We start from the raw sequence: 140806 nt of genomic DNA, 5'->3' as shown, positions 1-140806 counted from the left end.
AAGTAGCTGTAGCTATTACTGCTTTTGATAGATTTTTCTTTTGGGTTTTGTATTAGAGGAATCAGTGAATTGCACCCCATGCAGTATTACAGTAATCTGGGTTTGTCTATTTACTTCATTTTATTGGTAGTTTTTATATCTTCAATTTTTTGTTGTTGTTTTCCTTTCAGATTAAAGAACTCCCTGTAACATTTCTTTAAAAATGGGTCTGGTGGTGATCAATTCTCTCAGCTCTTGTTTGGGGAAGACTTTATCTCTCCTTCATATTTGAAAGATAACTTTGCTAATTAAAGTGTTCTTGAATGGCAGTTTTTTTCTTTCAACATTCTGAAAATGTTGATACACTCTTTCCTTTCCTGTGTAATTTCCATTGAAAAAAAATTTGTGGCCAAAGGAATTGGGGATTCTTTATGTGTTATTTACTTCTTTTCTCTTGCTGCTTTTAGAATTCTCACTTTGTCCTTGACCTTTGAGAATCTGATTATTATATTCCTTGGGGTAGTGTTATTTGGGTCAGATCTGTTTGGTGTTCTCTGACATTCCTATAACCAAATGTTTCTTTTTGAAGTTTTGGAAAGTTAACTGTTATTTCTTTAAATAAGCTTTCTATTTCTTGCTCCTGCTCCATTCACTCTTGAACACCAATAATTCTTAGATTTTGTTTTTTAAGGTAATATTCTATAGCTTGTAAGTGTTCTTCATTGCTTTTCTTTTTTTTTTCTTTTTATTCTTCTGACTGTGCATTATCCAGCAGACTGTCTTCAAGATTACAGATTCTTTCCCCTCCTTGATCCGTTCTGCTGTGGACAGCCTCTAATGAATTTTGATATTCAGCAAATATATTTCACAGTTTCAATATTTGTTTTATTTTTTTTTAATTATTCTAATCTCTGTGTTTATATGATAAATTTCTGAGCTCCTTTTCTGTGTTAACTGGGAGAGCATTGAACTTCCTTAAAGCTGCTATTTTAAACTGCTGGTCAGAGAGCTCACATATCACTATGTTGTTAGGGTCCTTGCTTTGGGGAAATCAGGTTCGCTCTTTGCTGTTGTTTTTTGTGGATGTACATCTACTTCTTTGCATTGAGTGATTTATTATTTATTTCAGTCTTCTTTGTCTGGCCTAATTTGGTTTTTATTGGATATATTTACTTAAAGGTTCCTTACCACTAGGCTGCTGCCTCCTTTTCACCTGCCTTTGGCACATTAAGCCCAGGTTTGCCTTGACTCAACTAAACAATCTCAGTGCTTCCCTTTCCAAATAGAGGAGGCACCAAAGAGGATATCCTGGCAGTATGGGTAGGCTGGATAGGGCTTTGTGCCCAGGAGATCTGTGGAACAAACCTCCTATACTGTGGTCCTGCTGAGCGGCTACTTTGATTTGGTGTTTCCTTTGCATTACAGAGCAGCGTTTCCGGGGCTGAGATGGTAGTCCTGCCTCCCCTTTGTCTCTACCCATCCCCGGGGATATTTCTCCCTTCAGGCACTTGCCATGCTTCCCTCTGGTTAAGGCAGGGACAAGTCTCTTGCCTGGGAACCCAATATGGTGGAGAACTGGTTGTGTATCTCAATCTCACTTTTTCTAGTGTAGAAACTGCGTTGGGGAAAATATTTCTGTTTGGTACTGGGCAGAATGGAGGGAGGAGCATCACAGATGTGGAAGTCTGATTTTGTTACCTTCTATATTTTTTTCACTTCTTGGTGGCTCCAGGAACTGTCTCATCTTCATATTTGAGTTCTGGGCACTGTATGTTTGTTTTTTATTTTCTGTGGTAGAGGGGTGACTAAAGCCAGCTTGCTTCTGCCACCATTTTATTACTGGAAGTCGAGTCATTAACTTTTCTCTGCTTTAGTTTATATATGTGTAATGGATAATTGGACATAGGAATTTTAATATGTGCTTTGTCAGTGTTTAGACTAAATGATATTATATGAAAGTATTTCAAACATTGAAAAGCCCTGTGTAAAAGTTTACAGCACATTTATAGGAAAGCTTCATAGCACAGACATAGGAAAGCTTCTTAACCAGCTGTTTAAGTATGGGACAAGCCATCTGACCGCTCTGAGGTTGGGATCCTAGTATATACCGTTTATGGCTCTTTTCTTTTCCAAATAAAATAGTACAGATGCATTACACTTTTGAATAGTGTTAGGAAGTATAGTAGCTGCTAATGCAAAAAATAAGATACTTGTCATAATCTATCACTTTAAAATTCTTTACATTTGTTCATTTAGATTATGGAGAAGAAGATAATGGTCAGTCATTTGCTGTTTGCAGTTCCTTTGATAAATGGCACTCACTATGATGAAAGTTGAGGATGTAGTCTGAGTTCTAACAACGTATTGTTAAATCATTTGTTCATTTATTCAGTAAACAATTAATGAGTTCCTATGGCAGAGAACAAACTTTTTGTACCTACCCTCCTGGAGCTTAAAGTCTAATAAAGGTAAATAAGCATTAAACAGATCTTCACAAAAGGGAATGAGTAAATTACAATAAATTACAAGTTATGACAGCCTTAATAACTGTTTTCAGAGCTACAATCAAGAGCCTAAAGTGTGTGGTCTCTGCCAAGCTTTAGGGTTTAAGTGACATTCATATCACTTGTTATAGTCCAGGAAATTCTTTGACTGAATTTCTTCAATTGACTTCTTTTAGACTATTGTATGATACTTTGTCTTTAAAAATACTCCAGCAGCTCACATACCTGATGACTAAGAACTTCTGATAGCCATACATTTATTTCCTGCTTACCTGAATTATCAGATGTTGGGAATGTTTCTACTCAAATATCATGACAGTAGCTTACCAGGAGAGTTATTTTTTTTCTTGATTTTCTTAGCTAGATCTTGACATTTTATCTATGCAAAAGTAGGAGAGAGAAGACACAGAAAGATACATTTAAGAGTCTGTTCTTTTGAAATAGAAATAATGAATTATTTAAGTGTTTACAACTGTGATATACAAGATGTCCTCAGACAAGATGCCATCTATTTTTCCTTCTACTTCTTTAAATAATCATTTTTTCTAATTGATAGAATAAGAATAAGAAATAGTGATAACTCCTCCCTCTGCCTGGTGTGACATTCAGATAAACAGTACAATATTTTAGATTTTACTGTCTTAAGTCCAAGTTCACATATGAAAAATCTTACCCAATGTCAAATTCACAACATATTCCTTTTGACTGTGAGAAAACCAATGTTCCATTCTCATTTTTGTCTTAAGTTTGAGAAAAAATGCGGTATTGATATCTGATTCTTGGTAACTTTGTTTATAGCCGTGTTTCCAAGTAGTCATCAAACTCTTTAGAGGAAACATATGCTGATGCCAAATGTTTCCTCTGAAAAAATAAAGGAGTAGATAGAGACTTCAGTAGAACTGAGGTTGTGAATTCTATTATGCTCTAATGTGATCTTCTTTGGGTACATTGTATCTAATTTTTCTCACTGATCTTCCTTTCCCTGACTTTCTCTTTGGTTTCTCTCTTCCCTGCATCCATTTCAGCATGTGTATTAGTAGCCAATATAAAATGCTGCTGCTTCACTGAATTAACTGTAGGAGAGTAAAAACTTTACCTCTACCCTCTTAGGTTCTTTGGCTGATCCTGAGAATGAATTTAGTGTAAAACATTAACAAGAGAGAAGCATGCAAACTGTTTAATATAAGTTTTATGTGACATGGGAGCCTTCATAAGCAAATGAAGACCCCAAGAAGTAGCAAAAGCTAAATGCTTTTATACGAGGTTTAACAAAGAGAGACAATTATAGAAGAGTAATTAACTTATGTAGAGAGGCTAAATGGAAGATGAGAACTATTTTTCAAAGGTCTGTTTATACTGAATTCTCTTGGCTATCACTCCCTGTTGAAGAATGCTTCTTTTCTCTAGGTACAAGGAGGACATCGTTCACATGAAAGTTTTTAATCTCCTGTTTTCAGGAAGAAAAGGGGAGACTACCATGCCCTTTTGCATCTACTGCTTTTCAAATGTCTTTAGCTCAGTAATAATACTATGCCAAAGTGGCATATTTTGGGGTGGCACAGTGTGCCACCCCTCCTGCCTCTGATCAGCTTGTTGTTTCAACTCGCTTGCCCTAGATACTTCTTCTGCCAGTTAGACATCTATCTGCATAAGAGGCCAGAAGCTCATCCACGTATCACTTCACACTGACGCAGCATTCCTCTGTCCTCATGACAGCATCCAGATTCCATCTCCCTCAGGAAGAGAATCCCTTCCATTCAGAGTAATGCATGGAAGCAGAGGTTATGCTTCCCCCTACCAGCTGAGAAGGTTTTTTGTTGCCCTCTGCCCACCTCCATGGTGTCCAGGCTCTTGCTTTTTTGTTTTTGTTTTTGTTTTTTTTTGGTAAGACAGAGTCTCGCTTTGTCACCCAGGCTGGAGTGCAGTGGTACGATCTGGGCTCACTGCAAGCTCCGCCTCCCGGTTTCACACCATTCTCCTGCCTCAGCCTCCCAAGTAGCTGGGACTACAGGCGCCCGCCACCACGCCCGGGTAATTTTTTGTATTTTTAGTAGAGACAGAGTTTCACCGTGTTAGCCATGGTGGTCTCGATCTCCTGACCTCGTGATATGCCCGCCTCGGCCTCCCAGAGTGCTGGGATTACAGGCGTGAGCCACCGTGCCTGGCCCAGGCTCTTGCTTTTTATCCAGCTCTTGCTTTCTCATGCACTGGGTCTTCCTAATCAGTCCATCCACTTGTCGGAATTAGCAAAATGAAAACAGCTGGAGCTCACGCCTCAGGATCCCTCTTCAGAAATTTATTTATAACTGTGCTTTAATTTGTGGCAGGATGTTTCTTTCCCCAAATGTTTATTTTGAGAGTATTCAAACATACAGAAAAATTGAAGCAGAGTATAATGAATGCCTGAAGCTCATCACTGGAGAACATTTTAGAAGCGCTATTTTGTATTGCTTTCTATATTTTTCATTCTCTGTTTCAAGTAGATAGCAAGGCTATTTGTGTTTTTACAGCAGGATAAAAGAAAAAGCCTGCTGTGCTTTAAAACTGTGCTGCCTCATAAGGTAGCCACTGGCCACATGAGGCTGTTTAAATTTTCATTAAAATTAGATGTAATTAAAAACTGATTTGTTGCACTACCCACATTTTAAATGTGTACATGTGGTACACATTTAAATGGGTACATGTGGCTAGTGGCTCCTGAATTGGACAATATAGGTATGGAGCATTTTTATCCTCTTAGGAAGTTCTACTGGATACCACTTTAAAAGACATTTAGGTCTTTTGTAAAAGACTCAATTCGTTAAATAAATAAATCTGTGTTTCTTGAAGGGCAGGAAGAGATAGAGAAGTACCTCTGAAGCAACAGAGGGAAGAGCAGTTTCCAGGAACTGAGAAAGGGAGAAAAGCCAATAGGTCCTGTAATTTTTAGGGATCCAGCTGTTGATCTGTAGCAGTGCACCCAGAGGAGACAAAATCTCAGATAAATGGTTGCATGGTATGCCCAGGAGAGCTGAATCTAGGACACAAACCTCAAGGGTCCGCTTTAATTTGGCAGTGGGGAGTCCACCAGAGGCTCTAATAGATGGAAAGGTCAAGAAATGTATCCCATTTTCTAAGCACCGAGTGATAGGGTTTAGCTGTGTCCCCACTCAAATCTGAACTTAAATTGTATCTCCCAGAATTCCCCTATATTGTGAGAGGGACCCAGGGTGAGATAATTGAATCACGGAGGCCAGTCTTTCCCGTGCTGTTCTCGTGATAGTGAATAAGTCTCAGAAGATCTGATGGATGCATCAGGGATTTCTGCTTCTGCTTCTTCCTCATTTTTCTCTTGCTGCCACCATGGAAGAAGTACCTTTCACCCCCTGCCATGATTCTGAGGCCTCCCCAGCCATGTGGAACTGTAAGTCCAATTAAACCTCTTTTTATTTCCAGTTTTGGGTATGTCTTTATCAGCAGTGTGAAAATGGACTAAGACAGTAAACTGGTACCAGTAGAGTGAGGTGCTGCTGAAAAGATACGGAAAAATGTGGAAGTGACTTTGGAACTGGGTAACAGGCAGAGGTTGGAACAGTTTGGAGGGCTCAGAAAAAGACAGGAAAATGTGGGAAAGTTTGGAACTCCCTAGACACTTGTTGAATGGCATTGACCAAAAGCCTGATGGCAACATGGACAGTAAGGTCCAGGGGTAGTCTCAGATGGAGCTGAGAAACTTCTTGGGAACTGAAGCAAAGGTCACTCTTGTTATGTTTCAGCAAAGACATTGGTGGCATTTTGCCCCTATCCTAGAGATTTGTGGAACTTTGAACTTGAGAGAGATGATTTCAGGTATCTGGCAGAAGAAACTTCTAAGCAGCAAAGCATTCAAAAGGTGACGTGAGTGCTGTTAAAAGCATTTCATTTTAAAAGGGAAACAGAGCATAAAAGTTGCAGCCTGATGAATGCAATAGAAAAGAAAAACCCATTTTCTGAGGAGAAATTCAAGCCAGCTGCAAAAATTTGCATAAGTAGCCAGGAGCCTAATGTTAATCCCAAAACCATGGGGAACATATCTCCAGGCCATAGCAGAGACTTGCACAGCAGCCCCTCCCATCAGAGGCCTGGAGGCCCAGGAGGTTTTGTGGGCCGGGCCCAGGGTCCCCATAAGTGTGCAGCCTAGGGACTTGGAGCCCTGTGTCCCAACCATTCCAGCCATGTCTGAAAGGGGCCAATGCAGAGCTCAGGCTGTGGCTACAGCTTCCCTGTGGTGTTGAGTCTGTGGGTACACAGAACTCAAAAATTGAGATTTGGGAACCTCTGCTGGATTTCAGAAGATGTATGGAAATGCCTGGATGCCCAGGCAAAAGTTTGCTGCAGGGGCGGGGCTCTCATGGAGAACCTCTGCCAGAGCAATGCAGAAGGGAAATGTGGGGTCATAGGCCCCACACAGAGTCCCTACTGGGGCACTGCCTAGTGAAGGTGTGAGAAGAGGGCCACTGTCCTCCAGACCCTGAAGTGTTAGATCTACCGACAGCTTGCACCGAGCACCTGGAAAAGCCACAAACACTCAACACCAGCCCGTGAAAGCAGCCAGGAGGGAGGCTGTACCCTGCAAAGCCACAGGGACAGAGCTACCCAAGGCCATGGGAACCCACCTCTTGCATCAGCGTGACCTGGCTGTGAGACCTGGAGTCAAAGGACATCATTTTGGAGTTTTAAAATTTGATGCCCTGTTGGATTTCAGAATTGATTGGGCCCTGTAACCCCCTTCTTTTGACCAATCTCTCCCATTTGGAATGGCTGTATTTACCCAATACCTGTACTCCCATCATATCTAGGAGGTAACTAACTTGCTTTTGATTTTATAGGCTCATAGGCGGAAGGGATTTGCCTTGTCTCAGATGAGACTTTTCGATTGTAGACTTTTGAGTTAATGCTGAAATGAGTTAAGACTTTGGGGGATTGTTGGGAAGGCGTAATTGGTTTTGAAATGTGAGGACATGAGCTTTAGAGGGGGGAGGGGTGGAAAGATATGGTTTGGCTGTGTCCCCACCCAAATCTCAACTTGAATTGTATCTTGCAGAATTCTCTCGTGTTTTGGGAGGACCCATGGGGAGGTAATTGAATCATGGGGGCCAGTATTTCCTGTGCTATTCTCATGACAGTGAATAAGTCTCACTAGATCTGATGAGCTTTTCGGGGGCTTTGCTTTTGCTTCTTCATCATTTTTCTCTTTCTGCCACCATGCAAGATGTGCCTTTCACCTCCCACTGTGATCTGAGGCCTCAACCATGTGAAACTATAAGACCAATCAAACCTCTTTTTGTTCCCAGTTTCAGTTATAGGTATTTCTTTATCAGCTGTGTGAAAATGAACTAATACACCGAGTAAGCCTGTGGATATGGTTGATTTCTAGAGAGAAAGATATCATGATACTGAGTAAGAATTAGTTTCTAGCCAGTCTAGTGTCAGTTTGGGATTTAATTATGAATAAAGAGATGAAATTTGACAACTGAATTTCAATCCCACTTAAAAACATAATAAAAAATTATCTTTGGAAATTATTTTAAACACAGTGTACAAACATATTTACATAAAAAGATAATGTACATATTTGTCGCCACTGAGGGACATTGTTCCCTCATACAAAAGACAAAGAAGATTTTGAAGCAGTGGTTCTCAAACTTGAGCATACATCTGAGGACATTTCATCTGCTTTCTTAGCATTTTTCGAGACTATGATATATTGTTAACTGCAGTCACCTTGTTGTACAATAAATTGTTCTCACCACAAAATGAAAAGTATGTGAGGTAATGCATATGTTAATAACTAGATTTATGAATTCCACAATGTATATATACTTGAAAACAATATGTCATACATGGCAAATACACATAATTTTATATGTCAAGTTAAAAATTAAATAAAATAAGAAAGATAATGGACATTTTAAAAAATCACTTGAAAGGCTTGTTAAAACACTGACTGCTGGACCTCTACCTCTAGAGGTTCTAATTCAGTGGAGATGCTGGGAAGGAGACAAAAATATAAATTTTTAACATGTTCCCATGTGATGCTGTTGCTGTTGGTCTGGGGACCACACATGAAAGCCACTACTTTACTAAAAATTTTAAAATATAGTATTAAGACTATGTATTGATCAAACTTACTTCACCATGAGAATATTATAATGAACACAAAGAACAATCTGGATGTACTGATAGGTGGCCTTTATCTGGCATAAGAAAAATGTGTGCAATTATACTATTTTTAGATGGCAATAGTACTATAGAGCCCTATAGAAGGTTATAGTTTCTATATAGTTAAAGAGAAGGTGTATAGTGGATGGGGCACAGCAATGATGTGCAAGATGAAAAAACAGAACCGCTTCTGAGACTAAATTAGCTTAGGTTTAGACAGAGCCTGGTCCCCAATATACTGGTATAGGAAAACATCTCAAGGTGTGTACCTGGGAGACTTCCTGTTCCAAAATGTTTGTGTAGACACAGGTTTCCTTCACTCTTCATTCCCCCTCTGCGACAAACCAAAACAAATATACAGCCCTGAAATTTCACCAGCAAATTCCAAAAATTCAAATATGAGGATAAATCAGTTCCTGGGAACACAAAGAAGTTAAAAAAATTCTGAGAAGATGGTAAGAGAATCAAATTCTCATATGTGAAATGCCCCTTACTAATATCTGCTCAGTGCCAATTTGGAGAAAATGTCCCCTGATTCACAGTTTCTGCACTGGATAAGGTGAGATCAAGATGAACAACAGCTTTCCTACCATCTTGGGTTCCCTGGCAGGAGACCTATTCATGCCTCAATCCACAGTAAGTATTGTGAGTGTCTGGAAGGAGAGAACAGCCAGAGACAAGGGGAGAAGGTGGAACTACCATTCTTAGTACTTGAAACCCTACTCTGTACTTAGGCCAAAGGAGATGCCAAATTACAGTGGCTGTTCACCAGCACCATGCTGTAGGAGGTACATGTCACAGGTCCCCTGAGCACACATCCCCAGCCAGCCTTTTTATATGACCAGGATATCCCCTTTCAAATTTCCCAGTGTAGATGGGCAGTGCTCTGATTGTTTGCTCGTGCTCTGATTGTTTGCAAAGGCAAACCTGAGTTTAAGGTGCCATCTAGTCCTGAAAGGAGGAAGTGACTGAGAAAAAGTATAAGATACTGAACAGGTAATTTAAGAAGAATTTCTAAGTTAACATCCCATCCCCAATTAAAACCAAAACAAGCCAGACAGAGAAGACTGAAATAATTCCTTAATGCAAAGACATAAATATACATCCACAAGAAACAACAGGAAATGGGAAACCATGAAAAACACAAATGGACAATGTAAAGAACCAATGATTGACCCTAATGAGATGGCAATACATCAACATTTTTGGTCAAAATACATCTGACCAAGGCTTCAAAATAATAGTTTTAAGGAAACTCACTGATATCTAAGATAACACAGAAAAGGAACTCAGAAATTTATCAGAGAAATTAAACACGGAGGTTGAAATAAAAAAAAAAATAAGCTAACAGAAATCTTAGAACTGAGAAATATATCTGTGAGTTGAAAAATTCATTGGAGGCTCTCAACAACTGAATGGATTAAGCAGAGAAAAGAATCAGTGAACTAAAAGACAGGCTATATGAAATCACAGAGGAAAAAAAGAATGTAAAGCAAGATAGAGAATACTACACAGGGGAGCTGGCATGATGGCTGAATAGGAACAGCTCCAGTCTGCAGCTCCCGATGAGACCAACACAGAAGGAGGGTGATTTCTGCATTTACAACCGAGGTACCCAGTTCATCTCACTGGGACTGGTTAGACAGTGGGTGCAGCCCACGGAGGGTGAGCAGAAGCAGGGTGGGGCATCGCCTCACCTGGGAAATGCAAGGGGCTGGGGAATTCCTTCTAGTAGCCAAGGGGAAGCCCTGAGGGACTGTGCCATCCAGCCCAGATACTATGCTTTTCCCATAGTTTTTGCAACCCACAGACCAGGACATTCCTTTGTGTGCCTATACCACCAGGGCCTGGGGTTTCAAGCACAAAACTGGGCAGCTGTTTGGGCAGACACCAAGCTAGCTGTAGGAGTTTTTTTTTTCATACCCCAGTGGCACCTGGAACCCCAGTGAGACAGGACTGTTCACTCCCCTGGAAAGGGAACTGAAGCTAGGGAGCCACATGGTCTCACTCAGCAGGTCCCACTCCCATGGAGCCCAGGTTTCACTGCCAGCACAGCAGTCTGTAGTTGACCTGGGATGATAGACCTCGGTGGGGGCAGGGGTGTCTGTCATTCCTGAGGCTTGAGTAGGCAGTTTTCCCCTCACAGTGTTAAGGAAGCCACTGGGAAGTTCAGACTGTGGGAAGTTCAGATTGTATGAAAAAGCACGGCATGGCAAAGTGCCTGGGGCCAGATTGCCTCACTAGATTCCTCCTCACTGGGCAGGGCATCTCTGAAAGAAAGGCAGCAGCCTCAGGCAGGAGCTTATAGGTAAAACTCCTTTCTCCCTGGGGTAGGGCACCCAGGGGAAGGAGTGGCTATGGGCACAGCTTCAGCAGACTTAAACGTTCCTGCCTGCTGGCTCTGAAGAGAACAGCGGATCTCTCAGCACAGTGCTCGAGCTCTGCTAAGGGACAGACTGCCTCCTCAAGTGGGTCCCTGACCCCTGTGGCTCCTGACTGGGAGAGACCTCCCAGGAGGGGTTGACAGACACTTTATACAGGAGAGCTCCTATTGGCATTAGGCAGGCACCCCTCTGGGATGAAGCTTCCAGAGGAAGGAGCAGGCAGCAATCTTTGCTGTTCTGCAGCCTCTGCCGGTGATACCCAGGCAAACAGGGTCTGGAGTGGACCTCCAGCAAACTCTAGCAGATTTGTAGAAGACGGGCCTGACTGTTTTTTTTTTTTTTTTTTTTTTTGAGACGGAGTCTCGCTCTGTCACCCAGGCTGGAGTGCAGTGGCCGGAGCTCAGCTCACTGCAAGCTCTGCCTCCCGGGTTTACGCCATTCTCCTGCCTCAGCCTCCCAAGTAGCTGGGACTACAGGCGCCCGCCACCTCGCCCGGCTAGTTTTTTGTATTTTTTAGTAGAGACGGGGTTTCGCCATGTTAGCAAGGATGGTCTCGATCTCCTGACCTCGTGATCCGCCCGTCTCGGCCTCCCAAAGTGCTGGGATTACAGGCTTGAGCCACCGCGCCCGGCCGGGCCTGACTGTTAAAAGGAAAACTAACAATCCAAAAGCAATAACATCAACATCAAAAAAAAAAAAAAAAAAGGACGCTCACACAAAAACTCCATCCAAAGGCCATCATCATGAAAGATCAAAGGTAAATAAATCCACAAAGTTGAGGAAAAACCAGTCCCCAAATGCTGAAAATTCCAAAAACCAGAACACCTCTTCTCCTCCAAATGATCGTACGTCTTCTCCAGCAAGGACACAAAACTGGATGAAGAATGAATTTGACAAATTGACAGAAGTAAGCTTCAGAAGATGGGTAATAAGAAACTACTCAGAGCTAAAGGAGCATGTTCTAACCCAATGCAAGGAAGCTAAGAACCTTGATAAAAGGTTAAAGGAACTGCTAACTAGAATAACCAGTTTAGAGAAGAACATAACTCTCAACCTGATGGAGTTGAAAAACAGCACAAGAACTTCATGAAGCATTCACAAGTATCAATAGCCAAATTGATCAAGTGGGAGAAAGGATATCAGAGATGGAAGATCAACTTTATGAAATAAAGCGTGAAGACAAGATTAGAGAAAAAGCAATGAAAAGAAATGAACGAAGCCTCCAAGGAATACGGGACTATGTGAAAAGACCAAATCTATGATTGATTAGCGTACCTGAAAGTGACTGGGAGAATGGAACCAAGTTGGAAAACACACTTCAAGATATTATCCAGGAGAATGTCCCCAACCCAACAAGACAGGCCAACATTCAAATTCAGGAAATACAGAGAACACCACTAAGATACTCCTCAAGAAGAGAAACCTCAAGATGCATAATTGTCAGATTCTCTAAGATTGAAATAAAGGAAATAATGTTAAGGGCAGCCAGAGAAAAAGGTCCGGTTACCTCCAAAGGGAAGCCCATCAGACTAACAGCGAATCTCTGCAGAAACCCTATAAGCCAGAAGAGAGTGGGGGCCAATATTCAACATTCTTAAAGAAAAGAATTTTAAACCCATAATTTTATATCCAGCCAAACTAAGCTTCATAAGTGAAGGAAAAATAAAATCACTGACAGACAAGAAAATGCTGAGAGATTTTGTCACTGCCAGGCCTGCCTTACAAGAACTCCTGAAGGAAGCACTAAATATGGAAAGGGAAAACCGGTACCAGACACTGCAAAAACATACCAAAATATAAAGACCAATGACACTATGAAGAAACCGCATGAAAAAAATATGCAAAATAAACAGATAGCATCATGATGACAGGATTAAATTACACGTAACAGTATTAACCTTAAATATAAATGGGCTAAATGGCACAATTAAATGACACAGATGGACAATTTGGATAAAGAGTCAAGACCCATCTGTCTTGACCCATCTCACATGCATCAGGAGACCCATCTCACGTACAAAGATGCACATAGGCTCAAAATAAACGGATGGAGGAATATTTACCAAACAAATGGAAAGAAGAAACAAAGCAGGGGTTGCAATCCTAGGCTCTGACAAAACAGACTTTACATCAGCAAAGGTCAAAAAGACAAAGAAGGGCATTACATAATGGTAAAGGGATCAATGCAACAAAAAGAGCTAACTATCCTAAATGTATATTCACCCAATACAGAAGCACCCAGGTTCATAAAACAAGTTCTTAGAGACCTACAAAGAGACTTAGACCCCAAACAATAATAGTGAGAGACTTTAACAGCCCACTATCAATATTAGACAGATCGAGACAGGAAATGAACAACTGTATTCAGGACTTGAACTCAGCTTTGGACCAAGTGGACCTAATAGACACCTACAGAACTTTCCACCCCAAATCAATGGATTATACATTCTTTCCAGCACCACATGACACTTATTCTAAAATAGACTACATAATTGGAAGCAAAACACTCCTCAGCAAACGCAAAAATCAGAAATCATAACAAACTGTCTCTCAGACCACAGTGCAATCAAATTAGACGTCAGGATTAAGAAACTCACTCAAAACTGCACAACTACGTGGAAACTGAACAACTTGCTACTGAATGACTACTGGGTAAATCACAAAATTAAAGCAGAAATAAATAAATTCTTTGTAACCAATGAAAACAAAGACACAACGTACCAGAATCTCTGGGACACAACTAAAACAGTGTTAAGAGTGAAATTTATGGCACATTAAATATATGTGTATATATATATATAATATTATATATAGAGAGAGCACTAAATTTACAGCATATCAGAAAGTGGGAAAGATCTAAAATCAACACCCTAACATCACAATTAAAATAACTAGAGAAGCAAGACCAAACAAATCAAAAAGCTAGCAGAAGACAAGGAATAACTAAGATCAGAGCGTAACTGAAGGAGATAGAGACACAAAAAAACCTTCAAAAAATCAATGAATCCAGGAGGTGGGTTTTTGAAAAGATTACCAAAATAGGCCACTAGTCAGACTAATAAAGAATAAAAGAGAGAAGAATCAAATAGACACAATAAAAAATGATAAAGGGGATATCACCACTGATTCCACAGAAACACAAACTACCATCAGAGTATACTATAAACATCTCTACGCAAATAAAGTAGAAAATCTAGAAGAAATGGATAAGTTCCTGGACACATACACCCTCACAAGACTAAACCAGGAAGATGTCGAATCCCTGAACGGACCAATAACAAGTTCTGAAATTGAGGCAGCAATTAACAGCCTACCAACCAAAAAGTAAAAAATAAAAAAACCCAAAGCCGAGGACCAGATGGATTCCCAGCCAAATTCTACTAGAGGTACAAAGAGAAGCTGGTTACCATTCCTTCTGAAAGTATTCCAAACAATAGAAAAAGCCCTAACTTATTTTATGAGGCCAGCATCATCCTGATACCAACCTGGCAAAGACACAACAAAAAAAGAAAATTTCAGGCCAATATCCCTGAGGAACATCAATGTGAAAATCCTTGATAAAATACTGGCAAACTGAATCCAACAGCACATCAAAAAACTTATCTGCCACAATCAAGTTGGCTTCATCTCTGGAGTACAAAGCTGGTTCAACATAGGCAAATCAATAAACGTAATCCATCACATAAACAGAACCAATGACAGAAACCACATGATTATCTCAATAGATGCAGAAAAGGTATTTGATAAAATTCAACACCACTTCATGCTAAAAACACTGAATAAACTAGGTATTGATGGAACATATCTCAAAATAATAAGAGCTATTTATGAAAAACCTTCATAGCCAATATCATACTGAATGGGCAAAAGCTGAAAGCATTCCCTTTGAAAGCCAGAACAAGACAAGGATGCCCTCTCTTACCACTCCTATTCACCATAGTATTGAATTTCTGGCCAGGGCAATCAAGCAAGAGAAAGAAATAAAAGATATTCAAATAGGAAGAGAGGAAGTCAAATTGTCTCTGTTTGCAGATGACATGATTGTATATTTAGAAAACCCCATCTTCTCAGCTGAAGGACTCCTTAAGCTGATAAACAACTTCAGCAAAATCTTGGGATACAAAATCAATGTGCAAAAATCACAAGCATTCCTATACGTCAATAACAGACAGACAGCCAAATCATGAGTGAACTCCCATTCACAATTGCTACAAAGAAAATAAAATACCTAGGAATACAACTTACAAGGGACATGAAGAACCTCTTCAAGGAGAACTACAAACCACTGCTCAAGGGAATAAGAGAGGACACCAAAAAGTTGGAAACACATTCTATACTCATGGATGGGAAGAATCAATATGAAGTGACCATACTGCCCCAAGTAATTTATAGATTCAATGCTATTCCCATCAAGCTACCACTGACTTTCTTCACAGAACTAGAAAAAACTACTTTAAATTTCAGATGGAACCAAAAAAGAGCCTGTATAGCCAAGACAATCCTAGGCAAAAAGAACAAAGCTGGAGGCATCATGCTACCTGACTTCAAACTATACTACAAGTTTACAGTAACCAAAACAGCATGGTACTGGTACCAAAACAGATATATAGACCAATGGAACAGAACAGAAGCCTCAGAAATAACACCACACATCTACAACCATATGATCTTTGACACACCTGACAAATACCAGCAATGGGGAAAGGATTCCCTATATAATAAATGATGCTGGGAAAACTGGCTAGCCATATGCAGAAAACTGAAACTGGACCCCTTCCTTACACCTTGTACAAAAATTAACTAGAGATGGATTAGAGACTTCAACATAAAACCTAAAACCATAAAAACCCTAGAAGAAAACCTAGGCAATACCATTCAGGACATGAGCATGGGCAAAGACTTCATGACTAAAACACCAAAAGCAATGGCAACAAAAGCCAAAATTGACAAATGGGATCTAATTAAACTAAAGAGCTTCTGCACAGCAAAAGAAACTGTCATCAGAGTGAACAAGCAACCTACAGAATGGGAGAAAATTTTTGCAATCTATACATCTGACAAAGGTGTGATATCCAGAATCTACTAAGAACTTAAGCAAATTTACAAGAAAAAAATAACCCCATCAAAAAGTGGGCGAAGTATATGAATAGACACATCTCAAAAGAAGACATTTATGCAGCCAACAAACATAAAAAAAAGCTCATCCTCACTGGTCATTAGAGAAATGCGAATCAAAACCACAATGAGATACCATCTCACACCAATTAGAATGGCGATCATTAAAAAGTCAGGAAACAACAGTTGCTGGAGAGGATATGGAGAAATAGGAATGTTTTTACACTGTCGGTGGGAGTGTAAATTGGTTCAACCATCGTGGAAGACAGTGTGGTGTTTTCTCAAGGATCTAGAACCAGGAATAGCATTTGACCCAGAAATCCCATTACTGGGTGTATACCCAAAGGATTATAAGTCATTCTACGATAAAGACACATGCACACACATGTTTATTGCAGCACTATTCACAATAGCAAATACTTGGAACCAACCCAAATGTCCATCGATGATAGACTGGATAAAGAAAATATGGCACATATACTCCATGAAATACTATGCAGCCATAAAAAAGAATGAGTTCATGTCCTTTGCAGGGACATGGATGAAGCTGGAAACCATCATTCTCAGCAAACCAACACAGGAACAGAAGACCAAACACTACATGTTCTCACTGATAAGTGGGAGTTGAACAATGAGAACATGTGGATACAGGGAGGGAAACGTCACACCCTGGGCCTGTTGGGAAGTTGGGGACAAGGGGAGGGAGAGCATTAGGACAAATACCTAAGGCATGCGGGGCTTAAAACCTAGATGACGGGTTGATGGGTGCAGCAAACCACCACGACACATGCCTGTTAGAATGGCTTTTATAAAAAAGGGAATAATAGATGCTGACGAGATGTGGAGAAAGAACCTTTTATACCATTGGTGGGAATGTAAATCAGTATACCCATTGTGGAAAACAGGATGGAAGTTCTTGAAGAAACTACAAATGGAACTACCATATGATTCAGTGATACCACCATTGAGTATGTATCCAAAAGAAACGAAATAAATATATCAAAAAATATCTCCCACCCTGTTTATTTCAACACTATTTACACTAGCCAAAATATGGAATCAACCTAATTGTCTATCAACAGATGAATGGATAAAGAAAATGGATCTGGAGATCATCATATTAAGTGAAATAAGTAAAGAACAGAAAGAAATATTGCATGTTCTTACTCATATGTGGGAGCTGAAAAAGTGGGTCTCATGGGGGTTAAGAGTAGATTGGTGGTTCCCAGATGCTACAAGGGTAGGGGGAAGTAGGGCATGAAGAGAGTTTGATTCACGGGTACATATGTACAATTAGATAGAAGAAATAAGACCTGGTGTTCGATAGATCAGTAGGTTGACTATAGTTAACATTAATAGAATGCATATTTCAAAATAGCTAAAAAAAAATTTGAATGCCCTAGAATAAAGAAAGGTCAACATTTAAGATGATAGATATCTCAGTTATCCTGATTTGGTTATATAAGTGTGGCAAATTGTTACATATATGACTAAAATAGTTACAGCTATTATGTATAAAGAAAAAAGATGTGTATCTGAATATGGCAGGCCTTAAAATTCAGTAATTTATTTCCAAATTGTTATTCAGACAGTATCAAAGAGTCTATATTTTTCAGGATAATCTAGAGTTAGGTCCTATTTTAGAATTTAATTAGAGGCTGAAACGTGAGCGTCCTGATGACAAACGCACAGCCTTGAAGGGCAGAGTAGAGGAAAATCACCTTTCGCAGATTCCTATCATCTTCCACAAATTCCTAAGAATTGGATCTCTTCTACAATATTGGTATCCTTTTTCCTCTCATAGTTATTATACCAAAATCACTGTATAGACGGAAGTTATACCTTGTCAGGAGAAACCCTTTGTATATTGTCTTAAAAATCTATAAAATTAATGTGAAGTTTACTTGATTCACTAGGTTAATTATGATAATTGTTTTATGCTACTAGAAATCGTTTTTACTCTCTGAAAAATAATGTGTTGAAACGAAAATGAACCTTGAAAGATTTTATCTTTCCAATGCTTCATTTTGTAAATGAGAATTCAATGTGCAGCAAAGTTAAATAATTAGCTCAAGGTGTTAGCGATTTTACTAGACGAACAGTATTTCTGGTTTTCTGAAAGAGTGATTGAGAAACAGTAGCTTAGGAAGTTTGAAAAATTAAGTAAATTTTTTTTCTTTTTTTTTTTTTTTCCCTGAGACAGAGTCTTGCTCAGTTGCCCAGGCTGGAGTGCAGTGACATGATTTCGGCTCACTGCAAGCTCTGCCTCCCAGGTTCACGCCATTCTCCTGCCTCAACCTCCCGAGTAGCTGGTACTGCAGGAGCCCGCCACCACGCCCGGCTAATTTTTTTTTTTTTTTGTATTTTCAGTAGAGATGGAATTTCACCATGTTAGCTAGTATGGTCTCAATCTCCTGACCTCGTGATCCACCCACCTCGGCCTCCCAAAGTACTGGGATTATAGGCATGAGCCACTGCGCCTGGCCAGTAAATGTTTTTGATCTAGTTTTACATATACTTACAACTCATGAAAAAATATGAACTAAGTTTTACTAGTGTTTATGTTTTGGCTTCTCATTTTCTACTATGTAAATGTCATAGTCTTGTTTTGTTACAACAATCAAGACTAATTTCTATTTCAGAAATATCTTTTGCAATCTCTTTGAATGTTTTAAAATAAAACCTCTACTGCTAAGATTAACTTATTGTAACTATAATTGTTCACAGATAATTAATGTTTTTTATTAATTCAAATGATAAGAAAGAATTGAGTAACATCAAATGTGCTAATAGTATTTGCCATATGCTATAGGCTGAGTGTTTATTGCTAATAGCATTTGCCATATTCTATAGACTGAATGTTTATATCTCCCCCGAACTCATATATTGAAATCCTAACCTCCCATGTGATGGTATCTGAGGGTGGATCTTAGGGAGGTGTTTAGGTATGATAGCAGAGCCCTCATGAGTAAGATTAGTGTCCTTATAAAAGTGCCCAAACATCTCCTTTTCTCCTTGTGTCATGTGCGGACTCAGTAAGAAGACCATTGTCTACGAACAAGGAAATAGCGCTTCACGAGACATCAGATCTTCTGTGGCCTTGATCACGTACTTCCAGCCTCCAGAACTTTGAGAAATAAATTTCTGTTGTTTTTAAGCCACCCAGTCTATGGTATTTATTATAGCAATCTGCATGAACTAAGGCAGAAATTGATACCAAAAAGTGGGAGTGCTGGTATACTAAATACCTAAAAATGTGGAAGCTGTGTTGGAACTGGGTAATGGGTAGAGGAGACTGGAAGAGTTTTAAGGTGCATGCTACAAAAAAGTCTACATTACTGTGAAAGGGGAATGCCATAAAATTCTAAGATGTAGCTGACTAGTTTCATACTAAATTTAATACTATTAATGTCTAATGAATTTTATTTTAGAAAATCATAACATATAATAAATAGAAGAAGCTCTGCTGTAATAATGTCATTCCTCATTCTCTTCTTTGAGAGAAATATTCATAGATACTCTAACCATTCCCCATAAATCCTGTTATCAACCTTCTTACATATTTATACATTCACAATCTTATGGTTCCTACATTTTGTTCTAGCATTTCACCTGCCTCAGGTTATCAATCAGTATAACTCAATAGACGTTTCCCTTAGGTAGGGCAAATGGCTGCACTTATGACTAAGGCTGATCAAAGGCACAATTTGTTTGCCTTTAGAAATTTTTGTTTTCCATGACTGCAAGAAATACTGCTGAACAAGACATTTCTTCACCATCCTTGATGAAAGATGAACATTAATAATGCAGATAGAAATCAGGCCAAGTAATGTTGAAGAGAAAACAAGGTCCAGTAGCACTACTTCCTTTTAGAAGATAAGAATAAACAAATTTAAAATGGCAAGCTCAATAATTTTACCCTAACAAAAAATGAGGTGAGTACTATATAACCCTTAAATTCTAAAGAGTTTAAAATCAATTTATGTACTCATGTCTTGAAAATATTTATGTATAAACATATCTATGCTTATCTATATCTATGTCTCTTTCTTTATAGATAATAGATATGGTATGCACTCTTATGCATGTAACACATGCTCTTTTAAATATGAGTCATATATATCCAATATTACTGTAATATACCAAGGTCAATTTTCATTTGTAAGTTTTGTGATATCTTATTATTTTATGCATCTTATATATAACGGAAGCTCTCTGATATTCTGCATAAGAAAAAAGATTTCAGAGGGGTAAAAAATTTTTTAAATAACCACTTAAAGCAATACTAAAATTTAATTCAATTGCTCATTTACTAAATACTTACTAATCATTTTATGTATGCCAAGCACTATAGAAGTTCATTTCTGCCTGTCAGGCAGATGGTATGTATTTTCTTGTGACAGAGTAGAAGTAAGGGTGATAAAAGGGAGAGATTTACATTCCAAAATACACATAATGGTGGATTAGTAACCCCCTGTCCTGATGTGCCTGTAAGAGTCCTGGATTGTGCCTGTTTTAGCACAGTTATTAATATTGTCCTCTTTCACTCTCAAAAGTTTTTGGGTTTGAGTATTTGGGTACATGTCCAAACCCTGACACTTTTGAATGAATCCCACAGAGATTCATAGGAGAAAAAATTATTTTCCGGTAATAAGAAACAAAGAAGCTGTCTCCGAATCCTGAAGAATGGACTTGCTTTCACTGGGTAGAAAGAAAGAAGATATTCAAGGCTTATGTCTCATCATTGCTTGTGTTTTCCCAGTAGCTTCCTAAACTTTGTCCCTGATTTCTGTTTCTTTTGTCTTCTTGTTTTCAGCAATTGCTTCTTATTTATTTATTTAATTTATTTATTATTTCCATTGCTTTAGTGGTACAAGTTTTGTTTTGTTGATGCGTGGGTGAATTGTATAGTGATGAAGTCTGAGCTTTCAGTGTAGTGATATAGTGATGAATAGTGTACATGGTACCCAATAGGTGATGTTTTATTCCTCATCTCCCTCTCCCCCTCCCTACTTCTGAATCTCCAGTGTCCATTATAGCACTCTTTATGCCTTTGCATACCCATGGCTTAGCTCCCACTTGTAAGGGAGAACATGTGGTATTTGGTTTTCTATTCCTGGGTTACTTCACTTAGGATAGTGACCTCCGGTTCCATCCTACTGGCTGCAAAAGATGTTTCATTCATTTTTATGGCTGAGTAGTATCCTGCCATAAATACTACTATTTAGTCTTCAAGCTTGTCCTGCCTAATTTTATTGTTCTTGTTCTGTTTTGTTTTGTTTTAGACTTTAGAAGCCTGGAGTCATGACTTTTAGTTTCTGTCCCTAGTGATAAGCAGAAAAGGGAGAGGAGGAAGGGGCTTTACTGGCCCAAGCAGAAATAGAAACTAAGAACCTATGACTGTATTGTCTACCTTCGACACCCCTGATTTTCTTTATCTACTCTCCAGTTGATGGACACTTATGTAGATTCCATATCTTTGCAATTGTGAACTGGGCTGTGATAAACCTGCAAATGCAGGTGTCTTTCGGATATAATAACTTATTTTCCTTTAAGTAGATACCCAGTAGGGGGATTGCTAGATAGAATGTTAGATCTCTTTTAGTTCTTTGAGAAATCTCCCATACTGTTTTCCATAGAGGAAACATAAACTGTATATAAATAGTACATAAATTGTACTAATTTATGTTCCCACAACGTATAAGCCTTTCCTTTTCACTGTACCTCACCAACATTTATTGTTTTTTTACCAATGTCATTTTTCACAGAATTAGAAAAAACAATTATAAAATTCACATTGAATATTTCCTTTGTCTTGAAGTCAAAATCTGCTCTCACTGACTTTCACTTCTTTTACAAATTTCTGAATGGGTCTTCATCACCAAGACCCCCACCCTGCATTTAAAGCCCTTTTTGAACTGAATCTTACTTGTCTCTCAGTCACTGTCATTGCTCACTTTTCACATTAGCAATAGCGAACTCTTGAAAATGCTCAGAACTGTCCATTTTAGTGTCCAAGGTAGACAATAGAGTCATGGGTTCTTAGTTTCTATTTCTGCTTGGGCCAGTAAAGTCCCTTCCTCTTCTCCCTTTTCTGCTTATCACTAGGGACAGAAACTGTAAGTCATTTTCTCATTTTCATATGTGTCTTTGATTGTCATCATTAGAACAAAGACTTACTTAGTAATTATATGCCTGGAACTGTTGATCTGAAAGCTTTACTTCCGTTAACTCATTTAGTCTTCATAAGAATTATTATTACCATTTTTACAGATGATGACATTGATGAAACTTTTTAAATATCAGTATAGCTGATATTTGAATCCAGGCAATCTGACTCTAGAGCCTGTGGTTTTGGCCATTGGTCTGGTATTTTTGCTCTCCTGGCTGTCCTACCCCTCTTATTCTTCAAAACCCAGATCAGAAGTTATCCCATTATAGGCTCGGCGTGGTGGCTCACACCTGTAATCCCAGCATTTTGGGGGGCCAAGGCAGGCGGATTACTTGAGTTCGAGACCAGCCTGGCCAACATGGTGAAACCCCATCTCCACCAAAAATACAAAAATTAGCCAGGTGCAGTCGTGGGTGCCTATAATCTCAACTACTTGGGAGGCAGGAGAATCGCTTGAACGCAGGGAGTGGAAGCTGCAGCGAGTCGAGATCACGCCACTGCACTCCAGCCTGGGTGACAGAGAGAAACTCTGTTTAAAAAGAAAAAAAAATAAAGAAAGAAGTTTTCCTATTATATAACCTTCCCTCGTATCCTCACATAGCATTACTCATTTGTTCTTCAATATATCCTGTAATTGTACTTATTTATTTTGCTAAATTAGAAAGATAACTTGAACAATAACAGATATGGGGAAAGCAGGTTGACTTCTGGCTAGTTTTGTTGATGGCTGATAGGGATAGACTATAAAGGGACTAGTTTTGGACATATTAAGTTTAAGGTGATAGCTGAATATGCAAGTACAAAAGACCAACAAACAGGTGAAGATGCAGCACCAACTCAGCAAAAAAGCTGTTGCTGCACTACAAATCTAAAAGGAGAAAAAAAAATAAATGCAAAGAATCAAAGATATAGGCCGGGCACAGTGACTTAACACCTGTAATCCCAGTACTTTGGGAGAAGGGGTGGGTGGATCACGAGGTCAGGAGATCGAGACCATCCTGGCCAAAACGGTGAAACCACGTTTCTGTTAAAAAATACAAAAAAATTAGCTGGGTGTGATGGTGTGCTCCTGTAGTCCCAGCTACTCAGGAGACTGAGGCAGGGGTATTGCTTGGACCAGGGAGGTGGAGGTTGCAGTGAGAGGAGGTTGTGCCACTGGACTCCAGCCTGGCGACAGAGTGAGACTCCATCTCAACAACAACAACAACAACAACAACAACAACAACAAAAAGAATCAAAGATGCAGTAAGAGGCCTAGGGTGCTCTAGTTTTATGGAAGACACAGTAAGATGCAATTTAAAGAGGCAGTTGATGATCATCATCACCATCGAATTCTAAAAAATCTGCCAGATACGATGAAGACTGAATAAAGATCAAATGTAGCTAATTTAGAGTGGTAAAAGTAGGAGCCACATTTGAGACCATGAAGAAGAGAGAGAAGGTGCTCTGGAAGAGTAAGATTCAGCATTGGGCTGGTATTTGAATTTGAGTCACAATTTATTTCAAACAGTTTGAAGAAGGAAGATAAGACTTGTATCTCAATGCTTTCCAACAAAATATACACATGCATAATGGCAAATTTAATTAACACAGGGGTAGTCAGTTCATAACAACTTAGAGGAAAAATTAAATTTTCTATAACAATATATTTTTTCATAATGAATTTATCCTTAAAATTTTTTTTACAAATTTATTTTAGGGACTTTCTGGTCTCCATATCCCCATAAATAAAGTTGCATTCTGTGGAGAGAAAACAAACAAAAAACCCATCACAGTGAACAATTGAATTGCTCTGTGAACATCATGCCTTTCTAAGCAAGCATTGAACATAGGGGGTGTATTTATGACAACCAGAGACAGAGTATGTATAGCTTGGCTCCATAAGGATAATGTTCTTGGTTCCTATATCTACCTTTTGTACTTTCCAGCCCTTCCCTCATAATGTTATTGGGAAAGTTAACAGCTAGCATGACATTTTGAAAATCCAAAGTGTTTATACCAACAAGATTATTCACAGTCAAATTTTCTCATGAATATCGCTGAGACCTATATTTATTTTAATTTTAACCAAGAGTAAAGGTAATGAATATAGAGCTCTGGTTTTAGAAACCAACCTTTAAAAATAATGAGATAATGACACAGTGAATAAAGATGCATCAGCTTTGAGCAAAGTTATTTTTTAAGGTTAGAAAAACTGATTTTGAAAATGCAAAGGCAGACACAAGATCAGTCAAGAGGGAAAGAATAAAGATACAAGAGAAGTAGAACAAGTCATGGAGCAAGGTATCTGAAAATGTAGAAATGAATGGGAAACCCTAATCTGAAAAGATGTAAAAGGACAGATGGAAGGAAGGAAGGAAGGAGAGAGAAGGGGGAAGGAAGGGAGAGAGGGAGAAAAGGAAAAAGGTAGGAGGGGGAGGTAAAGTAAGAAAAACTAAGGAAGGAAAAAGGAAGAGAATGGAAGGAAAGAAAAGGGAAGGGAAGGGAAGGGAAGGAAAAGGGAAGGGAAAAAGGACTTAGATAGTTTTCACTGGATAGGAAAGAAACTGAGGAAGTTTATAATGATGTACTCTTGTTTCTTGCTGAGGTGAGGGGCTGAGTTATTCGCAAATATGAGTGTTCTAAGGGAATGATAAAGGACTCGAGCAATTGAGTAAAATCAATTGATATTGCAAATTATCCGCTTGTGATTTTAAGAATGTCTTGGTGATGCAACTTTCCCATCTATTCTTGATTGTCTAGAGTATTTTCCTCCTCTAGTGCCTTTGCTGCCACACTGATTAAATCAATATTGATTGACAACCTCAGTGGGATATTTCCATGTGCCAGGAAGAATAGTACTATCAGCTGTACCCAATTCATGGTGATTTAGAAACACATTTATTTTCTTATATAATAAGAAATTCCAGTGCACACATGAAGAATATGCAATTACCAGACATATTTGCTGTCTTTAGTGTGACAAGTTTATATAGTTCGAGTGTCTGGGTTTTGTGATACAGATATACAAACATACAAACTTATGCAGTAGAGTTGTCTATCCCAATGGTTACTAGACTTCTGGATTTCATGCACCAGTAAAATACAAATGGGAGGACTGACACCAGGTTGCCAATTTTACACTTGGCCAAATAAAATATTAAAACAAATAACTCATTATCACGTATTCTCATCATCATTTCAAAAGAACATTTAAACATGGTATTAGTCTTTAGAAAATAATCTAAAAGACACAATTTTAGAATAAAGGTCTTTAACTTGGATATGTTCAGTTTTATAAATATGTATGGCATTATTCTTAATTTTCTGGCTTAACTATAGACGTGAAAATTTTGTCATAGGGGTGCTGCTCTGTGGAGCTGTGTTTGGAATTACTATTTACACCCACAGTGTCTGGTCCCCAGCTTAGACAGCAAAGCGCCACCTTCTGTTATTGTATAGACAGAATCACCAGAGTGTCTATCACAATTCTCCAAATAAGATCTATTTAGCATCAAATACTGGGGCCTTAACCACTATGCCACAGATCTTTTCTAAAATATTCTTATTTTAATTAAACAGTGACTATTATGAAGAACAAGGAAGGTAATCATTTCGTGACTTCTCAGGAAGATTACTGCTAGGCAATGAGAATAGTAGTTAAAAAAACCAGTATACATTGAATTAATTACAAACAGTAGATCTAATTTTGAAGGTAGAAATTATAAAGTCCAGGGCATACAAAATATGATAGTGTGAACGCACAGGCATAGGCACTTCAATAATACACAGCCAAAAAAAATCCTCCCCTTTCTAAAGACACACAGACATCTATACTTTTATCTATTTCTGTTTACATACATACATACATATATATACATGTAACTCATTTTTCTTTGAACTGATTCAAGAATGAGTTGCAGACATTGTTGCATTCACCCCTAAATATTTTAGCATGCATTTTCAGAGAACAAGAACATTTTCTATTTTCATGGAATAGGCACACTAGTCTTAACAAAATAGGGGAAAATTAGCACTGTTATAATACTAATAACTAGTAAATAGTCCATATTCAAATGTATTCAGCTTTCCCAATAGTATTATTTATCTGTTATTTTTTTATTTGATATTCCATCCAGAATTATGTTTAGTTGTCATAGTTCTTTGACCTCATGGAATTCTTTAGCCTTTCTTTGTCTTTCATGACATTGACATTTTTAAAGAGTTCGGTCCAGTTATTTTATAGTGTGTCCTCAATTTGGTTTTCCTTCTGGTTAGATTATGGTTAGAAGTAATGTGGCCCTTTCAGTGTATTTTATCAGGAGGCACATAGTATCAGTTGGTCTCATAATTGATGATATCTTTGAAGGTATTGTCTGCTGTGTTTCTCCAAAGTATATTTTCTTCTTTGTAAATTTTTTATTTAATAGAGAAGAGATACTTTAAGATGATGTAAATATCCTATTCCTCATCAAACTTTTACCCATGTTTTAATACTCATTGATGATTCTTGTATGAATCAATTGTCATTAGGATGATTGCCAAATAGTGATTTTCTAACTCCATTATTTCTTCTACAATTGTTAGTTAGCATTCAACTGCAAGAAACAGATTTGTATTTTTCCTTATTTATTTACATCAGTATGTTTTTGTTGATTCTTATTTTATTCAATGAATTATAATCTTTTACTATCATTTATTTTGATGCTCAACTTGCCCCAGATTTGGTCAGTGGGAAGCCTCTTCTACTTGGTTCCTGCGACTTACTGACATGACCTCATCATTCTTTGAAGAATAATTACTTTGTAGCACAGAAAATATCATGCCAAATATGTCAAAATGAATGTGGAGATTTATATGATTATGTTTTACCGTTCTTCTCTTTGTATTTGGAAAGGTAACAGTGAGTAATGGTGTGGATGGGTAGTATAAAAATTCTGCAGTTTATCCTATAATTCTTATCTACCTTTGTTGGAAATGGGAATTTTTTCCAGCTACTAATATATCAGAATTAATTGAGGTGTTGTTTTAGGATTGTGATGTTATGAAGAGGCAAAGTCATTCCATTGTACAAGGATGGGAAAAGCACTTTTAATTACTGTCCCTTTTCCAGTTGAGGCTATATTCCCTCTTCTGGCTTCACCTGATGACAAAGGAAGGCTTCTCATTCCTCAGAAATTTGGATAGATTTACTTAGACTGTTAATTTTACTATCTGGACCACCCGAGTAACCTTTCCATGATAGCTATGAATTCTGCACTGGACTTCATTGTGGTTCCCCTAGTTACTATTTTTCTTTATCTGCAAAAGTTAACAAGATCAAGACCCCAAGCTGAAGCAAGGCACAGCTTTGCTTCCTGCTGACTTTCATGAGCTATTGAATCACCTTGTATCAGTCAGGCAGGAGACAAATGGCATGCTGAAATGAGGCATATAGAAGAATTTCATGAAGGGGACATTTACAAAGTTGTCAGCAATGTTAGGAGAAAGCTACAAGGAATAAAAAAGCACTCTCAATGCAGCAGCAGACCTGAAGGAGCAAGGGGAGGGGTGATTACTAGACCTCAGAGAAAGCAGCTTCAGTTGTATGAGGGTCAGTCTGATTGGAGTATGACTTTTGGGGGAGGAATGAGTCCAGTGCCAACCCAGGGCAACCCAGCAAAGAAGGAATTGGAGAAGAAATATTCCTATGTCAATCTTCTCTCTCTGATGCTTTCCCACTGGTGCTTCTCATTTGCCAAACCAATTGGGAGCTCAAAGGTAGGAGAGCCCATTGATACAGTGTGTAGAAGTCACCCTTCTGGGACACACGGAATGATACAGAAGCATAGAGAGTGGCTCTGGAGGATCAAACACAGTATCCTACACACATGGCAACTCTAAATTTTTAAATGATGATTTAAGAATTTATTTTCATAGCTCAAGTGGTCATCCACCATCACTCTGGCTCCTATACTTCTCTTCCTCCTGGAATCACTAGCTATCCTCTGACACCAGTTCTTCCTCCTAACAGAGAACACCTGCTGCTTGTAATTCTGGGAGTAATTACCCCCTACACCCAGTGACATATCTACCCTAGGTTTTCTTGTCAACCTGGGTATGCCTCTGTGTGTGTGTGTGTGTGTGTGTGTGCGCGTGTGTGTGTGCGCGCGCTCCCCTTCTCCCCCAATTTGTAATGTAAAAAATCTCCATATCATTATAATATTCTGTTAACAAAAAGTGACTGGGCAAACAATAAAATAAAAAATGTAATCTTTATTAGTTTTGCACATTTTAAATGTTGGTTAGCATTATTTAGCATAATAGTAGCATTTTCCAGCATGCAGTTCACGAATACAATTTATCTAAGTAGTTTTAAGAAAAAGAGGAGCCTATGGTTTGCTTCTGTAAGAAACACAAAATGTCCTGATGTAATTGACTATATAAGTTGACTACTCTGTTTTTGTGAAAAAAAAATTATGAAGCCCACATTATATTTAGAACAATCTAGAGTAGCATTGCTCCAAAGAAATGAAAACATAAACCAAAGTCAGAAAAAAAGAACAAAAATAAAATAAGCACTACCTTCAATTCAGTTAGTACAGGTACTACCAGAAGTACAAATAAAATTTTAAACCCTTTTGCAATTGCAAAGCATAATTTGGATATGAGTCGTGAACCTATTTTGCTCCTTAAAATTGTGAAATAATCTAAAATTAGCAAATGTAATTAAAAAAGCAGAAATCTACAACTCCCCAGTCTTGTTTTCATGTCTTATTTAGCAAATTTCTTTCATGAAAAAGTACTATGGACAGAAAGTAAGAAAAGTGATTGTGATATCAACCTGAAGATAATTTCCTCTTCATATTTATGTACATAATGCTGAAAAATAAAATGACTTTTTACAGTATTTATATTTGCTTGTAAAATTCTAAACACATTTTTAACAGGTTAAGCAGTGTGTTTTTTTAAACGTGTCTGTACAGTCTGGCTATATACCATATGTTATCCACTTAAAATGTAAAAATAACCAAAAAGCTGTTAAAGTGCTGCAAACTATTGCTTAATGACTTAAATAAATGAGATCTGTTGAACAATTTCCTTGACTTTACCACTGACATATGGTTTCTCATAAATAAGATTCTGAGCAGGGAGAGAAACCAGATACAGCAGCACGGTAATATAAACATGCATTGATAGCATCCAAACTATCTATAAATGGTACAGAATACATTTTATTACCTGTGTAAAGCTTGCACTCTACATTTCTTGTGGTACATATTTGATGCAATAAATACTGTGCTTAGGTCATTATTTTTTTGCTCAAACGTGCACCACAGGGCAAAATGACTATTTACATAATAAATAGCATTTCATTAACATATACAGTGTCAACCTTGCTGAGAGCCAAAGATGGCTAAACAAAGTGCAGGATAAAGCAGAAATTTATAAAGAGTTATTTTGGTCAATTCAGTCTTCTGGCGGTGGAGGGTGAGGGGCAATATTCACTATTCAGGTTTTTGTTTTTTTTTTTAATACAACAAAAAGAAACATAACATTTATGACTCCAGACATTTGAATGAAGTTTGCACCTGCTAAGATTTACTGGCCTACCCGCAAACTATCTACTTGGTCTAGGGGCTGGATTTCGCAAAACAAGATCAACAAAGCACCTCCACTTATCACCCAATTACCCTCCCAGAAATATGGTGAAATTTAAGAACTTGTGTTTCTTGTGACATTTTCTCATGCATGATCTCTAAGTGCAGCATGCCCTCATGCAAACCACGACTTTGTGTAGCTGGGAGGGCCATGTGGTTGCCATACCCCCAGGTGGCATACCTGTTATAGAGGTCCTTAGCCTATTTCTCAACAGAAACTTCGTTTACAAAAATAGTCACATATAATAAACACATGGATTAACAAAAAGATGAATCCACTAACAGATTCCGTAAAAATGTGACAAATGTGGCAGTTGAAATGCAAACAGTGGATACAATTACTATACTAAAGTGTTTCATGTTAAACAACCCCAACATTATAGGTTTGCACCCCTTGAAACTGGTCCCTACAGTCTGACTAGCCATTGTATATCTTATCTTCAGCAGTGTCAGCTGGTAGTGAGAACAGTAACCTCCTGTCAAGGTCGTCTCCCCTTTACACAGAGTCACAGTTTACTGACAAGGGGTCACTGTCTTATTGTAGGCACTGACCTTAAGGAGATTTGTGTAAAAACAGTCAGTTTGGCATTGACCTCCTAAAGGAGTCCTGTTGATAAAAATACATCACCTTCACAGGCTGTAAACAATTTGTCACCCAATTATTTTTATTGGTTTTCATTTATTTCCCTTTGGCTTTTTCATCTTTGCCTTCTTGCTCATGTTTTTCCACAATTGGCTTTGTCACCCGGTCATAGGAAGGTGGACAAGCTGCAGTGGACATGGTCAGATCAGTTTTTTCTGTAATAGAGTTTTCATTTATTCTGTCAATTATCATGTCTTCTTTTATAAGATTAGCCCCACCTTTGATTTTGTTTTTATTGTATGTAAAGGAAGCTTGTTTTACAGTTCGCTTTAAAAGGTGGCGTCTGTAAGCACGCTGAATAATAACAGCAGATACTTCCTCTTGTTTTCGTTTTAAAGTAGTAGTGATTGGCTGATAGGAGACCTTGGAAGGATTGGAAGCCATGAATCGCTCTTCCATCTGTATTCGTAGAGCATCCATCTCTCCACTCTCTCCTAGAACCCGCTTTGTAAAAGCAAATAAGATATCAAGACAGTGGATCCGGTCACCACTCACCATGGGCAAATCCATGGCAATGAGCTGGAGTTTGTTTGGTTGTGGCAGATTGAGAGGCGGTTCAAGCGCAGCTGCAAACTGAGATAATTTTTCAAATTCCATGAACTGAGTTGCATCGGGATCAAACTTCTCCCAAACCTCATAGAACATCTCAAAGTCATCCTCACTCAGAGGCTCTGCACTTTCTTCAGTAGCAACACTGAAGTTCTCCAGGATGACCGCGATGTACATGTTCACCACAACCAGGAAGGATATGATGATGTAACTGACAAAAAAGAAAATTCCAACAGATGGGTTCCCACAATCTCCCTTAACTGAGCTTCCAGGGTTAACTTTATTAGGGTCACAGTCGGGTGGCTTACTGTTGAGAATGGGTGCTAGCAATCCATCCCAGCCAGCAGAGGTTGTAATTTGGAACAGGCAGATCATGCTGTTGCCAAAGGTCTCAAAGTTGAACATGTCATCGATCCCAACTTCCCTCTTAACATAGGCAAAGTTGGACATCCCAAAGATGGCGTAGATGAACATGACCAGGAAGAGCAGGAGGCCGATGTTAAACAATGCAGGGAGGGACATCATCAAAGCAAAGAGCAGCGTGCGGATCCCCTTTGCTCCTTTAATCAGACGTAGGATTCGGCCAATCCTGGCAAGACGGATCACTCGGAACAGGGTAGGGGACACGAAATACTTTTCTATCAGCTCGGCGAGAAACATACCTAGAATAAACAATGAGAATACCAACCAGTGAAGAAATCATGCGTTAAAAATAAACATATGTTTCTTTCTTTTTTTTTTTTTTTTTTGAGACGGAGTCTCGCTCTGTCGCCCAGGCTGGAGTGCAGTGGCCGGATCTCAGCTCACTGCAAGCTCCGCCTCCCGGGTTTACGCCATTCTCCTGCTTCAGCCTCTGAGTAGCTGGGACTACAGGCGCCTGCCACCTCGCCCGGCTAGTTTTTTGTATTTTTTAGTAGAGACGGGGTTTCACCATGTTAACCAGGATGGTCTCGATCTTCTGACCTCGTGATCCGCCCGTCTCGGCCTCCCAAAGTGCTGGGATTATAGGCTTGAGCCACCGCGCCCGGCCACATATGTTTCTTCTAAAGCTCCAAGGTAAAGTTCAGAGTCCTGAACTCAGTTATATTATCTTAAATATGGCAGCTATATAATATATATATATATAATTGCATATAGTATATATTATAAATCTGAATTTTGAAATTCAGCAATAATTTCAACTATAAAGATTACAGTACTTCTTTTATCTTTAAGAGATATTTATAAACTACTTTTAGTTTACGTAAAGTCCCAAGTCAGAATTTAGAAAGAAAATAAGTTAAAAACGCACATTTGACTGAACAGTAGCGGCCCAACAGTATAGGTACAAGTTTATATGTATACAGTGACGTTTTCTGAAATTGCCATATTCTAAATTCTCTATTTACTCCTTTTCCATCTGAAAGTATTGGTAGCTTTTGATGCTACTTTCACCTCCCCATGATCTTGGTACTTACTTAAGTTCCACTCTAATATTTTTATATACTTATTTATGTATGTTCTGGTGCATTTCTAAAAGGATCCCAGGTTGATGCTCTTTTTAGTCTCCTGTACTTAATGTTGTATTTCAATTCTTTTTGGTCTCCTGTACCTAACACTGTAATCTCAGTCTTCTTATTTTAACCTCTCTCCATTTGCTTTTTAAATAAAAACTGTATTTGTAAAGTTAAAAAGAAGAGCTCAAGAAACTAAATGCCTTCAAGTTTAAATGCCTCATTCTGAAAAGACGAAGTGTAAGAGTGTATGTGTGTGTGTGTGTGTGTAAGAGAGAGAGAGAAGGAGATGTGTAGGAATACACCTTTATACCTTAGCCACACTAGTTATAACCAAGGATTATAATTAGTGGGAATCAAAGGCTATATACAATGAGTTGGATATCAGAGAAGGGAATAGCATGCAAATCTGTCCAACAGAGGTGCCTTGTTTTGAATAGCAAAATATTGACCCAGCCATATCATCCTATTTAGGGAAGAATGAGTAGTTTAGGCCCACAGACAGATGCTTTTCACTTTACTAGAGCTTTAGTTGTGTCTAATGAAATGAGCTATTGCTCATGAGGCTAGTTATATGTTCCAGGCTTTGAAGTATAGTACTGATGATGTCCCATGCCATCTTATTTCTCTTGTGCATCATTATTATAAACCATTTTTAAGGTAGTCTACAAAATCTCTACATGACACTTGTAAAGAACCTACTATATGCATTTCCTAATAATGTTTCGTCCTTGTCTTTATTCTCCTTTTACGCAATACTTTTCCTTATCTTGAAACCACTTTCCACTAATATCTATATGCTGGTGACTCCATGTCTATTCTCTAGAGCAATTTTCCTGAGTACCAGACTACATTTCTAGTCTTGTTAATGGAACCATGTAGATAGTGTATTGGTTCTTCAATCTCAACATGTCAAAAACATTTTTATCTTACTTAATAGCACAGGTCTAGTTCAAATGACTACATTTACATTAAGTATATTATTCTAAATGGATAGAATAAGAAACAATACTGACTACAGTAGGAGACACTGTGTTAAAAAACCAAACACATCTGGATAAAATGTATCAAAATATTTACAGTAATTATCTCTGATTGCTGGGATGATCTCGAATCTAATCTTGATTGTTTCAACTTTCACTTCTATTTAACTGAATTTAAGAACTTTAAATATTTCTTACCTACAATGGAGAGAATGACAACCACAAAATCAAAAATATTCCAGCCAATGGTAAAATAATAATGGCGTAGAGAGATGAGCTTCAGTACACACTCTCCAGTAAACAGCACAATGAACACCAGATTGATTCGTGACAAAATGGTAGTCACATATTCACTCTGGTCATCTGTTTCCACCATCATTGTGACCATGTTAAGACAGATGAGAATCATGATGCTTATGTCAAAAACTTGTCTGGTTACGAAGTCAAAGACCATTCCTTGAAATTTGTTCTGTAGAGAAATAGAAATGCTTTTAGCAATAAAGGAGTTTTCTCATGTGCATTAGCATCAATACGTTCTGCATTAATTGACTGTCTAGTTTCTTGCAAAGTAGTCATTGACCCTGATTTTTGTAAGAATGATTTATAGCATATTAATTGTTAAAATTTGGTTAAATTGCCATTTACTAATGTGCATTTCTCAGAATAACAATTCCTTGTCCAAAGAGGGTTTCTGATAAAAAAAAAAAAAAAAAAAAAAAAAAAACAGAACACTTGATACTGCATATTTCTTCCAGAGGTATGTAATGCATATCAACATTTTAAGATTATGAGAAGGTAAGAAACCTGTTTAATTTTTTTTCAAGACTTTCCAATGATCAGCTGGACCATACATCCATTTTAAAATATAGTACTATTTCACTTGTTGTATTCTCAAATAATTGTTAAGAAGAATTTGGAATTTCTAGGACACATCTATAACATTATACATTTAAATACCATATCAATATTCATATTCTTCTACCAAATAGCCTTGGCTAACATTGTCAGACACAGAATGCTGAACCTGCACAAGGATAATGGGACCAGAATGACATTTCTTATGTTTATGTCAAAAAAATTCATGTTCTTTGTCATTGATCTGTGATTCTGCTTCCCAATTCTGCCACTGCTAGTCACTGAACATCATCCGCAGGCTTATTTCTTTGGGCCACTGAGGAATTCTGAGGGCATTTTATCACATATTTTTCCTACAAATTGTTGGTTCTTTTCTACTTTCAGTGCTAATTTTAACAGAGAAAGTACATATTTCTCATCATTCTCAGGAAGGCAATATTCAGTCATCACAATATGAATATTTGCTAGTATTTTTTCCTTGATGCACCCTAGGAGTTACTGAAACCTCTCAGGTCATCATCATAAACATCTTTAGAGTGTGGCATAATAGCTCTCCATTTTAATAGCAGTTTGTTTGTTTCATCATGGAAGCATGAGTATTGTTATTTATCATCATAAACTGTAATTACTGACCCTGACTTCTGCAGACATTAGTAATATCTAACTCTGTAGCCATATATATGAATAGTAGATACTGGAATTCTTTCCTCCTTTAAAACACTTAGTATCTCTAGTGAAAAATAAAATAGAAGTAAGGTGCTATTTCCCTCAACACTTTATCCATTTCTTAAAATATTAGAAAATTGCATTTCTTATAGCCCCATCCAAAGGTTTACTTCTTTCCCTGATATTACTTGGCAACCATTCTTCAGTTGTGTGATTAACTTTCTCTTGTGCATATTACATTGTCTATGTGTCCATTGGCCAATTAATATGGATTCTAATGGTATGCTTCTAAATCTCTTGAAGTCAAGGGTGCATCTTCTATTTTTTCTTGTTCTTTTTGGTGTTTAATTTTTGTTGTTGTTACCATTACCATAAAAGTTACAAACTAATGATGCTCTAAAAGTGAAAGAAATTTTTTCTACTGGAAATGTTAGCTACTTTCTTTTTTTGTGAGACAACTATGCAAGTTTTTGTTTTTATATTTTTCCCCCATATCATTTGGTATTTCTTACTCCTGGTCGAGGTATAGGCTTTTGCGGTTTTTTCGATCCTAATTTTTTCATTGCATTATAGTATTTCTTCTGTTCTTCTGTCATAAAGATGTCTTGACCTCCAAAGTATAGAAAAGAAAAATCAAACTGGTTAAAACTGTGTCCTTTTGCACATATTTTTTCAATGTTAAAATAGAAAATGGATGGCTAAAAAAAAAATGCAAAATTCAACTGATTAGCATAATTATATCTGTGATTCAAAATGTGAAAAATTGAAAGTTCTCTTTAGGTATGATAATAATATTTAATTCCCTAAATAATTCAAAGCATAAAAATAAACACTAGAAGAAGCTTACATCCAGTTTCCTAATTTCAAAGAATTAGTTGGAAAATATATTTTCAAGGGGGAGTGGGTAGTTGTACGGATAAAATAACAAGTTGTTCTCGGGAAAGGGGCATATTAGGTTGCTTTCCAGTTTTATTCTAATTATTATTATATTTAAGACAGAAAATGTTTCTTGATAATGAATAAGGGAGAAAAACTTTATGAACCTATGCACAAGAGTGTGGAACACAGTTATTCTTAGCTTTCTATAGCTGGAAATATATGGATAGTGAATGACAGAGGGAGAGGAAGGAAAAATCAGTTATAATATATACTCCCATTTGGTTTCTAAATTCAAGTATGCATTTGGCAGAGAAAACACTTCAAGGAATAATTTTCTATCTCAGTGGGAGAGAAAATATTAGAAATACTTATCTTCTTTTTCTGCTGGTTGAAATTATCTATGATGACACCAATAAACAGGTTCAAGGTGAAGAAGGACCCAAAGATGATGAAAATAACAAAGTAAAGATACATGTACAGACTTTCTTCATACTTAGGCTGGAGTTCCACCTACCAAAGGAGATTATTTAGTAAAATATTACCATACATTTTAGTGCTGGAAATGTCATTGGTGCTTTTTCATAACAATAGAAAAAAATTATTCTTACTAATATGTCAGCATTTTTCTTTCTGAATCAACTACCTCTAAAAACATCCCTGAAATTAGCCTTTAGGGATGTTTTCATGTGAAAAATGTGGCTACTATGACATTCTAAAATCTATTTTTATAACTATAAACACAAATACTATTCTTCCATTTGAACAGCAATGTGCTAAATTTACAAACTTTTAAGGTACTGAATTTTAGTAATTTTAAAATTATTAATAAAAAATTTTAAAACTGTAAATATCCATAGGCTAGGTTTAGAAACAATCATTCATGTATGCATGAAATAATGTAGCAAATAAGAAATGAGTTGTTCATTCAGACATTTGGCACTATACCCTAATGTGACAGTCACTGAATTTTTCAGATTAAGTAGACATAAATGGAGAATTCATTTTATAAATCCTCAGTTGATTATTTAATTCCTAGATTGTGCTTATAACAAATGGGCTATTACTTATAATTTAGCAATGGACTGAAAAAGTCACTACAATTTTTTAACAGATTCCTGTCCTTCTAAAGGCAACAAATTTAAAAGCCAACTAAACACACAAAACAAAATATAAGTGACAAAGTGAAATAAAACAACTCTGGAGGTTATCAAAATGATATTCAACATAAAACTAAAGCTATGTGAAATGCACTTCAAGAAAGATAACACCAAACTATCAGGTTGAGGACTGCAGGGACAAAGGTTATTCCTTTATGATGATAAACTAAACAGGTGGGAATTCAGAATAGAAAGATGAAGGTTGATAGAAAATATTACGTCTTGCAAAGTTTTGAAGAGCAAAGTTGGAATGAGCATGAATTTCAGTTTAGGTCATGGAGCCTTAAAGAGGCTGAAATCAAATAAAATAGATTTATACTTTGGTAATATACACTCAAAGGAATCTGTTGGCCACAGAAATGATTGCAACATCAGTCAATTTATGGAGGCTAAAGATCATATAAAAGCATTCTTTTATTTGGTTTAAAATATGATTATTTGAAAGAAATCAACACAGTAATCTAGGACTGACAGAACAATATCCATAAGTTTTCATGCTGTCTAATATGGAGGGTGACTATACATTTCAACTCACGATAGAAATCATATATTTCTTCAAATTTGGCCCTGCACACTAAAATTACTACTAATTATATAATGTGTGGATAAATAGGAAACAAAATAGAAAATGTTTAAAAGAAAAAAATTTGTTAGTTACTCAATATACGAATTTCTTACTTTGGTTTTCAAAATAATGCATGTGTTGAATTATCTTAGTAAGAGCTTTCTGATAAACATTGCTGTGCTTGAATACTTACCTGTCACACTTTTTCCAAAATATTTTAAATCAAGGTAGAATCATTTCATTTGTTTATATTTTATCCGATTAATTTTACCACCTGGTCAATATTGTAAAAAGACTTAGAATACAAGGAATACTTACATTTCTGGAATCAACTGCTGCATACATTATATCCATCCATCCTTTAAATGTGGCCTATTAAGAAGGACATGCATGTTTTACTTTGGAGTAAAAAATAATTTAGACCTGATGTTTAATAAATATTCTTACTGATATAATTTTCAAAAGGGAATATTTTTGAAAGACATTTCAAAACAAATTTTACATAGATTTTGGACCAAGACAGTATCTTAGTAAGGCTTTTCATTTCTAGAACACATATTGAACAAAATGACCATTTGATATATCCTCCCGCTTGATAACCAACTCACAAGTACTTTTCAATTCTTTAGAGTTCATGGTATCATAATATTTAAAGCAGTCTTAAAATTTGCTGGAGCACTTTTAGGAGATCTTACAAATACGAACACATGTGTCAATAGCTCTATCAGGCTAATAATTACAACTTAGATCTAAGGATCATCTGCTAAAATTTATCTGCAGGGTGATCAAAGTGATTGAAAATTTAAGATTTCTCTTTATTGTAACAATGTAAGGATAGTACCAGGATACATAAAGGCAGGGTTGCAACTATCCTTTTAAGAATTTTGGAGCAAAACATTTAGAAATAATCCCATATTCTATTTTCTTTCTGAAATTCTTGAAGATAATAATATGAATAAGAAATGTGAACAATAGTACAGCAGACACTTGGCACTCACAGGATGAAGGATACTCAGGCTAATAACTTACAGTAATTTGTTACTTGTCCTAGGGCATGAATTTTGAGTCCTGTGGGCCTAAAAGGATTATTCCTTAGCTAGTGAGGGAGGCTAGCAAAGCCTTTAGCATCTGTATCTCAATATATCTTTGTTTTGATAACACTAACCCTTGTGAAGTGGTGAATATCATGAGACAAAAGCTAAGCAAGGGTGTGGGTGACAGCAGTGAAAAGAAAGTAATGATTCTTAGCTAGAAAGTACAAGGCTTTTGTACATGAAAGAGAGATGTGTTAAACATGTCAGTGGCTTAGGTCAATGATAGAACGAGTTCATTACACACTTGGTATAGAAACAGAAAAAAGTGATTAAAGGGGCCATTTCAATGACTTACTAATCAATAGAGAGGTGATTCTATAAAAGCCAAATGTGAAGCAGTATTTTAGAGGTTTTTTTTTTTTTGGTAGCAGAATTTATTTAATAGCTTTGTACAGGATCATCACTATATTTTCAAAATTGTTTACATTTTAAAGGATTGCTTAAAATTTTTAATATTTCTTTCCTCAAATTTATGGAGGAAGTGGTTGCTTTAGTGATATTTACAAGTGTGGTCATTAGTTAAGGGTTAGAATAAATGCCCAAATAAATGTCATCATGTGTTGACAATTTTTAAAGAAAACATTCTTGCCAGATTTTTTTAACTTTTATTTTTATTTGTCTTTAGAGACAGGGTCTCACTATGTTGCCCCCACTAGTCTAGATCTCCTGGCCTCAAGCAATCCTCCAGTTGTTTTGGCCTCCCAAAGAGCTGGGATTACAGGCATGAGCCAACATGCCCCACCCGTTCTTGCCGGATTTTAAAAATCTCTATTTTAATTGCATGAATATTCCGAGTAGGTCAAAAATGTTAAGAAGATAAATAAGAATTTCCAACAAAAAGATGGGAAGAATTTGTAAAGTAATCATAGTAGACACCTCTGGAAGAGCTGCAAAAGGATTTTGACTAGTGTTGGTTTGTTTGCTTAGTCTTCTGGCTGAACAGTTGAAATCATAACCTTGGTGAGCAAAAATTGATTTCTGCCCTAAAGACACTGTAGAACTGCAAGGGAAGAAAGAAATTGTACAGTCTTTTTTTTTTTTTAAGCTGAATTTTCAAATAATCTGAACTCTTATTTTATTCCCTGCTTTGTTGTGGTGCTGCTGCAGCTAGAAGCAGAATCAAATGAAAATTTTTAAAGGGCTACCTTTTAAAATATAAGTTATAAACTATTTTTCTTGGATACCCAGTCTTAGAGACCCAATAGTGAAAACACTAATATTTAGGATAAAATAGACTTAAATAATGGTGCTGAAAGGTCATTTGAGATAAGATAACAGCTGCTTGTGCTTCATTTTTGTTTCTAGTTGCTTTCAGATATTATTTCCACTTCACTATGGGGATCTAATTCTCTCTCTCTCTCTCTCTTTTTTGTTTTAGATGGAGTTTCACTCTTTGTTGCCCAGATTGGAGTGCAGTGGCACAATCTCGGCACACTGCAATCTCCGCCTCCTGGGTTCAAGTGATTCTCCTGTCTCAGCCTCCTGAGTAGCTGGGATTACAGGCGCCCACCACCACATCTGGATCTAATTCTAAAACCTGAATGTCATTCCGCAAACGTTGATTGAAATAATGGACCTTAGCAGCAGTTAATCCCTACGAATTAATTACAATCCAATTAGGTGTATTAAGTGTATGTGTTTTGGAAGATGATCTATCTGTTAAGTGTATTCTGTTTTGGTAGCTGATCAGTGAAACAAGCCTTCTAATCACAATAAAAACAGCAAAGTTACTGACTTATTTATTAACTTGTTTATATAGAAAGAAAGAGCAATATAGAAACAAAGAAAATACAAGAAAAAGACAAAGAGATCTTTGTTTGGCCTGGTCACTACTGACTATATCTGCAGTCCTTACATGTAATAATGTTTTCACCCATCTGGGCTCATAAACTTGTACTAACAAACTGAAATTTTTTAAATAGAAAGAAATATATACTTTTTCTTAGGTACTAAATAATAGATGTGTGTAATTATTTTATTATTCCAAACAATAAAAATATTCAGAGAAAATAGTGTTCACTTACAACTTGAAGCAAAGAGAGATACCCAAATCCTACATTATCAAAGTTTACTTTCACATTTTTCCATCGAGCAGTCTCATTTCTTTCTATTAGTTTTAGGCAATCAGTATGATTATTCACGTCTTCGATGTCAAACCTGTCACCAGTTGTGGTGTTAATACAGTGGTAGAATTTGCCAGCAAACAAATTTACGCCCATGATGCTGAAAATTAGCCAGAATATAAGACAAACCAGAAGCACATTCATGATGGATGGAATTGCTCCTAAAAGGGCATTCACAACCACCTAATACACAAATGGAAAAAAAGAAAAGTCAGAATTCTTATCTGTTAACAAAGAAAAAAAAATTCCCCTAGTAATCTCTGGCCTTTCCATTTTTTTTTCTATCAAGGCTATTTATTCTAGGATATTTAAAAGCAAGGTTTTAAAAAATCTTAAAATACATTTTTTTTCTTAAGCAATACACTTAGGAAAACAACTATAGGCAATATAACCAAGAAATGAAACAAAAACGTTTTTTTTAAAAAAAGGGAGGGAGAAGCATTAAAAGGTTAAAGGAAAAGCAAAATCGGAGGAACTTGCTGCCAGATGAAGTTAGAATTGTGTTGTTTATCAGAATAAAGAAAAGTTAAAAAGCCTATGCAGAAGTTTTAACTCATTTTAAAAAGGCAATATATTAAAGAACAAAACTAAAACATTTGGACCTGAGTTGATTTGATCAATATAGTTTTAAAATAACTTAAAAATTCAGATGATGAATATAAAAAATTATTAAATACCTAATATAATTGTCTTTAATTATTCATGCATTGCTATGACTAATAATTTTTGCATAAGAAGCAAGACAATTTGCATTATGTATTTCATTAGATCATCACATCGTTTATTTCAAGCTCCAGTCATGTTAGTTGTTTCATTTACTGAGTTTAATTCAAAAAACTTATTTCAAATGAAACATAATAGAAATCATTTCTTAGCAAAATAAGAAAAAGAGGGATGCTATACATAGTTCTCAAATCTGATGTGATCACATGAAGTTCTGTGTTCAATTATTATCTACTTTTTTTTTTCTATAGAAGGATGTTTTCCCCCTCTTTCTTTCTGGACTACTAGCTAAAAATCTGAGTGTTCGTATTTGGCAACAACATAGGGGTGGCTTCCTTGCTTTCTCCTCCATCTCTCCCACTGGAGCTGCACAGGAGTGGCTAAGAGGGAAGGTAAAAACAGACCCTAAAATGCTTGTAAGGGGCAGCTGCCTCAAACTTGGACATTAATAGCTATGTTTAATTCCACCTATATGCTTGTATTATTCTCGTCAATCTGATCCAAAGGAAGTAGTCATCAAAACATCTTCTATTTGCCATTTGATGCGTGTATTTTTAGAACTATTTTTTAACTGCCTGTCTGTAATACGTGAGCCAATTTCTTATACTTCTGAGCCCTGTTTAAAGTCCTTAAAGAACTCTGGGTCTTCTGGGGAATATAAAACAGTGTGATAAGTGGGCCAAAGAAAATAAGAATAACAATAATGACAAAGATGGAGGGGATGAGTATGAAAAATTAATTTGGTTGAGTTATCCAGGCAGAACCAAATGATGTGGCCTATGCAACCTACCAAGCTGACAGGTGACACTTTGCCATATCTCATCTGACTATCTGTATTAATACAATGGGCTTCATAAATTCTTGTTTTATGATTTATTTTAAATGAATGGATGGAATTCGATTTCTTTCAGATTAGAGATTTGGAAATTGAAATCAAGTTACTATTTATTTCCCTTCTTTTCTGAATATTTTGTCCACTATCCAGATTACAATGCTGTTTCTAGTGTGTATACACAGAGTACTAATTAAAATATGTATTTTGCCTTCAACACCCAATTTAGAGTATGAGCAGAACACTGGTTATCTATACCACTTCTTGATTTTCTTTTCACATTACCTGTCTCACATTTTTTCTTCGAAACATTTCTCAGCTTTGTCACTTCTTTTCCAGTCTCACAGTCACCACCTAGAACTGCCCTCTGTTATTTCATACTTGTACTATTGCCGGTCTCCTAAACTTCTCCTTCATTTAATCTATGTAAGATGAATTAACCTTTCCCAAGTCCCACTTGAAAGTTGCTTATTGGCTCTCTGGTAACTACCAAATATTTTTTCTTACCTTGCTATTCACATCACTCCACAATCTATATTTCCAGTTTTAACTTCCCTGGTCATCTATACTTCATGCCACTTCAATTAATATAATAACCATATGCTAATATAATTGCCAGATAATTGAGATGTCATTTACCTTGAAATTCCTTGTCTAATAGCTCCTTTTCTGAAATACTCTCCCCTCTCAAAGGCTTCAGTTCAAATAGCACTTCTTTCATGGAGCCTAAATTTGCCCCCCAGTTTAGCCTCCTAAATAAAGAGGAATGTTTTCCCCTTTGAATTCAAGAATCAGAATTCTAGTACCGAACAGAACTGTAGAGATAATTCAGTATTGTGTTCTCATTCGGCATATGAGAAAAAAATGAGGTTAAAACAAGTTGAGTTCAGAAAGTAGTCTATAAATAGCATCTAGTGCTCTTTCCAGTCTACATGGAAGAGTTGCTCCCACTTATCTTGGTACCCATATTACTCTGTACTAGAGTTCAGTGTAATCCTGACAGATTGTAAGGTTTTCTAAAAATTTAAGATGCAAAAATACGTTCATGAATCTTCCAGGGCCTTCAGTGTCTTGAATATAGGAATATACCAGAGAGCTTTGAATACCGGAATAAAATAATGGTTGACAAAATGAGTGGATTAATGAAGCAAAGTTTAGCTTAGTATTTATTGATTAAAGCAGAATTTTTAAATGTTATTTCTGAATATGGCTGAGAATAATTAAGGAACTGAGCACAGGGAGAAGTTTGTGCTTAGGTAATATGTATGAAAGGTTTGCTTTGAAACTGGGGATTGATTTAGAGTTACAATGAACTCTATGGAATTTATGGTGCAAGCGTGTACTCTGCAGCCGTGCAGCTCAGGGTGTGATTCGCAAAGTTGGCATACATTTGGCCCAGGGAAAAGTTTTATTTTTCTGTGAACATAAAAGAACCTTATCTTAGAAAACATTTGGCACAGTATTGGGGAACTTACTATACAAAGCTATAGTCATATTTATGATGTATTAAATTAGACAATGAAAGATCATAGAAAAGATTGTCTTTTCCCAAGAGTTCCAAGCCATTCCTTGGTTCAGCAAAGCAGGAGGTGGATTAACTTTTTTCAGTCTCAGTAAAACTGCAGTAATTGGTTCTCATGGCAGGAAGAAAGTAGGCAGAATTCGTCTGAATAAATTGGAAAGAACAAACTGAACTTTCAGGCTACATGAAAGGAGATGTCCGAGAAAGGAACTATCTTAATGAATTAATACTGTACTAGAGGTTGTTTCTTCTCAGAAGCTGTTTTTCAAAACAAACGTCATCAAATAAAGTTTCCCTGCTGTAGCACAACAAATTCGATTTCTGGTTCATTACCTGCATTTTAAAAAATAAGTCTACACTAAATGAAGGCTTGATGATTAAATATGCAAATTCACATTAGAAATTGTCATACATGCAGAAATGTCTTTTTATCTGAATTAATTACTTTTGAACTTCAGATCAACACTATTCATGAATTCTAGTGCTTCTGTAATAGAAATAAAGAAAATATATGTGAATAAAAATAAAAAGTAAGCAAAGTAGGAATTATCCATTTTTAAGTATGAAGAAGAATAATAGAATCTTTTTAAAAAAATCTAAAAATATCATACTGTGGGTTTTAATTAAGACAATTATTTCTGTAAGCTATGATATATCAGTGATCCAAACAAAAATTCTGACTTTTTCTGTCTCTCAAAAATAAGAACTCTTCTTCTTGTATAATACACTTAAACTTTAAGAATAAATAAAATGTAGAGTTATGTTTATGTATGTTTTCACTGTGATATCTTTTAAAATCCTAGAAAGTTAGTTGGGAGTTACTTATTCTAAGAAGTGAGTTTATGCCTCAAATTTTATCTTAATGCTCATGATAAGATGTTTTTGTTTTATTTCTAGGTGTGTATTCTATTCTGCATAATTCAAATAAGTGGATTCTTTTATACTTTTTGTTTACAACACAATTCACATGTGCTTAATTCAACTATTTCTTAATTTATTTTTTGCCTTGTTAACATTTTGAAAATAACCCCATATGAACTTACACAATAAAAAATGAGAATGGTCACAATCAATACCAGTCTTATGAAACCTGAAATATTGCACCTTAGTATCTGCTCATACGTATCAATAATCAACTGATGGTATCTCACTGGTAATTTGCAGGACCCAGACCAATGTACTAAACAGCAGGGGCTGTATGCCTCAAACAGTATCATGAGCTTAACAAGTTAAATTGTGTTTTCACATAATCGTTCTACACCAGGGTCCCCCGCCCTCACCAATCAAGTAATCTCCCCATAAATGGATAACTCCATATACACACAACTAAGTCATATTCAATGAAACTTCATAGAGATATCAACCATTGGGGTTAAAATCCACAGAGGGTAAATTCATAAAGGTTTTTTTGTTTTTTCAAATGAAATTTAAGACAATTGAAAAGAGGGGATTAGGATGTAAATACTGTATTTTCCCTACTGTGGTGCAATAATAGTACCCTTCCCAATCCCTCCCTCACCCCACTACACATAAGTCACAGTGCAAGGATTAAAGGTAGCAAAAGGGGTAATACAGTACCCATAATAAAGGGCTCAGGGGAGGAACCAGCGCTCCACCCCATCCAAGTTGGAGCAAGATTATCCTATACAAAATAGAAATATATAGTTTGTTATTAGTTAGAAATCTGATATGACAGAACATTTGGTGTTATTTTTTGTTCATGATGCTCTCTGTCTGTTTTCCTATCAATTAAGACTTGAGTTCTTTTGAAAAAGAAGGTATTTAAGATTTCCTAGGTTAGGAAATTAAAAATACAAATTTAAATACAAATTTTATTTTACCCTAGATATTAGCGACATCAATTCACTCAGTTTAATTTTACAAGTTGAAAAATTTGGACTGGAAATTTGAAATACAATAAATGTTTAAAAGCTGTCAGCCAGAAATGTGCATAAAACATGCAAAACACAAAGTGCAACGTGATGATAATTTATTTGTTACTTTCTAACTTCTTATGAAGCACTGTACAACATGCTTTATTCAGTAATGTTGCATAGCACATGCTTTGAAAAAGTAACAGAACAACAAAAATAAAATGAGTGCCTGTGTTACGCTTTGACGCAGCTATTGCGATTTTATGCTGCTAGGGCAAAGAATTAAATGAGAGTTTCTGAGTATGTTCAAATCTCACTTCCCAATCATAATATCATTCTTATATCCAACCTCACCATCACTCGTGATTATATTTTTACAAAATAAAAAAATCCAAACACTAGAAGTATAAAAAATAGGATTAAGTGTAAGGTTATTTTGACTCTACAATGCCAAACACGTATTGAAGAGATCAGTCATTTTAGTGCTGTGTATATGCTCGCATTATGAGGAATAGAGCCATATTCATAAATCTGATCATTTAAATTATTAGTTTTATCACGATCAACATTTATAAGGATTTTATGTCTAAAACTCCGAGTTTGAAAAGGTAACCTCTTTTAATATAAAGGGTATTATTGATTAATAATTATAGATATGGTTATTTCTGAGAAAATTAAAAGCATACCCACAAGACCAACTTTTTTATAGCAATGAAGTGTACTGTATGGAAATATCTGAGCACTTGACCAATGGATTTAATAACTTTTCAAACGGTCAGATGTAAAAGGTTTATAATATTTTCGAAAGTTTAGCATTGTTCAGATTTCATAACCCATATAAAATATATTATTTTGATTCAGGCAACATGTTTTCAAGTAGAATGTAGAGAAATGATATTTTTTCTCCAGAACTGAAACTGCTAGTCTGAAACAAAACAAAGCGACATTTAATTGGAAAACAGACTTAATTTTTACATACCCCAGAGAGAATTTCTGGTAACATTTTGGTGAAAATGTGAGGCTCTCTGTGAGAAATAAAAGAGGACTACTTGTATTTTATTGTACTGAGTTGTTGATAATGAGGAAAAAGTTTTCATATATGTTAGGGAAATCGAAGACAAGTCTTATGTTCTTTTTTTTTTTTTTTTTTTTGAGGCGGAGTCTTGCTCTGTCGCCCGGACTGGAGTGCAGTGGCCAGATCTCAGCTCACTGCAAGCTCCGCCTCCCGGGTTTACGCCATTCTCCTGCCTCAGCCTCCCGAGTAGCTGGGACTACAGGCGCCCGCCACCTCGCCCGGCTAGTTTTTGTATTTTTAGTAGAGATGGGGTTTCACCGTGTTAGCCAGGATGGTCTCGATCTTCTGACCTCGTGATCCGCCCGTCTCGGCCTCCCAAAGTGCTGGGATTACAGGCTTGAGCCACCGTGCCCGGCCAAGTCTTATGTTCTTATGAAGTGACATTTATTATAAGACTCGAGAAGAGAACATAAGACTATAAACAATCTATTAAGTGCAAATGGAAGTCTACAATACAGCTTAGTTTCCATAAACGTAACTAAACCTTAGGAGGTGAAAGAGCAATGATTTTCTATTGGAATCACACAATTTAGTGTTTTGTTTTGTTAAATTTTTTTTAAAAGCAGAACTAATTTTTTATATTATACATCTATAAACTAATGCTTCATGCTTTAACAAAAGACATGGAGAATAACAAGTCAATAATGGCAAAATTTCTAATCTGTTACTAATGATGGAAAATGATTATTGGGTCTTTAAGAAGGATAAAATAAAATTTGTGTGACTCTGACCAATAAGATGTAAGTTAAGGTTAATTTATAAATTATAGTAATGAGTCAAAATTATATTTTCTGTTCATTATAACTGTTTTACTTTATTATCATAAAAATGGTGTGGATTTGTATGTAATCTTTAAGTTAGTATTACTAGTTTTATAAATTCAGTTAACACTTAATATCTAACCACCTAACCTTGAATATATTCAAATAATGCAAACTTTGGCATTATACAGACAAAAATTTTAACAACTCCTTTCATGCTTTTCTTTACACTCAAACTTAGGCACATGTGTGATTCACATTATTTTCAGGAAAACTCATTAAGTACAGTATATTGTCACAAAGAATAAGCACCTGATACAGAATTTACTTTAGATTATTATTATATCATTACACACAGTACTTTAATAATGCATCTGCTTTTTTTTTGTATATGGATTTGTAAGGAAACTCCCAAGAAGGATTAGGAAATAAAGTCATTTAAATAAGCACAGCAGATAAATGATATTATATCATTTCAAGAGAGGCCTATTTCTCTTGCATATCACCTAGAAGTAAATATGCAACAGATAAAACAACAAAGTAGCAATTTTGCAAAAATTTGCCATTCCTTTTGCATGCATAGGTTTTCCTTTTTCTAAATTTAATTTAGTTTAATTTTGGCTATATGCAACACTTCAGGTTCTTTCATTTTTCTTACCCTCATCCCTTCAAATCTAGATAAGGCTCTTAGAGGTCTCAGAGCTCTTAGTGTCCTGAGAGATTTGATGGCTCCAAGTTCTGAGTAACCCAAGGCATTTGCTGTTAAACTGACCAGTGAAACCTGCACACACAAAAATAATAACAATTGATAAATAGAATCATCATTCAATATGTAGTTGCTATATATAACAAGTATAATTTTTGCTTATAATTATTCAGAAGGTAAATGTTCAGACATTTTCAGTAAACCTTTAAAAAATTAAAGAAATATTTTCAGTTTGATGCAAACGATGTAACTTTTAGGACATTAATTAAAAGCTAGCTGAAAAAATCCTTAAATGTCATATAATTTATCAATTGAATAATTAGGAAAAAAACAAAGTAAAAATTAGTAACATAAAAGAAGAAATCAAGGTGAAAAAAATTCATTGGCTATTCTTCCTTTATTTTATTAAGTTGCTGTTGAATTTATGGCTTTTCTTATAGCTAGTTATAAAATACAAAAACTGCTATTGTACTTAAAAAAGCAAGAAGTTTCTACCATGCATCAGTATATTCAACTAATCATAATTGGTATTCTCAGAAATTAATGAACTACATCAGTTTTGAAGGTGATATTTTGTCTTGGTAATACCTTGCATTTTCACTTGTTTAAAGTTTATTTTTACATAAGAAACTTAGAAATTCCATTACAAAACTTCCTCAAAAATTTTTACACTAATTTATGGCTTCTGCCATGATACCTGGCCCCAAAGGGCCAATCAATGAATATTTACCAAATACACACAGCAATGAATTTACTTCATTTGTATTCATTTGTAGGTAATACATGAGTAAATGACAAATCTTACGTATCCAATTCTCTAAATAAGGAATTTACCAAAACTTTGCATTCAAGCAAAATTACAATTTATTTAGCTAGGAAGAGGCTAGTATTGGACAATTCCACATATACTGGACACTATTTTTGTAAACTTTTCTTTTTAAAAATGTATTAATTGTATCATATTGAATACACTTCTTACATTATTTGAGATGTGCTGTAATTAGTCTTTTTATAAAGTGCTATACTGATCTTCATTAAATAATTAAAACAGAACTTTGAAAATAAAGGTATTATTGTTACAAACTACAAAATTTTCTATAAAATTATTTTCTTAAAATGTTTCAAAAATGACACTTAAAAACTTCCACCAAAAAGCCGATGTGTAATAAGTGTAATAGAAAAAAAACAAACCTCAGGAAGTTTTAAAGGGTTAAATTACATTTAGATTTAAATTATAGTGTAAAAAATTCTGAAATTGAAATACAATGTAACTTCTAATGCTTGAAACCTCAATATTAGAAACTTTCTCCCTTATTGATGTGATAAAGCAATTCTTCCTTTGAGATTTCTCTCAATTGGCTCATTTCACAGGAACATTGTTAAGTTTTTCAAATAGCCTTAGCTTTGCCTTTGTTCAGGATCAAGGAGATATAATGCATGCATGATTCTTAGCTCAATAAACACCTTCCACAAGAAACCCTCATAGTCTTGCTGGGTTAGTATCTTTTTGGGGTAAAACAATACGAAGTCAGGATAGTTTTGCTATAGCTTTCTAAAGCTGAAATTTTGCCAAGTTGATAATGGAAAACATGATGCTTAACTTCAACACATCTTGAAGTCAGTCACTTGTTTTCAGTAAATGCAGTATTAATCATTGGGCATGCAAATTCTATAAAGGGCTGTTTGGGCTTGCGTAAATCTAGTTTACATTCTAGGAAAACTTTCACTGCTGCATAAAGTAGACTTGTCTTTCCCTATACTCTGCACACCTTACTCCCTAAAATGAAGTCATAATCCAGATAATCTACTATTTAAATCTATTCTTTAAAAAGTTTGAGTAGATCAAAGAGAATTTTTTTTTTTTTTTGAGACGGAGTCTTGCTCTGTCGCCCAGGCTGGAGTGCAGTGGTGCGATCTCGGCTCACTGCAAGCTCCGCCTCCCGGATTCACGCCATCTCGTGCCTCAACCGCCCGACAATTTTTTTTTTAAATGACTATAGCACCTAACAGCATCACTGTTTTTATTGAGTGACTTTAATACTGTACAAGTTTGGGGCCAAAAGTTTGGGGCCAAGAAACTAACACAGTGGCACAAAACCAGCAAGCGATGGTCCTGGGGTACAAACTTGAGTCCGCTGATTCACAACATAAAGGATTTAAGTAACATACCTTTTAAGTTCCCTATTTCACTACTTTCCCTACAAACTGCTGATGTGTTGTTTTTTCTTTAGCTTTCTCAGATAACTAGAGAACTACCATAGCTTCCATCCTCCAATGCTATTTTAAATCAAAATTAAATTAGCCCATGTCCTCCAGAAATGACACTCTCATTGAGTATATGCGTTTAGTGGTTATTATAGTCTGTCAACATAACATAGTGCTCTGAGACTCACTATTTTAGAATTTGTATATAAATAAGACAAGCTACCTTGAACAGAGACAAAAATATGAATGATACCTACATCAACAATTAAGAAGTCCAGCCAACACCAGGCATTGGTGAAATATGTTTGATAGCCATATGCCACCCATTTTAGAAGCATTTCCAGAATGAAAATGTAAGTGAAAACCTTGTCAGCATATTCCAACATTGTCTTAATCGTCTTTCGCTGATCAATATATATATCTTCAAATGCCTATAAAGAAAATGTTACACATTAGCTTTCAAAAATGATTATACTCAATAAGCTATTTTAAAAACCTAATCATATATGCATATGACATTTCATTGGAATAGGAGGGCAGAGAAACAATAGTTATTGTTACTTTTTTTTTCCCCTCTCAAAGGTCTTTTACTTATTTCATCAGGGGAAAGACTATTGGTAGAAGAAAAAGAAAAGTATGATTCCAATGAATTAATTTGACTTAGTTAGGAAATAGTTCTTGATGTTGTATCCTGATGTGGCCATTCCAACTTGAAGTTATGTATTCCTTTTGTTTCATTTATTTTGCTTCCTTCTATTCTTTTTTTTTTTTTGCTATAGAAAGGAGGTTGAAGAAATAATGAAAACTTGTGTTTTCGTAAAGCAGAAATTGTGATTGATCTTCACAGTCTCCAATTTTACTAAATAGTTGAGTTCATCTGCTTCTTTTTTTTTGTTTTTTTTAAATAGTTTATGTTTCTCAACATACAGCATGACAATGATTAAATGAAATTGCTTTTCATTTAGATTCTAATATATATTCTTCTGTTATGAACATCTTGATGTTTCACTTCTAAGTATGCATTGCTTTCAACAGTGAAATACTTCTAAAGTAGCATGTAGAAAATATTTCTTTCTTCAGAAAAATTACAGGTAAATATATGTCTGTGTTAGAATTATAAACCGAAGTTAAAGAAACTTGTACTGTAGTTGCATTTTAATCAGGCAAACTCTGTTTCTCTTTCTCTTTCTCTCTCTTTTTCTGTCTATGGCTTAAGTATTTCCTTTGTGTTAGTGTTTCTCTAAAATTCTATCTGTATGTTATATTTATATTTTTATAAATAATTTTCATATAAAATAAATTGATTCTGATGAAGTGAACACCTTCTTATAAAGCTAAACCCATCCTTAAATGAATCTCTTAGGCATGCTGCCCAATATTTATTGTTACCAACTTTCATTATTTCCTGAGTAGCACAAAAATAGTGAGCACACAGTTGGAAAAAGACAGAGAGCGGTCCCTAAGGACTTACTACTGTCCATCAGAGATAATAATAATAAATACCATTTAGAAACAAAATTCATCAGAACTCAGAGAATATATATTCCCATCCCAGGGCTTCCAATAACTCTTTTCTTATTACGCAATGAGTAATCGAATATTCACATCCTTTGGTGTTAATGAATAAGCTGAAGGGCTACACTTTCTGGGCTATTTAATAATAAGCAAAAATTAATGATTAGCTTCTTAAAATTATATTTGCATACATAGGAAAAGTAAATCCAGAAATGTAGAGTTATAGAGTAAATCTATAGTCTAGAGGATACAAGGTAGGATAATTAAAAATGCATGCATTGGATACTAAGATAATGAAACAGAAAGGATTAATACGTCATCAGTATTAGAATGTTCTAAAGATTAGTGCCGTATCACCTTTTCTTAATATTCACTCACCAGAGCACCGCTACTAAGGAGAATCATGAAAACAATGAAGGTCTCAAACCAGTTATGTTCAACTATTCGGAAACACGTCCTTCTCAGGTTCCACCATTGTTTTCCTCTGCCTTCTTCCACATTGATTTGACAACACTTGAATCTTTGTACACAGCCTGCAGAAATAGTGTTCAAATAATAGTAGATAAAATATCTCTGCTTCCATAATATCCTTTAGCAATGTCCTTGTCTTGTCTTTTTATTACTATGCTCATCTCTGTCTTGCTAGGTTAGCTCTCTAAGCCTAGAGTAGTAAGAGCACATTCATTAGCTGTGTGAAGTTGTGGAAATCATTCAGCTTCTTTAAATGGTTCCCTAGCGAACAGTATTTGCTTTGTCTGCCTCACAGTGTTATTGTACAAGAAAAACTCTGTAAATTACAAATAAATGTGAAGTAGCTTTTCCTTGTACCATATCATCCTGTTGCACTCTGTTGAAGTCATTCTAGAAAAGAACTTTAAATTGGACATTAAAAATGGTAAGCAGAAAACTTCCCCCCTTTTATAAAGGATACAGAGTAAAAATGTAGATCTCTTCCAACAATCCTGCATTTCTAACCATTTAGGATTTTTTTGTTATGTGCCTAGAAGGGCTTATGTAATTTGCAAAACTAATTTAGTTCACTAAAATGTAATTTGTATGGTTTGGTTTTGACTTGTCATTGCCTTCCTCACACATTGCTATCACTTAGTCTAAATGAAATCAACAGGTACTTCTGAGTACCATTGTAAGCACAAAGGTACACTTAGGTGCACACACAAAAAGGCACAGAACATGTACCTAACTCCCAAGAACCTTACCAAAAAAAAAATCTGGTTTTCAAAAAAAAGAAAAGAAAAACAAAAGATATAAATACAGGATCCCTGCTCCGAGGCAAAAAAAGGAGGGGAAGATATGTTTGAAGAAGAAGGAGAAAGGGAATGAGTGGAGAAAAGGAGGAAGAAAAGAAGGGAAGGAGGAAAGAAGGAACTAAGGAATGAAGGAATGGAGGAAAAGAAGGGAAAGAATACAGTAAAGCAACATATAACAGTTCAAAAAGAGACAGAATTTTCATAGGATAATATATGTTATCAGGTAAATTAAATGGAAATATTTGTTACAGCCATTCAGAGGAACAAGCTGCTCTTCCACCATGGTCAGATGAGGGTAGTTTTGAAAAGGACATTAAGTGATATGCATGATTTGTATAGGGAATAGAAGAAGACTGAAGGTATACTAGGCCTATGAAAAAAAATATCAAATATAAAACATACATATTTCCAAACCTCAAATTCCCAGGGATATCAGACCACAGGAAATATTAGTTGTAGGAAAAACGTATCTCTTCTATCTATTGCCCACACTGCACCAGGCTTAACTTGTGACTGGTTAGGTATTGAGTTTCAAGGGCAGTATTTATTCCCCATTTCATCCAACAATCATTGGAAACTGATGTTTTCATTAAAGAAACACAATTTAGCACTAGCAATCCATTTAGTTTTAGCAGTCAGAAAGTTACCTTTAAGGCAAATTCTGTGTAGGATCATTTTCACTAGGGTTTTTAAGATGCTAACTTATTGTGAAATCACCATTTAATTTAAAAACATAAGCTAGAAGTTTTGATGACATTAAAATGTTTTTCCTCCATGTTCTTAATCTCTTCCATGTATTGGGCAGATATAATCAAAGCACAACACTAGACTTAAAGTTTTTTTGTCTATCAGTATATTAGAGGTAATTGAATTATATCTATTACAAAGTGCCGTTTTATTATATGTGATTTATTTTAGGTGACTAACAGCTAAACAAGCTGCACTCCAAATGAAAGATTAACATTAGGATTCTTTTCTTTACCTTCAGTGAAACAGGCTTCCGGTTCAAGGGTTTCTTCAGGTTCCACTACGGGCTGTTCTTCTGCAGGTGCGCCGATGTCCACAGTGCTACCTTCTGATGAGCTACTGCTTTCATTCAGTTTCTGTAAGTGAGATGGACGTAGAAAGTAAAGTCCTTTCATTTTGACTGCCAAGAAAGGATTATTACTATAAATTTGTTTTTTTATTCTTCTTGAGGTAGAGATATTTTTAGAGAAAAAGAGAGATTGAATAAGAGGAGGAAATCAGAAAATCATTGTCTATGTTAACTCTTTTACCATAATTCACAATGTAAGCATGAAATCAGATGTGTTATGAGGTTACAAAAGGCTGTGTTATGAGGTTACAAAAGGCCATCAGCCACATGTACTGAGCAAAACACTGCCCTGTGGATTAGAGAAGCAGGCGACAGAGGGAAGAGAAGAGGGAGGAGGAGAAAGGGAAAAGGAACAGAAGAGTAAGGGAAAAGGAGCAGGAGAGAAAGAGAAACCTTACCTTAGAAGATAATAATGTCGTTAGGTTATTCTGCAGTTTAATGTTTGACTTTACATATTTCTTTAACAATGTCTTACCTATGTGTGAAAGTATCACCTGTTGTTTTCACTCATGTTACTAAGATTCATGGTTAAGGCATTCAGAGTTATTTACTATAAATGTGCTCATTTGGAGAGAAATTGTTATAAAATATGTTAAAAATTACATCAATAAATAACCTTAGAGATATTAAATAGACATCTTCAATTTCTGGCAAATATTTTAGAGCCTGAAGTGTTGTAAAATGAGATAAACAGTGTGTGGGAAAATTCGGTTTCCTCTGACAAATTATGTTTATGTTAATATGCCATGTGAAGCTGAAAGAACAAAATCTAGTTAAACAACAACAACAATAACAATATCCTTCATATTTTGACAATAGTGATAGGATACACATTTCTCTTTCTATGGTTCTCAGAAGACAAAGATGGCAGAGATAATAGAAAACATTAACTTACACATTAAGATAGGAAAAACTCATGAACTGGCTCTTTCTGAAGGCCAGCAAACTGGCTTATAAGTTTTTGGCAAGTGTAATTAATTCATTAATTTATTCAACTAATTTTTTTTTGAACACCAACAGTATGCTACAAGCTGAGTATTCACTGATAACTGAAATATCTCTAATCCTTATTGAAGTATCAAATCTAGTACAGTGTTTTCCAAACTTTAGGCTTGTGTAGACCCTCCAGTAGGCATTCAAGCGCACACAACAACAAGCCATTCAACCCGTTATCACAATATTGTAAATAGTAAAAATTAAACACAATATTACAATTGTTAATAAGAATTTCACATACATAGAAGAGTGTTGATATTTCAGAAAGAGTTTCACCAAAATATTTGCATTTGCTTGAAGAAGGATAGCTTATATGTCTGGGTCCATATTTAGTTGCCTTCTTTCCTTTCCTTTTCATTTCTTAAAATAGAAAAACTTAACTGACAGCTACAGAAAATTAGGACCTATAATGGTATATAACTCTGTCATAGTTCTGAGAAGTCAGGTTGAAGTTGGCCTTTGAAATTACAAAAATATTTCTCACTGAAGACTAATTTCAACATTCTGACACATATTAAATATACTTGCATACTACACTAAGAAGCTGAAAAGTTGATTGTTCAACATGATAGCCAGTAGCAAATAGATTATAATCTGCTTTTGGGTTGCATTTAGCTTTGATTATATTTGTGTTCTGTTCTAGCATTTGCAGTGAATTAAAAATGTATACAGGAATAAGTCATTGGTTTCTTCCTCTGACAAAGAAAGAGAATCACCTAATGGCAGGCGTTAGTTACATTCTCAGTCAAACTACTCATAACATCACATGGTCTTCTGAAGAAATTCTCAGGTCTTATCCTCAACGTTACACAGATTCATCATTTGGCCGTAAAGTGATACACCTAGGCTGAGACTTGTCACTTCAACAGGTGCCTTCATATTTTAAAAATGACCTTGATTGGCACTCTCTGGGCCATAATAAAATTCATTAACTTATTTTATAAAAACCATGTGAGCAACATTTCATCACTCATTGTTCTTCACTGTAGAAAAGCAATCTTGTGTAAGATGCCCATTCTTCATAAAACAATTAGATAATGGGATTTGAGAATTTTAACAATTTTCACCAAAATTAATTAAGAACTAGAAAGGATATTATTTCCTGTGAATAAATTTGTGTAGAGAGGCATTCAGGTACAAAGAATTATAATAGCAAATCTACTTCTCTCTCTCTCTCTCTCTCTCTCTCTATATATATATATATATATATAAAACTGTTATCTGCTAGATCTGATCCCTACATAGTTTTCCAGTCTATATCAAGACTCACAAAATAATAGAATATTAGCATAAAAATCTACTCTTCATCAGTATAGGTTGTCAGTAATAAGCAGAACAAAAAGTTGCTGAGTAATTAATCTTCATGTAAGTGCCACACATAAATGACTGATTCTTTGCACATAAGTGTTTTATCCAATTGTAAGGTGAATTAAATCCTGGCATGAAAAGGTACATAAAAATTTTTCTTCCTTGATTACTAGTAATATCATGCAATTACTTGTTCTAAGACAAAGACTTATCTGACTTACCTAAGTTATGACTATTTTCTGTGAAAATTACAAGAACCCAAAAGAACTTATGTTACTTTTTGACACATTTTCAAAATGACATTCTCTGAAGAAGACAAATAGATCAACAGTTCAATACATTTTAATATTAAGATATTCATCTTGTATTTCTTATTTAAACATTTATTTTTAGGATGCTTACCTAAGATGGTCACTCTTACAGAATTACTTTTTAAAAATACATGTAGACTTATAGTGTTCTGATGTTTTTGCATTAGAGTCTCAATTCACTAAAAAAAATCTGAGTTTTAAGTTTATATGATTTCCATTCCTATTTTATCTCTTTACACCTGTTTTATCTTTACACCAAGATTGTGTAATGATGATATAACACAATACGAGAATAACATCAAAATGGAAAATTGAACAATGTAAGAGTTGGCATGCATTTGGACACACACAAACTCTACCCTGTCTACTAAATGTTAGGAAAGTAAACTTACTACTAATTTCAAGTACATGAGCAAGTGCTTGTAAGTACTCATAGTACATTGGTAACTCTTTAAGAATGTGGTGGATATTAAGAACATTATAAGATTGTATGAACTGTATGATTGTATGAATATTACAAGATAATATGAACTGTAAATTAACTTATGTTTAAAATATGTTAAATGTTTCTGAATACATTTGCTATTTCATGAGGACTACTTTATAAACAAACTGGGACCATAGGGGGGTTGTAGATCCAGGAATTGGTGAATAGTGTTACTTCTCCAAATTGTAAAACATTAATGGCAAAGCCAAAGATAGTCACAATGGATGGATACAATATGCTTCTAAGTACGTTTTTTTTTTTTTTAATGCATAGAGCTTGGAGCCACTCCATATTTCAGAATTTTTAAGATCATTTAAAAGATGATCAAATGCCCTTATTAGCATTCTATTGGAATATCTACACTTGGAAAGTTCACAGGTCTAGACGAGTGATCTTCTACATGTTTACAAATTAATTTTAAAACTTCTTAAAGCAATATAAGTATATTCTACAGTCAGTCTGAACTACGGTAGGAAAGTGGAGGTGTGCCCAATAATGTTCAAACTTAGCATGCTCTCAATCTAAGTAATGACTTTTTAAACAATCTTAAACGTACTTCTTTAACCAAATTCCTGATTCTGCAATATCACTCTTTCAGCACCCAGACTCAAATTTTGTTTGTTTACTTTTACTTATTTCAAACATTAGCAGTAATCAGAAGACAGTTTTCCTTATTTTATCTCTGAAATAACTATTTTCTCAGCCAGATTCCAAATTCCTATGAAATTTCTGTTCACTCTTTTACCTTTTCTTTGTTTATATATATAGTTATTTATATAACTACAAATAAAAATGGCCATCCTCATTCTAGCTTCATGTAACTTAGACCTTTGTGGTCCACAAAGCTTAGTGTATGTATGGTGAATGACTGATAAACATTTAGTGAATGAATGAATAGATGAATATCTCTGTTTCAGATATTAGTGATGGATGAAGTTTTTGTTTTCAACTTAAGAGTTCCAACCAAATCTCCCAAATTTGTCTTTCACAGATAGAAGCTGTGTGTTAATCAAGGCGAACTTCTTAATGTTCTCTGGCTTTTTCTCAAAGTGATTTTTCCTCCCATCAATGTGAAAGAGTAATAATTACTCTCTTATTTAAATCCCTTTCAACACTTTATAGGCACTACTTTGGGCGCATATTGCTTTTTTATTGTAACTTCTCTTCATTCTAATGGACTTACAAAATGACACTTGCAGTTTTCTTAGTAAAATACAATAACTGATGACCTTGATGTGCAAAAATTGCTCAGGTAGTTGGCTACTGCCTAGTATACCTGCATATTTGTATTTTCACCAGCTGAATGGTATGCTTATCAAGAATAAGTTATGTTTATTTTCTAATCAATTTACACTATTCTAAAATACTGTAAGTGTGTAATTTAATCTTGTAGAATTTGAAAAATGCATTTAAAAAGTGTTGTTGTATTTATAAAGACTAAGTCAAAGTCATTGAATAAATGTAATACAGGTAAATCCCCCACATGGATACATGTACATTAAAAAACTATAAAATTAGGTGTGAATAATTATTTTTAAATAGGTACTATTATAAATTTCTAGAAAGAAACTAAATTCAGGTTGCTTTATATGATTCATTAAGATATTTGTCCTCTGGGGGGAAAAAGAAACCAAACAGAAACAATAGATGATGAATTACAAGTGCAGCTCATGCTAAAGCGTTGATGTAGCACTCCAAACAATGAGCCCATGCTCCCACAAGGGGTCTAAAGTGATATTTTTATATATGTCATTTTTATTTTGTAAATAAATGGAGCAGTTGAATGTTTGGATCCAGAGAAGTGTATACATCTTTCAGGAACAATATATGGTTAAAAATTAGATTTTAAAAATGATATTCATATTTGGCTTAAGCTCCACTTCCCAAGTCAGCATTTTGCAAAGGGAGGCTGGTAAGCCACATCATAGCTAACCCCTATGATAGACCTTGATTCTCATAATGGTAAGAAGAATTTTCCCCTACTTTCAAAATATAATAACATCAGAAAAAGTGACATGTGAATATTAGAAAGATTAAACCATAAGCAACGGGGCTTATGTCAATGAATTACTCTAGAAAAACTATGATAACCTGAGAGAAGTGTTAGTGCTTTTTCTGGAAATTTATATATAATGTAAATAAATGAGCATTAGTGTAAGAAAGTAAAGAAAAACAAACAAAATGAAATAAGTACACAAGTGACTGAACTAAACTGTTTTAGCCAAAATATGGGAAACAGCAAAAGTTTTGACTGGCATGTTAAATAAGGAATATCAATACAGAAATTAAAATTAAATTAAACAAATAATAATCCTTTTACATAGTCAATAGATTAAAATAAATAAAAACATTAATATAAAAGCCACCAAGACCTTCACAAAGATGATAGTAAGTTTTTCAAAATAAGAAAGGCATTAAGCTTAAACACTTAATTTGTATAAATTATATCTAAAATGCTACATGCTTAGTCATTAATGTACTTTAGAACTTAGAGAAAGTCTATCATCTGCAGATGATAAACTGCACAGCTAAATTTCAATCAACAATTATACCAACATTTAGTATGTATGTTGCAGTGAAAGGCATCTGTCCTACTAATATTACAGAAGAGGTGTTTCCAGTCAATGTTCTGCAGAGATCTCACTCCAGCCTTAAGTGGCTGAAGGCTTTAATTTGAGCAGGGAAGTTCCACTTTCATCTAATTTATGCATGATACATGAAAAAATTTGATTAAAATGTTATTTAAAAGATTGGAAAACTGCCTACACTCTCAGCTACTTGGGAGGCTGAGGCAGGAGAATTGCTTGAGCTTACAAGTTTGAGAACAATGTCAGCGTTATAGCCGGCTCCCATTTCTAAAATAAATAAATACATAAATGAAAATTTAAAAAATGTATTGGAAAACCATAATTGGATCAAAATTTGGGGAAATGCATGCCCAAATTTAAAAAGAAGATGTCAAATGAAAGAAAAAATACGTGTGGTGAATATAGGGAAAATTATGTGGAATTCAGTATCATGAATTGCAGTGGAAGAAAGGTGATAAAATGAAAAAAGTCTTCAAGATTTAGCAATTTCAGATAAAACAACTTGGCACTAAACTAATGCAAGGAGACATTATTTTAAAAAGTCTCTTAAAGTTTAGAATTTGTCACCAACACCACTAGTAACGGGGGAGTGAGGGGGTTATGCCAAATGAAGAGACAGTATCTTTGTGGGCATTAAAAAAAGTTATTTCAGAGGTTTAATCTATAAACTTGAAGAAGAATTGACAGTATGTTGAATGACATGTAAGAATCTTTTATGTCTGCAAACATGCTTTCTTCATAACAGTCTGTAGTAAACAGAATTCTAAGATGGTCTCCAAAATCTCTGGCCACTGTTGTCATGCCTTGTATATGGACAGGACCTGTGATTTGCTTCTAGCCAATACAATGTGGCAAAAGTAATGGGATGTCACTCGCATGATCTTGTTACACTGAATCATTTTAGAAAAGTTGCAATATTTTCTTTTTTCTCCAAGAAATAAATAATCAGTAGTTCTGACTTTTTAATGCTAAGTACCAACAACCAGGCTTACAGAAGCAGCAAAATGTGAAAGCTTTGCTATGTGAAAACATATACTACCAATCAGGTAAAGTTGACAAATTATACTCAGGTTTTTTACTGGAAGCTCAGAGGGACTGGAATTGAACGTGACCTCAGAAAAGTACAATATTCAGATTGGTAAAGTAGATCAGGATAATATAATTGATTTGGCAAAAAACAGTAGGCTAAAAAAAAAACTGGGATATAAAACTCTTGACTTTAAAGCTCTTTAAATTCAACATGGTGCCTCTATGAATATTTTATAACTATACATCATTACAATAAGTATGTATGTTGGTCATTTCATTTGCATATATGCAGAATATGTGCATATATTATCATGTGGTAAAATGATCCATATACGGAGTAAGTAGATGATGTAAATGACTTTATACAGTCAAGCCACATCTGTCACTCACCATTTCTGAACTGACTATTCCAAGAATTTTTAAAACAAGTTATGGCCTCCAGTGGAGCCAACAATCTTATTTTTTCATGCTTCTCCTGGCCCAGGCCACAGTAGTGGAAAGAAAGCCACCAACAATAAACTGGAAAGAAACCGAAACCTGGTTTGACCTCTCGCTTTCTGTGTGGCTTTGCTCAAATAATTCTTCCTTTAGCCCATTTTTTTAAATATGTAAAATGAGGAGATGATCTTTAAAGTTCCAGTTTTAATTTTCTATGACTTTGGAGTGTTTTGGAATTTGAAATGATACATTTGGAAAGTCTTAAAGCAAAGAGAGATGTGATGTGAGGACTGATGAGAAGGTGATGAGGGAGCAGATCTGGACTCTGGAGGAGAAAAGGATCAGGAAACTCAGAGTGGGTGTGGCTGTTGGGCCTGCACAGGCTGGGTAACATGCTGGGACTGTGGCTAGAAAAGTCCTGTGATCAGCCTGGGCAACATAGTGAGATCCTGCTGTCCCTACTAAAAAAAAAAAGAAAAAAATTTGGTGTTTTTAATTTGTTATTTATTTATTTATTTTTGATAACGGAGTTTCGCTCTTGTTGCCCAGGCTGGAGTGCAATGGCGCAATCTCGGCTCACTGCAACCTCTGCTTCCCAGGCTCAAGCGATTCGCCTGCCTCAGCCTCCCAAGTAGCTGGGATTACAGGCACCTGCCACCACGCCTGGCTAATTATTTATATTTTTAGTAGAGACAGGGTTTCACCATGTTGGCAAGGCTTGTGTCAAACTCCTGACCTCAGGTGATCCACCCACCTCAGCCTCCCTAAGTGCTGGGATTACAGCGTGAGATACCGCACCCGGCCAGAATTTTTTTAAATAGCTGGATGTGGTGGTGCATGCCTGTAGTCTTAGCTACTTTGGAGGCTGAGGTGGGAGGATGGCTTGAACCCAGGAGGTTGAGGCTATGGTTGCACCGCTGCACTCCAGCTTGGATGACTGAGAGAGTGAGGCCCTGTCTCAAAAAACAAACAAACAAATAAATAAATAAAAAGAAAAATCATCTGATCATCTCTGACCAAGGAGAAGTAAACAGCTATTCCCACCTTAGAAAGAAAGAAACCATCCACATATAGCTGGGCTCTTAATTTTACTATTAGCTGTACATGAAATATTCAATTACTAAACATTTATTGAAAGGTACCATGTTCTGAGATTTGTAAGTATCTGTCTCATGGGTCTCCTTCATCAGCATAATGCATTATTTACCTGGGTTTTTGTTTTGTTTTCCTTTTCATGTGTTGCTTTTGTTTCTTCTTTTTTATTGGCCAAATTGAAAAGTAGAAAGTACACTACCGTTGTTTTGATATTAATTTATTTGATAACAATTAGGAGTAATATTTCTTGAGGTTTGTCTTCCGATTATATTTTTTTATGACTTGTCTCTTTTGACTCTTACTTGTTTATTTATTTATTTGAGACAGGTCTCGTTCCGTCACTCAGACTGGCATGCAGTGATGCAATCACAGCTCACTGCAGCCTCAACCTCCCAGGTTCAAGCAATTCTCCTGCCTCAGCCTCCCAAGTAACTGGGACTACAGGTGATATCACCACACCAGGCTAATTTTTGTATTTTTTGTAGAGACAGCATCTGATCCTCAGGCTGGTATTGAACTCTGAAGCTCAAGCAATTCACCCACCTTGGCCTCCCAAAGTGCTGTGACTACAGGAGTGAGCCACGATGCCTGGTCTTTTGCCTATTTTTCTATTGGAGTATTAGTGTTCTTATTTGATTGCAATTGCTCTTTACACATAGAAAATCATTTGAGTTTTCCTAACAAGTATTATTTGCCAAATGTATTAGTTTTCTATGTCTGTGTAACAAATGAGCATGCACCCAGCATCTTAGAACAACATACATTCACCATCCACAGTTTCTATAGGTCAGAAGTCTGGCACTGCCTAATTGGGTTCTTTGCTCAGGGTCTCATTGGGACGATGTCAAGGTGTTGGCTGGAAATCCAGTTCTTTTCTAGGGCTCAGGATCTTCTTCCAAGTTTTACTGTCGTTTGCAGAGTTCGTTTCTCATAATTATAAGACTGGGCTTCCTACTTTCCTGCCAGTTCATGGCTAAGAACCACTCTCAGCAACTAGAGGCCACCCATAGTCCCTGGCCACATGGCTGCTGTATGCAGTTCACAATATGAGTGTTTGCTTTTTTCTGGGCCAGGCAGAGCATATCTTTTCAGCTTCCTCTATGTGATAGCAGGAGAAATCACTCTGCATTTAAAGAGTTTGCCTGATTAGGTCAGGCTCACCCAGCATCATCCCCTTTTTTGCCAAAAATGTAATATAATTACAGGGTGATACCATATCCACAGGTTGCAACCACACTCGTGGAGTGTGGATTGTACAAGGGCAAGTGTCATTGAGGTCATCTTAGAATTCTGCTTGATATACCGAAGTTAGTGTGTCTTGCTGATTTTTTTTTTTTTTTCTGAAGAACCATAACCTGTTATACCAATATTGTCTGCTACATTGATAATTCACTATTTTTTCTCTTTATGTATATCTTCTTCCTTTTTTGTTCCTTTTCTAATTTCTCAAAGGTATTTGTTAGGTTCTTTCATTCCTTCTTAATCATATTGGTAATATTAAGACATTCAATGACTACTTGGTCTTCTTCCACAAATTTTGACATAAAATGTTCTTATTTTTGAAACAGTTATTTAGGTATTTTATTACTCTTTTATTCAATATTTGTTGAGGGGGAAATTTCTTAATTTTCAAATGGTTGGAATGCTTTCTATCAATTTATTATTAATTTCAGGCTTAACTGCATTGTGACTGGATAACCCTATATGCCAGCTATTTTCAATGTATTGAGCTTTACTTTGAGCTCTAGTATATGATTAGTTTATAGAAATATCCCATAAGCCCCTGAAAATAAGAATTTTCTGTAAATATGTTTTATCAGATAATATACAGTCATAATATATTTACTTTTGCTATTAATATTATTCAAATTCTAAATGTCATCCATTTTAAAAAATATTTTATCATAGGCTAAAAAAGTTGTATTAAAACCTTCATAATCAATACATTTGTATGAATATATTCTTTCAATGGTTGAGATAAAAGATGAAGTGGTCCAATTCTTTATTTGATTGGGATAGTGACACTATTATTATTAAATACTCAAAAAGGGAAGGAAAAGATCTTCACATGTGTAGGAAGAGTCCCCCTCTATGTTAGCACATAAAATATGAATTCAGATAAAATACTAAAGAAATTCGGTAACAGCAAAACTAAAATGTTCTCAAATAAGTATTTTTATAGATGTAAAAATCAATAAGGCCAATTAATTTTTCCTTTTTTGTTCTTAGATTGAAATTTATTTCATTTTGAAATTCACTATTCACTAATAAAGCAATTGGTTCTGTTTTTGAGATTAATGGAATATTTCTTAAAATCCATTTTAATATTTATTAAACCATGAATCAACCTTAAATTTTACCAATTTCAAAATAGGCTAGTTCATTTGAGAATTTGTGTATTTTCACACATGAATCTTAATAGCTAAATTATATAGCTAAATCTTAATAGCTAAATTATTAAGACAGAATGCAGAGACCACATTGCATATGAAGCATCCACTTTGCCTTGTACACAAGGGCATTCAATAATCACTTAATAACTACAACCCTGATGGTAAGAGCATTTTTCCTCCTCAGTGGATTTATGCAAATTTCTTGCTTTTTAAAAATGCTCTTTACTCTAGTAAATGATTTTGACCTTGAGGGTAAGGCAAAACAAAGAAAACACTGTTCAATATTCTCTGAGAGTAAGTGATTAAATGCTTTTTTTCTTGTTCTCTGACTTGATCCTACAATGTTTATGTTTTTATTTTTAAACTTGGTTTGTTATAGGGAGCTTATTTATAGAGTTTAGTAGGAGTTTATAATACTCCTACTAAATTTATAATAAGTAATATAATTAAATCTGGAATTTAAGGGTCAAAAGCATACTTAATATGTGGTCATATGATGTATATATATTTGTATACGTATGTGTGTGTGTGTATATGCGCGCGCACACACACACATATATATATTTAAATGTAATATATAAAGAATATTACCCAAAGTACTTATTTTTAAAACTGGACAGGTACTATTTTAATACTGGGTATTTTACTATTGTGACATATATATCTCCTAAGTCATGCTTAAATGAGGTTCTCTACAACCTCAGAAATATTAGTATTAATATTTCATTGTGTACATTGTGCACCAGTAAATATTTCTATTGTACACTATGCATATTAAAAATTAAAATGACCCCTATTAAAGACTCTCAACAAAGGAACAATATCATATCAATGGAAAAGACACTGTGATGAGACTCAACATTTCCACAGGGCAGCTAGAAAACTCAAATATTAACTCATTAATTCCCACATTATTCCCAGTTGATTTCTTCATCAAGCTGTATGTTGAAAGGACAATCTTCAGTGGATTATTCATATTTACAAAATGTTAATTGTTTCCATTCTTTAGTCAAACATTTGCCCAGTATAAAAGTAAAGGTGGAAGAATATGACTCTAATATACTACTCTGAATTTTGCTTTCGATATGTCACACATAAACTTTTGTATCAATGATTAAATATAAGGGAACAAAAGCAACATATTTCAGACATATTGAGTCAATAGAAAATCATGGTAATACAAAAAAATTGGAAAGAAAAAAAATTCTGAAAAGTTGCATTTATAATCCCCAAGCTAGAAACCAAAATGCAAATCAAATGTGTAATTTTCATTGTTAAATTCATTTTGCCAAATTGAGCACAGAGTTTCTATAATGTTATTTTGACATTGATTTTTAATGTTAAATTATAACATACTTAATAAGTGTCTACCGGGCAAATAAACTATATATCTGTATAATGAAAGAGTTGAAAGTACTACTATTCTGAGGATCAGAGAAACTTGAGTTTGAATCACAATCACTGGTTTTATGGACTTTAATCAATTATCCCAACCTCCTTAGGCTTTAGGTTTCTAATTCGTAAAATGGTTCTTACTTCACATCCTTGTTATAAGGACTGAACAAGATAACACATGAATATTGTTTGGCGTGTGCTTATTTGATAAATGGTAACAATTTCCATCACAGTATCGTATTGTTTGTAATAGGTGTAATTATTGATTTTTGACTACCAAAAATGTGCCAGGCATCAAAACTAGGACTTGAAAAATAAGATAGTGAACATAATAGACTTAGTATCTGCCCTCATCAGTTCACAATCAAATGGAGGATACAGAGAAGCAATCGCCACACACTGTAATAGTAGTAGTATAGAGTATATTGAGATCACTACCTCGCTCAGTCTAGGAAGGACAGGGTAGAATAAAGTGACATTTGGCATAAGAAGGATATGGTGGGTCAGGATGAGTCAGGTGAAGCAGGATGGAGTAAGAGAGTATTCCTGTCAGAGAAAAAAGGTACAAAGATGAAAACTGATAAAGCGTGGGGAATTCCATTGAATGAAAGATTAGCATAACTGGGTGGGGAAGTGTGAGGTGTACTATTCCATGATACTGAAAGGGTCAGCTTTGGTCAGTTTTGCAGGGACTTGTAGCCATGTTAAGTAGTATAGACTCCATACTGTGAGCAATGGGCAACTCCTGAAAGGTTAGAGAGGACAGAACTGTTACCGGATTTGCATTTTAGAAAGACCATCTATTGTTTTGTCAAGACTATGCTAGTGAGGAGAGACCCATGTGGAGGCTGTAGCAGTAAAACTGGACGATGATGGAGGTCTGACACTGGGTAAAAGCCTTGGGGATGCAGAGAGGTGGACAAAGATATGCAGCCTTGGCAGTCCCTAGTGATCGATTAGAAGTAATGGAGAAGGACCTTGGGTTCCATGGATAGTACTCTTCACAGAGAGTAGTTGCCATCTCTTAGAGACTATGTGCTTAGGTTGGGGATTGTCATATGTTCCTTAACCCATATAAGGTAAGATAAAAGTATTAAATGGAAAAATATCAGCAAAGCAGCAAGTATATTTAAAAATGTATATATCGGTGATATAATTGGGGGAAAAATGGAAATCTAGAAGTAACTGCCCATCATCTATTTATTCATTCATTTAATAAATATGTTATATGTGCTGTGGACTTAAAGGAAGACAGGGTTAGTGTTTTTCCTGTTCTCAAGACCTCATAAGCTAATGATGCATCATAGCAGTTCTTCCTAATGGTTTGGAAGACTCTTCCAGCAGCTTTAAACTCAGAAGGGGATGCTCCTTAAGCACAACCATCACACTCTGGGAGACTGAGTGCTCTGTAAGTACAGTTAGACTTTCACAGATCAGTGTGGAATACAGAAGCAGATCAGCCTAAAGTGCAGGCCAGTTCCAGAGGAACAGGACCTTTCAGGACTAAGCAGGAGGGCTCTGAAACACTCCAGACTATGCTGTTAACCTGTGCCCAATGTGCAGTGATTGGAAGTTAACACCAAATCTATAGTTGACATCTGTACCTAGTTCTTCAACAAATAGTATTATTTTATTTCAGAACTATCCCAAAGAAAGTACATTTTCAGACACTATTAAGATTTAGTGTAGTGGTTAAGAGTGTGACTATGGAGCAGACTGCCTGGATTCTAGTCTAGGACCAACCACGTACTATTTGTGTAACTTTGGCAAGTTTTCCTTTGTTGAAAATATGTTTATTTTTCTCATCTTAAGGCTGGAATAACAGTGTGTCTTATGGCATAAAGACTGAATGAGACAATATATGCCCTCCAATAGTACTTTGTCCATGGTGAACATTTAACAATAGCTGTTATTAACATAACCTGAATTACAAGGACCTCACTGACATTTTTACTCATTATTCTAGAGCTCACTCATCACAAAAACAAGTATATTTCTTTTATAATTACTTTAGTAATATGCCATTTTTGTTCCCCAAAGTATAACTTTAATAACTCAATTTATTTAAAAATTTTTATTTAAATGGAATTATAGTAGTAATTTTCTTGACATCACCTTACACTTTTGAACATTTTTAACTTCCAAATAGCTTTTAGAGCTTCATAACATTTCTATAAGCATCATAGGACAGATACCTCATTTAATAAATTAGGAAACGGGGTAATATAGATTTAGCGATTTGCTCATAGTAGAGTTAAGGCTTACAGGCTCTTAATCTAGTATCCATATAAATCAACCAAAACGCAAAAAATTATTGGGCAACTGTTATGTACCCAGCATTGTGGTAGGTACTTCAGAGGATAAAAATGTTTTTACTATCCATAACCAAAATAAATTTACTTTCTATTTGGGGAGAGAAGATTTTGTATTGTCTTTTGCATACTCTTGGCAGTTTTGCCCAGCCTTCAAAGCTCTCTCAGATCTGTCCAAGTCAACATTCTTTATTATTAATGTTCAATAAAAATTCACATTTCTAGCTTATCATTATTCCTATTATGGCATGAGTCAAGAAATTTTCTGAGGTTTAAAAAAACAATTCCTCAAATTACTTGAATGTACTTTGAAGGATGAAGTTTCTTAGGACTTAAAGAGAGGATGCAATGTGACTCATACTATTCCCTTTCTTCTTTTGGAGGCCAATAGGAGGAAGGTGTAGGAAAAACAGCCCTTAGTTTGCTCTGGAATGGAGGATACTTAGGTGTGACTTCACCACAGATGTAAGAGGCAAAATAAATATGAAGTTCCAGCTCAGCACATCTCTTCATACCAGTCTATTCTTGCTTCCTGGAAACCGAGACTCCTTACCTACATCTCATCCTCAGCTCCTGTGATTTATGCCCCAGGAATTCCAAATGACTAACTGTCTCCAAATACACCCTCTTGCTTCCTGTCTTTAGGTTTCTGCATGTTAATATTTCCTGATTGGAATGCCCCTTAGAAAAGTAATTTTCTTAAATATTTTAAGGAGCTTACCATATCAAGAATGTAATCAAAACAATTTAAAAATATACAGAAAATATAAAATGTATCACCATTCCCAGATAAACTTATAAAACAATTTATTACAGAGAGCAAAAGGCAAACAACAAAAAAAGACAAACAGTGGAATATGTTATGAGTAGTAATTCTTGTAAGAAAACTTACCTGGAACAGGGTGGCATGCAACTGGTAATACTAATAATGATGATTTATCAAATATTCTATATTAGGCACTGTGCTAAGTACTTCATATTTATTATCTCATTTAATATTCTGCCCCCAAAATGCAGTCAGTAACATTATGCACGTTTTTGAGATGAGGAAACTGATTATTAGATAGGTAAAGTCACACAGTAAGCAGCTAAAATGAAATTATATAACCCAGTATCTAGCTCCAGAGTATAAGCATTTACCAACTTTATAACTGTGGCCTCACATGTCTAAAAACAAATGTTCAGTGTATGAATAATAAACAGTGGGCACTTGTAATTTTATCACAAAGCATTAATATAATTTTGGAGGTATTATAATGATGCATTGCAGATAAGTCATTACTGGAATTCGGGAATGGAAACAATAACATGTTCAAATGAAACTAGTCTAACAGAGGCCACGGAAGGTAACATTTTTGCATTAGTAACATATGTCTCAATATGAAAATTCATACTTAAAGGTTGAAAGTCACACACACACAGATGCTCCTCAACTTACTATGGGGCGAACTCATGATAAACCCATTATAAAGTCGAATCATTAAGTCAAATCATTGTAAGTCAGGGTCCAACTGTAAATACACACACAAACACACACACACACACACACACACACACACACAGAGAGAGAGAGAGAAAGAGAGAGAAGCAGAGAGAGAGAAAATCATGCCTTATAGCTTATTAGTACACTCCATTATCTAATCTCCCTGGCATATGATAACTGCTAAATAAATGAAAATAGGCAAAAAGAATAAAGGCTAAAACAAAAAGAATCAAAATGATGAGATTAATGTACTACACGCAGCAATCCTAACGTGGAACAAAGACTCTTCATCTATTGGGGCATCTGCTGTCAGCTTAATTCCTCTAAAAGCAGAATATCGCATAATTTGTGCCTTACTTTGATGAACACAATACAGTATGAGACTGATGAAGCAATGAGGGCAAACAATATTGTGTGGGTTTATTTCTGACCAAGAAGAAAGGAATTGTGAAGTAAAAGTGCCAGGAAATTTGATACAATATGGTAATCTGTAAAAGAACATAAAAAGAAAGCCAGATTCAAAAATGAATAAAAGAAATTGAAATGCATCATTAGGGGATAAATAGAAGTTTCAGTATTTAATTACAAAATTTCATCTGGATGAGATACAACTGCATTTCAACAGCAATTCATGTGGAAAAGATGAGAGATTATTACTTTCTTAGAAGGCTGGTGTAAAGTGACAAGGTAACATGGCTAACAAAAACAAAAACAACAAAACCTAACTCAAGTGAATCTTGAATCAAGAGAAAAATTTGGTCCACAATAATTGGAATTAAAATGACAATCTCAAGTATGCCCTAATCAGAGAAAGTATTTATGAGAGCCCTTCAAAATGGTTTTATTAACAAGAGTTGAACGAGCTGGAAAAGTTTGATCTGAGTGTCTACTTTGTACCAAACATGTTTAAGTAGGTCACCACATAAAAGGAGAGACATGCATGCATATAAGTAGCTATCCTAAAATATGATAGTACTTTGTAAGATGCATGAGTCAAGAAGATGCATTATTTATTACTATGCTCTATGCCTTGTATCTCTGGGAACCAAAAAAGAAAGCAATCTGTTCTGCCTAGGGTTGGGAAGGCTTCATTACCACTGCCTTCAAAAAGCTGAAACAGTGTTTCTGAAGCTTAAGAACTCCTGAACTTCAGACACTATGCCCATGAACCAAGTGGGTGCATTCTAATTAGACAAGCAACACATTAAAGTTCAGCACAGGCGGCAAAAGCTTCATTTACCAGGACTTCTCCCTATGACATGAAATGTGCTCTAACGTTATTCTATTCAATTTCATTGGCTGGGTGCAGTAGCTCACACCTATATTCCCAGCACTTTGGGAGGCCGATGTGGGCGGATCACTATTTCATTAAAAAACAACAACAACAACAAAAAAAAAACTGGCCTATTAAGGGGATTTCTCAAGTCTAACTAAACTATGACGCACAATTTGAGAAGCACCACATTAAATTATCTCTAAAGCTTCTATTACCCTAATATTTAAAATTTCAATGTTCCAAGATATAAAATGCCATGAAGTAGAAAGAAACAGAACTACCCCTGGTGCTTCAGTAGATAGTTGCTTTACAAAAAGGTTAGTGTTGGCCGGGCGCGGTGGCTCAAGCCTGTAATCCCAGCACTTTGGGAGGCCGAGACGAGCGAATCACGAGGTCAGGAGATCGAGATCATCCTGGCTAACACGGTGAAACCCCGTCTCTACTAAAAAAAAAAAATACAAAAACCTAGCTGGGCGAGGTGGCGGGCGCCTGTAGTTCCAGCTACTCGGGAGGCTGAGGCAGGAGAATGGCGTAAACCCAGGAGGCGGAGCTTGCAGTGAGCTGAGATCCGGCCACTGCACTCCAGCCTGGGCGACAGAGCGAGACTCCGTCTCAAAAAAAAAAAAAAAAAAAAAAAAGGTTAGTGTTTCTTTTAGCCTTGATCAATATACAAAAACAGTAAGAGTATGAATCATGTCAAATTTTTATAGAAAATGTATATCTTATGGATGGTCTTTGTAATAAAATAGTGTTTTTCCTTTTTAATATAACAGATAGCATATGGTAGCCATTAGTCTTCATCAAATGCTAAATGTAGGTCTAAAGATTCAAGACAAAGGAAACCAGACTAGGCTATTACTAAATTTATTTTAACAGAAGTTCAGAATCAATTTTATAAATACAAAGACAACAATTTTTCCAAAACTTGGCCTTCATCTGATTCCTTAGGAAAACTCAAATAAACAAAGTCTGAACTGACATAACATTCAAATTAAAAATTTTGTAAAAAAGTCCACAATATTTGATAAAAACAGTCTATTTTTTTTGTACTGAATCTATTTGCATAGACATAGAAATGTGACAGGATCTATCTACTATTACGTCTCTGCACTATATTTCTTTCCCTTCTCTTATCTCACAAATGTGAACTAAGCAACTCTAATGCTAGGGTCAAGGCAGCTGCTTCCAGCTCCAATATTAGCCCCATACTCCTACAAGTGGAGGATGACCGAGATTATTCAGAGACTCATTATAAATACTTGAAGCGTCTTTCAAGGGATATAGTCAATAAATCAAAAGAATGTCACATACCTGTGGTATCTTCCATGGACAACCATCAAAATGCAATGGACATGGTGATATCTAATAGAATTATATCTCTAATAAAATGTCTTTAATGTACTCAATCCTTTAAAATATTTAGACTATACAGCCTGAAAGGTGTATTTAGACTATACACCCTGCTGTTTTTGAGATTTCCAAATACTAAATGGGAAGTAAAGGTGCTTTATCCTAGACTTCTTGTTAATTATCTTATATATCCGTAGACTTTTAACTTAATATTTTAAAGTAGGTTGCTATGGATTAAGTTTTGTCTCCACAAAATTCATATGCTGAAGCTCTAACCCTCAATATGACTGTATTTGGGGATAGGGCCTGCAAGGTGGTGATAAAGGTTAAATGAGGTCATACAGGCTGGACTTTATTCTGATAGGGCTGGTGCTCTTGTAAGAAGAAGAATAAACACCAGAGTTCTCTCTCTTTCCATGTACGTGCATTGAGGACAGGCCATGTGAGGACACAGCAAGGAGGTGTCTGTCTGCAACCCAAGGAGTGAGCCCTCACTAGACATTGGCCCTGCTCGTATTTTGATCTTGGACTTTCCAGTTTCTGGACTGTGAGAAAAGAAATTTTGGTTGTTTAAGCCACCCAGTTATAGTATAGTGCTATGGCAGTCCAAACAGGCTAATGCATAGGGCAGTGTAATTTTAGTTGAAGAAGCTACAAGAATATTTCTTGTTGCTAAGTTATCTTCAATGTACATGAGCCAATGTGATGCAACAAACAATAAACAGAACTTGTAAATAAGGGCTCTAAGTTCAACTCTCGGCACTCCCCTCACTAGTTATGGGACCTAATGCTCCCTGAGCTAATTTTCTTATCTGAAAAGTTAACATAGTAACATATTTCTTTCCAGGTTATTGTAAGGATTAAATCTGATGATGTTTGTCTATTTGTTGAATCGTTCATTCATTCATCTAACAAATATCCATTACTAAGGATGAGAAAACTCACACATATACTGTATTACCCTTTAATTTATCAATCATTTGCTTGAGTTAAATCTTTTGTTCTTTAGTGAAATAAAATTTTACATGATGTCAAAAAATCTATATGAATGGGAAAAAATTTTTGCAACCTACTCATCTGACAAAGGGCTAATATCCAGAATCTACAAAGAACTCAAACAAATATACAAGAAAAAAACAAACAACCCCATCAAAAAGTGGGGAAAGGATATGAACAGACATTTCTCAAAAGAAGACATCCATACAGCCAACAGACACATGAAAAAATGCTCATCATCACTCGCCATCAGAGAAATGCAAATCAAAACCACAATGAGATACCATCTCACACCAGTTAGAATGGCAATCATTAAGAAGTCAGGAAACAACAGGTGTTGGAGAGGATGTGGAGAAATAGGAACACTTTTACACTGTTGGTGGGATTGTAAACTAGTTCAACCATTATGGAAAACAGTATGGCGATTCCTCAAGGATCTAGAACTAGATGTACCATATGACCCAGCCATCCCACTACTGGGTATATACCCAAAGGATTATAAATTACTCTACTACAAAGACACATGCACACGTATGTTTATTGCGGCACTATTCACAATAGCAAAGACTTGGAATCAACCCAAATGTCCATCTGTGACAGACTGGATTAAGAAAATGTGGCACATATACACCATGGAATACTATGCAGCCATCAAAAAGGATGAGTTTGCGTCCTTTGTAGGGACATGGATGCAGCTGGAAACCATCATTCTTAGCAAACTATCACAAGAAGAGAAAACCAAACACCGCATGTTCTCACTCATAGGTGGGAACTGAACAATGAGATCACTTGGACTCGGGAAGGGGAACATCACACACTGGGGCCTATCATGGGGAGGGGGGAGGAGGGAGGGATTGTATTGGGGAGTTATACATGATATAAACGTCATGCACATGTACCCTAGAACTTAAAGTATAATAAAAAAAAAAATCTATATGGAAAATATATAATAAGAAATACAGGCAATATAATACATGTATTGTAAATGTTCCTCAACTTACAATGAGGTTAGCTCCTGATAAACTCGTGAGTTGAAAATATTGTACATCAAAACTCATTTAATACACCTAATTACCAAACTTTATAGCTTACCCTAGTCTACTTTAAACATGCTCAGAATGTTTAGATTAGCCTACAGTTGGGCAAGATCATCTAAAGAAAAGCATAATTTATAATAAACTGTTGCATACTTCATGTAATTTACTGAATACAGTATACTGTATGGTGAATATTGGTTGCTTATCTTTGTAATCATGTGGTTGACTGGGAGCTGCAGCTTGCTGCCACTGCCCAGCATAATGAGGGTATATTGTACCACAAATTGCTAGCCTGGGAAAAGATCAAAATTCAAAATTTGAAGCATGGTTTCTAGTGAATGGATATTGTTTTTGTATTATCATAAAGTAAAATATCTTAAGTCAAAACATCATTAAACTGAGGATCATCTGTATGTGTGTATATGTATATATATATATATGTATTCATACCTTCACACATCTATAGAATCTTACCTCTTTGCTTTCTTCCAGATCCGATTCACTACTAAAGTCTTCCGTGTTTAAATTTTCAAAGTCAGATTCTCCTACAGCAATTGGTACAGTCACAGTAAGACTGGGATTGTTTATGAATGACATGTAATCACTTTCATCAATAATGTACTTTTCAACACTGCTGCCAGTTCCTATACCACTTGTAGTTCCATTTACATCTTTAAGATAGTCAAGATCTTTCCCAATTTCTGTTGTATGATTGGACATACAACTGTCTTTCTTGTTGTTTAGATCATCAAGTGGTTTAATTTCATCTAAAATCTTTTGTTTCCTAATGAAGGACTGTTGAATAAATTCATATATTTTTCTTTTCACATAAGCTACTCCTTTGTGCATCCTATCCACAGCAATTTGGAGATTGTTCATTTCATTATCATCATCAGTGGCTGCAAGGTTGTCTGCACTAAATGAGCTCAGAAGCAAGGCCAGAAAGAGATTCAGGACCTTTAAAACAACAAAAACATGATTATAATTTTACACCAATGTAGGGAAGAGCAGATTACAATCACTTATTCTTTTAAGTGCAGAAGAAACTCTAAGTTCTAAAACTTGATGAGAAGGAAACACCACAGTATAGTGATTAGAAGATGGGTGATCTGAATTTGTGACTGGCTCAATAGCACATCCTTGGACAAAGACATGATTTCTATTGCTCTCAAGTTCTACCATTTGTAAAGTGAAATTGAATGAGCTAATCTAAGGTTTTGCTAACTCTAAAATTTATGAGTAAAAGAAGACAGGTTTATATAGGTACTATACAAGAATTCTTAAAAATCACTAATGTTTCCAATTATGCATGTAAATGCATTCTATAATTTTTTGATAAACAAAGATATTAAATTGGATGTTAATTGAAAAATAACTATTATGACTCAGAATGAAGATCAGGAGCTTAACATAGGCATTGACACTTGTTTTCTTAATCTATTATATTTCTCATACTTCATTGTTGACTAAGTAGAGATGTTTATGAATAATCTCTCATATTTCCATGAGACTGGCACATGAATGTACATACCTTTAGAATATTTTATATATTTCTATACTATAAACAGTAACACTCCAAATTTAAGAGAGATAAAGATTGATCAGTTACTCTATTAGGGTAATTTCAGGCATCATTAGCTATTCGAGAACTGACAAACTCAGGTTAGCTAGTACATCTGCCATATGACATAGAGTGATTGAATATCATATGCTACAATGAGGCAAAGAAATGGCACAATCATTATGAACACTTAAAGACACCACTTTTTAGTCCTGATCTGGATGGTAATTTTGCTCTTTCTCTCTCCACTATTTTTAGACTTCTCTCTTCCTTGGCTCTGAATTTATAAAATGGTCCCAGCACATCCTTTTAGGCTTGTCTTCAATATTATACTCTACTGTAATTCACATAAAAATGTGGTGGAGTGACTGACGAAATAGAATTTGGTATAAAAAATGTAGGGGCACTGCTATATTGCTGTGTTGTTAAAGTGATAATATATCCAAGGTAATGGACTTTTAAACTAATAATCATAGTTTGTTTTTCTTTTTGACAGAACAGTCACCATTCCATTATACTCTTAACATATTTCTGAAATGCGTATCTTAAGTGGGTACATACCACTAGGTTTCCAATCACCATGACCATCATGAAGACAGTAAGGCACATGGCTTGACCAGCAACCTCCATACAGTCCCACATGGTCTCTATCCACTCCCCACACAGCACGCGGAACACAATCAGGAAGGAGTGGAAGAAGTCATTCATGTGCCAGCGTGGGAGTTGACAATCACTGGCGATCTTGCAGACACAATCTTTGTAGCTTTTACCAAAGAGCTGCATGCCAACCACGGCAAAAATGAAGACGATGATGGCCAACACAAGGGTTAAATTTCCCAGAGCCCCCACGGAATTGCCAATAATCTTTATTAGCATATTTAACGTTGGCCAAGATTTTGCCAACTTGAAAACTCGCAGCTGGAAAATAAAATATTAATATATATTTGTATGATTCCTAAAAGCATTATATGTATTGAGCTTTACCTAGAAATGGTAATTAGAATTCAATATCTTACAATATCTGATCTGCCCTAACTCTCTCAGGCTCATGGCTAATTTTTGGACTCCCTAGGAAAAGCTGGATTTTCCATATTTTGACCATGTAGATCATTTTCTCTGACAGTGAATTATTTTTCTTTCCTTTTCTTTTTTTTTCTTTTGTCACCCAGGTGGGAGTGCAGAGGGAGTGATCTCAGCTCACTGCAACCTACGCCTCCCAGGTTAAAGTGATCCTCCTGCTCCAACCTCCCAAGTAGCTGGGACTACAGGCACGTGCCACCACAGCTGGTTAAATATATACATATATACACGTATATGTGTGTGTATAGATATAAATATATACATATGTATAGATATAAATATATACATATGTATAGATACAAATATATACATATATAGATATATACATATATATGCATATATAAGTGTATATATGTATGTATTTACATATATATACTAGAGACGGAGTTTCACCATGTTGGCCAGGCTGGTCTCGAACTCCTGACCTCAAGTGATCCACCTGCCTCAGTCTCCCAAAGTGCTAGGATTACAGGCGTGAGCCACCAAGCCAGGCCTCTTATAGTGAATTTTTAATGAGTACTTGGAATCCAACTCTTCTTAATTTGTTTTATAAAGGTGGTTCTAAGACCGGACATTATAATATTAACATCTGAATCTGAAATATCTCTGCTGAAAGATATTAATTTGCCAATAGTGTACAAAGTAACATCATACTGAGCCCTGATATAAGTAGAGAAAAATGTTCATTATTCATTAATGTTCCTTAGGGGTATTCACGTAGCTACATGCACCTGCACTGAAAAACTTGGAATATTTCCCATGATTCTACAATTATTTTCCTGACTTGTAAGGATATATGTGTAAATTAATGGGCATGTTTAGTAATCCCACAGACTTTCTCTCCTTTGACTTTTGCAAGATGCATATTTTCCAGAGACAGAATTAGAGAAAGTTTCTGCATGAACATCTTACATCAGATTTTCATCCACTGCTACAAAGGGCTATATATATTTTCAAGTTGCTATTAAAAGATGATGCATTTTCATTAAAAATATTTTCTTAGGTCTAGAAATATTAACTGTGATAGTCTCCAGAAGCAGTACTTAATGCAAACAGCAACTGAGTAATACATTAACCTTTACATAACTATGTTCTTTGAAATAAAGGTTTTTGTAAATAATTGAGAATTTTTTTTCCACATAGGAAAAGTTTTTGACAATGGAAATGTTACAGAAAAACTTAGAATGCTAAGGGCTGTGTGGCAAAAAAACTATGACATTGTTAGGCAAGAACCCTGATGGTTAGAAAGGTTTTTGTGCTTTTTATTTTTATTTTTATTTATTTTTATTTTTTTACCAATCGAAATGAACGGAGAACAGATAATCCTTCCACATTGGCGAGTCCAAGTTCTACCAGGCTAAGCGTCACAATAAAACCATCAAAGATATTCCAGCCTTCTTGGAAATAATAGTAAGGATCCATGGCAATAATTTTCAGAAACATTTCTGCTGTAAAGATCCCAGTGAAAACCTAAGATCAAAACAAAATTACTCTAATTCCACCAGATAATGATAATGTACATGACATAAGATTTGCCCTTAGAACATAATGCTTATGCTATTTTCCCACAGTGATTCTATTACTAACTTAAATTTGTATGGAAATTTGTAGTTGATGAAAGACTCTCATATACATTATTTAATTTTATCCTTGTGGAAACGCTAAGTAGATAATGCAAACACAATTATTACTTTACAGATAAGGAAACTAAGGTCTTCAGATGGGTGAAATGACTTGCTTGATATTATGCAGCAAGAAAATGGCAAAACTAGGATATCAGTACAAGTCATCTATTTTTTTTTTTTTTTTTTCTCAGATGGAGTGTCACTCTGTCGCCCAGTCTGGAGTGCAGTGCTGCGATCTCGGCTCACTGCAAGCTCCGCCTCCTGGGTTCACGCCATTCTCCTGCCTCAGCCTCCTGAGTAGCTGGGACTACAGGCGCCCACCACCATACCCGGCTAATTTTTTGTATTTTTAGTAGAGACAGGGTTTCACTGTGTTAGCCAGGATGGTCTCGATCTCCTGACGTTGTGATCCGCCCGCCTTGGCCTCCCAAAGTGCTGGAATTACAGGCGTGAGCCACCGCGCCCGGCCCAAGTCATCTATTTTTAACAGTGCTCTTTCCATTATACCAAACTACCTTTTTCTCCAGATTTCATATAACACAAGTACTGACAACATTTTGCCCATGAGCAGTTTTATTTCTCTATAAGCTTATTTCTATTTCCCTCAAATCAGAGTTATACATTCTTATCTGTTATTATACTAGGTGCATTACTATTGTCATTCTTTGTTATGCACATGAAAAAATAAATTTACTTCTGTAGCATAAATAGTAGAACTTCAAAAATATAACTAATAAAATGTCAGTTGTTATATATGATGTTTCTGCTTTCTACCATCAAAAATCCTAAACTTCAAACCAAATATTATGGAAAATGCATATATTACTTTAGATAGCTCTTTCCTTCAGCAAATAAAAGCTAATATTCTTAAGTTGAGTTGACTGGCAAACATTTTAATAATTTATGTTTTTGAAGCACAAAAAGGAAAAATTAAGTGGCAACCTTCACCAAAAATGACCTTCGTAATCATATAATACACAAAATGTACTGGAGGTTTTAAATAGTTCATGGTTTTGATATGGAATAGATGGATAAACAATACATGTACTACTTAGATCCTGGAAAAATAAAAGCTGGAGACATTTTTGAGTTGTTAAATTATTTCTTGCAATGATGATGACTAAGAAGGATAAAAGAGATCCACAATTTTATTTTAACCTTCTACAGTAAGGGAAATTGTAATAATATCTCAAAAAGTGTGTTCTTAAACTATGAGCTACTTCTGGATCTTGAAAAGTTATAAATATTGCTGTTGACTTTTCAAGTAGTGCTGTAGGCCTATGCCTTTTTCAGTTTTTGTGAGCACATTAAGGTCATTATTTTTGGCAAAAAGTAGAGTATAGCCAGCTAGATATAATTGGCATTTTGTGGGGGCCAGGAAGCATGAAGGGTGGTTGAAAGACTGCTATACACAATTAAATGTAAACAGTTTCTCAAGCAGAAAATTTGAAGACTAAACACATTTACCTTCCAATATGCTTACCAAATTTCCTACTGTAAGCACATTATTGAAATGGTCCGTCATTGGATAGTGCTCCATGGCCATGAAAAGGGTATTTAAGACAATACAGATGGTGATGGCCAGGTCAACAAATGGGTCCATCACGACCAGGTTGACAACATGTTTCACTTTTAACCAATATGGAGAACAGTCCCAGATTAAGAATATGTTGGAAAATTTATACCAACAGGGTGGGCATTTCTGCCTGGATTCTTCAAGTTCTAGATTAAAAAAAAAAAAATAAGAACCATCAAAAGGTATATTTTATGCACACGCATTTATTTCATATCCACTAAACTTATTTTTAGTAATCAGCACATTTTTGTTACAGAGGCAACCTTTTTTGTACTTGTTAAAAAAAATTACAGAGTTTACTCTAAACCTCCCAAGGATATTTCATCAGACACACACATAGAGCCCAGGTAACAATGGGTAGTTTTTTGCCTTATGCACTGACATTGTGGCTCAGTGCTTGGCCTCAAGTTATGTGAGTGGTCTTTCACATGAAGTCTCGATGGGAACATGGTTTAGGGTGGTGTAGATACTGTGTGCAACCCTATGTGAATGACTACATTGTCAACCTCAGACTATGAGAGCTAGAATAGGGATTGATGTGACCCAAGAATCATCATTTTAACTTGTTTTTATTTTGTGAAAATGACCTGCTCTTCCTCTACAATCTTGAGAGTACTTAGGATGAGGCTGAAAAGGTCTGTACTGCTGAAGTCTTAAACTAATGGAACAAAAAGAGGGTCACTGTGACTAATGAGATTAGAAACCCCTAACAGAAATGCTTTATTCTGCATTTTCAAAGAGTTGCCACACGGTTAGGAAAACATTCTTAGTCCCAGTATCACTGAGTTTAAAATAAATTGTTAAGGCTTCTGGAATATCTGAGTAGATATAACAAATAACAGTTCTTGAATTAGACTTACTGTCTTTTCATCAGAATGCACTATTTCCAACTCACAAATATATTTATTTGAAATGAGACAATATAAGTTTAGTGAAAATAATTGAAACAAAAATAGAATTTGTTACCAACCTTCCACTGTATTTGTTAGAATGCTGGCTATACTCATTGCTCGTTGCCTTTGGGAAGGATCTTCTAGAAAGTCCATGGAAACGTGGAAAGAACTTGACCTTCTCTTTCTCATTTCAGTTTCAGTGGTTGTTCCCTGTAAAAAAAAAAAAAATGCTAACGCGTTAAATGATTAATTTGAGCAATATGACAAGCAAACAACCAAGTGGTGACACAGTGAATTTCATGAAACACATGCATCATGCACTTTCATATTCAATTGGTGATGGCAGATATTTCTGACTTATTGTATCATTAGCCTGGAATGTTCAAACTGTTAACCATTTAGTCATACAGCAAAAACCAAGATTTTAACTTCCTGATTTCATAATTTTATAAAATACAAAGCAATTTTAATATAGTTGATAAAACTCTTAAGTGATATATTTAACAGTTATTACCCTTATTTCTGAACTAATAGTAAAAGCCTAGTAACTTAAAAGTCCTACAAGTGATCAAGGCACTTGGTTTTTGAGAAGGTAGCTATTTAATTTTAAGGAAGTATCAATAATTGCAACACACTTAGCTGCCATCTTATTTTCTGGACACAAGATGTAGATGGTCATTGACAACACAAACTCTATGTTGAAAAGAACACACACATGCTGCATGGACAACAGTTTCATCCAGGGTACCAAAGCAATAAGTCATCTAATTCTGACTTAGTCATGCCTCCTCATGCTGATATATTTCCAAGTGAGTAAACAGTCTAAGAAGAGGCAGCATCTGTTTAGAAATTCCTCATCTGGGTGTACATCCACAAACACATAGCATAGCTTTGTACACAGACAATTATTTTATCTGTCTGTATTAATAATGTATTTGTGTCTCTTCATTTAGATTAATTTTGAGAAGACCTATATCAGCATTTTTTTAGTAAGAAAAATATGAGTACTAGGAGTATTAAGGTAACAATGAAGCTATCTACTTAAGCACAGTGTTTTTGAAAATCTAAACTAAAGCAGAGATATATTGAAGAATCCGTTGGAAAGATTTATTATACACCCTTGACACTTAAACATGGGATCATTCATTTACTTTTAGATCAGAGCCTTAGAGGATGTCCTGCTATCTAAATTCAGTGTGGGTATATAGCAAATCCTCCAACTGGAGGCAGTAATTATTGTGTCTAATTAATCCTTAGCACTTTCAGTAAGTAAATGCATTCAGGTTTGTGCAGGAGACTGTTAAGGTTTTAAGTTTTAGTTGGTTAGTCTATTAAAGATATTACAAGATGCAGGTGCATTCACAGCGTGACCAACCAGGAATCATTCTCAAGGTTGCCGTTCTGTAGAAACACTGGCTGGTGCAGCAATAATGGGCCAGCCATGCCTGAACTATTTAAAACTTCCTTACATTGTCATCAGTAGCTGGCTTATCTATTATCACCTCTGGCAGAAGCTGTCCAACAGGCGATGTAGGAACTGAAGGTCCACCAACCAAGGAAACCACACCATTGCAATCCACAGTGCTGTGCATCTTCCCATTCGCTGGAAACACTGCCAGCATCCGGGATGACCTACTGGTCTGACTCAGGTTGCTGTTGCGTCGCTCTCCGTGTCGTCGGGGCACAAACAAGGAATCTCTACGGCTCTCGTTATCCTCAAAGGTGCTGTGCTCATCATCTGCAAAGTCATTCTCAGATCCCACATCCTTTGCTCGCCCTCTAAAGCTGAAAAGGCTTGTTCTGCTATTTCGCCTTGGTGAAAATAGGGAGCCACGGATGCTCAACAAAGACTAGAAGTTTGAAACAGCAAACAAACAAAGCCATATTAATATGGCCTTTTGAATGTGATTTCATTTTGCAAGATTAGGTAGAAGAAGATTTCAGCATTCATAACAGAATATGGCTCATTCCTTTTGATTATCATTCTCATTTTATGTGCGTTCACATTAAATTAAATTACCTTGATAAAAGGTTTCTAGCCCTTGGGATTAAAGAATGAGGAGATAGATTGCAACCTTAATATATTGAAACACATACACACACACACATACACACACACCCTGAACCACCATTTCTCAAGTTCAAAGGGAAATATCCTCAGAATATGGCAATGGACATGGTAAACATTCAGTGAACACTGGCACCATGACCTTAACAAGGCCACCTTGGTTTTCATGGATCTTGTCTTTCAAAAAATTTCAATACTCCTCACAATTTAGTTTACTCCACCTTTCTAAAATCACTTTAATTATTAATTCTTTTTCACCTTAGGCATCATATTTTTGGAACTTGAAGTTCATACTTCTGAAATTCAGAGCCATGTGCCTTTTGATCAAGTGTACCATGACTAATATTTTCAGAAGCATGTGTGGTGACTTATAAAAAAGTTATGAGGAAAAACAACATAAAATCATAAAATAACCTAAGGACATTCCTGATCAACAATCCCCAGTTCCACATTTTTTTTTCTTAAAAGTGCTGAGGATCAAAAAGATTAAATGTCATTAGTTGTAGACAAATATCGGTGGACAGTATCAGAATGACAATCCAGTTCTCCTGACTGTCAACTTGGTGTTATCTTAACTACACTGAGCTGTAGACTTACATATCTGTGGAGTAAAATCTTCGCGTAACTATGTGCAGAAGGGATAGGTTTAAATATAGCACAACAGTGGTCGAATTCAATTGATAAAAATTCCTAAGTCCATTTTCTAATTCTCCCCCTCTCTCCCATGTTTTAATTTTCAACCATGCATCAGTAAACTCAGCAGTGCCATACCTGGTGTGGGGAAGAGTACCTCTTTTCATATGTCAACCGGTTCCCTTCAATGGAGAAGCGAAAACCTTTCCTCCTGATGCTGTCCTCAGATTCAGATTTATGGAACTCATCCTCATCTTTCTCTTCCCCACCAGACTGCTCTTTCTGTTTTCTTTTCTTCCTCCGATTTCTTCTTTCCTTAGCACTCTTGGAACTCAATTTAGAGGCTTCAGATGAGCTGTCTGAGAGCCTGCCTGCTGCACTGGGCTCTCTGGAATGTTCTGAGGCAGTTGCCGTTGCTGCCTGCTACATTGAAGAGAAATAGTTTTAACATACCACCTGAAAAGACTGTGTCTTTCTCTGAAAGGGCTGAAGTATTTGCATGGCATTTAAAAAATATATTGAGCTGACTGAGGATCATCTCACAGAGAAGATTCTCTGCAAGTATAAGAGGAGATTTTTTTTTTCCCACCTAATGAAGGCTTTCAGAGATAATCTGGTTTTCTCCATGGTAACATTTATTATGTCTGTGTTAATGCCCCACAAACCACATATTCAAAAATATCCATCAGGTATCAACAAGAACACAAATTCATTACTTTTTGGATTTGATTTACTTTAAAAATTGCTATTTAATTAGTGTTGTTTTCTTTTCTCTGAAAAAGAAACAGTATAGAAGAAAAGCTGATGAATTACTTGCAGTCCTATCTTCAGGCAGGGGAATGGGATAAGGACGTGAGGTCCTTTCTCTAGTTACTGAAATTGGTTTGTCCAATACCCTCAAAATATCATTAATCATATTTATGGACAGTTATAAAATCCCTTTCTCACCCATCCACAATATCCAGAAAAATGGAGAAGGGAGAATCAATAGTTTCTGCTGAGCAAGATAAGACATCCAGTTTTCCAAAAACTGTCCCCACCATCTTTCAATCAGTACTGGTTCTTAAGGGACATGTGGGTATGGAATAATACACTGCTTTTTGATTATAGCTTGTACTGGTATTAAGTTGACACTTTTTAATTATTATCATTGTTCCCAGGGTAACCTCAATAAATTATTTACTCTTGCATATAAATTAATATTTCTGAAACAACTTTCTTCTTTAGTAAAGACATTAAGTTTGTTGGCTAAACAGAAAGATGAGAGTTAGGAGAGGCATTTTATGATTTATCACACTGTGAGGTCTAACACTTCACTATAAAACCAAATAATCCTTTTTAGATGGTCAAGCTCTGTAAGATCGGTGACATTCATATGTCTATTGGATGCTGCTATATCAGAGATCGTTGTATTATTTGATCACTTCCTTACAAAGGAAATAAAGCACCCATGTTAAAAGCCAACATATTTTTAGTTAAAGAAAAAAGGAGACTATGTTTAAGAACTAGAGGAGCAACTCTTCATATGATAACCAATAATTTCTTGTTCTAAGAAAAGATGATTTCCTCCTAATGTCAGTCTACTCATTGAATAAAAGTCTCTCACTTGAAAATACTCCAAAATAACATTTTCCCTTTGCTTTGAGAATCTTAAGATGATTAAAATAACATGAGAGAGTTCTATTGTGGTTATTATTATATACATCTTAAAATAAATAAACAAAATAATTAAACTAAATAAAAGTAAATGGATGATCAAAATATAGAAATTGTTACTAATTCCTCATATAACCACCTGCCTTTAGGCACTCACTTTCTCTTCAATATTTTTGCAACAATCAGAACAATAAAAGGTCAGTGCCATGAGACAGGGCATCTTTACCTGAGCTGCCTCCTGTTGCTTTTTAAGCTGTTCGATCATCTGCTGAAATTCGGCCTCTTTCTGTTCTGCTTCTTCCAAGGTGGCCTGATTCTGTTCCTCATAGGCCATGGCCACCACAGCCAGGATCAAATTTATTAGGTAGAATGAGCCCAAGAAAATGACCAACACAAAAAATATCATGTATGTTTTTCCAGCAGCACGTAATGTCTGCAAACAAAAATATCAGAATTATTTCTCAATATTATTTCACTAAGTGGTGGCTTCGACTTTCAGTTTACTTGTGTGTCTAGCAAAACTCAGATGTAAATAGTAATTATGCTGGTCACAGCACACTGTACTTTTTTTTGATTCTTTGTTTCTTTAACTTCAGCTTCTTCCTTCTCTCCTAGCTGATGCATTCGCACTATGATCTCTAGGCGAGAATTTTTGTATTCACCAAGAATGAAACAGTCAGTAAAATGCCATGGAGTCCTCCATTAAAGATCTGAGCCTTTAGGAAAGTCAAGGAAGACAATAAAGTTATCTTTCTATATCTGCTTCTTCATTTTCATTACCTCCCACCTGAGAGATAATATTTGAGGGGGTAGATAAGGCTGGAGGGAGAATGTGCTTTCTGTTGAGTACAATCTGTGTCTGAGAAGGATAGAGAACAGGTTTTGAGTCAAGAAGAAATGGAAGAGAATTGTAATCCTTGGCATCACTCTGCTCAATATGTGTTATAATCAATAGGATAGAGAAACTCAAGTCTCGTTTCAAGTTCTGCTCTTTCTACTATATTATCCTCTGGTTTTAATTTCATAACTCAATTGGTTTTCTTGTATACTTTTACTTAAATGGAGAGTGTAGCTCTTTAGTGTCTCACCAGTTGATAAAGATTTTCCCAGAAGTCCTGAGTCATTAGTCGAAACAAGGACAAAAAAGCCCAGCTGAAGGTATCAAAGCTTGTGTAGCCATAATTGGGATTTCTACCAGCTTTCACACACATATATCCCTCTGGACATTGGCTGCAAGTGGGGCAAAAGAAAGTATTACAAGTGGTTCTGCTGCCTTTTTACTCTGATACTATGCTAAAATATTGTCTAGCCAGAAAGATTTGCTATTTCAAAATAAAAGTTTGATAAATAAGTAACTAATCTATTTCCCAACTTTTGACTGCATATAGCCTTATTAGCTACTTGGTGTCATCATTAAAATATGGTGCAGCATTTCTAATAATATTTTACAAAATAACTTTTGTTGATAATTTGCAATTTCAACATCTCCATTTCATTTCTACTACTATGGAGTCTCCAGAGTTTATAGCTCAATATACTTATCTAAAAGAAACAGTACTGTTATTACTATTACCCTAAAAAGGTAGGAACAGGATTACTCCTCTTTTTGCTGTTATATACAGTGGATGTTTAAGAGATATTTTTCTCTTTTTTTATACTTTTATTTGAAGTTCAGGAGCACGTACATGTGCAGATTTTTTATATAGGCAAATGTGTGTCATGGGGGTTTTTGTGTAGATTATTTCATCACCGAGGTATTAAGCCTAGTACTCACTAGTTATTGTTCCTGATCCTCTCCCTCTTCCCACTTTCCACACTCTAGTAGGCCCTAGTGTGTGCTGTTCTTTATATGTGTCCATGTGTTCTCATCATTTAGCTCCCGCTTATAAGTGAGGACATGAGGTACTTAGTTTTCTGTTCCTGCAAAAATAGTTTGCTAAGGATAATGGCCTCCAGTTCCATCCATATCCCTGCAAAGGACATGGTCGAATTACTTTTTATGGCTGCATTGCATCTCATAGTGTATATGTACCACATTTTCTTTATCCAGCCTATCACTGATGGGCATTTAGGTTGATTCCATGTTCTTGCTATTGTGAATAGAGCTGCAATGAACATACGTGTACATGTGTCTAAAAGTATTACTTCTTGTTTTAGAAAACATAAATCTTACCTAATATTTAAATAATCTCATACTTTATCAAAAACCTTACATATAGCAAAAGAATGTCAATAAAATTAGTTGGCTGTTATCTTCAGTTTCTATAAAAAGAGAGAAAAGATACACATATGTATGTGTACACAGAAAGATGCACAGATACACACAAATTATTGACTTACCCTGCATCAGAGCTATTTCCACATAGTAGTGCATCTAAAAAACCCTCCAGGAAATAATGATATCCTGTTTGAAAAAAGAAAGTCATATGATGAACATTTGCACTGTTAAAAACACCAAAATGAGAACAGGAAGGTCAGGTTCTTCTTTTAAGTTTGTTGAGTAATTTTAAACATACAATTCATTCAAAGGCACAAGTATTTGTCTCTTCTCCCTCCAAATTCTAGATATTCTATCTAGATACTTTACAGTGCAAAGTATTTCTTCATTATGAAGGAATGGCATTAGATTAGATACAGTGCAAAGATACTTTACATTAGATACTTTATAGTGCAAAGTATTTGCATTAGATACTTTACAGTGCAAAGTATTTCTTCATTATGAATGTAAATTTAGTGATAATGACAGGTACTAACACAATCTTTCAAAAAGGTATTAGCATTTGTCCACCACTCTCATGAAAAAAAATTCATTCAGTAAAAATAGACAGGAATGACAGGAATTCGTTTTCTCAAAACAGCCACACATTTCAAAATAAAAGAATAGTATATTTTCTGGTCCTCTCTCCTATATTTTTGATACATACATTTTAATAATTAAGTATAACTTATATTCTCACAGTTTCCAGAATATAGGCAACTTATAGTAAAATATGCATAAACCAGATCAACAACTGAAATGAAAGCAATTTTAAAAAGTCTTAAGTACTAAAGCTAAAATAATGACTATAGGTGAACAGAACATTATCTCAAAGATTCCCGTTTCTTGCAAACTCCTTTGCATCTTGCAACATCCAGTTCTTCTGTAACTTTTTCCTTGATATTTTCAACTTTCTTTCCACTAAATGTTGTCAGAATTAAGAACTCTCCTCATTGTGCTACCAGTAACACATATATACTTGAATTATTCTTATAGTGACACTCCTATATTGTAATTATTTATTTACAAGTATTCCTCTTAGAAAGTCATGATCATTAATTACTTCTATATTAGTGTTTGTTTGAGACTGGGTAGCCTTTCTGTAAAGTTTGCTGAATGAATAAGTAAATAAAAGACAAAAAGAGGAAAACATGAAATTAAACAATCATGGATTTTTGTAAGAAGATATATTTTCTAGATGTTAAGTTTTCTGAGGAATTTACTCCATGCATAGTTCCGTACAGTACACAGAACCACATAAGGAAAAATATCATTTTTGTTTCTAATATTCTGACTTATTTGAACCTAGACAGGAAAGTTGACATAGTATTTTCTAACTTTCAATTAAAATTAAACAAAGAGAAACAAAGAGAAAGGACTATAATAGTTTATGGATGAATTTTTGGTATCTCATATTTATACATGAAGTTTTGCTCATTAAATTCATGATCTAACCTTAATGATCAGCTTTAACCTGAGGAAAATATAATTTTTCAGTTATAATATTTATCCTTAAATTTAATAAACTTAATTCTCTATTACTTTCAAAAATGAACCACTTTATTTATATTTGCATTTGGTTTAAAATAAGAATCATAGATGTTTAGACCTCAGATATTATTTATTTTTTCACTTTGAGTATTGGAAAAATGCAGTCCAATAAATTTTCCCTAGAGAGAATAAATCCTAAATAACCCTCATGGTCAGTATTTTGAACTTAGATAAAACAAACAAACAACAGATTTCAGGGAGTTGGTGACTGACGTTGACCTACTGGCATCATATCAAGTGAATAAGGAACACTGGTGTATTGCTCAGATACTGTTCTTAATCTTAAGATTAACAACTAAAGATTTAAAACTAAATCTAAAGATTTTCAGCTGTTTGTAAATTATTTATTAGCATATCACTGAATGTCAGGGAAGAGTTCATTTGTATCAACCCAAGGTATTTTCCAGATTTATAACTATAAGGAGACACTGATTAGTATTTGCTTTTTAAACTATGCTATCATTACTTTAATAAATATCGAACAACTAGTAACTTTCTGCAATTAATTCTGTTTGTTCCACACAATCAGTCACTGAAGTTTTCTTTCTTTTTTTCCAAAATATTATTCATCACCTTAAAATAATAAAGATATACTATATTCAAGAACATCTAAAAATCTAAGTTGTATAGGTTTAATGTTTTTCCTTAAAAAGGACTTTTCCTTTTCTTATTAATCATGTTCTAACTCTCCTTGCTTTTGAAATATCACTACTAGCAGATTCTAAAATTAAAGAGAGAGGAAACTTACACACTTTTGATTGTCACTTTCAAAAGAGAAAGGATATTAGCACAATTATTACTACTTCTGAGACAGAGTCTTACTCTGTCACCCATGCTGGAGTTCAGTAGCATGATCATGGCTCACTGCAGTCTTGACCTCCCAGGTCTCAAACTCTCAAACTCCTGGCCTCAAGTGATTCTCCAGCCTCAGACTCCCAAAGTGCTAGGATTATAGGTGTGAGCCATTGCACCCAACTAACATTTTCTATTACTCTCTCCTGAAGCTTTATTAACTGTAACTTTTTTTCTTTTTGATGTAATACTACTTTTCAAATATATGAATGAGATTTCCTTTTAGGTATCACTTTATTTCCTTAAGGTAACAAAATAATCTATTAAACTATAACACTCTGATGCCATGTGTTATCTCCATTATTTTCCCCAGTGTACTACAAAGTTTCTGATACATAAGAGACATTGTATAATTAGTGTATAATGAGTTACATTTGCATAGTACTGTAAAATTCGCAAAGGGCATTCACATGTTTTATCTCCTTTGATTATATCAATTACCACAGGAAACAACCAAGGATCCTAGGAAAATTCCTTCTAGCTGAATTCTTCAGCCTTCCAAATGATGATAAAATAGAAAATGGCATTGAGGAGTCGAAACTAGAGTAGTTATGAACAAAATTGCTAAATGTATGTATAAGCCATTGATAAGGTGATTAACAAAATTCTTTAAAATTAGTTCCAGAAATATAAATAATCTATTATTTAAAATCCAGAGGATAGAAATACCAAATAAAATATAATTTTAAATATTGTTAAATAGTTTGATTAGGTAATTTTCTAAAAGATGACGTCTTGTTATGTGATCATTTAAAAACATTTTCATGCCTAGATGGAAGGCACATTAGCAATGAAAAGACTAAATATACATAACAGTAATTCGTTTTTAGAGGATGTTTTATTTATTTCGTTAGTTTTAAATTTTAAATTTTAATTTTTGTGGGTGCAAGGTAGGTGTTTGTATATATGGGGTAAATGAGATGTTTTGATACAGGCATGCAATGTGTACTAATCACGTCATGTAAAATGGGATATCCAGCCCCTCAAGGATTTATCCTTTGTGTTACAAACAATCCAATTCTACTTTTTAAGGAAATGTACATAACAATAATTCTTACTTGAATCTTGAATATATGACTTCCAGTCAAACTCAAAGACAGTTTCATTTATAAGTGTACCATTATAATTCACAGTTATATTCTTTTCTATACTATGTTCCTCCAGGGAAGCATTGGTGGGAGGCCATTGAATACATTTATTCCTCAGGTTGCCCATGAACAGCTGCAGCCCAATTAGAGCAAACACGCTCAGACAGAACACAGTCAGGATCATGACATCAGAGAGTTTCTTCACAGACTGGATCAGGGCTCCCACAATGGTTTTCAGGCCTGAAAGAAAGAAGTCTATTACTATGAAGACTTAACACATCTGAAATAATAAAAGCTTCACACAATTTTCTTAAAAACATAGATTTCATTCATAAATCCAAGAATGTTTGCAATGCTAATGGAGAAGCAACACTTCATGGAAGGGGGAAGAACTTCTGAAGATGAATTCCAGAAATGTAATGATTTAAACAATGTAATGAAGATTCATATGCCATTATGTCAAGATAGAGTAATGGAAAGTTCATGTTCTTCATGGAGCCTACATTAAGGAAAGGGCCTTGTCTTTTTCCTTTTTGCTACTGACACTTGCCTCACATTTTCATTAGAATCAGAGGTCAGTTTTATGACAAAATACCTGAATAAATATTTTAAAATTCCTATTTATAAATAAGAAAGATTTTGCTGTAGAACGGAAAGTGGTTTGCAGTATAATTGTGCCTTAAGATAATAAATCCTCCATGCAGACTCACACTATTTTTTATTATCTTATTCCCTTCTCTTTTGTTAGCAAAAAATTTAGAAGATTTGCATTGTATACACATAGTCATTAATGACTCTAATGAATAAGAAATTAGAGATTGGTACATTTAAAAGGGAGCAAATTATTGATAAAATTAACATGGCGAAAAAACAAAACAAAACATGATATTTGTAAGTGCAAGTCACCTTGACCTCAAATTACAGTATCTCACAGAAGACACTGTTAAACTCCAAGGCTGATAAAACTTATGTCTAAACAATAAGAATCATTTTCTTCGAAACACCTAGTCTTATGATTCCTGATTTTCTATAAAACTGAATGTCAAGCAAAGAGAAGGATGCTGAATCATATGATGGGTCAGTCTCATTGTCTAACCTTGCTCTCACCTGGAATGACTGAAATCGTCTTCAATGCTCGGAGAACTCTGAATGTTCTCAATGCCGAGACATTGCCCAGGTCCACAAATTCTGTGACGTACCTGTAATAGGGAGTTCACACACAAACACAATAACAGGATACAAAGAAAAAGCTGTAGGTACAAGGAGCCTATGCTTTACTCTAATCACTTCTTACCTGGAATTACAGAAATAGTTTTCAAAGCTCTCAAGACTCTGAAAGTGCGAAGAGCTGAAAAATTGCCTAGGTTTACAAATTCTGTTACAAACCTGTAGAATTAAATCAGAGTTATTCAAGATTTTAGCAGGATTTATATTACTTGCATGGGTCTTTTATAAAGACCTTCTTGGTGATTTTAAATGATAAATATTGTAAGTGGCAAATCAGGAATTAGATTTCATCACTAATCCTCTGTTCACATAATTTAAGGCCATTAGCTAAATGTAAACTTCATAAAGTAGGTGCCATTGTTGTCACTTTGGAAAGCAATGCAACCAACATCATGTGTAACTTGTAAAAAGAAAATAAATCTTGGCTATGGTTTAGGGTTTTAGTTAGAAAAAGATATATGAAATCACCCAACAGAAATTTGGGCATGAAAAGGCAGATTGCCTTACTGCTTTTATATATGAGATAAGATTTTCCCAGTGTAACTTTTAGATAAAAGTTAAGCAAATTAAGAACAATACTTTATGAGGGTCCAGTGCTGCCCCTATTATTATTGCCATTTTGATCTTAAGAAATGAAAGTACTGGTATGCCTTCTTTTGAGCTGTGGCCAGAGAACCTGGCAAAGAATTGGCTCATCCTGATCAGATAGGAAATTACAACCAGACACGCAGTATTCGGAGTCCTGAGTATATCATTGCCACCTCTCCTGCTCCTCTCCACTATATCACAACTGTAAGAAGCCAAAAAATCAGCTCCTGAAGGAAGGATGAGGGTAAGTGTTGTTGGGCTGCCTCTTTCTATGCTCTACTCTCACTTAGTCCAGAATGGTTTTCTGTTATTTGTCTGGGTCTCTTCCTGAGGAAGTCTGCGACTAGAAAAAAAAGCATGGGGGTGCATAAACTGTGCATATTACTGAGTGGATATGAATAGGAGATAAGGATAAGGAAGTTTATGTTGAGACTAAAGAGATGAAGAAAACCATAAAAGGAAAGAAGAAAAGAAGAAAGAAAAGGGGTCAGGAGAGAAACAGAAAGGCAGAGAGAATGTACTCCTCTACAGGTCTTAGAAATCAGTCATTTAATCTATTAAAAACATAATATTTCAAGTATCTTCTTTCTTCTCTTAGTTTGATTTGTCAGATCATTTTGATGCTAGTAGATAGATTATTCTACCAAACCAAGAAAAGAAACTGTGTGTAATATGAGCAAGGTCATTGCAAATTTGTGTAGCCAATAGAATTGTTTTGTGGCTATAATTTTCAAAGTGATTCTCACAGATGTATTACAAATATGCTTGTGTTTTGATATTAGATTGTGTGTGTTCATATGTGTTTGTGTATGTGTGTTGTGCATGTGTGTGTGGAAGAGTGGCAGATGTGAAATTTTCTGACGGATGCTACGTGTGAAAATTGTAGTTTTCAACTACTGCAAAGCCTTCATGCCATAGTGAAATCCCACTTAGACCTTTGTTGTGCTAGATTGAAATCCAGAGTTTGAATGTATGAATCACACCAAAATATTCTACAGGTAAAGGAAGCCTATTCTTAAAAAGCATAAGCACTGATGGAAAACCAAACTATGTTCTCTCTTAAAGTTTTAAAAAAGGCACTTACGCAAATGTAATGACAGTGAAATCGAGCCAGTTCCATGGATCCCGAAGGAAAGTAAAATCTTCTAAACAGAATCCCCTTGCAATAATTTTTATAAGTGATTCAAAAGTATATATTCCTGTGAAGGTGTATCTGAAAACAAGCATCCAACAAATTTGATAAAGTAACAATGTTTTTTCATAGCATACCAATTTCTTATCACTCTATCAGCAGAATAGATGAACACTAAAAAAGAAAACTAAGCAGATGGATTTTATTTTCATACAAATAAAACATAGCCCTAAATTTAAATTCAACTTTCTAACACACAAAGAGTTGTTTTGTAAAGTGTCTTAAGAGTAGTATGAGAAATACAAGGTATATTAAATCTATCTAGACATTGTCTGAAATGTCTTGGTATTTACATAAATAAACATGGTCTCCTGAGAAGTATTTAGTATGTTTATATGATGGAATAGCCAATCAATACTATTGCAGAAGCATGAAATGATTTCCTTTTAGGGAAAAAAATCTCAATTTTAATGGTGTTCCAAGAATGAGAGGGAATTGACAAACTAGCATGTCTTTTTTTTTTTTTTTTTCTACAAGATAATTTAACTTACTTGGAATAAGGACTTCTTTAAAATCAAAGTAAATATTTCTAGGGTTACTAAAAGTAAACATTTAATTTAGAATAAAATTCTTGTGATAATTCAGAAACTTAGGTGTTTCCAAAGTTTAAATCTTCTACTCAGAAATTGGGGTGTGAGAGTGGCATAAAATCACAAAAAAACTAGGGCAACAGAAAACCTGTGGGGCCTTCCATATTAACTTCAATACTTTGGAATTTTTTGTATATAAAATTTATTATTTTCTTCAAAATGTCACTTTTCTTATTGGTTTCAGCCTGGAAGTGTCTAGGAAAGGACATACTCTTGGAAATAGGTTGGTGCAAACATTACCTTCAACTGAAGGTAACGGCAAAAACCACAATTATGTTTATACCAACCTAATACTTCTGTAGTTGTTACAGGTCAGCAGCTGTATAGTAACAGGCACTACAAATAGGAAGTGTGGGCAGGTGAGCAGCTATGGTTGGAGTAAACCAACTTCAGTTATCACAAATCTGGCCTCTCTGCCTCGAAGGTATCCCCAGAACAGAGACACCATCAGTATAGTTAGTAATGCTTCTGGTTTCTGAAAGCTCTACAAAAGGTTCCACTTCTGTTAGTTTAGTCTTCAGTCTACCGAATTTTCAAGTTCTACAATCCTGAAACTTTGGATCATTTTTCAATTTCTTGGTGAACACGCTTGGAACTATATTGACCCGACATGAAGTGAATGTGCCTGTTGGAAATGAAAACTTTGTGAGGTTCGATATGGCATTTGTAACTAACTCTTTTTGATTTTTGACTCAATGAATTTATCTGGAATTTAACTGGAACCAAGGTCTACCATACTGGCTCTTTTCTGCAATTGCTTTGACCACATTTGGTTTGGCTACTGTAGATTTTAAAGAAAAAGGAGTAAATGTCCAAGAGTGGTGGTCTTCTGGTAAACACCAGGTACAGGCGAAAGAGAGTAATAATCAGGTATAATGCCAGCAGGGCTGAGGGCCAATGAACATTGTCCTCTTGCTGAGTAATTTTGTCTAGAAAGGACTTTAATAAAATGCTCTTCAGTTTTATTTTTAAAACTACAATAAGACACAGTTTCAAACTCCCAAATGTATATATGTTATTAAAAATATAAGTTGAACTTACTCTACATTCTTTGTCCAATCAGGAGGGTTACTCATTGTCATAAACACACAGTTTGTCAAAATAGTGCACATAATTAGCATGCTGAATAATGTAGGTTATTGTTAAGGAACACACAAAAGAAAATCGAAATCCAAGTGTTATATTACAAAAAGCTAACATTGAAAAGCCCAAACTGCAGCTTAGCCAAAATTCAGGGATAAATGTATTGTGGTCAAGTCATCTAATCTCTTTAAATTTCAATTTCTGCGTGTGTAAAATGTGGGTAATAATATCACCTTCACCGAGTATTTGTATAGATTAAATAAGATAATGTATATAAAAGCATTATATCAGTATAAGGTGTTGTTTTTACAGCTATTATTAAATCAATATATTCACCTCCCAGAGAACTTCCGTGGGAAGACTATTTTTGTGCTACCTGGAGTTGCATAGTTTTTCAACAGAAAGTATTGACTTGAGCTCATTCAGGCAAATAAACTAGTAAATTGTTGAGGAAGACCACTTATCTGCAATATTGTAATTTCTTAAACACATCTTATCCAACATAGTTCAATGCATGAAAACAATTTGTAGTCAAAGTACGGCACGATGCTAATTGTTCAGCTGCTCTATTTCGACTGAGTTTATACAAGTGCAGCAGCATTCGATAACATTAAAAGTGAGTATTCTTGAAGATTGGCACTTAACATGATGGGAATGTAATTAAAATTCAACATAGCAAAGTGATGTTGGCCAAGTGACTCAACCTCTCTGTGCCATTGCCTTGTATCTCCTCCTACTTCTCTACAATGGAGCTAATAATATACTCATTTTGTAATGCAATCATTTTTACATGCAGATTAAATGAGTTAATATATTGGAAATGCTTGGAACAGTCGCTGTGCATAAGTAAATATACTCTAAGTGGTAGCTAAAACAAATGAACAGACATAACAGAATTATAAAACTGAAAGGGACCCTAAAAAATTAGTTTTATCACTATATTTTAAAAATCAGGGAAATACGGCCTTACTAAGCTCTAGAGGAATTAGATAAAAGGCTCAGGACTAGAATATAAGTTTCCTGCATTAAGATCCAATATTCTTTCCACTATAGTTTACTGCCAAAACAAAAATTTTCCATAATTGAAAAAGAAAGTTTTCATCAAGTGACCACATGATGGCACTACAAATACAAACTGGGATAAGGAAACTTCCGTAAGTGTAAAAACCCTGATCATATGATTTTTATGTTTCAAATCTTTTAATTTTAGTAATAGCATATTTATACCACTAAGAAATTTCTTGCTATCATATTAAAATTAGAATGGCTTTTTAAATTTTAGAATCCTTTAAAAAATAGTATGAGCTTATGATAATTATAATGATCTTTTAATATCTATTATTGTCAAAGCTATCAAACAAGATACACTCAGAAATGAATTGTTTTGCTAAATTGATCAACAAATGAATGTAGTTGTGGAGTCCTTTTTAACACCAATGGGAATCATGAAACCAAATCCCTTAAGACCATTTGGAAATATATGCCAACTTCTCTCATTAACTTCCAGAGTCTTTACTAAGCAATCAGTTTTGCATGGCAGCATCATAACTCATGACTTGAATTTGAAATTCAGCCAACATTCCAGTACTTCCTTCACAAAAATCATCAGGAAATTTCAAGAATTAACTAAGTACTGGCCAAAGACTCTTGACATTCTCTGACAGAAAATATACTTAAAGATTTATTCTAAGATACACTGAAGTGTTTTATATCATAACTATGGATAAACTTGGGTGTGGAAGTAGATTTTTCTGTTATTATATCATTGCTCACTGCAAATTCTACACCATCACAAACTTTGTATAAAGATGGTAAAGGTAAATATGGTTATCTTACTTTAGATTTGTAGGATTCAACACATATAAGTGTTTTTAGACAGATAACAGAAGTACATAAATACATGTTTATACATAATATATAAAATGTTAAAGACTGAATGTTTCAGTAATGTGTATGTGATTAATGAACTTTAAGAATGAGGCTTATATGACAAAGATGCAAAATGAGAGTGATGAAAACTATAGAATATGGACATTTCCCAACTTAATTTGATATTTAGCTACAAAGTGCTTACAGATTATGTACAAATAGTTAATATTAATCACTTGAAAAAGGATATGAATGTACCAAAATCTTAATAGCTATTTTCCTAAGAGGATTGAAGGGAGTTAAAATGTACAGGGCAGAGGTGGCACTGAACCGGAAGATGGCCTTCCCTTTATTCAATACTATAAAAGTCTGTAAGACAGGAACACAACATACAAGTATGAAAGTATAAACCACTTAAACTCTGTTATCTACTTTCTGTTACTTGTCATAGTAAATTATTCTAAAGTTAAATGAGAAAGCAGCACAATCACAATTTCTAATGTGCACCATGAAAACAAACTGTCACTGGATCTCTTCTTAATTAGAGAGGAAATCCAATGATACCATTTACCTTTTACCTGATACTTACCCTCAAGGTTATTGTACATAAGACAATTAGCCAAAAGAAGTCATTTATTTTCTTGATATTTTAAGTGTCTGAGTTAAATGAAAGTCTTAAATGGGTGCACACTTCATTTCATTCCAAAAAACTTAAGGCACTACATTCTTTTTATAGTGATTTCAGCTTTTCCAATTCAAATATCTTGAAAATTAATCCTGTGGAGCGCAAAATCATTCAATAGAACTGATACTATTTTTGAAATAAAGATTGTTTTTACCATCTATCCTCATAAAATAAACATTATCACTCTCTCCATAATAGAAAATAAAAACAGTCATCATCAAACCCACTCTTGGGTTAGATGGATGTAATCCAATAATTGATTTCCGGAGGCCAGGTTCCCTGGAGAGCATCTGTTGACCAGGAGTGCTAAATTCTCTACTGGGATTTCTGAGTTAGCTGACATATTAAATTCTAATCCCAATTGACCTCCTATCTTACATGGTGCTTTCTTATCACAGAAGAAAAGTCCAAAGATCCTAAAGAATCCAGGATCCACGAATGTGAATGAAATTCCTTCCAAAAATTAGACTTATTTGAGATCAATTGGCAGTGGGCAGATAAAACATTAAAGAAGCAACATGCAAGAGTGTAAAAAGAACTCCGGCTCAGTGTTTCCCAAGGTGTTTACTTATATAGACAGAGCCAGGAAGAAAGCCTTTCTCTCTGTGAAGAAGATATTTGTGGAAGGAAATTTTAAGCATCTTCATTTTAAATTCACCCATTCTTCAAAAGCTCTCTTTTTTAAGCCTTGGGATGCATATGTGCCCAGATCATGTTATGATATAGCAAGCATTAACTTTATGTTTGTTTTCTACTAAGAATCTTTGATAATAGTTAATTGTCTGTAGTCTTAGCTCATTAACAGATTTCCCCTATACTTGCAGGATTTTCTAAATTCAAGTAAAGCAAACCCACCCTCCCACCCCTCTACCCGCTAAATATTTATGGAGTTGGTTTTTTAAAATTAAGCACTTTCCATCTGGTACGGGTAGAAGTGTTCTAAACTGGCTGTGAAAGTATGGTCCCCCAACCGGTACTGGTTAAGTAGAGATATGGAGAGTCCATGTTTAGAAATTTGTAAGGCAATTTGACCAATTAATGTTATGTCTGTTTACTCTAATAATAAAAAAGTAAGGGGATGTTGTTGTGGGCCTGTTTTTCATTTCAGTTTTCTAGAAATTAATTTTTACTTCATTTTATAGAAGAATAGGGACCTCACCTCCTCAACAGAGTTTGAGAAGCACTGCTCCAAGTCTCAACTCTGCCTGCATTCCCTCTATCATCTTTGAAGGAGTATGAGTCCAGAAAACAGATAGAACTTTACCACAAAGTCCATTTGAAGGAAGGGAGAATTTCACCTGTGCTTACTAGAAGAACAATCACCTGTGTCAACAATACTTAGCCCTCTTTTTCTCTGATTCATTCAGGGATTCTGTCCCTGAATGACATTGTGAGATCATCGTAAACCTGAACAGACTTGTGCAATGCAAATGCCTTTGCCGTGGGGAATATGAGCACGTAAGGACACAGAAAGGTCCAAAGTGAGCTAGCTCAGGACTAAATATGATTCACCTTTCAAACGTACTGCATATACTTCCTTTCCCCCAAAATATGCTGAGTAAAATCTGATAGAAATCTTAGGGGCTGAGACGGCTGGGCGCAGTGGCTCACGCCTGTAATCCCAACACTTTGGGAGGCCAAAGTGGGCAGATCACCTGAGGTCAGGAGTCTGAGACCAGCTTGGCCAACATGGTGAAATCCCGTCTCTACTAAAAGCACAAAAAAATATTAGCTGGGCCTGGTGGCGGGTGCCTGTAATCCCAGCTACTTGAGAGGCTGAGGCAGGAGAACAGGAGAATCGCTTGAACCCAGGAGGCGGAGGTTGCAGTAAGCCAAGATCGCACCACTGCACTCCAGCCTGGGTGATGAGAATGGAACTCTATCTGAAAAAAAAAAAAAAGAAAAAAAGAAAAAGAAATATTAGGGGCTCAGGTAGGAGAACCAGTCAAAATATAGCACAGAATATATATTTTTTAAAATAAGAATGTCTTCATTTTTAAAGCCAATTTTGAAACAAATACTAGTGATACAAAGAGATCATGAGAAAGAAATGACAATCCATAGATGGCCTAAATCATGGGCTGGAGTGTGAGGATAATCAAGATGGTACTGTTTGTACCACCGTGGATAAGGAAAATAACCAGGCTCATCCTAAGGAGACAAGACCATACTTAGAAGAAAACACCTGTGATGCTGGCTCCTTGGCCACTGTTCAGCCCAAACCATGACCAGAGGTAATAGATGACCAAAACAAAAAAGACAGACAAGGAGTGGTAAAGTAAAAAGAAAAGCTAGAGATCTAAAAGAAGGGAGGGGGAGTATTTCTGCCCTGAGTACTAAAAAGTAAAAGAGGCAAGATTCAGAAACCAAACACAAAAGGGTCCAAAAAGGGAGTCGGCCTAGAAGTAAAAAGAGCGGAGGATTCTAGACAAAAATAGGGGAAAGGTGGGGACAGAGATAAATCTGTGAAAGGACATAAAATTACAGCTAGATAGGAGGAATACATTCTAGCTTTCCACACCACTGTAGGATGACTATAGTTCACAATAATTTATTATATAGTTTCAAATAGCTAGAAGGAAGATATTGAATGTTCCCAACACAAAAAGTGACAAATGTTTGAGATGATGGATATGCTAATTACTCTGATCTGATCACTATACATCATATGTATTGAAACCACTATATGCCTCATAAATATGTACCATTATTATGTGTCAATTTAAAAAATAAGATAAAAGGAGGCAGAAACTTAGCAAGGGTGAGTTTAATGAAACCAAAGCACTCCCAATGCTTATATGTGATTCTAAATCTAAAAGTCCTTTGACATAGACAAAATTAATACTTTGACACAAAAGTTAAAAACAAATGTGTTCAAGCCTTAGATGAAAACATTTACTGATTTTACAGTGTATTCACTTTATTCATTTATAAAATTTAAAGAATGTGTGGAAGATTATTTTGTAACAAGATTTATAAATGCAACGGAAAACACTTGCAAGTTGAATTTATAAATGGAATTAGTAAGGTTTTACTGACAACAGTGTTTGTTTTGCTTTAATTTTTCTTTTCTTTTTTTTTTTTTTTTTGAGGTGGAGTCTCGCTCTGTCGCCCAGGCTGGAGTGCAGTGGCCGGATCTCGGCTCACTGCAAGCTCGGTCTCCCGGGTTTACACCATTCTCCTGCCTCAGCCTCCCGAGTAGCTGGGACTACAGGCGCCCGCCACCTCGCCCGGCTAGTTTTTTGTATTTTTTAGTAGAGATGGGGTTTCACCATGTTCGCCAGGATGGTCTCGATCTCCTGACCTCGTGATCCGCCCGCCTCGGCCTCCCAAAGTGCTGGGATTAGAGGCTTGAGCCACTGCGCCCGGCCTTGCTTTAATTTTTCATAAGACATACTGTTGTGCAAGACATCCTTGCTACCCAGGAAGCTAGCAATAAGGCCAACAGTAAAGGACCATTTTTCATAGGATTTCTTCTGTGAGAACTCCACTTTTCTCAGATTGAAACATACATGCTTATGTGCAAACTTCATAGATGTAGCTTTAAGGTGTTGATGGATTTTAAACAGCCTTCCAATAAAGCAAAAGTACCCAGACATGTATAGCAACCCAATATGTATAACTTTAAATATGATAGCACTTTCATGTCAGAGTAAGTTCCATCTGGAATGTCAATTTTATTATTTGTAATTGATCTTATGTCTATTTCCTCAACTGTCTGTATCTTACCTTGCTTATACAGCCAAGAAGCCAATCATTCAGTTTGTAAGTGTTAAGAATTAATAAAAGGATACTTGTTTCCAAGGACTCTCAGATACAACTTTCTCGCACTAGTGGTATTGATGATATTTGAAGGGAGGGAAGAGTCTGAAGGAAATATTGTTTACTTACAACAAATACTTAAGTAGCTCTAGAGTTTTCAAATATATAGATATTTGCCTTCCCTGCTATACATATAAGAAAGGGCTCCAAGAGGGAAGAGTTCAAAGACTAGCTACGATATTGCTGTACCTTAAACTGTATAAACAAATATTATGTAGCTTTAAGCTAATCAAGATTTATGAACTATTAAACTGGGTGACTTTTTAAAAACTTTTTAAAAGAATGTATTGGTTAGCTTATTATAGTGAAGTATCTTAGCATCCTTTAAATCTAATTAGTTCAACAAAGATTTCATTAATACAACTTATCAGGAAAATTTTTATTCCATTAAGTCATTTGAATAAAAAAGAAACAGTTCAAAGTTGATGGTGGAGGAGAAAAGGTTTATACAGTAGTATCTAGCTGGAAACAAACCTCTCTTTACCACCCAAGGTTCATAGGAACATTGACATGACTGGCTCCACTTACAAGCGGCAAGACTTTGTGGTTTAGTACCATTCAGGCACACCTATGATTATTCTTAATATTTGTCCTTCCATTCGTTTGTTATAGGGCCAAAACAAATGCTTTAATTGCAGTTCTACAAATAAATAGAATTGTTCGAAATTAATCGCATCATTTTAACACGTGGATAATTTTCTGTTTCAAAACAAATTTTGAAGTATGGCATTGTGACTGAGGTAGCAACTAGATTTTATATATGAAAAATCACTTTATGGACTTATTTGCAGGAATGCAACATTCATACAATAGGGATTGTTGTACCTTGTCACTTATGTCTTTATATACAGGTACCAAAGTTATTGAGCATATATACAATAAGTTGGTAATTATCTATGAGCATTGCAGACATCCGGAAATGAGCAGGGACCTAGTTTAGGTCCAATTGTTAATTTCAACTGATTTCAATTCAAAATACATGTATTAACTGTTTAGTACAATATTTGCAATGCCCTTTGCTACAGTCTAAAGAGAAAACAAAGATACATAGGTTATGACACCAAGACATTTATAAACTAGGAGATTCTCAACTATTTGTTTTAATAGAATATAGAAGAATTGATGAAAGTTTACCTTGACCAGCACTTTCCAACAGAAATATAATGTAAGCTACAAATCTGAGCTACAGGTATGATTTTAAATTTTCTGAGAGCCACATGAAAAGAAAAACAAAGCAGGTGAAATGAATTTTAACCCAACATATCTGAATTATTATCATTTGGGCATGAAATTGATACAAAAATTTTTTTGAGATATTATGTGTATTTTTATACTATCTCTTAGGTCTTTGAAATCTGGAGTTACACTTACATATTTCAAGTACTCAGTAGCTACACAAGGCTAATTAATCTCCGCTGTATTGGGCAGCACAGACCTAAACTTAAACCATCCATTGTTCAGCAAGCTCATACCTTCTTCAGCAATCCTTGCCATGTAAAAATAATTTCTAGTTTTAAAGAAAAAGCAAGAAGTAAGTGATATAGAAAAATTGGTAATAACTCTGGTAATTAACAGTTTAATAATCTGGGAAGCAACATTACAAAAATATAAGTGTGATTTGTTTTATCTTATATTAAGAGTGCAAACTCTGAAATTAGATTTCTGGTTCAAAAGCTAACTTTGCTGCCTTCTAGCAGTGTGATCCTCAACAGGTTTCTTAACATTCTGTGACTCAGTTACCTCACTTGAAAACAGAATAAATGTACTTAGCTCACAGACTTGAAGTGATTCCAATTTAGTCAGTCAGATTTTGATACCTAGTTTTTATACTTTAAATAAGTAATCCAGATGATTCTGTCATAGCAGGGCTGTTAATCTGTTTTTGTTACCTAATAAAAAAGCACAAGCCATTGCCCAAATATTAATGATTATGTTGCACATGTGGATTGAAATCTTGCCCCTTGATCTAACTGAATAGTTACTAAGAAAATGATTGTTATAATGATTTGGTAGAAATTGCTATTTATGAAACTATATTTGTTATTATCTAGCAATCTTGTCTTGTTTCTGGGCTTAGAGAAAGTGATTTGTTGACGATCTTTTCCCATGATGGACATTGAATTTAACAAGCCATGGTTTTCCAGTTTCTTTTTTTCATTTAAATATAGCCATTACCTTAACTTTTATTTCAATCTGGGCACCATATTCTTCAAAGTACATAGTTTAAACAAAAGCTCTAACTTTGTGTTTCATCTAAACATTATTGAAACATTGCCAATTAACAGGACTGACTCCAAATTTATTGCACTTTCCTACTCTTCAAGTAAATCCACTGGCAAAGACAAGAAATAACACAGGAAGGTGAGCTATGATGATGAACACCACACAAAATGTAGAATGTACTACTGGTTGGTTAAATTTATCCTTTAGCTTCAAAGTTTAAAAGAGGCAATTTCCAACTTGTACATGAGCTGTGCTCCAAAAATGCATTTGGAAGTCAATTGTCTGGAAATGTGAATATATATGTGTGAATATATGTGTATCTGTGAATATTCTTGCAGATACACATATATTTCTAGATCCACAAGTCTATCAAACTGTTAATGAAGTACAATTCTGAATTAATGGCACTGCAAAACTTTATCACTATGTGTAAAAAAGTGTTACTCTGAAAAAGATAATTTCTTTCCTTGAAATAGCCCTGGAAGTCAGACCAGGAAAATTATCTGGCTCTAACTCCTACCCAGAAGTGCTATTAACTTTTTTCATAGCTCTAAGCTGCTAGCTTGGGAAGAGTTTCATGCATGAAGGGGCAGAGTTAGAGCCATGTTGCAAGAGGAGAGATGCTTCAAAGTTTTGGGTGTGAAGAGCAGCATAGATGGTCAGGAGATTCCATTAGTATAATACATACCCCTGGGGACATTTCTTATGCTGGGACAATTCCATGGTATATAATTTTTTTCCCAAGGACATTAAATGGTCTCACCTACTTCCCTTAACATTTATTATAGCCTGTGAGTTCAAGCCAAGATTTTCTTCCTTTTCTGGCTCACTGGGGGATGAAAAGTTTTCTTGCAGGCTTTCTACCTGACTCTGAAAAGAGTATGCCATATTTAATATTTTTTTATCTCCTGGTCTTATTCAATTTTTTCCTTTCAACCAGGGATAATCAGACTAAACAACAATCTGTGTCACTTGCCTACCTGTGTGCCACCTAGCTTTAATATATAGCCTTCACCTAATGACAGATGTGGTCCTTAAGCCACAGATGACAAACTAAAATGCCCACAGAGGCTAAGTGACAGTAGGTACCTGCCAGTTTTAGGCATATAAGTCAGTGATGCCTGAACTGATATTTCAAAAGAAATCCTTAGATGTATAATTTTGTGTGTGTGTGAAAGATTTTCTGATCTATAAATGCTAGAAAATAATTCAAAACTATAAGTAATTTTGTTAGTTTAACAATACATGTCTGTGAACTCCATGCCTCATAGTCAGTTTTTAAACACTGTTGCCATAAGCTCACACAAAAGAGAAGAATTTGTACCTAGAGAAGAATCTGTAAAATTGCTTGTTCCTAAGCTTTAGCTGGGTGGGATGGGGGAGGGTTGGGGCCAGTGGAGGAGATAACTCTGCAGAAGGTGCCTCGCTAGAAAGTGCCTAACTAGGCTTTTGTCAGCCAAGGCTGCAGAGCCCTCAACCTCTTCTCCAGCAGAGAAGAAACTATAACCATAAGGAAAAAGAATAAAATCTGGAGCTGAAACATTTTTCAGCCCTATATCATCAGAATGTACATACCATGGATCTGCTATGCTATTATATGGTCAGTTAATTTTTCTTTGACTGGAAAGAACACATTTGAGCCCAGTTTGATTACAAGCTTGCTGTGTGAGGACTATGAGCAAACTATTCCCCTCAATTTCTCCATCTCAATGGAGAAGATTATACTAGTACTAATCTCAGGACTGTTTTGAGGATGAAGTGAAATAAAACATGTCAATGCCCTTAGTGAATTCTAAAGTGTCAATAAAAATATAAGGATTAAAATATTTAAAATGTATCTCTGTATTCTAACTCTTAAATATACACATATAAGAACATTTCTGTTTCTCCAAGCATGGCCAATTTTAGTATTGGAATTTTCAGGTTCAATATCTTTCTTCTCAAACTTCCTACCTAAGAAAACGAGGCCATCAACTTCCTTCTGTCTGACACCTAAACACCTCCACACCCAATTCCGATTCTATCCATTATTCTCCATCTCCATGGTCAAAATGCTAGATCAAGCATAAAACTCCTAAATTTCTCCATAGAGAAGTTGAGTGATTTTTAACACTGTAAAGTGGACCATGTTACTCCTGTACCCAAATACTTGTTGGGAATTCATTTTGCTTTGAAGATAACCTTCAAGCTCTTTAAGAGGTACTGAAAGATCCCCTTTATGTAGCCCCAGGTCTACCTCCCCAACCTCACCTTATTCTCTTCTTACATATTACAGGTCAGCTTGATTATATGTCTTATTTTATGCTGTTCTCTTTCCTTGGAAGATTCTCCTCTCCCTCCTCCTTTTTAACCTTCAGATCCCAATTTAAATGCCATTTCCTTATAGAGGCACGCAATTTAAATTTCCTGAACTGATGCTCTTTGAAAATAGATGCTTATCACCCTACTGGAATTTAGTGTGAAAAAAAATTCTAATTAGTTTAGAAGCTAATCTAGATTACTGAGTGTCTAAGATTTTAGTTTTTACAAAGGCAGGAAATGGCCAAGTGGTGAAATGACCAGTAAGGGTCTGGGAAATACTGCCAGCCTAGGAGACAAGAATCACATCTTGCAAAATGGCATGAGTAGGAAACAGAAAGAACAGCTATAGGCTTATTTAGATTCTATCACTGACTTCTCTTTTTTCCACTGCTGTTATTAGTGCTATGACTGCAAATCCAAACCAGCATGACAATGGGCCATGGAAACTCATTGGTCTAGTTTTAAAACTAGTCTCTGTTACTTAATAGTTTTGTGATCTTAGGCAAGTTATTTAACCTCAGTTTCATTATTTTTAAATAAAGACAAGAGCTATCTTGAAAGAATCTGTGGATTTAAAAAGAACAGTAATTGTACTGATATTATTATATATAGCATGTAGAGTACATAGCTTTTTTTTTTTTTTTTTTTCTTTGTCCGCTTAGGACACCTTTTCTAACAGTTCCTCTTCTCTTCCTTTTGGAGTAAACCTCTGCCCCACTGTCTTCCCATGTTGCTTGGTGGAGCTGATCCACCCCTTGGCAACACAGGTTAGTATGTGACAGAGACCATCCCATACCAAGGAGACCATCACATACCACTGCCCAAAGTGAGTGTTTCAGAGGAGGCCATGTGACCTAACTAGAATCAATTCTAGGACAACTGCTCGAGCTTTTGAAGAAAACGTGAGCCTTTTTTCTTTTTTCTTTCTTGTTTTAGTGAGCAGAAGATAGTAGTTACAAGGCTGTAGGATGTTAGTTTAGCACCACTGGTGGCTATTTCTGCCATTTGTGGAAGAGCCAGCCTGTAAATGAAGCCAGCAGAGTTGAAAGCAGAGGTAACCATGGAAAAGGACTACCCTCATGATATCATTTCAGGTACTGGGTATTTTGATATTAAAACCAGATTCGCTAGACACATTTCCTTTATTTTTCCCCAAAAGTTGTTTCTGTTGGGTTTTGGTCACTTTCAATTGAAGGATCTCCTATTGATATGGCAGATACTCTAAAAATGCCAACCATCATTTTATTTATCAACATCACCATCTTGGGACTGTTTCTGAGACAGAGACAGGGAGGTGACAAAGGAAAAAGAAGCACAAGGAAGAAACAGCGCACAGGGAGGAGAAAGATTGGGAAGTCAACTACAGGGTCGTGGATGTAAGGGAGAGTCTGGGTGACTTGAAGTTTTAGAGGAGCTGATGATAAGTAAAGAACAACTACACACTGGGGACTGCCCATATGATAATTCGTGGAATTATAAGTTTTTAATAATCATCCACTTTTCTGATTTCCCATTAATTACTTTTGCAAGGAAAACTCCACAATCTCAATTAAAAACAAAACAAACTCTCTCCACCCAGTTTAACAACTAAAAACTCCTGTGGCAGTGATATACCAAACATGAATTTGAAATCACAGACTCGTATATGACTTCTCATGCAGCCCAACGAAAAGACAGTGTGCATCTTTTTAGAACAGCTGACAGAAAGAGAGAATAAGTTATTTTGAAATGATCCATAAGACTTTTAAAAAATGAATACATTTCTGCACTTCATAATTAACAAACATCCATTTTTACTACAGATCTAAAATATCTCATTCTATTTCCAGTAAACTGTCACATTGTTAAAATGATATTTTCTTCCATGATAATAATGAGTCATCTGTAATTTTAACAAGAACATGAGAAGAAAGACATTTTCTGTAATAAAGAGTGGGTAAAGAATTTGAATGTAGAGCCACATGGTACAAAATCAGCCCAAGCTATGAAAGGAAACTGTGAAAAAAAGTTCCATGAGGGAAAAAAAAGGTGTGTTCACAAGTTAAAATGTGCCTTGCTACACAGCTAAAGTAAATAAACAAATAAAGGGAACCCAATCTGGAATCATGTTCTAAAGACCACTAAGTCAGAGTTAACATGATATGAAAAATACTGTCATTGTATTATGATAGCAATTTTTCCCCTGAGTTTTTAACCTGGAATTATGAAGGCTTAAAACATCTGAGGATCTAAAAACCTTCTAATGCTTCTATGCATCAGGAATGTTCATGAGATGGTTGCTACTATTGCTTTAGTTACTACTACAATATTACTGAACATGGATTAAACTACTTCAACAATTTTAGTAGAATATTTGAACATTATATAATTTGCACATCTTAAACTGGGACAAAGAGGATAAAAATATGTGGGCATATGCCATTGGAAAATACACCCTCAGCAGTGACATTTTTATAAGCTCACTGACATTGCCTTTGTAAAAGATTACAGAGAGCTTCAGTGTGGTGGTTGTGTTGTTTTTATTCACAAAAATTCTTTGCATGTACACTACTGAACTTTAATGTAAAATATAACATAAGGAATTGATTCTGTAAATATTTGTACAGTTGGCTTGTTTTGTTTATTCTATATAGTTGAGAAAAAAACCAGAGTCTTTGTATACTGATGCAAAGACACATTAACTATTGTACTAGAGTCCAACTTTAGGGAAATCACTAGTCTAACTGCATATGCCATTTTACTCAGGCAAACCTAATCTACACCCCCAATATCAGCATTAGTGGAAAATCTCATCCTAATAAACATTTTCTCTGGTGACATTTCCACTATTTGACCATTTAACTGTGTCAAGGATACTGTATATATGTACTGCATTGTTTTAATGAAGATCACCCAGCCAATCGCTGATAACCCAGTCACTAAAATAAAATTAGTCTTTGAATATTGAAAGAAATATTCATTTTTTAAAAAGGTTCAGATTTTGCTAAGCATTCCAACTTTAGTCAGAGCAAATTAATTCAGTTTAAGAATATTCTTCAATACTGAAATAATCCAATTAGAAACGAAAATTAAAGACAGAAAAAAGCGTACAGGCAACTTATAAAAGTCTTAAGACATAAAAACACAAAAGAAGGAAATTTCAAACACACAACTCCATCATGTGTTCTAAGCACACCATGTTAGTTTTTAAGGATTTCAGCCCTGCAAAAAGCTTTATGTGCATTGCTGTTGAATAACTTACATTTGAAGATGTGCTTGGTGTCAGCTCAATGTAAAAGCCATGAATATACCTTACCTTGGGGAAAACTCTTTCCTGATAACAATATTTCTCTTATCAGGTTGTTCTACTTGCACACTGTGATTTGTTCCAAAATGCCAAAATGCTTTTCTTTCCTCATACCATGTGCATTTGAAGATAAGGACAGAAGATGTTAAGAGCAAGTTTAGATGTGAGCCTAACAAAGTTTATAAGGGTTTCCTCAACACAAGAATCTGGCTGTCACTTCATCAGAGTTGGCCTTTCACCCTCAGTTTTAAGATGTTTCTTTTGAGTATTTTGAAAATGTTTGCACGATTTTGATTTACATCTGTCTTTATATCCTTTGCTATACACAATTCATTATAGACCAATTATGGATCATTTTATTTGGGGACATCCCCTCAAGACAATCACTTTTATCAGTCTGAAAGTTCTTTAATTTAAAAAAAGAAGATTGATTGGATGTTCTGGTTTCCAAATGAAGAATGTCTACCTTTGTCAACATGCATTAATTTGGTCTTTCTCAAAACATTCATTTTTTGTTTTACAAATAAAGACCCAGCCTAGGAGCAGAGATACTAAATTTCTTCCCTGTTTGATTAAGGGATAGATGCTGGGTGGCTTTAATAATTTTTAGATGGTGATTGCCACCAAAGAGGTGAAGACGGGGTGTCCACGGGTAGCGAAAGGTCTGTTGAGGTTGGAGACCACTAACACATCCCAAGAGCAGCCTTTGAATAAACTGGAAGTATCCAATGGCTATAAACACAGTAGCACACTCTATGCTGTGAATGAATTTCTGCCTGGAACACACCAGAGTCTTCACTTCAATAATGAAGTCATTTTAAATGAATTAAAATGTTTAAGCAAGTGGATTGTCTGCATTTTTACTTTTCTTATGCAAATAAAGTCCCCGTAGTTTGCTTAATTTGGACTTTGGCTTTTCAGATATATTAATTTCCAAAGAGCTGATTAAATAATAAAGTGCAACTTTTCTCATAACTTAAATGGCAGTTATGAGATTAATATCTCTTACCAACTAAGATTTGACAATATGGTGTTCAAAAGCAAAGTTAGAAGAAAATGAAATACATGGAAAATGATCCATTCCTTCCTCTACTGTGAAATGAATAGACCAGTTTTTAAAAAGGGAAAATATGTTATACTTAAACTGATTATATCCTGAAAAGTTAAAAAAAATCTGAACCTAAGGCTAGTCAACCTTTTGTGAAGCTCTTGCCTCTGAAACTGTAGCTGTCAATCAGAAGTGATTTATAAAACTGCCTCAAATTCACATATTACAAATGCCAAACTTTTGCATGCATTTGACAAGGACTAACTTCACACAGAACTGGGCCAGAAACAGGGGCCCTAAAAGTTTAGGGTGCATTTTAAAGTCCAGGTTCAACAAAAAATTTATTTAATTACAATCTTTGTGCCCTGTCTTTCCACTAAGATTCACAAATGCATTGTGTCATGTGAAAAAGAAGAAAATATTACGAATCACCTAACGTCATACATTTAATTTAAAATCAATGCAATAATCTTTTTAAAACTTTTTATGTTTTTCTTTTTGGTTTGCTGAAACGACAGTCATAATGAATGGTTGGATGCTTAACATAAGGTATTCATTTCAAGCACGGATATAAAAAAAGCACGCATTCAAATATCGTTTATAGGTTCTTCAGGTTATGACATTTTCGTTAATTCTTACCAATATTAATACATTAATACCAAAATATTAAATAACTTGTAAAATTCTAGTTTATGTAAAAATGTTAATTTACAGGTAAAAAATTTCTTCAGGAAATTAATTGATTTGTTGTTTATAACATGACATAGAAATTGCAAACCCTTGTGGCATCAAATTTGTTTGCATGAAAAATTAGTACTCATATTTTCTGTAGTCTTTATAACTCATGATTTTGAGATTTCCAAGTATTTCCAAGTACAGAAAGTACAAAAAATTGTATAGTAAATCTAATCTGTGGAGAGAATCTGTCAATTTGTTAAATTAGTTGCCCATTTCCTTCCTCCCTTCCTCCCTTCCTCCCTTCCTTCCTTCCTTCTTCTCTTTTCTTTTTCTTTTCTTTTCTTTCTTTCTTTTCTTTTTTTTTTTTTTTTTTTTTTTGACAGAGTCTTGTTCTGTCTCCAGACTGGAGTGTAGTGGCGCTACCTCAGCTCACTGCAACCTCCGCCTCCAGGGTTCAACAAACGATTCCCCTGCCTCAGCCTCCCGAGTGCCTGGGATTACAGGCGCGCGCCACCACGCCCAGCTAAGTTTTTGTATGTTAGTAGAGAAGGGGTTTCACCATGTTGACCAGGATGGTCTGAATTTCCTGACCTCATGATCCGCCTGCCTCAGCCCCTTAAAGTGCTGGGATTACAGGCTTGAGCCACTGCACCCGGCCTCTTTTTATTTGTCATGGTGCATTTGGGACAGTTTCGTGTGTTATGATATAATCAATTCATTTCTCATGTATATGCATAAACCACCCACAAATGTGTTTCATTTCTTAAACAGAAGGATACTTAAGATTTTGTGCTAATTCAGCATGTGTTGGTGCTACAACAGTCCAAGGAATGAAGTAGGCAATTAGCAGCAAAATACGCCCGATAAAATACACTCACTTTCTTATTGATATAGTAGGGGTCCAGGTCCTCCAGGGGCTCTGACACCATCTCTGGAGGAATGTCTCCATAAATAAATGGAAGGTTCTTTCCAGCTTCCAAGTCACTATTTGGCTTTGGGCCATTTTCGTCGTCATCTTTTTTGTCTGGTTTGGGATTCTTAGCCTTTTCTTCTGCAATGCGTCTTTCAATAGCCGCAAGAGATTCTCTGGTGAAGAAGTTGAAGCTGTCAGGTCCTGGTGGTACAAGCACTGTTTGCTCCATCTTGTCATCCTGCACATTTTAATTACCATTTATTCTGCATATGAAATTCCTAAAATAAAAGGAATACAGATATTTTAAAGAGAGGACTAAGAGATGTTAACATAAATAAATTCTTGTCATGAAACACGAGCTAGAGGATTTAAATTTTGCTTTCTCCTTAAATTGAAAGGTGATTTCTAGAGAAAAAATTTTAACACAAATGGTTTCTGTGTTGAGTTTAGTTAAGCAACCCATATTTATTAATTATTGTGCTTTACTGATACAGGAACTGTGCCATGAATTTTAAAAGTGGCTCAAATATGGCCTTAATCAAAGTACATTAGGCTAATTACCACCATGTCCTAATGAGTTATTCAGTCTGTGACACACCAAGAAGATGGAGACTGTGCTTATAAAGGCAAAGGATAGCTCATTTAACAAGGATGAGGGGAAAACCAATTGTCTCTGAGAGGACATAAAATCTAACCCTCTAGGTCTGACAAGTGATTCCTGGCCAAGCTAGCCAGGATAGTTTGCAGTGACCAACCTTAATGACCAATAAAATAGTTACTGCTGTCCTGACTGGGCTTTAACCTCTTCTAAGATTTGAGATAACTTGAACTATGTCCTGTTCACTTCATTAGCCATGCATGGTTGGCTTACTTGAACATATAAAGATAAAGACAGTCCACAGTTGGACAAATGTCATTTATGTGAGTAAGAAGGAGAGAAAAACTAGGCTGTAAAGAAATTACTAGATGGAGGTGGGGGTGGAAGAAGATAGCTGTAAGTGCAGGAGACAGCAGGATTCTTCTGTTTCAAGAAAAATGATCAGAAAGAAGTCAGGGTGCCATAAACTCAATGGAAACTGAAGTGCTTTTCTTCACTGGAGCAATAATGAAATTCTTGCTGATTCTATAGTCCTATAGTGCTAACCATATTATGAAGGCCTGAGGCAAAACCATCAACCTCATACAGCAGAGTCAGACCTGATCTGATGCCAGACGCCAAATCCCAAATGTATTGTTTTAAGGCATATTTAATATGAGCTCAGATTTCACAGATATTACCGAGCCAAAACATTCCAGAGCCTAAGTTGCCACTTGGCCATGAATTTTATCTGGAGACTGCATTAACTCATTAAGGTCAGCAAGCTATGGTACAGTTAATTACAGCTTTGGTGTATATAAACTGCAATAAGAAAATTGCAGTCATAATTATTTTGTGAGGGACAGAGACCTCAAATTTCAAGGAGGTTCTCATTGCTGTGAGGTTTATAACCATATTTTTCAGAGTGGATGATCAGAAGAAGGGAGGACTCAAGTTTAAATATGTACCCTTAGTCTATTAAGTGAGGTTTTCAGAGGTTCTTACAACTTTACCTGCAGTTATTTAGTACCTGCAAGAATAGGTTGCCTGTCAATCAATGAAGACTGAATGTTCTGTCTACAAACTCTGGTTCCCCTACAAGGCATCAGGAAAATACTAACATTTATTTTTTGCAAATAAAAGTTTATGGATAACAAATATAGTAACTTTTGTCAAAAGAGAAATAAAATATTCTGATGTATATATATAATTTTTGTTTTTAACTAGCTTTTTAATAGAAAATATATGTAAATGATATAAACACAAACATCTACAAGAAAATGCGGTATAATGTCTCCTTTTTACCTTGTTTCTCCAGGCCCAATTCCCCTTCCTAGAGGCAACCACTGCTACCTATCTCCTATACATTTTTCCAAGCATGTAATATGTATGTGCTAGAACATGAGTATATGTATGCATATTCTATTTTAAAATACATATACAAACAATCTTATTATACAAACTGTTTTACACCAGCATTTTTTACTTAAAATGTATATTAGAGTTCATTTATCTTAATTTTTATAGATTTGACTCATACCTATTACTGGCTACTTGGGTTTCCATTACATGTTACGTGCCATAATTTATTTAACCAATTCCCTGAATGTATTTGGGTTGCTTCCAATCTTTAGCTAATATTGAATAAAGTTGCAAGTAATACATTTTTACACACATACTTTCAAATAAATGTGGATATATTTATAAAATTAATTTTTAAAGGTAGACTTTGCTTTGCAAAGAATGAATATTTAATTATGATAGTTACTGCAAAACTACTCTCTATGGAGTTTGTATGAACTTATTCTCCTGACAGCAATGTAACAGAGTGCCTATTTATCCTCACCAATATAATGTGTTATCATATTTTTGATATTTCCAGCCTGACAGGGACAAAGATGAGAGCATATTACAATTTTAATTTGCATTTGTCTTACTATGAGAAAAGTGGAACATATTTTTCTTATACTTAAGAATTATTTTTTATTTTCTTTCTTGCAACTGCCCATTTTTTCCTTTTATTTTTTCAATCTATAGCAGCTTTTAAGACAAAATATTAGCCACTTGATTTTTTGATGTGTGGTCTTTTTAAAAATATATGTTTTTTGACTTTATGGTGTTTTGTGCTACAGATTTTAAATGATTTAATTAAAAATGTTAAAATTTTTATGTGATTATCTAATTCTTATTTGGCTTCTGGATACTGCATAATGCTTAGAAAGGCATCCAGAGGGATGGGCAGTAAGGGGTAGGAAAAAGGATATAAAATATATACAGACACACACATGCATATATATCACCTTTTCTTCTTGTATTTTTAGCATTTTGATGGTTTAATGTTATAAGTTTAAATATTTTATCTATTTGGAATTTATTTTCTATATGGAGTGAGGTAGAGATCAAAGAATAACTAAATAAAAGCAGAGATAGTCCATGTCTTTGGATAGGAGTATTCAATATATCAAAGACACCAGTGCTTCCCAACTTGAACTAAAGGTTTAATTCAATCTCTGTCAAAATCCCAGCAGTTATTTTGTGGATATTGATAAAGTGATTTTAAAGTTTATATGGAGAGACAAAAAAACCCAAAAGAGCCAACACAATGTTGAAGAAGAACAAAGTCGGAGGACTGACACTAACCCAACTTTAAGACTTACTATAAAGCTGTAGTAATCAATACAGTGTGGTACTGACAAAACAGCAGATAAATGGATCAATGGAATAGGATAGTGAGTGTGAAGAAGGCCCACATAATTATAGCCCACTGATCTTTAATAAAGAAGCAAGGTAATAAAATGAAGAAAAGATAGTCTTTTCAACAAGTATTGCTGGAATAACTAGACATCCAAATGAAAAAAAAATGAACCTAGACATACAGACCTTACACCTTTCACAAAAACTAATTCAAAATGGATCACAAATCTAAATGTAAAGTGCAGAACTAAAAATCTACTAGAAGATAATATTGGAGAAAACCTAGTTGACTCTAAATTTGTTGATAACTTTTTACTTCTCTGTTTTTCTTGGAAATGTCTCATCTTCATATTTGAGTTCTGGAATATTTCTGGCGATAATCTCAGTGCCATATATATGTTTTTGGTTTTCTAGCAGTGATGGTGAGGAGGAGTTGTGCCAGCTTGCTTCTTCACTGCCATTTTGGAACCAGAACTCAGGTGATGACTTTTTAGATATAACACCAAAGGTATGATCCATGAAAAAAAAAGAATTGACAAACTAGACATCATTAAAATGAAAAACTTTTGCTCCGTGAAGGATACTGTCAAGAGAATAAGAAGGCAAGCCACATGCCGGGAAAAAATATTTGTAAAAGACATGTCTGATAAAGGACTGTTATCCCAAACATACAATAAATTATTAAAACTCAACAATAAGAAAATGAACAATCTGAATAAAAAATGGGCCAAAGACCTGAACAGACACTTCACCAAAGAAGACACACAGATGGCAAATAAGCATATGAGAAGAAGAGGCCCCACGTCATATGTCATTACTGAAATGCAAATTAAAACAATAAGATACCACTATTTACTCATTAGAATGGTCGAAGTCCAAAACACTGACAACATTAAATGCTGATGAGGATGTGGAGCAATAGAACCTCATATTTATTGCTGGTGGGCAAGCAAAATGGTACCGTAAGTTGGAAGACAGTTTAGCAGTTTCTTAAAAACCAAACATACTCTTACCATATGATCGAGCAATTGCATACCTTAGGATTTAACCCAAAGGAGTTGAAAACTTATGTCCACACAAAATCCTGCACACGGATGTATACAGCAGATTTATTCATAATTGCCCAAACCTGGAAGCAACCAAGATGTCCTTCAGTAGGTGAATGGATAAATAACATATGGTACATCCAGACAGTGGAATATTACTCAGCATTAAAGGAAATGAGCTATCAAGCCATTAAAAGACATGGAGAAACTTTAAATACATATTAGTAATTGAAAGAAGCAATCTAAAATGGACATGATTCCAGCTATATGACATTATGGAAAAGACAAAACTATGGAGACAATACAAAGATCAGTGATTGCCAGGGCAGTGGAAATACTTTGCATGACATTATAATAATGGACACATGCCATTATACATTTGTACAAACCCATAGAATGTACAATACCAAGATTGAATTCTAATGTAAACTACGGACTTTGGGTGATTATGATACAGCAATGTGGGTTCATCAATTGTAGCTATATATAATACCTAAACACTTTCTTTAAAACAGCTCTTGAATCAAAGAGGACTTTGATTCTAACACATATAACATAGCACATATACTAAAATATATATGATATAGGTATATTTGAACTGCATTTAATTTATTAACTTAGGGAAAAATTCTTCCATTGTATTTTTCTCTTCTAAACAGATTATTTTTACAGTAATACATATGTACTACTCTGGTGCAAGATATTGATAGTGGGGGGGGCTCTGTGTGTGTAGAGAAAGGGGAAACTCTGTATTTTTGGCTTAATGTTGCTGTGAACCTAAAACTACTATAAAACTAGTCTATTTCAAAGAGAAAAAATACAATGGAAGAAATGTTCCTAAATATAATGTAAGCATTTGTAAAAGCTTTGACTAAATCCCAAAAGTAAATATAAATGGATGGAAAGGTATATCCTATTATTAGATAGGTATGCTATATCATAAAGACATAATTTTCCCTAAATTAATAAATTAAATGCAGCCTTTGAAAAATAATCACAAAATTCATATAACTAGAGAAATCTATTTGAAACTTCATATGGAAAAATAAGCAAACAAGAATAACCAGAAAATTCTTAAAATGAATTTTGGTTTCAAAGTCCTCACTGATGCAAGAACTATTTAAAAGAAAGTGTTCAAAATTTTTGAATGATAGATTTTCCTTCTAATTTTTAAATTTATGTTTAGTTTTATTACATAATGATCTGACAATGTAGTTTGTACCATTTCTGTTTCTTGGAATTTATTTTAATTTTTTTTTTATCCTACTAGAGGTTGTTTTTAACAATGACTTTTCTAAGAACATTAAAAGGAAACTGATTCTTTCTTTTAAAGCAGTAGAGCTCAGTATGTCTCAATTATATTGATCTTATTTCTTATCTTATGTTGACCTTCTATGTCTGTACATATTTTTTTCTATTTGATTGTTCCAAGTTGAGAGAGGTGAATTAATGTCTATTTAATGTGTTTTTATTTATTGTGGTTTCTGTCATTTCTGTTCTATGAATTCCAATGCGGTATTGTTTGATGTGTAAGTAACACTTATGATCAGATCTTTGGAGTGAATTGAACCCTGTTCTTCCTTAAATGGCCCTTGTTAATCTTACTGTAGTTTCTTCCCTTTAAATACAACTTTGCCTCATAGCTTATGACGACTTTAATTTCTACTTATTTGCATTTATCTAGTATGTCTTTTTCCATCAGTTTGGTTTCATCCTTTTCTTTTCACTGTTTCAGCACTTTCCTTAATACGTATATGTTTAGATATCATATATAGGTATATTTTAACATATGTAATCACTACAACAATCACCATCTTTCTTTTTTTTATTATTATTATACTTTAAGTTCTAGGGTACATGTGCACAATGTGCAGGTTTGTTACGTATGTATATTTGTGCCATGTTGGTGTGCTGTACCCATCAACTCGTCAGCACCCATCAACTCGTCATTTACATCAGGTATAACTCCCAATACCATCTCCCCCTCCCCCCTCCCCATAATAGGCCCCGGTGTGTGATGTTCCCCTTCCTGAATCCAAGTGATCTCATTGTTCAATTCCCACCTATGAGTGAGAACATGCGGTGTTTGGTTTTCTGTTCTTGTGATAGTTTGCTGAGAATGATGGTTTCCAGCTGCTTCCATGTCCCCATAAAGGACACAAACTCATCCCTTTTTATGGCTGCATAGTATTCCATGGTGTATATGTGCCACATTTTCTTAATCCAGTCTGTCACTGATGGACATTTGGGTTGATTCCAAGTCTTTGCTATTGGGAATAGTGCTGCAATAAACATACGTGTGCATGTGTCTTTATAGCAGCCTGATTTATAATCCTTTGGGTGTATACCTAGTAATGGGATGGCTGGGTCAAATGGTATTTCTAGTTCTAGATCCTTGAGGAATCGCTATACTGTTTTCCATATGGTTGAACTACTTTACAATCCCACCAACAGTGTAAAAGTGTTCCTATTCCTCCACATCTTCTCCAGCACCTGTTGTTTCCTGACTTTTTAATGATTGCCATTCTAACTGGTGTGAGATGGTATCTCATCGTGGTTTTGATTTGCATTTCTCTGATGGCCAGTGATGACGAGCATTTTTTCATGTGTCTGTTGGCTGTATGCATGTCTTCTTTTGAGAAATGTCTGTTCATATCCTTTGCCCACTTTCACCGTCTTTCAAAGAGAGTGCCACACTTGGTGTTATCGTCCATGAAGTTGTGTGAAAGGACAGAAACAGTTACTAAAAGCCTTCCTATTATCCAGAAATACTGCATTTGAGAAAAGCTCTCTAAAGAAAATCTCCCTGGTCACTGGCTACCATTTACTGGAGAAATAAACAACCAAGAAAGTAGAAGACATGAATTCTACACTGACAAATATGATCAGTTCAAATGTATTATATATAATTATAAATTACTTAAGATACAGGAATTATATTCATATGTGAGCAATATAACCCACATTATAATGAGAGCATACTGATACTAGAAAAAGTATTTTTTTAACTCTAAGTAGATCTTCTCTTCAAATGCTACCTAAAAATAAATTATGTTACAATAATTATAAGAATAAAACCCATTAAAAATCCCATAAGGTTAATTATAAAATACCTAAAAACTGTCAAATATCATTCAATATTAATATTTTTCAGTAATATTATGAAAAATGTTCTAAATTACATTTGAAATCTGTACTTATTCTATTAAAATACAGAAATAAATCATGAATATTCCATTTACACTTACAAAGGAGATTTCACCTCTTTCTTCTAAAAATTTATAACAGAAGACTTAATTGTCCCAATTTATGAAAATACATGCCACTAGATATGGGGTAGTAACCTCATAGAATCTGCAGTTTTGTCTTACAGCTTTCTCTTTACATAAAAACCAGCATTTAAATATTTGGTTACATAGAGGAGACCTTGCTCCTTTCAAAAGAGATAAGACAATGAAACTTTCCTAACAAGAGAAGACTTCAAAGAGAGAGGCCTTTTCAAGATGACTATGGTTATGCATTTGGACAAAATAAAATTAAGAAGAGAACTAAGAAACCATAGCTAGGAAGAAAAAGTAACAAAGTGCATGTTAGCAAATTTCAAATCTGAAGGAATTTTTTAAAATGTTGGGAATAAGTAGAGTAGTGGGCAATAGAAAACTGGAAGAAGGATGATTCTTTGGAAGACAAGAAAAATGCATTAAAAGTGGTATTCAATTAGATAAGAAACCCTAAAGAAGACAGGGAAAAAAGAATCCAAAAGAAAATGAAATGGAAGTGAGAGATCATGGGAAAATAAAAAAGATTGTAAGAAAATGAAGTGGAAATTTTGAGTGGAAAGAAATAGTAAAGTAATAGCAATAACATGACCAATATCAAATAATGTGGACAAAAGAATAATAAGGAAAAATTTGTTAGAACGTACAAATAGTAAATAAAGATATAATCTGATAATACCTAACTGAAAGAAAAAGAGGGAGATAAATCTGTAGCATTATAATTACAGATTAGGAACACTGTACGTTCTTGGGAGATTTTACAAGATCAGAAAGTTAATACTGATAATATTCAGTATCATTTCTAAGACTTTACTAATTTATTACTTATAATAAATGTTTTAGTACTGGATGAGATTTTTGCTTCTGGGCATTATATATCTCTCTTTCCCATAGAAGAGGACACATATATTACATTCCGGACTTGAGTAGGCGTTTATCACAGCGAAAAGATGTTTATACTGAGGTGACTGGGACTGGTAAACCATATGGCTTTGGTGACCCTCAAGGTACAGATGGAGAAGCTTTATTTAAAGCGATCCTAACCCAGGAAGTCTTAGAATTAAACTCCCTTGGGCATCTGCTTTTCTCCAGTCAAACAGAAATATCTACGATAGCTCACAATGAAGTATTTCATTTTCCCTGTGGCATTTCAACAGAAGTCTTAACTGTAAAGGCAACCTTATAAATGCTTTGTACCTGAAGAAACTGGTCTTTTAGAAGTTAATTATCATGCAGTTTCTTCGTTTGGGGAGCAGCTCTGTCTGTGACTACTTGGGTCTCTGTGGTGAGATCCGTTTCGCTAATGGACTTTTGGGCTTTCACACAAAGCTATGCTCTCCACACAAACTTCTGTGAGATAAAAAGGTGATATCTGTGTTAGTCCTCTGACTAATTTTTCTTTGTTCGGAACCTGAGAAAGATGAATGACATTTAATGTTTCCCATCACCGAGAGACACCCAACATCCACAACTTCACACTCTGATGCCATTGTGTATTTACGTGAGGAATACCGTAACTGAGATAATGTCTTGAGCCTTTTTTGGGTTCAATAATGTCCTTAAATTCCATGTTGTTTTTAAAGCCTAAAAGAAATTCCCCCTCCTCACTCCCCTGCGTCTCCCTACAACCTGCTGAGACAATTCTTTCATTTTCTCCTCCCAGTTTCCACTGCTATTGTTATAATCTATTAGAATAATTGCTATTATTTTATGCCTTATCTGACCCTAGAAGTGATTTACAGGGAAAAAAATTACTAACCAATTGATTAGTGAACTGAATATAAAGTGCAGCTTTTATGGTTTATTCACAGACAAGAATATATGTAGTCCTTAATATGATAGTACTTTGTTGTTGATGTGGAATAGTGTTAGTCTATAATACAGGCTTTCAGGCAGACAAGACCTAGTTTACCTTGACCTCTGAACTTCTGAAAGGTTGAGTAAGTTATTTTAAGAGAATTAGACAAAGATAAGTAAATCAAAACCAAGAAATGGCAAAGATTTAAAAAACAGAGATTAGTCTATTCCTCTCATTTAATAGAAAACAAACTGAATGAAAGAAAAATGGGCAATTTCTTTGTTTAGAACTTATGTGCTTCCTACTTTCAAAATAAATACGTGATTTCTCCCAGGTTACACAGCTTATTAATGGTAGGACTTAAATCAGAACTTTTATTTTCTAACTCCCAAACCAGTGTCTGCCATGCCGTAATAGTTATGAAATATGTCTTTAAATGTTTTTAAAGTTAAGTAAAATATATAAAAATATAGGTAGCTGTGTTACAATAGTATTTATCTATGATAATTGATCTAGGCCTCTCCAAGGAATTTATATTACTTTGAGAGACCCAAAACAAATACAGTAAATAAAGCATTCTGGCAAAAATGGAGACTTCAAATTTTTGAAAAATGAGAGACACCAAAATTAAAAAAGAAGATGATTGTAATATTCAAGTTTAGAATTATATGATGCAGATTTTAATCCTGCTGAACTATACCTCCACCATCAATTTATGTTTTACTTCTATTACGTTTTATGTATTGCTAAACCGGATTATTTCTAGTTACTAACTGAGCAGATGACTTTATATAATTTACCTGTAACTCCAAAGTTTGATATAGTTATGCAACATTTATATATCTTGATCACCTTATAATATATAATCTGATGTGGAGAAAAATTATATATCTTCAATTCTGTCTATAAAGCAGTTTAATATCCATACTGAAGAGAAATCAAAAAGACTTCTGCCAAAATGCTTGCCATCTCCTTGTAAAGAGCTATTACTATTCTGGGGACATAAACCATCTGGGCACGACAATTTGTGAAGTGTTTCAGTTCGTTTTGTAGTGTTCTTGCCACCTGCTTTACAAAAGAATGTTACTGCCAATAATAATAAAAATAACTAGGTAAAATGTTATTCTTGCTGTTGTGATCTCACATAACTATTTTTTTAGCAGCCAAGAAAGAAATTGGTTTTTACATAGAAATCCCAAACCTAGAAAGTATTGTTTTATAAATTTCTTTTCTAGAAATAATTTGATTTGGGATAATTATAATTACAAAAATATTTCATTTGATTTTTCAATAAGCCAATTTTTAGTAGGTTGGGGTTAACTAAAACAACATATTTCATCCAAATGTTTAAAACGTTTACATTTAAAAATAACTTTATTATCTACCCTTAGTTTTTCATGCCTTATGTAAACTGCAGTTAAAATAAGGTCAGATATTTCACATATGTCTGTATCTACATTTGTATACTTCAGGGGTGTTTTTCAAGACACCCTAATAATAAACTAAGAAGTAAAAAAAAAATCACTCAATCTATTAGTGACTTTGATGACCCGATATCAAAAAACTACTTTGTTCAAATTGAGTGCATCACTTATTACTCTGTTGTATAGGTGGCCTGTATTTACTTCAGATGCTAATGTAAAGCTAATACAAAGAGTGTGATAAAAATGTTATATGTTGAACTAAAATAAAACATTGTATTCTAGGCATGTTTGGAATCAAGTAATATAGAATATTTAAATGTCTTGATAAAACTGCACAATTTTTGGGACTCTTTTGCTTTGTTGTATTATTATTGAGTAAAATACCTAGAAAAATAAAATAGGATATAAATTTCTAATCCCATCAGTTGAAGTTAACTTTAAATATAATTCCAGTTTGGCAATATGTGTGGAGCAGTGTTGATGAATAACAAATAGAACTATGTAGCCTCGTTTAAATCAGCTGTCATCTGCTTGAACATACTCTTGTAGCCCAAAGTCTTATACTCTTGCTGGGAAGAAAACTCTCCTACTCAAAAATAGTTCTAATAGATATTATTCTATCTCTAATCTTATTTTTCTTTGACTTACGATAATTTTTTTTAAGAGATGGGTTCTTTCTGTGTTGCCCAGGCTGGAGTCAGTGATGTGATCATAGCTCACTACAGCCTCAAGCTCTTGGGCTCAAGTGATCCTAGCTAAAGCTAGGACTACAGGTGCACACCACCATGCCTGATTACTTTTCTTACTTTTGCAGAGATGGTGGTGGTGGTGGGGTCTCACTATGTTGCCCAGGCTGCTCTGGAACTCTTGACCTTCCTTCCATCTTGGCCTCCCAAAACTTTGGGATTACAGTTGTGAGCCACTGTGCCCAGCCTGTGTTAAATTTTCTTTGGCCAAACAGTTCATTGAGTCTAGTCTTTTGGGCAATTATTACTTCCCAAATATCCCTTTAACTACACTATCATTTCTTCAATTGATGGCAATTGAACTTCAGCAACAACTCCACCACTGAGCAATATAAGATATATCTGAATGTACTGCTGAATAAAAATATGTCTTGACAGTATGAGGTACTGAAACATATATGTTCTAGACTTGGGCTGAGAGTCTTAGCCACTGAAAAATTTATTCTGTGATGACATAGTTTATCAAAATATACATTTATGTGTGCTTTGCTTATATTTTTCCCTTTTTTTATTATTTCAAGCAAATTGTGAGGTCGTTATTACCTCAGGAATTTTAGTACGGCGGTAAACAGAAACTGCTTGAAGTCAATGCTTTCTTTTCTCTCAGTAAAATATTTAACACATTGCAAAAATTATGTTAGAAATCTCAGATCAAGGGAGACAATAGTATGGGTAAGCAGTGAGACTCTTTAGATGAAGAAGGGGATGGCAGTGACTTAGGCAGATGATAAACATCTCAAACAGGACAACTGCAGAGCTACATCCTAGAGAGCGAAGATCCCAGTCTTGCCAAAGACTCATAGATGCTAGGCATGACAGAGAAACAGCAGATCTTACGGACTTGAAGGGGTGAAACGGGCACCTCCGTGGCATTTAGTCATGGTAGACATCCAACCATTTGCTCCTTGTAAGGGATTACACATCTCCACTAACTGCCATGTGACCGGCTGGCCCTCTCAGCAGGTGGCATTCCTAGACAGTACTTCCTTGCCCCTTTGTCAGTTTGACCATGAGACTTGCTTTAGCCAGCAAAATGTCAGATGACACACATGATCTTCAACCACACAGATGATTCCCATGCAATACTGTCGTTTCTCCCAGCTTCTTGTTCTTTTTCCTCTGCCCTGAGAATGGCATGTCTCAAATAGGGATTGCTCCCTCAGCTTGGATCCTGGAGTAAGAAGACATATGGAACAGGGCTTCTGGAGCAACCAGCAACTACTAGGAGTTGTGAATCACTGAGATTACAGGGTTGTTTAACAGCAAAGCTAACTAGTCTGTCAGTGTGAGCCACTAGTCAATTACCAGACTGCTAAACAGATTAGACAAATAAAGAAATACAATATTTCAGCCAGGCATGGTGGCTCACGCCTGTGATCCCAGTACTTTGGGAGGCCGAAGTGGGTGGATCACTTGAAGCCAGGAGTTCGAGACCATCCTGGCCAACATGGTGAAACCCCAACTCAGCTAAAAATACAGAAATTAGCTAGGTGTGTTGGCAGGCACCTGTAATCTCAGCTATTTGGGAGGCGGAGGCAGGAGAATTGCTTGAATCCGGGAGACAGAGGTTGCAGGGTTGCAGTGATCCAAGATGGTACTGCTGCACTCCAGCCTAGGCAACAGAACCAAAAAAAAAAAAAAAAAATTCACAAAGAAAATAATACATAATTTTTGCCTGAGATTCAGATCTGCCATGGTTTATTAGGCTCTGCCTGTAGTTTTCTCATGAAACACATCTGTATCATTAGGATGATTAATTTCATTTTTTTTTCCTTACAGAGAAAATTGTCATTAAAGAGTAGGACCATGGATAGCTCACATAATAAATCATGTGAAATTTAGGATCTCTTCTAGGTGATCATAGCATAATTTAAGGGAATTGCTTCGAACAAATGTGATTAGTTTATATCAAGAATATAGTAATGACTGTCATTGTCAGAAAATTATTTCAGTTAAACTCTTTTAGTAAAGTTTTCCTGTTAGAAAATAAGTAATCTTATTGTGTGGGTGAGTAGTCACTAGATAGAGAGATTTGGGAGGATGTAGAGAGTGAAGTCTAATCCTCATGACTGTGATCGTTGTTGCAGATTTTGAGATACCAAGTGTGAGGTGATAGGCACTAAAAGCCTAGTGTGGGCCTCCCAGGGCTGTTTAGCTGGCAATGAGAGATGCACTGCCTATATCCAAGTTGTATATGGCAGGTTTTGCACAAAATGAATTACTTGGAGAAGAGAAAGTCTAATGGCCAGTCTGTTCATCTTCCCCTTTCTCGATGTTCATCTTTTCTCTCCCAGCTCTCCTCTATTCACCATTTTCTTGTTTTTACTCAGCCTCCATCTCACTTCTGTTGCCCTCCTCTCCCCACCCCTTCCCACTCCGGACTCTGCCTCTCCTTTGTAGACATGTCAAGAGTCTATTCTATTTCATTCAAAAATCGTGGTCTAGAAGTAACTTAATGTGAACCCACAAAGGTGGAGACAGAATGAATGCCATTAGTCTTGCTGCTGTCTCAGACATTGCAGATCATTTTTGCCTATGGTGCTGGTAAAGGCAGGAGTTATGTAGCTATAAGTAGCAGCCAGAGAAAATAGTGCCTGAGTCAGCAATTGTCTTTTTATTGCTGTGGGACAATAATGGGAGAAAAATTCAGGCTTGGTACAATTCCCTTTGAAGGAAAAAGACGCCAACACTAGCATTTTAACACAAAACCCTGGTTGGGGGTTGGGGAAAGGATGCTTACATTCCTTCTTTGGAAATATCTACTTTAATAACTACTTTGGTAAAATAATGCAGTATTTTCAGTGTGCAGTACGGCAGATGCACCTGACAGCAATAATTTAAGGGTACCCTGAGAATGACTCTACAGTCTAAAAAGAATGTGTGTTTAGAATTCTGAGGTAAGAAATCTGGCTGGAAGTGGCCAACCTGGAAATTCGTTCCTTATTATTAAGGATTTCCAAAGCCTGGTCCATTCCTCGGAATGTGGCCCATATAGTGGATGAAACCCTTTGTTTGGATTAAATGAATATTGCTAGATGGAGAGTGCTAAGTGAAAATGCTATATAAACTGCATGCTTTTTACAAACATTAGTGGTTCTCCTGTCCAACCCACTGCCACTGGACCACCCTGTATATGAGTCCTAGATAAATCCTATGTTTCCCTTGCTGGCTTCAAGTCTCTTCTTTGGTCTCTTGGCCATGGTGCCATCCTTATTGGACTCAATGGTGTTCCAGCATAATGGTATGATCAGACTCTGTTCCTGGGAGACATACAGTTCCCTCCTTTGGTAGGATCTCTGTGGAATGTTTAGTTATTAATGTCATTAAGAAATCATAGTTATTTAATTTATGTTTTAAGACTTTCACCTTTCATTCTCTGAGTGTTAGTTAGCTCAGGGTGTGAAATGGTTCAGGAGAAATACTCGAGCTGCTGCAGCCAGAAGGACGTTTATAGTGTTATGCAGGAAATATCCTGCGGAATTCTGTGTGGAATTCTGCTCAGAGGGGTTTCTCTTTAGCATAAACTCAATTTGAAAATACTCTTCTGCTCAAAAGCATTCTTATGAAACCACCTCATCACAAAGCAAAACTGTCCAGGCATAGTTGCTATATGGAGAGATACAGCGTAGAACTCATGGGCAGCGGGACTGAAGCAGAGAAAAACTACAAGGGAAAGAGAAACAGATCCCGGAACAGGGAGAGGAGAGTGTTAAGCACAAATTAACTACCCTGGGGAATGAGTATCAGGTGTTTGACACTTTCACTTTTCCAAATGACCTGAAGACAAATGAAACTTCCCTGAGTTATGAAAAATTGAGACTAGAAGTATCAGAGCTGCAGGATTCAGTTGGTTCAGATTCTGTATATATAAAATCTAGACATAGAACAATTCTAAGCAAAGGCATATTATCTGCAATGGTTACTACGGATTCTTGTTCAAAGAAGAATCATTTTGGTATAGAGAAAGCTGAAAGAACTTACAGAAAATAGGTCTTGAAAGATGAAAGGCAGAGATAATTTCCTGATTCAGAAGCTCACTATATTAAATTTTCTGTATGTTATTTATCATTTATGATATAAAATTATGCTTAATTTATCATGTAAACCGAAAATAAAATTCTAAGCCCCCCGACTGAATTGACCTTGTCCTGGCCAAAAGGATCCCAGAGTAACCTTGAAGACTAAATTCTCAGCCATGATGGGATAGGGGAGTCAGACATACCTCCTTATAACCCTTCCCTCACTAACCACTATGAGGCTTTCTTCCCTAAGAGCTAAATAGAAACCAGCCCTTTCAAAAGACTCCCCCACTGACATGGACCGACCACCTGACACTGTCCCTCCATTTGTGCCTCATAAGAGACTACCCACTAGGGAATGATTCTAGCCATTCCACTGAGAATGTGCAGTAAGGATTTTTGTGCCCTCTACTTCACCTTTTAATGTCAGGTTCGAAAACTCTATCCTCGGATCATGCCAAAGCTGCCATTTTTTCCACATGGATCCCACGAAGGGGCATGAAGCTCAGTTGAGGATGTGCATGCTTCTCCTCTCATAAATATTCATGATTCCTCCTACAACTTATTGAATACATATTTGGCCACTGTGCTTAGCATAAATTTCTGTCCCCTTTCTCCCTCCCTTGAAGTGTCTGTTTCTGGCTTCTGGCGGGAAGTTATGCTTCCCAACCTGTCAGAAGGTCACACTGCAGGCTGCAGCCCTTTACGAGAAATAAAGTTCTCCTTTCCAAATTTATGAACCTCATCATTCTTCAGGTGATAATCATATAAACGTCTACTTAAGTTTGCTTTCAGTCTGTCACGTGAAGTCAGTCATTCTCACTATATTCCTTCTGTAGCATACTGGTCCAGGTTAAAGAGACCCTCTAGGGATTCTTATACGGTTTTGTCTTGTCTGAGAGCTCAGCAGCTGATGATTATCACAGATTTGTATAGAGTGGACACTACCAGATGTCCAGCACATCTGTCACAGCAGATGTGCCATTAAGCCAGGTCTATTTCTGTCTAGGTGTATGACAGTTGGTGCTATAATTTGGATATGGTTTATTTGTCTCCATCACATCTCATGTTGAAATTTGATCCCTAACGTTGGAGGTGGGGCCTAATGGGAAGTGTCTGGGTCATGGGTGGATCCCTCATGAATGGTTTTCGCCTCATCCTCACTGCAACGAGTGAGTCCTTACTCTGTTAGTTCTCATGAGAACTGGTTGAAAACAACAACAACAACAACAAAAGAGCAGCCTGGCACGGTGCCTCACACCTGTAATCCCAGCACTTTGGGAGGTTGAGGTGGGTGGATCACCCAAGGTCGGGAGTTTGAGATCAGCCTGATCAACATGGAGAAACCCCGTCTCTACTAAAAATATAAAATTAGCTGGGCGTGGTGGTGCATGTCTGTAATGAGGCAGGAGAATCACGGGAACCTGGGAGGCTGGGAGGCGGGGGTTGCGGTGAGCTGGGCATGCCATTGAACTCTAGCCTGGGCAACAAGAGCAAAATTCCATTTAAAAAAACAAAACAAAAAAAAGCCTGGCACCTCACCCTGTCTCTTGTTTCCTCTCTGGCCATGTGGTCTCTACCCACACAGGCTGCCCTTGCCTTCTATCATGTGGGGAAGTCACCTGAGGCCCTCCGTAGAAGCTGCTTCTGGTGCCATGCTTCTTGTGCAGTCTGAAGAAACATAAGTCAAATAAACCTGCTTTTTATAAAAAAAAAAATGTACCCAGCCTCAGGTATTCTTTTATAGCAATACTAAATGGACTAAGAGACATGGTCTATACAGTCAATTTTGTTCATTTCTTTAATATTTATTGAATATAGACAACGTGCAAGGCACTGGTGAGAGATGTGGAGACTATGAAGTTGGCAAATGGAGAAGAGTAATATTGAGAATTCTGCAAAGTAACCAAATTCATTGTAGAAGCTCCTTTATGAAATAGACTTTAGGCTTCTTGGATCTTTACTTGGAAATTTAGGTATTCCTGATTTTAACAGATTCATTTTTTTAAGTCCCAGAGTAGAGGAAAATGGAGGTTGAACACTGAAACATTGACTTTGAAAACTGAACATCTCTCTCAATCCCATAAGTCAGTGTGTGTGTGTGTGTGTGTGTGTGTGTGTAAGGGCATGAGCTGCAACACAATCTTGAATTATTGTCACCAAATCATTTTTAGAATAATTGGGCAACCATCCATCACATCACCTGTATTCACAATCCCATGAAGTTATCAGACCAGAGTGATTTTTCTCTAATCTAGATGCACATTAAAATGTGCATCTCATTTAAAGATATTTTTGGTACATCAAACTGAATGTTGATAAACATGTGAGACAACAGAACATAAAGTTCAATTCATGTTCTGCATTCTCTCCATCTAACTATTTTTGTGGTGCCAATGCCTATTTTCAGGTGTCAATGAGGAAGAACTGGAAAAAGATATAGTTAAAACAAAAATTGTGAAAGAAAAAAATGCATGCTTTTTTGGATTCATTTCTACTCTTTCATATCAATATGTTTTCTACCATTTCTTAAGTGCTGAGAAAATTTTCCTTTTTGTTTTCCTCAATAGCAGGTGACAGCTGAAATTGTTCAATTATATGCTTTGTTAAAACCTTGTAAAAAAATTAAATACTATTATTACAGTCAGCAAAAGCCTACACTCAAATTACATTTTCTTTTCCCCAGTAAAGTCCCAAAGCCCCTGGGCTAGGTAGGGCATTCTTGTTTTAGAATGTTACCAAGCTGGCCTAGAAGAGTACCTGATTTGTTGGGACAACTGTTGTTGTTTTCTGGGTAGAATGTTGGGTGAAGGAAACATAATGATGTCCAAAGGGTCTGGACTGGCAGATTGGAGGTAGGGAGACCCAAGGTCAGCATTATGACATGGAGGATATGAGTAACCACCATGATGATTGAAGATATCTGAACAGGGTTGCCAGAAAAAATACATGCCACACAGTTAAATTTGAATTTCAGATAACTGATTTTTAAAAGCATAAGCATACCTCATTCAATTTTTTTTTATACCTATTATACTTTAAGTTCTGGGATACATGTGCAGAACTTGCAGGTTTGTTACATAGGTTTACAAGTGCCATCGTGGTTTGCTGCACCCATCAACCCGTCATCTACATTAGGTATTTCTCCCATCCCTCCCCTAGTCCCCACCCCCCGATAGGCCCCGGTGTGTGATATACCCCTCCCTGTGTCCATGTGTTCTCATTGTCTATATTTGGGGCCCACTGCTAGTAAACGTTATTCATTGTTTATCTGAAAGTCAAATATAACTGGACAGTTTGTATGTTTATTTTCCAAATGTAGTAGCCCTAAATATGAAGTCTTCTCTGCTAAAAAAATTATTTTCCTGTTTCCTGAAATTCAATTTATTAGCATTTTCAGTTCAGTTAACAAGGCTTCCTTTTAAAAGACAAGTATCTCTGAGAGTATATGAGTCGTTTATGCATCAATGAGACTACTTACTTCTCAATGTAAAATGCATTTCTCATTGTTGAAGTGGGTTAATCACTCAGACAGAGGGTCTAAGAGTGCTTTTTTTGGTGGATTAGGTAGAGGCTGGGGTTGGCTGGGACCTGTTAATTTCAGTGGAAGAATACATGTGGATGAATTACTTTTAGTGGGGATTTTCTGATGGAATGAATTATCAACATGCCAAGAAAAGACTATATAAAAAGATGGAATGGGCATACAGTGTGTAAGGTGGTAGTGCCAGAAAAAACTCACTCATTCTAGGATTTCTCTTGAACAATGAAATACTCATGAGAGGAACCAGTGGTGGGTTTTATTTTTCAAATATGGATGATGATAAATGTTAAAACCAGTGGCAAACAGATTTTCATGTGTCTTTCATTATTAAAAGTATTGATGTAAGATTATCCTCAAATATATGAGTAGTACATCTTTCCACATTAATGACTCCTCCTTTGTTGAATTTATCACTTCACTTTAGCTCAGTAGGTCCTATACAAACGAAAGAAATTATCTTCCTTTCTTCCTTCCTTCCTTCCTTCCTTCCTTCCTTCCTTCCTTCCTTCCTTCTTTCCTTCCCTTCCTCCTTCTTTCCTTCCCTCCCTCCTTCCTTCCTTCTTTCCCTCCTTCCTTCCTCCCTTCCTCCCTTCCTTCTTTCCTTCTTTCCCTCCTTCCTTCCTTCCTCCCTTCCTCCCTTCCTTCTTTCCTTCTTTCTTCCTTTTTTTTTTTTTTGATATAGGGTATTACCCTGTCACTCATGCTGGAGTGCAGTGGCAAGATCATGGCTCACTGTAGCCTCAAACCTCTGGCCCCAAGTGATCCTCACACCTCAGGCTCCTAAGTAGCTGAGATGCATACCAGCATGCCCAGTTGATTTTTAAATTTTTATACAGGCAGTGTCTCTCTATGTTGCCCAGGCTGGTCTTGAACTCCTGGCCTCAGTGATACTCTTGCCTCTGCCTCCCAAGTTGCTGGGATGACAGGCATGAGCCATTGTGTCCAGCAAGAAAGAGAAAATAATTTAAACTTCTAAAGATGAAACTGTTACACCTGGACGGCCATAACAACAAAGAGAAGAGTGCCCTTAAGCATTTGTGAAAGTCAGAAACCTATAAACTTTTGGGAAACAAAATTAGTATATTTTCCCCTTAACCTTACAAGTGATGCAATACACTTCCAGCGAAAGTGAAAGGGCAAATAGGAATTTGGCAACATTGAGCTCTCTTTAAGCAGAAGCCAGGTCATAGGTTCTTCACTAGTCACCATGGTCTACAGCCTTTATTGTCTTTACCAGTCAGTAGGCATGAGACATTTTCTTATAAAATGTAACTACTATACATTTGCCACAAACTTCAAACTCCCTTTTCACCTCCCATGGTACCCAGAAGAGTATAGGTACTTAATAGGTCCTCAAAAACTTTCAGTTAATGAATAATTGCTAATTAAAACTCATACTAGAAGCAAACTCTTAAAACATATTCTAAGTACCAAAGTCTAATATTGTATATCTATTGGTTTATTCACACTGTTGTTTGTTACTCCTAATCAAATAGTGCAAAGTTTAAGTTTCATTTTCCTAAGATTTGTGTCTTAAAATAACACGATTTACCCAAGTGATTTCAAACCACAATTACATTCTCTTTAAATTACTGGTATTTTATTGCATCACAATCTGCATGAAACAGATGTCAAGATATAATGAACTAACCTGCATTGCATTTTTCTTTTTGTCTTCTGTGGAACAATGATTTTATAGGAAAGAGAACTACACAGCTGACTGACTGATGGGGAAAGTTACACAATGCATAGCTTTGCAGCAACATACTAATGCGGTAGGGAGATGCCGCAGAGAGGCTAGAAATAAAATCATTTCTTTCCGGAGCAGCCCTGCTTGCTGTTGGCTGAGACAAAAAAGAGATTTCCTTTTTTTCCTTACTTTCTTTTGAAAACTCACATTACTAACGTTAATTCTATTAAGCACTGGATACACAAAAAGGTGTTTACCTTAGAAAATCATTTAGCAATTTTTAGAAACTACAGATATAATAATTTTAAATCTTTTTAACTATCTATCTAATGACCAAAGCAGAGGGTCCTCACAAGAGGGATTTAGATGCTACTGAATTGAATAAAGAAAATATGGATACATTTATTGTATGCCTTATTCAGTTTGAGGTTCATTTTGAGTTTAGAAATAGGGCTATAAAAACATCAGGGGTTAAATAGCATGGGTAGAGGACATGAACCAAACTGCAGAGAAGAGGCTGGCTGCCTGCTACATTTGCAGGCATTACTCATCACTTTTCTTAAACTGATACATCTTGCTGGCTGCATAAGCAAGGCAAGACCCTTTTCCCTACAGCTCAGGAAGGCAGAGAAGTCAACTTCAGCCTTGAAAAAGTCAAATACTTTAGTGCAATAATGAAATCAACTAAATGTCTTGTGCTTGATGTTTCATTCTATGCAACATATTGAAGAAACCAAAATGTTTGCCACAGTGGGCTCAGTAATTTTTTTTTGAATGAATGAATAACTGACTGAATTCATCATCAATGCCTTCTCCTAGGTTATCTGCTCAGTGCACGGGCTATAGGAAGGGCAAATATCACTGTCCTTCCCACCCATCTCATTCTAACACGAGTGTTATCATCAAACTAAGGAAACTAAAACATGTAGCCATAAAACAAATGTTTAGAGCTTCATTTAGATATTTTTTTCTTTAAACTCCAAGAATGTAATATTAAATTTTAATTAAATAAAGGCGTCTTTGTGGAGAACTTAAATAATATGGCATATTGCTTTCTGTTTATCTAGTAGACACTAAACTTTGAAAATATAGACCATTGCATTCATAAAAATCATCTGGAGATCTTTTTGAAAACACATAGTCCAAGGTCCCACCCCAAGATTTTGTTTCAGAGGTGGACCTAGGATCTGTATTTAAACTGCTTGTCCAGGTGATTAGGATGTAGCACTCATAGTTAATGAATGGGCAAATTTTGAGAAACACCGCTATAGAGAATGGCCTAGGAAAAGCATCCATTACAAATATAAAAAGCAAGCCTTTGGTACCTAAGGGACTGAGTCGATTCATGCAGGTATTGGTTTGTTGATTAAAGATGTATCTATGATTCAATTAATTTAAATGTTAGAACGGATCATATCTTTTGGTTTTATTTTTAATTGTTTTGTACAGATGAGATCTCACTATGTTGCCTAGGCTAGTCTTGAACTCCTGGCCTCAAGTGATCCTTCTGCCTCAGCCTCCGGAGTCACTGGGATCAAAGGCATGAGCCACCATGCTCAGGTAGGAACGGATCGTTTCTGACATGGAGATTTATTTTCTCAACCAGGTAAGTTTTGTGATAAGATCATTAGACTTAGAATAAGAATAGTCAGGTTCAAAATTTGGTTGTAGTCCTTAACGAAACTGTGATATTAAAATAGTGCCTTGGCCTTCCTTAGCTTCAATTCTATCATTTATAAAATGTGAAAATTTTTTATAATAACACGATAGGTGCCAATTTAGCCCTCCTTTTTTGAAATTGTCATCCATGTAACCCATACTGAAAGTATAAACTATGTTTATACCATGTGACTATTTCACCCCTTTCCCATGGCCACAGCTTGGTAGGTTTTATGAGGACACTGATCACAGGGGGACTCATCTATAGGCTTAACTGAAACAATAGAATTTGCTTTCTGGGTGTTTAAATGAGGTAAGAGTGAGTGAGCCAGAATGTTATGAGAAGATGCACTACATGACCCAGAGTTGAGGATGAGGAAGCTATGTGTGGCCATAAGCAAGTAGAGGATATCGTCTAAAACAGAAAAAAAAAAAAAAAAAAAAAAAACCAGAAATAACAGTAGCCATGCAAGCATTTGGAAAGAATGTAGGCTGTTTTGATATGTTTCTGGACTTCTCGTTCGAGTTTAATCTCTTTATGGCTTACTTGGGTTTTGGTCTATGGGATTTTCAATTGAATGCTTGTAACAAATAAACCATTTTACTTATACCTGCTTAAATGTGCCCTTATGTTTTGAATACAAGTGTTCTAACAAAAGCACAATGTAAAAACACTGAACACAACATGTTCTTAAACTTTTGTTTTAACTGACTACCTTATAGAGAAAAAAATGGAGGTTCAGCAAAGTTAAATATCACAGGTAATAAAATGATAACCATTGTCAGGAGGAAGTTTGAGATTTAAATCGGGTCTAATCTTTCACAGTTCAATGCTCTTGTTTTAAAACCAGAAATTCAGGCAGCAAGACTGATATTTCATTAGAAACACTCATGACTCCAACACTTTTTCACGTTGAGAAACTGAGTCATCCCACTTTTTCATGAAAATAGGCTAAAAGAATCCTTATCGGTCAAATCTTTCACACACACAAAAAAATGATCTTTAACATTATTTCAAGCACTTAGACAAATACCAAGTTGGGATACCAGAGCTCTGTGTTATGAAGGATGGATAAAACATCTGATAAGAAATAAAGAAAGCCATTATTATTACACCTTAAATACTAAATGAGAATGAGCCTTGGAGAATGACTGATTTTGAGAATTGCATACTGATAGAGGTGTTGGAATGGACTACTGGCAAACAGAATCACTGAGCCACTTAATGAGTTGAGTGATTGAAAGTGTCCTTTTAAATGATCAATTTAGACCCCAGAGAATACCTGCCAGACAGAACAAGTTTTAGTGTAGTTGATAGTAAGTTGTGCCCAGAATATTAAATTGAGTCAAATTTATTTTCCACATAAAGTCACAGTTTTATATGTCATTATATAATCTCTTGGCAGATACAAGGAATAACATTCTGAATGTTGCACTCCAAAATTCAAAGAATCTTAGTATAAAAATATCTAGCATTTTAGATGTTTCGAAGTACGGCCAAATGCAGAAAATAAGTTGGATATGATAAAAATACCAGAAAGTTCTATTCAGTTGGCATCTCACTAGCAATTTCATCTTCTAATAATTTAGTTGCTAAGCATGGAGTAGAATACAATTTAACAACAACAAAAGATCATTAAATGCCAATCAACCAAACAACCAAACACCAAAGGATCTATTAAACTGCAATGATGCTGTTACACACTTGAGGGTATAGGGCTATCAGAGATGGGCAGTGTGCTCCTTTCCTGTGTAGTCTATGGGATCTATCTACATAATCTTCCATGTGCTCCTACCCTTCCCCTTTAGCTGTTAAAAACACAAAGCCAAATTCAGGATCAAACAAAAATTGCTGTTATACTTCTGAATTTGATAACATCTATTTCACCACTCCTTTTAGCTCATTTGGTCTTTATTATTCTGCTTTATATTGTATTTGATGTTGTAAGCCAGAACAAATAATTTTTGGAAATAGAAAATAAACAAATAAGCTCCCCATTGCTACAGTTTATACCCATTTTTAATGATTTATCTTTCCACAGGGATAAAAATTCAATTATGTACCCTCCTTGTGACAAACCTCCATACAATTGAAGGCAGTTATTATGTCTCTATTTAGTTTTCTCTTTTCCAAGCTGAAAAATTTTCAATATTTTAACCTCATAATATAGGTATGATATAATTATTTGTATTCCTCTTTTGCTCCCTTCTAATATCTGCCCAACTTCACTAATCTCCTTAGTGTAGAAACTGTAATAGAATAATGATGATAAGAACAGTAAAAAGATGATGTCTGATTTTTGTGTACATTTCCCTTAGTATGAATTACTGTATGAAGTTTTTTAGTAATATAATGCCTTATTTAGCCTGTGACATTGTACAAGCCAGTTTGACATTTTCAAAAAGGGGGATTGAAACAATAAAATTGATCTTTAAATATAAAAATATGCCATGATTATCCTATTCTTCCTGCTATCAATCAGAAACAACAAATATTTATTGATTGCCTGTTAAATAAAAGAACCTTATTGGTTCTACCAAATTTGTGACTAATTAGCTTCTCTGCCATCCTGTTATTTGTATAGTTTGTTCTTTGTTCAAAATATACTACATGCTAACCAAACTTGACACTAGAGTCTTAGTTGCCTTGATGGGCCAATTCCTAAAGGTTTCAAAATTATTCTGTTTCCTAGTTATACATTCCTCAGAGCTATTAATATCAGTTTCGCTTAAAATTTATATTTAATTTTAATATCCAGCATGAAAGCTATCAAATGGTAACAGTCTTTAGATTAATTCAGATACATTGTAATTAATATATTTCTCCAGGATGTCATAAAATCATCATTACCTATCTTGATCCACTTGAACCCTCCCCTAAAAGCAATATGATACAGATGAATAATTGCACACAATTAGGTCCAGTTTTATTCTAAAGTTTTCAAGAATCCATAATGTCCCACTCTAGTTTTGGATTCATGTTAAATACATGTCTTACAAACATTCATACTATGTTCTTTTAAAATTATACAAATGTAAGTATTCAATAAAATGCAAATTCTCTCAAAGAGTTACTGACTCCACAGAAGACTTTTGAGAGTCAATGTCTATTGTTACTATCAACTGACACTGAAAGTTCAATTTCTTTCATTCATGTGGTAGTCCATAATTCTGATATGAAAATTGGAAATCAGGGATGAAAGATCACGTGTTTTTGTTTTGTTTTTTTTTGAGACAGAGTCTCACTCTGTCACCTGGGCTGGAGTGCAGTGGTGTGAATTCAACTCACTGCAACCTCCACCTCCCCAGTTCAAGCAATTATCTGCCTCAGGCACCCACTACCACACCCACATAATTTTTGTATTTTTAGTAGAGACGGGGTTTCACCATGTTGGCCAGGCTGGTCTTGAACTCCTGATCTTGTGATCCACCCACCTCAGCCTCCCAAAGTACTGGGATTACAGGCGTGAGCCACCGTGCCTGGCCTGAAAGATCACATTTTTTATAAGAACATATACATGTACAGATATGCAAATACCTTCTTAAAACACAGATAAGTGGTATCCATTATTTTTTTCTTGATCAACATGACATTTTGCTTTAACTCAAAAGAAAATTACATTGATGTGACAATTTCTTTTCACAAGGTCATAGTGATTTTATTCTATGCTATTTTAGAGGACTATTAATTTTAATATATGTGTGACTTTTTGTTGTTTTTGTTTTGTTTTTATCGAAATTTGAAGACACTGAGTTAAGATGAAAGTCCTAAAGTTCTTTAATCACTTTTCTCGAATATAGACCTCCAAATTTGCCCTTTCGTAGAGTTTACCACTAGATTTAACAAAATACTCAAAGCATTCACCATTAGTGATATAAATCTAAAAATACTATATACTTATTTCTTCTTCTTTATTTTATTTTTATTTATGTATTTTTTTTGTTTGTTTTGGAGACAGAGTCAAGCTCTGTTGCCCAGGCTGGAGTGCAGTGGCATGATCTTGGCTCACTGCAACCTAAGCCTCCCCGGTTCAAGCAATTCTCCTACCTCAGCCTCCCGAGTAGCTGGGACTACGGTGCATGCCACCACGCCTGGCTAACTTTTTGTATTTTAGTAGAGACAGGGTTTCACCTTGTTGCCTAGGCTGGTCTTGAACTCCTGAGCTTAGGCAATCTGCCCACCTTGGCCTTGCAATGTTTTCTTTTTTAACAATTTACATATGTACAGTAATTACACTTTGTTTCTATTTTTGAAACTTTTTTCACCTTCCTTCCTAGAAGGGGAAACCTATTAATAGTTCTAGAAATCTCAATGCCTACCTCATCCTTTAGTCTTTATTAATTTGTTTTTTCTAAATGCCAGGGTTTGAAAATCAGATAAAAATCATCTCTAGAGATCTGATATATGTTTAAAAATGTTTATATGTGAGATTATCTGGACTTCACTTTGAAGTAAGAGATATAAAATTATATTTGGTATGTTCAAGGTACTTGTATTCAATTAAAAAAAAAATAGAGTCTTGCCCTGTCACCCAGGCTGGAGTGCAGTGGCACGATCATAGCTCACTGCAGCCTTGAACTCCTGGGCTCAAGTGATCCCTTCCTCAGCCTCCTCAGTAACTTGGAGTACAGATGTGTATCACCTGACCAGCTAATTTTAAAAAATATTTTGTAGAGACAGGGTCTCACTTTGCTGCCTAGGTGGATCTTGAACTACTAGCTTCAAGCAATCCTTCCACCTTGGTCTCCCAAAGTTCTGGGATTACAGGCATGAGCTACCACACCTAGCCTCTATTTGAAGTTATGTTCTAGAGGCCTGTAGAATTAGAAAACTTATATCTAGATAAACAGAGGTCATTGTAGAAATATTTGTGTGCGATCTGCTTTGCTTGGATGATGTTTTCTTCTCTTGCATTTGTAACAATTCACAAGAAATATCTATCTATCAAAACCTG

General features: G+C 35.4%; 1 protein-coding gene across 1 annotated transcript; it reads right to left on the bottom strand.

Moving 5' to 3' along the window:
* Positions 1–28548: 28548 nt before the first annotated feature.
* On the bottom strand, positions 28549–113650 carry LOC117094914 (sodium channel protein type 1 subunit alpha). The gene is made up of 26 exons (XM_033231250.1): positions 113342–113650; positions 98671–98789; positions 96510–96599; positions 94771–94899; positions 92979–93070; positions 91842–92111; positions 88464–88527; positions 87212–87353; positions 86350–86556; positions 84606–84890; positions 83236–83616; positions 81844–81976; positions 80781–81019; positions 78969–79142; positions 77154–77510; positions 75506–75988; positions 54424–54544; positions 52552–52706; positions 50916–51089; positions 48406–48528; positions 40862–41143; positions 38062–38115; positions 36394–36531; positions 35655–35759; positions 33820–34090; positions 28549–31807 (listed from the first exon to the last, which is right to left on the bottom strand). The coding sequence occupies exons 1-26, from the start codon at positions 113603–113605 to the stop codon at positions 30633–30635; spliced, it is 6027 nt and encodes a 2008-aa protein (XP_033087141.1). The 5' UTR covers positions 113606–113650; the 3' UTR covers positions 28549–30632.
* Positions 113651–140806: the final 27156 nt, after the last annotated feature.

Source organism: Trachypithecus francoisi, unplaced genomic scaffold (assembly GCF_009764315.1).
Source record: "Trachypithecus francoisi isolate TF-2019V2 unplaced genomic scaffold, Tfra_2.0 Lachesis_group13, whole genome shotgun sequence".
Taxonomy (NCBI): domain Eukaryota; kingdom Metazoa; phylum Chordata; class Mammalia; order Primates; family Cercopithecidae; genus Trachypithecus; species Trachypithecus francoisi.
The sequence above is the reverse complement of the archived record's forward strand: the minus strand, read 5'-3'. Positions and strand labels throughout refer to the sequence as shown.

Bases quoted from the DNA above. Each gene is read 5' to 3' on its own strand.
- LOC117094914 (XM_033231250.1), bottom strand. From the start codon at position 113,605: ATGGAGCAAACAGTGCTTGTACCACCAGGACCTGACAGCTTCAACTTC. The intron at 81,977-83,235 runs GTAAGGAAGTTT...TTTTTTTTACAG, and splicing joins AGCCAGCTACTGATGACAAT to GGAACAACCACTGAAACTGA. The intron at 81,020-81,843 runs GTTGGTAACAAA...TTTTTAATCTAG, and splicing joins TCTAACAAATACAGTGGAAG to AACTTGAAGAATCCAGGCAG.